The sequence below is a fragment of the Prionailurus bengalensis genome, chromosome D1 (assembly GCF_016509475.1).
Source record: "Prionailurus bengalensis isolate Pbe53 chromosome D1, Fcat_Pben_1.1_paternal_pri, whole genome shotgun sequence".
NCBI lineage: Eukaryota > Metazoa > Chordata > Mammalia > Carnivora > Felidae > Prionailurus > Prionailurus bengalensis.
In genome coordinates, this window is record NC_057346.1 from 70,390,485 (window position 1) to 70,534,663 (window position 144,179).

Here is a 144,179-nt window from a genome sequence, read left to right on the forward strand (position 1 = left end):
TAGCGCTTTACTTCTTTTGTGAGTGTACTAAACCTGCTTCTTCAGTGAAAACAACCCTGGGGTATTTTACTTGCCCAAAATTGGAACTCCAATGCTTGAGGAGCTATGTGCTGACGCCTGTGGGTGGATTGTGCCTCCTCATGCAGCAGGTCATTTTCTGAATGTTCTTAATTCAATACACCAGCTCCAGTTTTCCAAAACAAAAGGGAAAAGGGTCATAATGTTATAGCTATTTCCTTTCTCAATTAATGTCTTAGCCTGGTATTGCTCAGAGATCAGCCCAAGCAGGGGCAATACACGGGCCCTCCTGCTCCACTGCAAAGGAAACAATCAACAAAACTAAAAGGCAACCAATGGAATGGGAAAAGATATTTGCAAATGACATTCCGGATAAAGGGCTAGTATCCAAAATCTATAAAGAACTCACCAAACTCCACACCCGAAAAACAAATAATCCAGTGAAGAAATGGGCAGAAGACATGAATAGACACTTTTCCAAAGAAGACATCCAGATGGCCAACAGACAGATGAAAAGATGCTCAACATCACTCCTCATCGGGTAAATACAAATCAAAACCACAAGGAGATACCACCTCACACTGGTCAGAGTGGCTAAAGTTAACAACTCAGGAAACAACAGATGCTGGAGAGGATGTGGAGATACAGGAACCCTCTTGCACTGTTGGTGGGAATACAAACTAGTGCAGTCACTCTGGAAAACAGTGTGGTGGTTCCTCAAAAAATTAAAAATAGAAATACCCTATGACCCAGCAATAGCACTGATAGGAATTTACCCAAGGGATACAGGAGTGCTGATGCACAGGGGCACTTGTACCCCCATGTTTATAGCAGCACTTTCAACAATAGCTAAATTATGGAAAGAGCCTAAATGTCCACCAACTGACAAATGGATAAAGAAGATGTGGTTTATATATACAATGGAATTCTGCTTGGCAATGAGAAAGAATGAAATCTGGCCATTTGCAGCAACATGGATGGAACTGGAGGGTATTATGCTAAGTGAAATGAGTCAGTCACAGAAAGACAGATGCCATATGTTTTCACTCATATGTGGATCTTGAGAAAATTAACAAAAGACCATGGGGGGAGGGGAGGGGGAGAAAAGTTACAGAGAGAGAGAGAGAGAGAGAGAGAGAGAGAGAGAGAGAGGCAAACCATAAGAGACTTATATACTGAGAACAAACTGAGGGTTAATGGGGGGTGGGGGAGAGGGGAAAGTGGGTGATGGGCATTGAGGAGTGCACTTGTTGAGATGAGCACTGGGTGTTGTATGGAAACCAATTTGACAATAAATTATATTTAAAAAAAAGATATAATTCACATGCCATAAAAGTCATCCTTTTAAGGAATACAATTCAATGGTTTTTGTATATTCACAAAATTGCACAACTATCATTACTATGAAATACAGAATATTTTCATCAGTTACTTCCCATTCTCCCCTTCTCTCAACTCTTGAAAATTACTAATTTAACTTTCAATCTCTGTGAATTTGCTTATTCTAGACATTTCACACAAATGGAATCATATAGTATGTGACATTGTGTGTCTAGCTTCTTTTACTCAGCATAATCTTTTTGAGGTCCATCCACACTGTAACATGTATCAGTACTTACTTCCTTTTATGGCTAAGTAATATGCCATTGTATGGATACATCACAATTTATCTTCTCGTAATTGATAGATATTTGGGTTGTTTCCACTTTTTGGCAATTATGAATATTGCTGCTATAAAAATCATGTACAAATTTTTGTATCAGCATATTTTCAATTCTATTTGGTATCTATGGTGTACAATTACTGTGTCAAATGGTACTTCTATGGATAATATTTTGAGAAACTGACACACTGTTTTCCAGAGTGGCTGCACCATCTACAAAATATGAGGGTTCCATTCTACATCCTCAACACTTGTCCATTATTTTTATTTATATTTTAATCATTCTAGTGAGTGTGAAATGGTATCTCATTGTGGTTTAAAATTTTTTCTTTTGACGCTTATTTTATTTTTGAGAGAGAGAGAGAGACAGACTGTGAGCAGGAGAGGAGCAGAGAGAGAGGGAAACATGGAATCTGAAGCAGGCTCCAGGCTCCGAGCTGTCAGCACAGAGCCCCATGCAGGGCTTGAACCCACGAACTGTGAGATCATGACCCAAGCTGAAGTCAGACGCTTAACTGACTGAGCCACCCAAGCACCCTCCATTGTGGTTTAGATTTACATTTCCCTAATGGCTGATGATGTTGGGCATCTTTTCATGTGCTTACTGGCCATTTGTGTAACTTCTCTGGAGAAATGTCTATATGCCCATATTTTAATTGGATTATCTTTTTTTTAACATTTATTTTTATTTTGAGAGAGTGCAAGAAGAGGAGGGGCAGAGAGGGAGGGAGAGGGAATCCCAACCAGTGGCAGTGCAGAGCCTGATGCGGGGCTTGAACCCACAAACCGCGAAGTCATGACCTGAGCAGAAAACCACCTGTATTCTGTATTTATGTATTCTGAATACTGGTGTCTTATCTATGAGTTGCAAATATTTTTTCCATTTGGCTTGTTATTTCACTTTCTTGACAATGAAGCACAGATGTTTTTAATTTTGATGAAGTTCAATATATCTATTTTTTATTTGTTTGCTTGTGCTTTGGGTGGTGTATCTAAGAAATCATTGGCTAATCCAAAATAATAAAACCTTACACTCATGTTGTCTTCTAAGAGTTTAATAGTTTCAGCTTTTACATTTATGTCTTTGATTCATTTTGAATTAACTTTTGTATGTGGTGTGAGGTGGGGGTCCAAATTCATTCTTTTGTGTAAGGATGTGTACACTCTTTTGTGTATATCTAGTTGTCCCAGCATCATCTGTAAAAACAGATTATTTTTTTCCCCATTGACTTGTTTTGGTAGCCTTGTTGAAAATCAAATGACTGTATATATATAAGGGTTTATTTCTGGACTCCCAATTCAGTTTCATTAACCCATATTGCTATCTTTATGCCAGTATCACACTGTCTTGATTACTGAAGCTTTGTAGTGTTTGTCCTCCAACTGTGACCTTTCTCAAAGTTATTTTTGCTATTCTTGGTCCCTTGCTATTCCATGTAGAATTGTAGGATTAACTTGTCAATTTCTGCAAAAGAAAAACTCCTAGGATTTTGATAGGGATTGCACTGAATCTGTAGGTCAATTCGAAGAGTATTGCCATCCTAACAATGTTAAATTTTCCAATCTGTGAACACATCTTTGCATTTATTAGGCCTTCTTTAAGTTCTTTCAAAAATTTAATAATTAAAAAAATTATTTCTAAGTATTTTTGATGCTATCACAAACAGATTTTTTTTTCTTAATTTTCTGACTGTACTTAACTGATATATAGAGTACAACTGATATTTGTGCCTTGATTTGGCATGATGAAACTTCAGTGAATTAATTCATTTCTAGTTTTAATGGATTCCTTAGGTTTTTTCTATATACAGGATTGTGTTCCCTGAAAGTATAAGTAGTATTACTTCTTCCTTTCCAATTTGGATGCCATTTATTTATATTTTTTGCTTAATTGCCTGATTAGACTCTCTAGCACTATGTTGAATAGAAGTGGCAAGAGCAAACATCTTATTATTCCTGATCTCAGGAGAAAGCTTTAAATCTTTCACCATTAAGTATGATGTTGGCTGTGGTCTTATCAAACTGAGGAAATTTCCTTTCTATCTTAGTTTGTTGTGAGTGGCTCAGTCGGTTAAGCTTCTGAGTTCAGTTCAGGTCATGATCTCACGGTTTGTGAGTTCAAGCCCTGAGTCGGTCTCTGTGCTGACAGCTTGGAGTCTGGAGCCTGTTTCTGATTCTGTGTCTCCCTCTCTCTCTCTGCCCCTCCCCTGCTCACACTCTGTCTCTCTGTCTCTCTCTTGAAAATAAACATTAAAAAAATTAAAAAAAAAGACATATTGAGATGATCATGTGGGTGTTTTCTTTTTAACTTTATTGTATTAATTTGGTGTATTACATTGATTTGTAGATGTTAAACCAACCTTGCATTCTTGGGATAGGTCCCACTTGCTCATGGAATATAATCTTATATGCTACTGGATGTGCTTGCAAATTCACAAACATGCAGCTAGTATTTTACTGAGGATTTTTTTTTTTACTATATTCATGAGGGATATTGGTCTGTTCTTTCATTTTTTCCTTGTGATGTCTTTGGTTTTGATATTAGGCTGATACTGGCCTCACAGAATGAGTTGTGAAGTGTTCCTTCCTCTTCTATTTCTTTAGAGAGTTTGGTAAAACCCTTAGCAATAGAACTAAGGCCAAGAAAATGAAAGACTGCTTTGTGCTAAATAATTCTACCCTTCTGAGTTATAATAAAAAATACTATATACAAAGATGGATTGTAATGAATAAGGTAATAAATATTTAAGAGATAAAAATCAAGCCAACACATTTTGTCCCAGATAACGTTTACTCATACCTGAATTTTCTTTTTTTAACTTTTTTTTTTTTTCAACGTTTATTTATTTTTGGGACACAGAGAGACAGAGCATGAACGGGCGAGGGGCAGAGAGAGAGAGGGAGACACAGATTCGGAAACAGGCTCCAGGCTCTGAGCCATCTGCCCAGAGCCCGACGCGGGGCTCGAACTCACGGACCGCGAGATCGTGACCCGGCTGAAGTCGGATGCCTAACCGACTGCGCCACCCAGGCGCCCCCATACCTGAATTTTCTAGAGGTAATCTACTTAAGCCATATCATAAATTTATTTTTGGACTAATTTAGTGTTTGTAAAAGGGAAATATAGCATATTCTTTTTTTTTTTAATTTTTTTTTAACGTTTATTTATTTTTGAGACAGGGAGAGACAGGGCATGAACGGGGGAGGGTCAGAGAGAGAGGGAGACACAGAATCCGAAACAGGCTCCAGGCTCTGAGCTGTCAGCACAGAGCCCGATGCGGGGCTCGAACTCACAGAGTGCGAGATCGTGACCTGAGCCGAAGTCGGACGCTTAACCGACTGAGCCACCCAGGCGCCCCTAGCATATTCTTTGAAAAGCATTCAAGCAACAGAGCAACATATCAATAAATTAAAAAAATAAAATCCTATCACCTAGAAATAAACATCAAACTATTTGGTGAACACCATTTTAGATTATGTTTGATATCGCAGCTATTTATGTATTTAAATCTACTCATTGTTTATCTCCAGTCCTTTTATCTTACCTTCGCTATACTTAAATTTCATGGATATATGGATTTTATTGAAAGTAATTTTTTTCTAGGACTCCTGGATACAGTGATTTCTAAGTTTCTTTATGCTTAGGAGTATAAATATGCTTCCTTATATGCAAACAACTCGCCTGTGTAGTATTCTTGTCTTCTATTTCAACTTTCTAGGTGTTGCTCTATCTTCTGACACTGAATATTGCTGTGAAAGAATCAAAGCATAATCCAAATTTCCCATTACAGATCACCTTCTTTTTCTGTGTGGATGCCTGAAGAACACTGTTTAATCCTTGAAATTTAACCGAATTTGACATGTTTCATCTCAGTTCAATCACTCATTTCGCTTTTTTTTTCAGAAACAAGATGGGCCTTTTAGTTTGCAGACCTAGTTTCTTTTAATACCTTTTTTTCCCCCTGCTGCACATTTTAGGCTCACTCTTTTAGGGATATTAATTGGACAAGGTTCTCTACAATGCTTTAACATTTGTTTTCTTTTCCTCTTCCATTGTAGTGATTAATTAGGCCTTCTCTTGCGTTAGAAATCTCATTTCAGTTGCGCCTGTTGTTTCTTGATATTTTATATTAATTTGTTAGGTGAAAGTTGGTGTTATTTTCGTCCTTATATTGTCTTCTTAACTCTGAAATCTCCTTTTTCTGTCTCCTATGGTCATTTTATATCGTGTCCAGGCTTTTGCTTTATTAAATTAATATTCTTAGTAAATTTTCTTTAGGTGTAAAATATTGTGAAAATTTTTATTCTGTTCCTTAGTACCTAACATGCATAGTATTTTAAACAGTTATAGATGTTTCTTCTTAAACATTCCCCCATCCCTCTAAACTTTCACCATTCCAGTATGTTGCTAGGAAAGGGGGAGAATGTTTAATGTGTTTTTCTATTTCTACCATATTTTAATTCTCTCAGTTAGGATGCTTTTGGCCACAAATAACAAAATCTCTAAAAATGTTTCAAACAAAAACTGTAGTGAAGCCCCCCTGATATCCCCCCCCCCTTTTTTGTAATGCAAGTGGCTGACTTAAGCTTTGACTGCTGAGACATCCATTACAAAGAGACACCCACTTCAAAGAGGCCTATCTCAAACACAGGTCAGACACGCAAATACAGAAACCACCAGGCTCCTTCCCTATACCAAGGCGCCTTTGTTTCAAAAATCTTGGTAGATTCCCATAACTGACCTTTTTGGCCACTTGTTTTTCCTCTTCCCATGCTTTAAATCCCTGCTCTTATGTTTTAAATTCACCATTTAATAGTGAGCCCATGAAACCCTAGGCCCCGGCCCTCAACTCCAGTAAAGCAGAACCCCAGGCCAGTGTGCACTCAGTCTATCTGCCTACAACCTTGGTGTGTGGTGCCATGTGTGCTATGTAATTTACAGGTCCTGTAGGTGCTAAGCCTTCATTTTTACAAAGTTTCTTGATGATTATTGCTGAAAGCCATCTTGCAATCATAATAAAAAGCACAAGGGCCCATCCAGCCACAACACTGATTATGGACAGTCTGGGACTGGCACAAAACAAAGACATTCTATCTAGTATCTAGAGGTAGTCAGTTCCAAGGCTGGCTCCACAGTTCATGTCATCAAGGATGCAGGCTCTTCCCATCTTTCTCTTCTGCTGTACTCAAAATCACAAGATGGCTGCCACAGCTCCAAAGTTCAAATCCATACATACCAGCATCCCAGGCTGCAAGGTGGGGGAAAGGACTCTGAGGACCTTGTTATTTTTTTAGCTCTCTCTTTTTTTTCAGAAAGGAAAATCTTCCTCAGAACTTTTCTTCTTTATGCCACAAAACTTAAACAGACTTCTTCCATTTTGCCAGAAATAGATCGTGTGCCTTCCCTAAATAAGTCCCTGATAAAGAACTGGATTGTCATGATTGGTCTTAAGACAGCGATTCTCAACTGAAGGTGATTTTTGCTTTCTGGCAATCTCTAGAAATAGTTTTGGCTGTTGAAACTTGTGAGAGATGTTACTGGCGTCTAGTGGGTAGAGATCAGGGATGTTGCTAACCATTCTACGAGGCACAGAACAACCCCCCACAACAAACAGGTACCTGGCCCCAAACATCAATAATGCTGAAGTTGAAAAATCCTGGTATGAGCAAGTCATAATTCATCTCATTCTCTGGGGCTTGGCACATTGCCATTCAAACCAAAATCAGGGTTCTATGGGTATAGATGAAGGGGAGAATATCAATTGAGTATACATACTACCTATCCATACACCATTATCTAGTGAGAGGAAACTGATTTTCAGTTAGAATACTAATCAATAATTTATTTTTCTTACCAAAAGAATTGTTAGACTGTCCTTCCTTTGCCATACAAAGGACAAAATAGAACTCAGAGAGAAGTAAAAGGTCTCAGCTGTATACAGAGAAATGCTTCGGAGTTGTGCAGTCAGAAAAAGAGAGAACAATTGGGGTTTAACAAGTGAAAAATACTTTTACAGAGAATTAGAAGAATAAACTTATGAAAATAAACTAATCAAAGTAGTCCTTAAAGTGAACTTTGTCAATAACTTTATGAATGAAAATAAGGAGTACATAAAATACAAAATAGGGGCGCCTGGGTGGCGCAGTCGGTTAAGCGTCCGACTTCAGCCTGGTCATGATCTCGCGGTCCGGGTCACCATCTCGGGGTCCGTGAGTTCGAGCCCCGCGTCAGGCTCTGGGCTGATGGCTCGGAGCCTGGAGCCTGTTTCCGATTCTGTGTCTCCCTCTCTCTCTGCCCCTCCCCCGTTCATGCTCTGTCTCTCTCTGTCCCAAAAATAAATAAAAACGTTGAAAAAAAAATTTAAAAAAAAAATACAAAATAAATTAGGAATAAAAAAGACATCTATGGTAGATTATCTCAAAAATATCCATTTCCTAATCCTTGGAACCTGTGAATGTTACTTACATGCAAAAAGGTTTCTTTTTTGTTTGTTTTGTTTTGCTTTTGGATATGATTAAGTCAGATTGTCATTATATGGGGAGATTATTTTGGATTATCCCGGAAAGCCCAATGTAATCACAAAGGTTCTTATAAAACGGAGGTAGGAAGGGTCAGAGTCAAAGTAAGAAATGTGATGACAGAAGCAGAAGGTGAAGTGATGTGATGGGACCATTAACCAACGAAAGCTAGTGGCCTCTCAAAACCAGAAAAGGCAAGGAAATGGATCCTCTCCCTTAAGCCTCCAAAAGCAACATATCCCTGCTGACACCCAATTTGACTCAATCTCCAGAACTGTAAAATAATAAATTTGTGTTTATTTATCATTAAAGCCACAAAGTTTGTCATTAATTGTTATAGCAGCAATGGGACATCCAAGTGCAAAATGACATAGAATAAGAACAGCATGAGACATCGCATAGAAAATCTACAGGACTTGCAAAGACAAGAGGAATTGGAACTGGATCAAAAGAGAAGCAATATGTAAACACTAAGTACGAGTATTTACCATTGCTCATAGTGAGAAGGGAACTGGATATTTCTGTGGAAATTCACTGTGTATTTGTTACACTTTGACGTATATATTAACCACAGTTCTCCAGAGAACAGAACCCATTGGAGTTTTATGTCTGTCTGTTGTGTATGTGTTTGTAAGGAACTGTCTCATAAAATTGTGAGTGAGGGTAGGCTGGCAAGTCTGAAATCTGTAAGGTAGGCTGGCAGACTGGAAATTCAGGTAAGAGTTTGAGTTGCAGTTTTGAGAATTCTGTAGGGCAGCAAGCTAGAAACTCAGGCAGGGTTCCTATGTTACAGTTTTGAGGACAATTTCTTCTTCATTAGGAAACCTTAGTCTTTGCTCTTAAGACCTTGAACTGATTAGATGAGGCACACTCACATTTTAGAGGGTAATCTGTTGTTGTTGTTTTTTTTTAGTTTATGCATTTATTTTGAGAGAGAGAGAGAGAAAGCTCAAGCTGGGGAGGGGCAGAGAGAGAGAGAGAGACAGAGAGAGAGAGAGAGAGAGAGAGAGAGAGCCTGATGCATGATGGCCTCAATCCCATGAACCGTGTGATCATGACCTGAGCCGAAACCAAAAGTTGGATGCTTAACCTACTGAGCCACCTAGGCTCCCCAATGGTAAGCTGGTTTATCCAAAGTCTACTAAATTAAATATTAATCATATCTAAAAAATACCCTTACAGAACATCTAGACTAGTGTTTTGACCAAACAATTATGTACTACAGCCTAGCCAAGGTGACACATAAAATTAACCATCACAATGTATATGTGTACATTTAATTCTATAGTAGAATACACTAATTTATTATCAACAAATCCTTTGTTATGTTCAACAACTTGCCTTATAGTGTTCAGATCTAGATTCTTAATCTGGAATCCATGGACCCCTAGCGGGTCCCCTATCTTCAGGTTAGGAGAGAGGATTCATGAATTTTTCTGGGGGAGAGATCCATAGCTTCACATACTCTCAGAAGTCTAAAAGGGTCTGATGCTGGCCCAGAAAGGTACAGAGTCCCTATAGACAGATATCTAAACTGAGTGAAATATTTTTGAAATTTGAAGGCAGGATTCTGGTGTCGAACAAGCAGCACCCTTACAGACTGCTCTGGGAGTTGCTCGTTACATAAATACAAAGTCCTCACCAATTGTTAGTAATAGATTAGATATATATCGTTGCTTTCCAATAAGGTTTTTCATATCTTACTCATATTACAAGAGAGATGGAACAGTCCAAAATGAGTCTCTTGGAAGCAAGTTTTTGGTCATTACAGTTTTATGAGCTATTTAGTTAATACATGGCCAGAGTGAGCAGCGGTGAGGAGCTTTCCAAATTCTTAGAGATCAGAAAGAATGCTGACCTCTGAATCCTAAACTTATCAACTCAGCACATATGAGAAGCTAGCAAAATGTCTCCAGCACTCTAAGGACAGCTGTGTCCTTTAAATGAATGAATCAATAGAAGACACTTAGTATTTTAAAGTAGTTCAGACTGCAAAGAGGCTGCACAAGGGAGTTTCTAGGATGATGGAACTATTCTATATGATACTATGGTTGTAGACCTATGACTTAATGCATTTGTCAAAACCCACAAAATTATACATCACAAATAGTGAACTTTTTTACATGCAAATCAAAAAAAAAGTCAACAGGAAAGCCAAGGATCTCAGGATGGAATGCAGTGACAAATGAATCTGATTGTATTACAACTATATGATATAACCTCACTGAAGGAAGTGGGGAAAACAGAAGCTGACCTAAGGAACTTTGGAAAACCATATTTGGACTGGATACTTTAAGGCTAAAGACAAAAAGGACAGATATAAACACTATAGTTGGTAAGGGTCAGCATTTCTGAAACTGCTTTATTTATCTACTAGGATAAAATAAATAAAGACAACGGGAGCCAGATTTCTCACTTTAAAGAAATAAATGAAAAAACAATCAAGGAGAGAAGGCTAGAATGAATTCTGTAGTGCTGTATTAGAATTGGAGATGTCTATATGAACTCATGTTCATTTTAATATATATTCAGGTAGATACAGAAACAAATATAGATATGCGTTTATATGGGTTAATATCTGTGTGTATGTAAACAAACACACACTTATTTGCTAGCTCTGTTCATTGAATAGACCTGGAAGCAGAGGCAACTCAGTAGCAATGAGCACGCCCAGCACCCAGATCTTGGTTCCTAAATAACATTCTCCAACAAAAGGACACAGGAAGTAACCTGAAAGAGCTCTCAAATCTGGAAGAATTTGGCCAAAGTTGGAACAATTTGAACCACAAAGTAATAATAGTATTCTATTATAATCCAAAGAATAAATATCCATGAGTCCATACTAATATAAACAATTGAATAAATAAGTAGGTAGGTAAGTGCCAGAGAAGAATCAAATTTTCTTTACAGAAGAATTCAGGACAGTATTTGTAGCTACTCCCCTCTCCAGGAAGTCGAGCTGATTCTCCCGTTCCTTGGGTGTGGGCTAGACTTGGTGACTTGCTTCCAAAGCACGGAATAGAGGAAAGAAAAACAGTAATTCCAAGTGGAGAAAACTGGCAAGTACCATCTTAAACAAGTGGGTAAGGTTAACATTATCAGTGATAAGTTACATTGGTATCATATATCTCCTGATATGATGGGAAGAAAAAGCACTTCACCTTTGTTGTAAGCTTCCTCCAAACTTAATAATCTGGTGTGATCATAAGAAAAACCCAAACTGAAGGACATTCTACAAAGTATCTGACCTGTACTCCTCAAAAATGTCAGTGTCACAAAGGACAAGGAAAGACTGAGAAACTGCAAGATTGGAGAGGATTAAGCAAAACATGGTAACTAAATGCAGTGTGGGACCCTGGATTGGATCCTTGAATAGAAAAATGACATTAATGGAAAAACTGGTAGGATTGGAATAAAGTCCATGGTTAATAGCATTATACTAATAATGTGAATTTCTTAGTTTTGACAAATGTACCACGGTTATGTAAGATGTTAACATTAGGGGGCACTAGATGAATGAAGGTAACCCTCAGTACTAACCTTGCAACTTTTTAGTATATCTAAAATTATTCCAAAAATATAATTAGATTCAGAAAAGCAAAATCTGACAGAGTGTCTAATATAAGAAAAATGTTCTTCCGTTGGTCAGGAATATTTCTCCAGGCCTGAGCGGGCTGAAACACGCCTCAGGTCTGCGTAAGAATTCTCTGTTTACCCAACAACTTTTGGATTGTTGACTCAGCCTAGAGGGGGCTGTGGTCCTGTGAAAAGGAAAGCTTTGAAGAGGTCAAATGAGCATACTGTGACAAGAAATATATATCCCCTAATTATAAATCAATCAACTGGCATCCGAGCCAATTGCATCAACCTCAGAAAATTTAGTTATAAATCTCTCACTGAGAACGTGCTCCTCCCAAGGTCCAAACTATACTTTCTGGACTAGCAAATCTCAAATTCAGAGCCTACGATCTGATGGGTTCCCCCTCTAACTCCTGCACACCACCATCCCTTTATCCACATTGTTGTTCCAGTCCATTAGGCCTCCTGGCAGCCAGCTCTCCTAGCAGACCTCCAGTAACATCATGCTTGCTTTATACAATAAAACCTATTTCTGATACCTTAGCATCCCTGTTACTTTCTTGAATATTATGAATACCAGTTGCAAAAGTAAAATTCCCGGGGTGCCTGGGTGGTGCAGTAGGTTGAGTGTCTAACTCTTGATCTCAGCTCAGGAGTTCACAGTTCATGAGCTGAGCCCTGCATTGGGCTCTGGACTGATATGGAGCCTGCTTGGGACTCTGTCTCTCCTTTTCTCTGCCCCTCTCTTACTTTCGTGGGCACTCTCACTGCTCTCTCTCGCTTTCAAAATAAATAAACTTAAAAAAAAAATCAAAAGTGAGATTCCCTCAGGCCCTTTGATGTTTTTATTCAGTAAGAGCTGTGCCTGTATTCTGGAAACATTAGGGTACAATACCATTAACCAATTACTCTAAAATCTAGCTTCCACCAGGTTTTCACTGAAACCTGAAAGAAAGAACATGATTCTCTCCCTGGTAATACAACATAATACAACTAACTTCTAAGACTTCGCCTTGAACTTCAAGTTCTTCTGGCCAACATTACTCTAACCTGGTTGTCAATAAATTTTAGTAACTATTGCAATGGAGAGCTTTTTACCACTCAAAGCTCACCAAACCCTGTGTATTGAAAACTATAATGTGTTAATGAGTCAACCAAAAGAATGCAGAGCGTTTTATTATGTAATAAGCCAGAATGAAAACTAAGGTTGACAAATATTTGTTTCCTCTTTGTTGTCCAAACTTTATCACACATAGTTTTCTGTGTGATTATCACAGTCTAAACACTTGACTGTGAAGAAATGGGATGAGTAATTTTTGGCAGAATTTTTGTTTTATTACTACAGACGAGCCTGTATTTAGACTGTGTGCCTGACTTGTGTGTATTCTCCCCAGGACTAAGTAGAGGGTGGGATATTTCCTTCCCTTTACACTGGGGATGAGCAGTTAATCCCTCCTTACGTTCCTCTTCTCTGGGGTCTGTTCCTAGTCAGGGTCTCAATGCCTCGACTCAGTTTCCCTTCCATTCTGGTCCCCATTTCTGTGCTGTGCCCATGGTAGTGAGAGAACAGTCGCTTGAATTTTGTCATTTACCTTAATAAACCTAAATAAAGTGCATATAATGCAATCTCTTTTTTAAAAAAGTTTTTAAAATTTGAGAGAGAGAGCACAAGCGCACACGCAAGAGTGGGGGAGAGGAAGAGAGAGAGGGAGAGAGAATCCTAAACAGGCTTCTGTACTGTCAGCACAGAACCTGACACAGGGCTCGATCCTATGAACCGTGAGATCATGACCTGAGCCGAAATCAAGAATTGGATGCTCAATCGACTGAGCCACTCAGGTGCCCCTTGATACATCTATTTTATTTACAAATTTACTAACTTCCTACTCTTCCCATCTTTTTCATGTAATCATATACTTTCAAGTAAAGATACATAGTAGGCAGAGTTCAGGGGAGAAGATAAGCCTGGATGTTTACATTTGGGAATTGTCAGCATCCATATGACTTCTGAAATTCACCCTGAGTGAAGGCACCAGCTTCAATCCTTACACCAAATTTTAGTAAAGCTCAATTTCTTTTTCATTTTTATTTTTTTTTTTTTTTTTTATTTATTTTTTTTTTTTAATTTTTTTAATTTTTTTTTTTTTCAACGTTTATTTATTTTTGGGACAGAGAGAGACAGAGCATGAACGGGGGAGGGGCAGAGAGAGAGGGAGACACAGAATCGGAAACAGGCTCTAGGCTCTGAGCCATCAGCCCAGAGCCTGACATGGGGCTCGAACTCCCGGACCGCGAGATCGTGACCTGGCTGAAGTCGGACGCTTAACCGACTGCGCCACCCAGGCGCCCCTCTTTTTCATTTTTAAATAAATACATTAAAAAATATATATGCAATAAGAAGCTCTTCTATTTTCCTCCCGCACATGCCTGGGGTGCTTGAGTTTGGCTTTGCAAAGCACTGTTCAGGGACAGAGAAATCCAAAGGCTGAGTTCTATGAAATCTCCATTTTCAATTTTACTACAAACTGCCAATTGCTTTTCAAAATGCAATGTACTAATTTATAAGCAATTAATGAAAGAGTTCCTATTTCTTCACATCCTTTCCTAAACTTTATATTATCAGACTTCATACCTGTCAGTCTGGGCACTGACCTCTCCCCTCAGGGACCAGATTTCTGCTCTAACTGGCTAGATGAAGATTCTTCACTCTCACCTTAGCACAAGACTTTTTACCCTTCAAGGTTTGTGAGAGTAAGATATAGTTCTAGAAAAATAAAATTCATTAGTGGACCAATAATTAAATATGAATTTAATAATTTATTCTTTTCTCATCCCTAGCAAATATTTTAAACATAGTCACATAAATAAGTAATAAATATGTAAAAAAAAAAAAAAAAAAAAGCGTTACAGAGAGGACGCCTGGGTGGCCCAGTTAAAGCCTCCGACTTCAGTTCAGGTCACGATCTCGCAGTCCATGAGTTCCAGCCCCACGTCAGGCTCTGTGCTGACAGCTCAGAGCCTGGAACCTACTTATTTTTCTATGTATTTATTTATTTACATCCAAGTTAGTTAGCATATAGTGCAACAATGATTTCAGGAGTAGATTCCTTAACGTCCCTTACCCATTTAGCCCATCCCCCGCTCCCACAACCCCTCCAGCAACTCTGCTTGCCTTTCTTTTTTTAAAAAAAAAATTTTTTTTAATGTTTATTTATTTTTGAGACAGAGAGAGACAGAGCATGAATGGGGGAGGGTCAGAGAGAAGAAGACACAGAATCTGAAACATGATCCAGGCTCCGAGCTGTCAGCACAGAGCCCGATGCAGGGCTCGAACTCATGGACCACAAATTCATGACCTGAGCCGAAGTCAGCCGCTCAACCAACTGAGCCACCCAGGTGCCCCCCTGCTTGCCTTTCTTAAGTCACCAAGGCAGTTGCTCCTCTGAGTTCCCACTGAATATCCTTTTATTTTTTAAAAAATTCATTTTGAGAGAGAGAGAGAGTAGGGGAGGGGCAGAGAGAGAGAGAGAGAGAGAGAGAGAGTGTGAGTGCAGGGGAGGGGCAGAGAGGGAGAGAGAGAATCTCAAGGAGCCTCTGTGCTGACAGCATGGAGCCCAACACAGAGATCAATCTCACAAACTGTGAGATCATGACCTGAGTCGAAATAGATGCTTAACCAACTGAACCACCCAGGCACCCCCCCATAGAATATTCTATTGACTGTTCTCACTTATATTTTATTGTGTTTATCTCTTTTTGCCATCTTGACTGATGCTGTTCAATAGAAACCTAACACAACCCACATGTAGTTTTAACTTTTCTACTAGCCACATTAAGAACAGTAAAAACAGATGAAAAGATTTTCATATTTTTATTTAACCAATTATATCCCACATATTGTCATTTCAACATGTACCTGATATAAAATTTATTAATGAAGTAGTTTAGCTTACTTTCTGGTACTATGCCTTCAGATTCCTATGTGTTTTTTGAACTAGCATATTGCATATTAGCAGATTGCAATCTGGACTGGCCACATTTCAAGTGCTCAATAGTCACATATATCTAAGTGGCTCCCAGATGGGACAGTTAGTGTGAGCTTCAAAAGGAATCATATCTTGTTCATTGTTTTATTCCCAGGTACCTGATTTGTAAGAAATGCCTAATAAATGCTTGTTAAATGAATGAATGAACAAATGAACAATGATAAAAATAGCTAGGGTTGATTGCTTGCAATGTGAAAAGTCACTCTGATAAGCAATGTACATAACTTTCCTTATCAGCAAATGCTTGGTTGGCATTCAATGGCTATTTAACAGTCATTAGATAATTATGTAGTCTTGGGAAAGCCACTTAACTTCTTATAATCTCAATTTACCTATTTGTGATAGGACAGAGGGTATGGCCAAAGTGACTCTGAAGACCAGTTCTAAAATAGGGTGGATATAAAAAAAAAACCTTAAAAAAATTTTTTTTATATTTATTTTTGAGAAAGAGTGAGCCGGGGAGGGGCCGAGAGAGAGGGAGACACAGAATGTGAGCTGTCAGCACAGAGCCCGAAGCAGGGCTCGAACTCGTGAACTGTGAGATCATGACTTGAGCCAAAGTGGGATGCTGAACCAAATGAGCCAACCAGGCGCCCCCCCAACAACTTTTTTTTTTTTTTTTGATGTTTACTTTTGAGAGAGACAGAGCGTGAGCAGGGGAGGGACAGAGAGAAAGGGAGACACAGAATCTGAAGCAGACTCTAGGTTCGGAGCTGTCCGCACAGAGCCTGACTGGGACTCTAACTCGCAAAGAGCGAGATCATGACCTGAGCTGAAGTCAGACACCTAACTGACTGAGCCACCCAGGCGTCCTTAAAATAGAGTGGATTATAAATAAATGCAGCAGATGGGTAAGAAGTTTAAGGAAACAATGCTGCACAACGGAAAGGTGCATGCTTTGGAATTAGACACATGATATTAGAATTCCCAACTCCGCTACCTCGTATATGCTCTTAGGCAATTTAATTAAATCCCCTAATTTTCTATTTCCTTATCTGTTAAATGGAGACAGTAAGACCTACCTTGTTGTGAGGTTTGTAAATAATATCTTCAAAGTGTTTGGCACTTAGTAAATCTTCAAAAACTAGAAGATAGGCATTATTATTGGCTCTAGGAAGTCTTTTGCACTTTTTTCAAAGATTTAACAATTTTAAAGGTAAGTGTCTAGATAGGGCTTATCATGTGTTAAGTGCTTTAAAATATTAACTCGCTTAGCTTCACAACACCCCCATGAGATAGGTGCTATTATTGTCATTTCCATTTTACCCCTGGGAAACTGAGGTATAGAGGATTAACTTGCCCAAGGTCACTTAGTAAGTGGTGTTGCTAGGATTCTACACCCAGGAGTTCAGTTCTGGTGTCAGGGCTCTTAATCACTATGCCTTCTTATTCTCAAGCCAACCATTGCCTAATTCATGAGAAAAAACCCTGCAATTGGCTGCTGTAATAAATATAACATTAATGAACTGGTTTTGTTTATGGAAAACTAATCTGTGCTCTCTGCTCTGGAGAGTAAGAGATTAGAGACTGCATCAAATGTAAATCTGAGTTCCTTGAAGAGTCACACCTTTGTATTTAATGACAAATTCTTATACATAGGTGTGGTTTTCTGCCTGAGGTTCTCCCAGTTTGGGGCCTTTGTTTGCAAATATTTCTGGAAGCAGACCTCTCCTTAGAAGCTCAAGGATGTGACAGCACTTATCTTTAGAGACTTAATGCAGAGTTCTCAAAAAGCACCACCCAAATGCAGGAAGTAGGTGACTCAGAGTGTGTGGCTGACACTTTGGACACATGTGAGGCTGGAATACAGATGATCATCTAGTCATCCCCATTTTTGGGCATCTACAGGAGCTCTGTCCTGATTTATGTACAAAGAGAGTTAATCTCCAAGAAAGAAAGAAAGAAAGAAAAAGAAAAAAAGGAGACAGGAAAAAGAAAAGAATAGTCTCCAGGTCTCAGGGAGACCCTCAATGCCCCCAAACGAGGTCTGAACAATGACAATGCCACCCACAAAAAAGGGGAAAAACGACCATCTAATCAGATGAGGAAAGAAACTGACCAGCAAGATGGCTTCTTTTTTTCACAATTATTCTTGCAAAAGATAACAGACAGTATATCAAGAATATTACAAATACTGTTCCTCTTCTTTCCAACATCTGTGAGCTATCAGGACACTTTAATCAATAGAGTAGATAGTTGAGAATGTACGGGAGGCAAAATTTTACCTCTACTTTAGCCAGGCCTGAGATTAAACTGATATAAGACAGATTAACAGGAGAAAAGTATATAAACTTAGATGTTTTATATGACATGGGACCTCTCATAAGAAAGACCCACAGAAATGGCAAACCCACACGCTTTTACATTAGGCTGAAAAAAACAAGGCAATTGTGGAAAAGTAGCTACACTGTACGGGGAGGCTAAAGGAAGATAAGTGTTATTTTAACATGGTCTAAGTATACAGGATTCTCTTGGCTTTGATTCCCCCCATTGAAGAATGTTCCTTTTTTCCTGGTATAGGGAGCACACTTTCACACAGGAGTGTTTACCTCCCGCTTTCAGGAAGAACAGGGGAGATTAGACTACCCTTCTTTGCATCTGCTGTTTTTTAAGTGCCTTCAGTTCAAAATAGTCCTTATGCCAAAGTGGCATATTCTGCCTTCTTTCCTTCTCCCCCTTTGACAATTCCCCCAAAAGATTCATGGCCCAGAATCTGAGTTTCTATTCTATTTCTCAGTGATTTAGTCTCTTAGTCTGGAGAATAGGTCCGTTCATTTAAAGAGCTGTATCCTAGTTCAGGATGCAATGGTGCAGATGAGGGTAGCTGTTCATCTAAGTTAAATCTCCATACGATATGAGCAATCAGGCATTTACTGAGGGGTATTTTTCACAGAAACTAAAGAAAAACAAATATTAATGGTTAAAAACTTAGTTTCTGAGTCCAGAGGACAGCCAGTTGAGAAGATTTATAGATTTAAGCAAGAAGTTTCTTTATATGGTAGAATGAAGATGTCAGTTGTAATTTGACAAATTTCCTGGTTTGTAGTTTGAATGTCCGTTGTTACATTTACTGGGTGTTCCAGTGAATTTTCTGAGTGGCCCACATGAGTAGACATGAAGGTTGTTTATCTGTGATCTGTTGTGGTGATTTTCTGAAGTTTACATCAGGTCATCCGGCTTTAGCTTGTAGGACTAAGGGAAAAGGGAAAATCATTCTTTGTGATTTCAAGTCAGAAGGGTGGGAAAAATGGTAAATGTTAGTTTGCAGAGTTGTGGCCACATACTGGAGGAAAACTAGAATTTCAGGATCCAGACCAATTTGTAGTCAGATAACTAAACCTCGAAGACAATAAACAGGGCTAGAGTCTTTTTATTTATTTATTTTTTTGAGAGAGAGAGGGAATGAGTGAATGAGGGGGAGAGAGAGAAAGACTCCCAAGAGGGGCAGAGAGAGACAGAGGGAGAGACAGAAGCAGTGCTCACCCGAAGCAGGGCATGAGCTCACTTGATGCAGGGCTCAAACTCACCAACCGTGAGGTCGTGATGGCCTGAGCCGAAGTCAGATGCTTAACGACTGAGATACCCAGGCACTCAGGGCTAGAATCTTCATTGTAAGAGTGGATAGCTTTTCACGGAAATGTAGTTTTCTCTCTAGAGTCAATCCCATTTTTATTAAATATAATTACAGTGAAACTATTTTGTTTGTAAAATAAGTTTAGTCTCATTAAACTTGGCCTGATTATTTACATAAGTGTGGCAAGAATAGTGATTTATCACATAGGTTCTTTTCAAGTCTGTTCTGTTGGAACTTTTAATAAGGAATCTTTGATTGAGCCTTTAAAAGCCATTTAAGGCTAAGATATGAAGCCAAGAATTTGCTACCACACTTTGCCTATAGCATACATAGATTTGGGTGAATTCCTCTCTTCTCAAGTACCCGATACATGTTAAGGTTTTTGGGCCTGCCAAGAAGTAACCTTCCTTATTCACCTGTAGGGCTGGGAATCCTGTAAACAAGGTATTGGGCTGGTATTTAAAGAGGCTTTATAAGCATTAGCTCCCTAAAGTCAACCTTAGTTCCTTAAATCCATCTGGTCACATTTGAGTCTATGTACATCATTGTCAAATATGACATTACGGTCCAAGCCTTGATAGTGTCATCAATGTTTCCAATCATGTTCTATTATAAAGAGAACAGATTCTCATTGAACCTATGAAAACAACTATATCATCATGAATAAGAATATTTATGAAAAGCCTCTAAATTTTGGAGGAATCAGAGAGAAAAAGATAAATATTTTAAGTTTTGTTCACAAAGGCATAGACTATCAAATTGAGATAAGTTACAGATAGCTTCAGAAAAAGAGAGAAAAAGGTTTTATTAAATCTGGAAGACAAAATATTAAAGGTCCAACAATGCTTTAAATAAGAAGTCATAAAACTGTAATCATCATCATCAGTTCATTCATGTACTTTCTTTTTTTTTTTTTTCAAATAAGCTCTATGCCCAAAGTGGGGCTTGAACTCCTCTCCCTGAGATCAAGACCTGCATGGTTTACCAACTGAGCCTGCCAGGAGCCCCCATCTATTTACTTTCTGTTTGCTTGATCTTGGGTTAGCAGCTTTATGAACCACTCAGTTTCTCCATGAGAATTCTAGAAATTCTGGAGCCCAGATGGCTCATTGGTTTAAGTGTCTGTCTCCTGATTTCAGCTCAGGTCATGATCCCAGGGCTGTGGGATCAAGCCCTGCATTAGGCTCTGTGCCAAACATTGAGCCTGCTGAAGATTCTCCCTCTCTCTCTTCCTCTCTCCCCTTCTCTGCCCCTCTCACTTGCCCTCTCTCTAAAATAAAAAAAAAATTTTTAAAATTTTTAAAAAGAATTCTAGAAATTCATATCCCCTTTAGTGATGTAATCTTAGAGTTATCAGAAACCAGTATTTTAGAGTACTTGTCAGCGTCCTTTCCATGATCTCTTTAGAGATGAAGCAGTTTTGCTTGTAGTTGACTATAAGTGTTCTCAGAGAACAATCAAGAGTAAAGCAATAATGATTTATGAATGACAAAAGACTTAAAAATAGCCATGGTTAAAGATCTGCTGAGAGTTCACTATTAAAAAATGATACAATTAACAAAGAACATCTGGTTATTTCTGTGACATGCAATGTTTTCAAGTAATAATTAGAATTATGACTGATTATACAGACAGTAAGGACACTCACAGATTCCTAGGAATTTTGTACAATTTTTGAAATATTGGTAACATACACAAATAAGATCTAAAGAAAGTTAATTATCACTTGTATTAGACAATGTTTCTCATACAATTAACATCTCAAAAAAGCTGATTAGTTTAATCTCATTTCGTAAGGGTAGACAACAAATCTTTGAGATCACCTAGGGACCCTTATAGAAATTCCAAACTTGGTTCCAGGTCAAAAGACTTCATTTTGAATTTGATTTGGGGAAATTTGTCAAAAACACTTAAACGTTTAAAATACTCCATTAAGGGGGCGCTTAGGTGGCTCGGTCGGTTAAGCATTGGACTTTTCAGCTCAGGTCATGATCTCACGGTCCGTGAGTTCGAGCCCCACGTCAGGCTCTGTGCTGACAGCTCAGAGCCTGGATCCTGTTTCAGATTCTGTGTCTCCCTCTCTCTCTGCCCCTCCCCTGTTCATGCTCTGTCTCTCTCTGTTTCAAAAATACATAAACGTTAAAAAAAAGTAGTTTAAAAAAAAATACTCCATTAAGTAGTATCCCAGGGACAAAATGCTTAGCTATTGATCTAATTAAAGTGGTAATTAAAAGATTTTAAAGGTAAATATAGAAAGTCATATAATTGTTAAAAAAACAAACAAACCCTCAGCTCCTTTCGTATCGAAGACTCAGTTTTCCTAAGTAATCAGATCTGACAAAGACAACGTGAAGTACAGGAAATTATTCTGATAAGTCATAAAATCTTTATTTCCTTGGCAGATAACACAAAAGAAAAACCTTTTATAATCTCTTATTAAAAGCAGACCAATAATCTAAGAAACTGTCATTTTAATGGGGAGAAAATTAAATTCATTTTCTATATTATTGAGGTCATTTTACAAAACTCTTATATTTGATCCATTTAATTTTGGCTAGCTTTGACCTTGTAACATAAAATTTGTTTTCCACAAAACTGCAATTTTCTACATCCATTTAGATTTTGTCTTATTCCTTTTCTCTTTCTTATTCTGGAACACTTAGTCATTTTACTTTAGACAAACTACTCCTTTTTTTTTTTCCCAAAAACACATCCTACATTCATCATACACTCTTTATTTAAAAACACATCCCAGGGGCGCCTGGGTGGCTCAGTCGGTTGAGCGTCCGACTTCAGCCCAGGTCATGATCTCACGGTCCGTGGGTTCGAGCCCCGCATCGGGCTCTGTGCTGACAGCTTGGAGCCCGGAGCCTGTTTCAGATTCTGTGTCTCCCTCTCTCTCTGACCCTCCCCTGTTCATGCTCTGTCTCTCTCTGTCTCAAAAATAAATAAACATTAAAAAAAAAATTAAAAAAAAAAATAAAATAAAAACACATCCCATTCTCCTCCTATACTTTATACACAAAGGTTTTTTTCCCTTTGTTATTATTTTTAGTAGCTTTATTTTCATATATAGATTATACATTTTAACCATTAGTAACCTTTATTTTCCAGCGAAAATCAGGAAGCAAGTAATTGTGAACTATTATATACTAACATCCTGCAATAGGTTAGTAAACTTGTGACTACATAATTATAATTTTAAATTATAATTATAAAAATTTATAATTTTTAGAGACATGCTTTTTCATAGTACAATTTTTTAAGGTGGTAAAAGATATGTTTACTATCTTAAGTATCTTTTTTCTCTCTATAAAAATTAAGAAGCCAAAAGTATAAAAACTTTTGTTCAGCAATTAATGTTTTAGTATATTTCCTTATTTGAAAATGATCTAGATATTCAATGAATATCCACAATTTAACTTAATATAACTTCAAGGTTTCAAGTTTCCAAAAAGATTTTGGAAACTACTTTTAAGTAGACACAATACTTTGCTTACTGAAACAAAGGTAGCATAATCTTAAGTTATTCTTCTGTAGATAAATCAGCCAAATAAAAAAAAAAAATCACAGAAGGAAAGAACTTAAAAGTGAAAACATATGGCTTTCTCCAAGTTTTATTTTGTACTGCTGTGTTCGACATACATAAAGAATTTATTTTTATTGTACATCTTATTTTTAAACTGAATTTATAATTTTACAATCTTAAACATCTAGTAGAGATAAACTCATTGGATTAGTAAACCCAAGTAGAAAAAGTTGTATGTCTTCATTATGTTTAATGTTTACAACTCTGAAGACATGATTGTTTTTATTAAACCAACTAGCTTTTATTTACCAAAAATTGTCCTAGATCTTGTGAACTTGAAAAACACTTGGGTTAGTTTCTGTATTTCTGAGTTTTGGGTATACTTAATTTATACAAGTGCTTATTTTTTTTTTACCTGACTAAATATAGCTCTTTTACAAAGTAATTTTGGCAGTATCATATGAAGGTAGAAAAATATCATATTACATAACATATACACCTAGACACAGACATACAAAAAGAGATCTTAGAGTTTTCATTTTAAATCTCAGCCATAAGTTAGGTATAAACTCAGAAACATAAAACTTACTAACTTATATGAGAGTTAACTTTGCCTTGTTAATTTTTTAATTTGCTCTTCCTATCAGTATCAAGAGGGCGTTTGTTTAGGGATGAGAGCTCTGTGAAAAATCTTTTTAAAAAAGATAAAAGTCTAAATATGCAAGAGTATACTGTCTTTTTATTTAAAAAAATTTTTTTAACGTTTTATTTATTTTTGAGACAGGGAGAGACAGAGCGTTAACAGGGGAGGGTCAGAGAGAGGGAGACACAGAATCTGAAACAGGCTCCAGGCTCTGAGCTGTCAGCACAGAGCCGGACGCGGGGCTCGAACTCACGGACCCAGAGATCATGACCTGAGCCGAAGTCGGCCGCTCAACCGACTGAGCCACCCAGGCGCCCCTATACTGTCTTTTTAAAATGAAGTATAATTGACATACAATGTTGTGTTATATTAGTTTCAGAGGTATTTTGATTTAACAATTCTATACATTACTCAGTGCTCACCATCAGTGTAGATACCATCTATCACTATACACTATTACAATATTCCCTCTGCTGTATTTTTCATCTCCATGCCTTATTATATAACTGGAGGTTTCTACCTCTTAATCCCTTTTGCCACTCCTACCCCTATCTCCCCTCTGGTAACCACCAGTTTGTTCTCTTCATTGAAGGGTCTGTTCATTTGTTTTGTTTTCTAGATTCCACATATAAGTGAAATCACATGGTACTGTCTTTCTCTGTTTGACTTAAGTCAGAAAATATACCTATTTGAATCAAAAAACAGTATTCCTCTTTATGGTTTAAAATCAGTAAGCCTGGGGTGCCTGAGTGGCTCAATAGCTTAAGCATCTGACTTCAGCTCAGGTCATGATCTCATGGTGCATGAGTTCAGGCCCAGTATCAGGCTCTGTGCTGACAGCTCAGAGCCTGGAGCCTGCTTTGGATTCTACGTCGCCCTCTCTCTCTGCCCCTCCCCCACTTGCGCTATGTCTCTCTCAAAAATAAACATTAGAAAAAAATTTTTTAAATCAATAAGCCTTTTATCCCTTAACCATAGACATAAGAGGAGTCCCCAAAGAGTGCAAAAGATGCAGCCCTCCCCAAATCCAGTAAGTTCATTCCCAGAGTCAGCTTAAGAACGCAGACTTTCATTGTCACAGGCTTAAGGTAAGAACAGGGTTTATGAAACTGGTGTCTCTTGTTATCTGTGGGAAGATGAGATGCTTCCAACTATAGACCAGCTAATTTGTGTATTGGGTGGTTGACATTAGGATGAGAGTTTCCTAACTAACACTAACGAAGGTGAAGCAACAAGCCCCCTCATGGACAGGGACCTCTTATTAAGACAACCTTCCTTAGGAGCTGGTAATGTTGGACAAAGAGAATGCTGCTTGTCATTTTGCGTCTTGGGTTGCCAGCCTGTTTGTCTGGTTACCTGACTCAAGCAACACTTGTACCTTCCAGCTGGTGGAGAACTAAAGCCAAGCTCTGAAGACAGAACAAGATGAAAGGAATATCCCATCTTACGATTTTTCCCCCTTATGATAAACACCCCAAAAGACAGACAAGGAAAACAAAGACTAGCAACCTATGGATAATATCAATGGGTAACCAGGACCAAACTTAGAAGAGTCACAATTCAAAGAACTAATTTTTATAAATGTTTTTATCCTGTCAATCTTTCTTCCTTTCTTTCTTTCTTTCTTTCTTTCTTTCTTTCTTTCTTTCTTTCTTTTTAAGTAATCTCTATATCCAACATGGGGCTTGAACTCACAACCCTGGGATTAAGAGTTGCATGTGCTACTGACTGAGCCAGCCAGGAACCCCTGCCAATCTATATTTAGAAAGAAAAAAAGATGCTTTTATTATTCTTGTTTTGGCTGGGCCTATAGGCAGAGATCTGAGATACTGGTATGTGTAGCATATGTGTTTCTGGGTTTATTCCTACATGTTTTCTCAGTAATACATGGTATTTCTCTTTAGGTATTTCTCTTTTTTAATAGGTTTAAATTATTTTTGTTTGGTGTAATTTACCTTTGTTTACAGAACGGTGTTTCTATAGCAAGGATCAAAAGCACATACAGGTATTTTATATTTGAATAAAATTACAAGGCAGTTGATTGCAATATATATGGCAGCCCAATTCTCAGGGCTCTTGCTGAAAGATGGGGAAAGCATTTGAATGATTGATTACTTTCTTTGGTATTACTACATTTTATAGGTTAGACTCTGGGCAAAATCCTTCATCACCTTTTGTGGAGACTATTACTCACTCTTTGTAGATATATGAATTCTTTGGATCCATTTAACAATGATGGTGCACTGAGGGACACTGGCCAATCCAACAACATGCCCTCCCCGTGAGTTTGTACCATGTTGGAGAGTGAGCCATTGTTTTAATTTTAAGTCCTCCTTCAGAAAGCCCATCTCGGGGGGCCTGTGGTGGGGAGTGTCTCTGCTGGAGGTGCATGTTACATACACAATGACTTTAATCAAATGAGATGCCTTTATGCTCTCAAACCTAAAGTTATTTTTGAATTTCATAATGTACTCATTCAGCAATTACTTAATTTCTTCACGTGTTTTCCTCAGAACTAAGTAATAGTTTGTATCTATCTATTGAAAAAAATCAAGATGTTTGCACAGAAACTAAAAAATCTGCCATGAAAGTATTCTCCAGAAATAGTGCCTGAATTGCACATGCCGATAAATCTCAGCAGTGGTGAACTTAGTTCTTCTTCTGAGAATATGCCCCTCAATTCCCTAGGCGGGGCTCGATCCTCTTTATATATATTCCCTCACCCTGAATTATATAGGAATGATCCATTTGAGGTCTTCCTCTTATACCCTAGGCTCTATGGAAAAATACTGTCTTACCTGACTTTACACGCCTAGTTCGGGGACAAGTGCTTTAAACCAAGGCATTTATCTGAATTGAACCGCTTAATGACTCAAGTAGTAAATATGAATCATGTAATCTGTTTTGCTGCCGGTGCGTGCTCTTTCACAAGCTAGAATTTGGCCCACAGGTCTTATGTTTGTTCTGGAAAGGTGGTTATTGACCCATTTGTAACAAGTGTTTCACGTTGGCCCGGCGATTTCACAATTCTGCTTCTGGACTGGGTTCTAGGCACACACCACCTGGCGTCACCTATGGGAATGCTTCATCCCTGAGGGCAAGCGGCTTTGTTGGCTTTGTGGTCCTGGGCCCTCCTGCAGGAATGACTGTACCTGGCGCGCTGGGCTGGTCGGTGAGTTCCTCCAGGGCAGAAGCCATGGTATTTCAATGAAAATTTCCTGGGTTCGGAGCTCTGGTCGGCCACAAAGTAGGCAGCTCGGTAAATTATTGCAGTTTCCAACTAGGTGAGGCAGAATGGGTGCTTTGGGGCCACTAACGGGGCCAGGCACTGAAATAAGCCCTACGTCCTCAAAGAAAAATCACTCGGAACCATCTTCGCGCATCCTGAAGTATCAACCCGTGCGCGCTAAGTCTCTGTGCCCAGAGCTTTCACTCATTTAAAATTCTCAACAATCCTTTTCTTTTTCCTCCTCTGATTTGCAGTTTTTGAACGATGGCTGGCTAAATCCTAGTGAGACTGTTGATACCGCGGGATCTCACCGTCTTGGGAATGTTATTACAGTTATTCTCACAATCCTTTTATTTTATTTTTTTATAAAAGAGGGATTATACAATATTCTATATTAAAGTGTCGTGAGTGCACTAACCTGAACTGTACGGCTGGGTACATTTTTACATACGGATACCACCCAGATCGAGAGACAGAACGTTTCCAGCTCCCCGTAGGTTCCCTTGTGCCCCCTCCCATCCCCCTGAGGTAACCGTTACTCAACTTCTCTCACCAGCGGGAAGTTTTGCACTGCGGCCTGATTTGGTCCACGGGGCTGGACGAGGCGCACGCTCTGCTCGCTCCCTACAAAGCATCGCGCCGAGGTTCCGGGAGTCCACCACCGAGCGACAGCTCCCCGCTCACAGACCCCGCGTAGGCGGTGCGGGAGCACGCCACAATGGCCGCCCGCGCTCCCCGCACGGGCCTCGCCGCATTCTCCCACCCTTCCAGCGGGTACCTCTCCCGCGCCACTGCCAGCCGGGTGTGGCCCTGGGCGCGAGCCGCCGGAACGCTAGCGGCCAGAGAGGCGCTCCTGAGCCCGGGATGTGGGGCGCGCGCCCATTGGCTGAACTTTCCTGCGTGGGCCGGCCGGCCGCAGAGCCCGCCTCCCGGCCCTCTTTCGGCGCTCCCATTGGCCGTTCGCGTCCCACCCGCGCCCGCTCCCGCCCCCAGCCCGCCCAGATGGAAACGGGGTTGAGGGGGTGGGAGGCCGAGGCGGGGAGGGGGGATCGAGGTATCCTCCCGGTAAGGGGGCGCGAGAGACAAGACAGGCCAATCCGGACAAGACGTGGAAAAGAGGCTCCGCGCCAGCCAGTCACATCGCGAGGTCCGGGTCGGGGAGGCTGACGCGAGTGCGGGCCGCAGCCAATGGGCGTGCCACTACCCGTCCGCTCTTCAGCAGCCGGTCGGGGGTGGTGGAGGAGCGAGTGAGGAGAGCGCGACGGCGGCGGAGACATCGCTGGACGGCCAGGGGGAAAGCGAGGCCCGAGCCTCTGAGTCTAGGTGAGAGGCAGCGACGCCGGGCGGGAGAGGCGAGCTGCGGGCCCCTCCTCGCCTGGCCCGGGCTGCAGCTGCGGGAGCCGGGGCGGCAGGCCGCCGGAGGCGACACCCGCCGCCCCGCCCCGCCCCCGCCCCCACCCTGGGCCGTCCGCAGCCGGGGGCGCCCGCCTGTCTCTGCCCGGATGGTCTGAGCGCGGCTGGGACGGGGCCGCCGCCTTCCAGACTGCCGGGCTGGCGAGCGGGGACGCAGGGAGGGGCCTGGTTTGCAGCCGCCGAGCCTTGGGGGCTCAGTCTGGTGTGGAGAGGCCGCATAGAAGTGGCGAAGGTGGGGGGGCGGGTAGTTAACGGAGGAGCGGGCTCTTGTGCTCCAGGGGGGCAAAAGAGGCCTGTGATTGAAGGATTTTCTGGTCCGACGAGGAAGAAAGTGATGGGGAAAGGGTGATGCTCAGAAAAGGGTGCCCGGGGAGAAGGTGCGGAACCGGGGAAAGTGACTGGCCTTTTGGAAGTAGGCATTGATAGAGGATGGGGGGAAATCAGCTGGGAGTGAAGGGAGGTAGGGTTTGTTTGTTTCGGTTTTTGCTTTTTGGAAGGTTAAGATCTCTGGACAGACCGGGACACGTGGGTTTGGAGTAAGAGGCACCTACTCCAACCGGAAGGTCCCTGAGAAAAAGGCTTTAGGTGAGGTGTGGATGGAGGCTGTTTGACTAGAAGGCGTTAGGTGGCCAGTTAGGAGAAAGTATACAAGGAGCAGATGAGGTAGGCTTATGTATGATAGCTAAAAGGTGTGGATCTTTTATGACTAAGTGAGCAAGAATAACTGCTTTTTGGGAGAGACTGGAGAGTGTCTCAGGTAGGAGTTAGTCAAGCCAGGTTTATAGGTTCATTCACTACTCATCGTGGACCAAGCACTCAGACTTAACTCTCACTACTGACGCTGATTGTGCCCCCCCACCCCCACCCGCCCCCACCATCCCGGGACAGTTCATCTGATTGTTTTGCCACAGCAGCACACAAACTCACCCTCTCAAAAGTAAAGGCACAAATATTGTTTGCTTTCGATTGGATGGCAGTGCGGAATCGTTTAATTTCATGTTTAAAATAATTAGACCATGTTGGGTAAAGCATGAAGATACTTTCAGAAAATCTGCCCTGTAGGGGAATTTAACTATCTTGTTGGGCGCATGTAATACAGCATAAAAATGATGCAAGATCTCTTACAGTAACACAGTGACAATTAACACATAAGTACAATTCTGTTACTGTAGGATCAACCAGTTCCACGCAGTAGAATTTGATTAGGTATCATGCTTGTTGGGGAGGTTTTTAGCCTTGGGAAGAGTTTTGTACCTAAGTAGGTTCAACGTTTTTTTTCACTTAGAGGAAAGAAACACATGGTATGTGTGTGTCACTACTGCTGCCTTTCTGTTTGATGCCTTTGGGAATTTTTATTTGTGGGATGTGGGCAGAGGTTGGGGGCAGAGAAGAGGTAGAAGAAAAGAAAGCGGCCCACTGCTACATGTCCAGAAAATTTAAACGGCCTCGAGGAGGTGATAAGCACCGAGATGTAGTTTCTGCTTGAGGATAGGGCAGAGGTTTGTGAACAGTTTAGCACTTCTTGACACACAAGAAGTCCCGAGGACGGAAACCAAAGAGGGCATATGTTGTATACGATAGTTCCTTCTTAGCCAGCTCAACAAAGCATCATAGCTAATGGACCGTTCTTTAGGAAGTAGAAATAATTTTGTGGAAGAAATTTCTTGGTATTGCTACTCACTGATCACATTTTACCCTTAGGATGACAGAATACCTAAGTGCTGAGGTGCCGAGGTGACTCGGGGCAAAGAAGTAATCTGAGTGGTATGGAGTTAATCAGGGAAGGTTTCCAGGAAGGGGTGAGTTTTGAGACACCTTTTGAAGAGTTTGGATATGGGTTATTGGAAGACTTGAGGATGACACTCAAGAAGTTTGGACAAGCTGTAAGCAACTGTGGATGAGAATGACACATAAAAAATGGATTTTAAGGAGGATGGAACATTTGAATGAAGATTTAAGTGTGGAGATCAGTTAAGTCTGTGGTTGTAGCTTAGTTTTATAAGTAATGGTTCTGTATGGTGGTTAGGAGAGAAGAATTAGAATAGTTGACGATAGGGGTGCCTGGGTGGCTGAGTCCGTTAAGCTCCTGACTCTCGATTTTGGCTCAGGTCATGATCCCAGGGCAGTGGGATCTAGCCCCTCATCAGGCTCCATGCTGAGTGTGGAGCCTGCTTGGGAGAGAGCCTCTCTCTCTCGCTCTCTCTCTCTCTCACTCACTCACTCCTTCCCTCCCCCCCGTCCCTCCTTCTGTCCCCCTCCCCTGCTCGCTCACTCTCTCCAAAAAAACTAAAAAAAAAAAAAAAAAAAAGAAAACCAATAGTTGATGATGGATTGGAGACGGGTAGTAAGGGAAAGAGCATGAAAATATTTTTTGATTTTTGTGGTAAGAGAATATGTTGAAAATAAGTTGGGTTGTTGAGAGGTAGATTTGGTGTTCAACCAAAAAATAATCAGGAACATTTTTGAGTCCTATACTAGATTATGTTGATAATAATAGCAAAATTTAGTGGGTGCTACTTTGTGCCAGACGCTGTTTTGAGCTTTCCGAGTATCATCTTCCTTTGATTATCCCTGTTTTTTAGAGGAGGGAACTGAGATTCAGAGAGATTTAATTTGCCTGATGCCACACAGCTAATAAGTGGCAGGTCAGTATTGACAAAGTCAGTCAGTACATTTTAACTGAGCATATGTTTCATGCCAGGCACTGTGGTAACTGTTGGAGGTTCACAGTTGACAAGCAAATCTAAAGGTCAGGCCTGGGCCATTTTATTTTATTAAAAACAATTTTTTTTTTTAACATTTATTCAGTTTTGAAAGACAGAGAGACAGAGTGTGAATGGGGAAGGGGCAGAGAGAGGGAGACACAGAATTTGAAGCAGGCTCTAGGCTCCAAGCAGTCAGCACAGAGCCTGATGTGGGGCTTGAACTCACTGACGGCAAGATCATGACCTGTGCTGAAGTCAGCTGCTTAACCGACTGAGCCACCCAGGCACCCCTGGCCTGAGCCATTTTAAAATAAATTGTCAGGAATTAATAGAAGAGAGACAGTGAAGGGAGAGAAGAAGAGGAGTTGGAGAGACTTTTGTAGATATTGAAGAATATACTGTTTTGGAAAACTTAGGATAGAAATAGAGAAAGTAGTCAACAACATGTGTAGCTGAGAGACTCTGACGAACCATTGAGTTAAGTCAGGAAAAAAGTTATGTGAATTTAGTCTCAAAAACCAGAATGAAGATACTAAGGTATAAGCTGGTAGTTACTCATATTTAGTGGCAGGTTACTCATATTTAGTGGCTCTATACAAACCTAAAATATGGTGTACAGACTCATAGGAAAGATGTTGGTATGTTCCTTTCTAATATTTTAATCTTTGGCTGGTAAGATCATGGGTGGCTTAAAAATGCTCATATTCTTTGTATTTTCCCAGTTTAAGGAAATGGGCATTACTTAATATATGGGGGGAAAAGTCATTCTACTGAAATGAGCTAATAGAAAATATGTGGGTGAGCTAGTCTGAACTATGTTTCGGATAGAGGAAAAGATGGCCTTATTTCAGTGTATACTGCTGCATGTGAGATACTTTGGTAGATACTTTCCTGTCTTGGAAGTGACTAGACACATCCTGAAACTGTACGAACTGAAAGATGGCATTTGTTTAATCTGAGGGATCAGGTTACTAAATCACCTTGAGGCTTGGAGATACGGTCTTGGCTCTTCTGAACTCTGAATGTTGTTCTTTTAGGGTTTAATACATGAATTTAAGGTTAAACAAAGCAAACCACTCACTTGAGTGAATCATTTCAACTGTGTCTTTTGGACTTTACACCCTTTCCTCTTCGCACACATTGGTTCTGTAGTTCCTCTCTTCTAGTGGGGTTGTTAATGGGCTTAGAGTTTCAGTTCAGTAAGACAATATGAAAGTGCTGAATTTACATGTAACCAATTTAACTTAAAATTTGTCATTGTTTTCTGTTCCCAATTTAAAGAAGAAAAGAGATGAATTTCAAGACAGTAAAATAAGCTTTTCTTACCAAATAATTATTCAAGAGCAAACTAGTAGGATTTGCCCCAGGATTACTACAGGTTTATTCTGATCTCTGCAATGGAGATGGAAGAATCTTATAAGTCAAGAAGAACAGGGTCTAGTTTTTAGTTTAATTTGGCCCATAGGGATCATGGGAGGAAATATAATATTTCATCTGGGTATTGTACTGTTCCTTTACATAAATTATTACCTTTAGCTCTCATACAGTTCTCCAAAGTGGATAGCCTATTACAGATGAGAGAATGAGGCTCAGAGAAGTTAGTAAGTAACTTTCCAAAGGTTGGAGAGCTAGGAGGAGAGCTGAGATTCAAACCTTGCTTTGTGAAACTCTAAATCTCATGCATGTAAGATCAAGGGCAAGAAATACTTATTTATATTAATAACTACAATTGAAAAAAATGCCACATAGCCTTAGGTCTTCAGTAACTGTTACGTTAGAAGATGGGACTGTTGCTCTGTGTGTTTGTCCTGTGACACTGGCTCTTAAATGATGGTGATTATTGTGTGTCTTTTAAGGGTGCGTTATATTACCTTTAGAGGTGTATGTTTTCATATTTTAGTAGTTTTTTGAAATGAAGGTGTAATTTACAGAGTTTATTTTAAAATGTTTATATGGGGCGCCTGGGTGGCTCAGTCGGTTCAGTGTCCAACTTTGGCTCAGGTCATGATCTCAACAGTTTGTGAGTTTGATATTTTTGATATCCATGTCAGGCTGTGTGCTCAGAGCCTGGATCCTGCTCCGGATTCTGTGGCTCCCTCTCTGCCTCTCCGCCACTTGTGCTCTGTCTCTGTCTCAAAAACAAATAAACGTTAAAAAAATTAAAAAATAAAATGTTTATGCAATGGATACTATCTTTTTTTTTTTTTAATTTGACGATCTAATTGTCTCTGTTAAATGGCTCATGGGACGCCTGGGTGGCTCAGTTGGTTAAGCATCTGACACTTGATTTTGGCTCAGGTCATGATCTCATGGTTTGTTAGTTTGAGCCCCACATAGGGCTCTGCACTGACAGCATGGAGCCTGTTTGGGATTCTCTGTCTTCTCTCTCTGCCCCTCCTTCTCTCTCTCTCTCTCTCTCAAAGATTAATAAGCATTTAAAAACAAAACAAACCAAAAAAACAAAAATGATTCGTGAATTGGACAGCACTCCATCTAATAAGTAGAGAGGGACTCCCAATGGCTACTGTGTCTTAAAGTCAAATGCATGTCTCAGAATTAAGGAAGAGTGGTATATGCATGTAGTCTGCATGTACATTGCCTTAGTTTGCTGTGTGCATTTTCTTCTCATTTCCTTCCTCTACTTAGCTTATAACCTTTTTTCTTTTTAGTATGATATAATATATAGAACTGAAGTATATATTAATAATAAAATAGTCATTCTTTTTAGCTAATGAATATTATAGAAGAAAGTTCTTTGATGTGGAAAATTCAAATTGTACTGTGAATCAGCAGATCTGAGTTTTAATTTTGGTTTTGCTAGCAACTTGATGTGTAATTTGAGACAAGTCATTTCCCCTCTCTGAGCTTTAGTTTCCTCATCTGTAAAATGGAGTGGGGAAGGGAACCTTTAGACTTGTCCAGCCTGAACAAACTGTATGCCCTCTGTTTAATTAAAAATGTGGGTGCCTTAGATCTCTTTTTAAAAACTATAGTAGCTTTTTACTATTTTTTCTTTCACTTCATCCCTTTGCATTCTCTCCTTGCCCTTTTTTCCCATCGATCCTTGAGAGTACTATTAGCTTCTCAATGTATTAGAGAGGATGTGTTATTTTTGATATCCTACATTTACTAAGACAGGATATTTGAGAAAGTAGTAGGTACTTAGTAAATAGTTAAAAGTGAATATATGTTTTGTCTGAGTTTAATCAAAGAATTATTTATTTATTTATTTATTAAAAAAAATTTTTTTTTTAAATTTTTTTTTCAACGTTTATTTATTTTTGGGACAGAGAGAGACAGAGCATGAACGGGGGAGGGGCAGAGAGAGAGGGAGACACAGAATCGGAAGCAAGCTCCAGGCTCCGAGTCATCAGCCCAGAGCCCGACGCGGGGCTCGAACTCACGGACCGCGAGATCGTGACCTGGCTGAAGTCGGACGCTTAACCGACTGCGCCACCCAGGCGCCCCTTTTTTTTTTTTTTTAAGGTTTATTTATTTTTGAGACAGAGAGAGACAGAGCATGAACAGGGGAGGGTCAGAGAGAGAGGGAGACACAGAATCCGAAACAGGCTCCAGGCTCTGAGCTGTCAGCACAGAGCCCGACGTGGGGCTCGAACTCACGGACCCGTGAGATCGTGACCTGAGCTGAAGTCGGACGCTTAACCGACTGAGCCACCCAGGCGCCCCAATCAAAGAATTATTTAAATGAAGTATCGCACAAAAGCTGTTAAAGTTTCATTGAAACTTCTGTGTAAATAATGAAATGTGTTTTGAAGTAAATTTATCTACTCTCCACTGGGCAGATGTACAAAGACGAAAACTATTGGACCTGTCTTTGACAAGTGCTGTGTTCTAGTAGAAGAAGGAATCTCCTTTAACGTTTATTTATTTTTTGGGACAGAGAGAGACAGAGCATGAATGGGGGAGGGGCAGAGAGAGAGAGGGAGACACAGAATCGGAAACAGGCTCCAGGCTCTGAGCCATCAGCCCAGAGCCTGACGCAGGGCTCAAACTCACGGACCGCGAGATCGTGACCTGGCTGAAGTCGGACGCTTAACCGACTGCGCCACCCAGGCGCCCCAGGAATCTCCTTTAAACTTTGTATTACGGAAAGTTGCCAACATAAAATGCACATCACCAATTTTAAAAATTATAAACCGATTTTTATTTTGAAGCAAATCCCTACACATTTTTACCAGTTATTACTAAACAGCATGGTGAGTGTAAAAATAGACATGCTAATCTAAGTGAAGTGGAAATTGTTCATATAAATTGTTCATATTTTGAGACTTGTATATTATACTGTGCTAAGCAGGGGAAATTATATAAAATAATCTGTAATTCAGGAGTAATGACTGAGTATATGTATATAAAACAGAATGTGGCAACATGATATCATATACCAAAATTGGTGATAGAGATTCTAAATGAGAGATGACATTATTTCTGAATGAAAGTAGGATTTAGACAAGGAGAAAGGATGTTAGGGGGTGAGATGAGGGTGATCACCTGGAGGAGAAAGCATGTAGTTAGAAAAATCTAACTTTAGCTTCATAGAAAAAGTCCCATCTTTAAAAAAAATGTTTATTTATTTTGAGAGAGAACGAGAGTGCACATGTGTGCACGTGTGAGGGGGAGGGGCAGAGAGAGGGAGAGAGAGAGAATCCCAAGCAGGCCCTTCACTCTCAGTGCAGAGCCCAATGTGGGGCTCGATCTCACGACTGAGATCATGACCTAAGCTGAAACCAAGAGCTGTTTGCTTAATTGACTGAACCACCCAGGCGCCCCTAAATCTGTATCTCTTTGTATCTTTTAGAACCCTACGGCATGTTATTGACATACTTAGATCTTAAATCAATATTTGAAAAAAGCCAATTTCTGTATTACAAACATGGACACACTTCTTTATGACTGTATCACTGTCTGTCTGGTGAATTATTTGACATGTTCCATTAAAAAGCCTTCTGAGTATCTTAGTACCGCAGGTGTTAATGGATCCATTTTATCTAGAATGTTTGTGTGTGTGTGGCATCAGCTTTCAAATATAAATCACTTTGAGATTGTAAATGGTGGCTTGTATGTGTGTGTTTAAATGTTAATCATTTGACAGTTTTTAGATTACTTTGAAATATCTAGTTTATATCATTCTTGTCTTTTATGGAATTTTTGCCAGAAATGTTGGCATGACAGTCATATGAGAAATCCTTGCATTTAAGGAATTTTTACCATTATATGTTATTATTTTGGAGTATTGACTTAAATACTTTGAAGTATTAACTGAGAATAAAATCTTAAAATATGTTCCATAATGCAGAGATTTTTAGCCAAAGGTCATGAACCTCTTTGAGCATCTCCTCAAATCTTTGTGCTTTAGCCTCAGAAAAATAAACAGTAATCCCCCCTTGTCCATAGTTTCGCTTTACATGGTTTCAGTTACCCATGGCCAACCTCGGTCTGGAAGCAGATGATCCTCCTTCTGACATATCAGAAAGTCAGTAGCAGCCTAATACTAAGTCACGGTGCCTACACCATTTACCTCACTGCATCTCATCATGTAGGCATTTTATCATCTCACATCATTAGAAGTATGATAAAATATTTTGAGAGAGACCACGTTCACATAACTTTTGTTACAGTATATTGTTATAATCGTTCTATTTTATCATTATTGTCAGTCTCTTATGTGTCGAATTTATAAATGAAATTTATCATAGGAATATATGTATATATAGGAAAAAACAGTATGTGGAAGGTTTGGTGCCATCTGTAGTTTCAGGCATCCACTGGGGGTCTTGGATGTATCCCCTGCAGGTAAGGGGGGATTACTATACTATACATGGATACTTAGTTTTTCATATAATTCTAATAAGACTCTCAGAACTTATTCAAATACCCTTACAGGTTTATGGATTCAGTTTAATAAACCATTCTATAATGTATAGGCAAAAGCATACTGCTAAAATTCAACTCAAATTTGTTTCTGTGTGTACTGCTCACCTTTTTTTTTTTTTTTTTTTTTTTTTTTTAATTTTTTTTAAAAAATTTTTTTTTTCAACGTTTATTTATTTTTGGGACAGAGAGAGACAGAGCATGAACGGGCAAGGGGCAGAGAGAGAGGGAGACACAGAATCGGAAACAGGCTCCAGGCTCTGAGCCATCAGCCCAGAGCCCGACGCGGGGCTCGAACTCACGGACCGCGAGATCGTGACCTGGCTGAAGTCGGCCGCTTAACCGACTGCGCCACCCAGGCGCCCCTACTGCTCACCTTTTACAAGCAAATATTTTTCAGATTTGAGTGATAAAAATTGTGAAACTCATTATACATATGCCTAATTAAAAAAAAAAAATAGACCAGTCCCTTTTTTTTTTTAAGATTTTATTTTTTTTTTTTATTTTTTTTTTTCAACGTTTATTTATTTTTGGGACAGAGAGAGACAGAGCATGAATGGGGGAGGGGCAGAGAGAGAGGGAGACACAGAATCGGAAACAGGCTCCAGGCTCTGAGCCATCAGCCCAGAGCCCGACGCGGGGCTCGAACTCACGGACCGCGAGATCGTGACCTGGCTGAAGTCGGACGCTTAACCGACTGTGCCACCCAGGCGCCCCAAGATTTTATTTTTAAGTAATCTCTTCACACAATGTGGGGCTCAAACTCACAGCTTCGAGATCAAGGGTTGGATGGTCTACCAACTGAGCCAGCCAGGTACCCCCAAAATATACCAATTCTTAGCTGGATTCTTGGGGAAAAATAAACTATCGCCAGCATAATACATATGTTGAATGATTTTACCAAAGATTTTGGAATACGTGTTTGGTACTTCCTATAATAGCTCCTGATGAGGGAAACAAAGGCAGAGAAATGTGGCTTAAATTAAATCCCCTTGCAGCTTGCAGTCCACTGATAAACACCTGAAACATGCAGAGCATGATCTTCCTCAAACAACTTATGGCTGCCTTACTTCCTTTATGTTTTTCTTTTATTAAACACTAAAAGTAACCTTGTCTTAATAGTAATTAGCCTCTCAAGATCCTGAAAGCCTTGCTTTCAAATTCCTTAGAGACTTATGCTATCCCTAAACCCCACTAACTTAAAAGTATATAATCAGTTACTCCTCACAACCCCAGTGCATATCTTTCTGCCCACGGGTGCTGTCCCTGTGCTTTCATAAAATCACCTTTTTACACCAAACACATCTCAAGAGTTCTTTCTTAGCCATTTGCTTGTGAACTTCAAATTTCATCATCTGGCGCCCAGGGTGGGGCATTGAGTCTTCCCTTCTGGACTCTGAGCCTTGTTGCAAAGTTGGTGAATACTTTCTCTTTTCTTCCTTTACTCCTATTTCAGGGGCTTTTCAAGGAGTATGGTCTTATTGGAACACTTTCATGTCGATTGCTCAGGCTGTAATCCTCTAGCCTGTGGAGGAGAAATTCTGCCTTTTGGCTGGAAGTTGGTACTCTGGCCGGGATGGTAATAAAACCCAGATACTTGATGCCCTCTCTTTATTTCTGTCCTTACAAAGTTATCTGTGCTGGGCACGAGACAGCCACCTAAGTGACTAGCACGACTGCTGATCTTAAAGACTCCTGTGTGAGGTTTCCTCCTTATTGGTCTAATGTGATCCCCTCCACATCCCTGGTCTAGCTGCTTCTGGCTGAGAAACTTCTACTGGGAGCCAGCTGAAACCCAACCGGGAACTGTTTCCTAGGGAAGTTGTCTGTAAAGACTATATGTGTTGGAATGTCACTTACATCATGATGGATTTCTGTCTTTACTATTTTCTGTCAATGTCCTCTACTAACTACCGAATGGTGAAACTTTTCTAGTGTTTTCCGTTGGTTAAAAATGGCACAGCCTTCAAGGAAACTAAGGCATGACCTTCATGGCATGCTCCTCAAGACAAGGTAAACTAAGGCACAGCCTTTTACAGCACGGCTTTCAAGGCATGGCATGGGCACAGTATTTTGGTCCATACATCAGGCACCCATTTGTAGTATAGGATGCAATGGGGAAGCTAAGGGATGCTAGCATCCCTTTCCTAGGGCCCCTTAGTGGCTGGTTGGTGATCATAACAGTTTTGTTTGAGGGACGCCTCTGGTCGCTTTGAAGCCAAGAACCTCTGATGTATCCTTCGTGGTATACCCCCTGGAAGTTGAGGGCGGGGATTTTTGGTAATGGACCCTCTCTACTTTTCTAGAAACATGGGATCTTCAGTCCCCAGGGACTGTCCTTTGGGATGCCTTTTAACCCACTAGAGTCAATTCAAATTGGAAAATTTAGGAAAGGACTGATTTTCTGTAACACTGACTAGCCTTAATGCAATCTATTGGTTAGATCTCTTCTGCAAGAAACAGGGCAAAATGGACTGAGGTATCCTATGTCCAGACTTTCATGGCCCTAAATCAGGATCCGGACCTGAGGGCCACTTGCAGAATGTGTTTGCCCAAATGTGTTTGGCCACTAACCAGGCCGATAAACTTCCTCCTGATAATTCGATGATTGTCTAAACAGGTCTCCTCTGAATGAACCCAGGTTGCTGGAGGAAACACAGGCCATCCCTAATGAAGGGGACACTGAGACTCTCTCTTTCACTGTTCCTCCTTCGTCATAGACTCAGGTTACTCTAGCTGTATGTGGGGGCTTTTACTATTCATTTCTTGAGTTAATGACTATGATAATTGGAACCAATTGTCTCTTGTTAGTCTACCTCAGGAAGGAGGCTTTTAAGGTATATTCCCAAGCAGCTGCCGTTGTTTTGGGGAAGTTCCCTGTCTCTGGCCTGACATGGACTGCCCATTTCCACTTGTTGGTGGGGGAAAAAAAAAAATCTGCATATGCTCATTTGTCCAAGCTGATGGCTTTAGGATTGGGAGACCTCTTTCTCTCTCCACTGGCTTTTATCCACCTCCAGCATTCCTGGAGGCATCTCACCTCTTCTGCATTTCACTCCCCCTTTTCCTGTTTCTGCACAACTTTGGGTACAACCTGCATCTTCCATGCTTCTGGCAGCATTAACCCTTCCTCCTTTCCTCGCTATCAAGGAGTGAAGAGCACTCCCTTGGACTTAACACTGCCCACTTCAGATTTCTTCACTGGGACCCCAGGTAAAAATTGACAATGGTGAACAAAGTGATGGACTTCATGAGGGGACCCAAGTGGAACATATTTGGTATTTGAACTAATTTAAGCTTGTTGGTTTAATTAAGATGCACATGTCTTTAGAATTATCAGCACTAAATACAAGACTTTTTCTACCTAGGTTTACTGAAGGTCAGATAAGCTCTTGAATATCTCTGTTGCAATTTGTCAGCAAAAAGATGGCTAAAAATGATGGTTAATTTTATCTGTCTCAGGGTTTTCATGGAAAATTGTTAAGTTAGCTTTCAAGGTCTTTGGTAACCCGAAACTTTTGTTTGGATGATAAACTGGATTGAATTCATTGAACATCCAGGTCTTTAACAAATATGATAAAATGCTTAAGCATTATTAAACATAGGTTTATGTTTTTGACTTATTGCAGAGAAACTAAGGATATTTGGGTCTGTTGGAAAAGCTGCTTTGTGCTTAGTAGATTCATAAATTTGCCATCTAAAAAATTCTGGTGTCACAGTTCCCAATTAGTTACCACTTAGTTTTCACTGGAGACTAAAGTTTCTAAGACTTAAAATTCTGCTAGATGTAACTAAGACTGATGGAAACAGGAAAAGGCAACTCTGTATGTAGAAAAGTAGGGGATATGTAAGAAAAATATAAGGAATGAAAATACATTTTTGTTGAAGGTAAAATAAAGTAATTTTGTCCTAAATGAGACTGGTTGTTTGCAGAGAAAGGGACAAAATCTGAATGCAAAGGAAAGTTGTAGAAGGTTCGTGAAGGGAAATCTTTGGAAAGGAATTTTATGTGTTGTTAGGACAGACTAAGGTTGAAATGAATGGATTTTAAAAATACACTGGTATAAGATTAAAATTCTGCTTTTCTCTCTGTTTAAAAGACAAAGTTTTCTTGGATTGTTGATCTGCTCTTGATAAAAATAAATTTGTAAACAAAGGTCTTTTCTCTTTTGTCTGCTGGGAGAACCAAAGCTTCTGTTTTGTCTTTATCAGGTCTTTGATTACTTAAAACTTCAGTGTTAAAGGAGCTAGGTTTTGCTAACAACTGTATAACCCTACGTATTTGCCTTTAGAATCTCTTATTGCCACCGTGGTTAAATAAATAAGATTTGTGATGATCTGTAATCCTATTTAGGATGTGCTTTATAACTTTCTAAGGTTTTAACAAACTTTCCAGGATTTTAAATTGTAAATGAAATCTTTTTGACCAATCGGATGCTTTTATTTGGTACGTTACTTGGAAAGCCCTGTCAAACATGATGGTAAGCCTTTGGTTGTATTGCTTGGTAAATGCTATAACTGCTCAAATATATCCATAAAATTCCCAAAGTTTTAATATGTTTTGGCATAGGGTCATCACTTGATATTCCATTTGTGGAAGTGTTATGTGTCACAGAAATAACGGAGTTTCCTTGTCAGTTGCATCATACTGAACTCTCCTATCAGATTGTTAACCATGTCCATTTTTGAGTCTTTTGTCATTTATAGTTATTGTTCTGATGCTCTTACAAAACGTGTTTCATCTTCAAGGATGTTTATAAAAAGGAATTTTAGGACAAATACATGTATTTGACATCTTTAAGATCATAAAACAAGTGGGTAAAAATTTACAGAACTAAAAAGTTGCATTCAAATTGAGCAAGAATTGGTAACATGGGACTAAATAAACGGAGGGAGATTATAGTTTTGTGACTCTTGTTGGAAATATTGTTGGTTCTCTAATGTTTGCCCTTCCAGATTAAGTAAACTTTCTCTTAAGATATCTATGACACACAGAAAACTGATAAAGTATTCAGTTGTAAACAAACTAAAGCATTTAACTTTTCTCCCTACCTCAACCCTCTGAAATTCAAAAACTCTCAGTAAGTATTCTTTCTTTCATGGCAGTTACAGTTGTTTGCATAAGTTCAATAAGAATCTGTTCTCCTTGGAACAGGTCACCATTGGAAATACTGGTTATTTTACCAAGTCTTTGACTGGAATGTCATATTTGAGAGCAACATACATACACTCAGATATGACCAAACAGTTTTAAGGAACTAAGGTTGACTTTATGAAGCACGAAGCCAGTAAAGCCCCTTGGAAATGTTGGCCTGATACCTTGCTTACAGAGTTCCCAGCAGCCTTGTTAGGTGAGTAAAGATGTCACTTCCTGGCAGGTGCAGCCACCTCAGGATACTTTGGGACCTCTTAGAAGGAATTTGCCCAAATGCAGGCATGTCTGATGGCAAGTACTTGGCATGGCTTCTGGCCTAGAGAGGCGACTGAAAGTTCAATCTAGAGAGAGATTCCTTATAAAAAGTTCCAGCAAAGCAAAATTTGAAAGATCTATATGACCAATCTCTGTTCTTGCTGAGCTTATGTAAATAATTAGGCCTAGTTTGTTAAAACTGGACTTGTTCTACAAATGAATTAGTCATGATTTGGCTATCACTAGGAATGAAGGTTGTTAGAAAAAATTATGTTTCATGGCAATGCTTCTTAAGACAAGGTAAACTTTATGGATGTTAAATTCGAGTTCTGATTGTCTTTAAATGTTTGTTGTTTTCCTGGACTAGACAACTTGAGGTAAACTTCAAAGGAATTGTCACAAAACTCAAGTATAGACAATCTTTTTGCCTGTTGCTCTCTGGGCCATTGAGAGGGATCACCACAAACATTTGAGTTACAAACCAGCAAAACCCATCTGATTCCCACCGCCTTGTCTCACTCCATCTGAGGATGCTTCAGGCCTGACATCTAAGAATCTTTTCCCTGGCAGTCCTCGAGACTCAGACACTCGGTTTTGTAATTTTGCTCTAACCATTAACCTGTATTTTTTTTCTTGTTTCTCTTAGAGTGCCTCCAATTGTTTACTAAACAAAACAGAGTCTGTATGTTGGTTCATACCACCTATTACACAATCAAAGCCTTAAATGGCTCAAAATAACATTATTAAACACTAAAATAACTCAAATGCATTAAACAGTTCTACAAAATAAAAAATGGCATTAGCTGTTTTAACTGCTGCACAAAGTGGAACTTGCACTCTCATAAAAACAGAATGCTGTGTATGCTTTCCAGATACCACAAAAATATTTCTGAATATCCAACTGACAGATACTCAAATTGGCGCTTTAAATGATCCCTCTCTTTCCTTTAATAATTGTTTAAACTCCTGGACTGAAGAAAGATTTTTGTCAACTATCAAAGGACTCTTATTTGGGCCTCTTTTCCTTCTTGTTATTTTAATCATGTTTTGTTGTTTTCTCCCATGTCTCTCCACCTGGTGCCAAGACGCCTTCACTGCCACAACTTCAAGCCAGCAGATGATCCTTTCTGTTCAAGGACACTCCCATATGTTATCAACTCTAGATATAGCCACCTTAGCCTTTCCTAACTCCTATTAAATTTTCAACTGACCAACCTTGACCCATAGATAGGTACATCTCTACGCCTCTATTCAGCAGGAAGAAGCTATGGAAGATGAGACCTTCTACCTTCAGCAACCTTAAAGATCTAAAAGGGTCACAGTTGTTCAGGGAGGAAAATGATGAGGGAAACAAAGGCAAGAGAAACGTAGCTTAAATTAAATCTCCTTACAGCTTGCAGCCCACTGATACACCCCTGAAAACATGCAGAGAGTGACCTTCCTCAAGCAACTCATGGCTGCCTTACTTCCTTAATGTTTTTCTTTTATTAAACACTAAAAGTAACCTTATCTTATAGCCCCTCGAGGTCCTGAAAGCCTTGCTTTCCAATTCCTTAGAGACTTATGCTATTCCTAACCCCCATTAACTTAAAAGTATATAATCAGGGGTGCCTGGCTGGCTCAGTTGGTTAAGTGTCTGACTTCAGTTCAGGTCATGATCTCACGGTTTGTGAGTTCGAACCCTGCATCTGGCTCTGTGCTGACAGCTTAGAGCCTGGAGCCTGCTTCGGATTCTGTGTCTCCTTCTCTCTCTGCCCCCTTCCCCACTTGTGCTGTCTCTCTTGGTCTTTCAAAAATAAATGTGTAAAAAAAAAAAAAAAAAAAGGTATATAATCAGTCACTCCTCACAATCCCAGTGCAGCTTTTTCTGCCCACGGGTCCTATCCCCGTGCTTTAATAAAATCACCTTTTGCACCAAAGACGTCTCAAGAATTCTTTCTTAACTGTTTGCTCAAGAACTCCACCAAGTACTGTCCATCCTGAATTAATAGGAGGTAGAATATATGACCTTTAAGTCCTATATTAAGTCATATTTATTTAGAAATATATAAATACCATTTTTTCAAAGGTAAAAAGAGAAACGACTTTGGCCTAACTTGCCCTTATATAGTTGAGATCTGTGGAGGAAAGGGTTTGTTAAAGTATTTTGAGTTGTACATTTTTTAAAAAGTTTATATATTTTTGAGAGAGGGGGAGAGAATCCCAAGCAGGCTCCGTGCTGTCAGCGTGCATCCGTCATGGGGTTTGATCCCACGAATTGTGAGATCATGACCTGAGCCAAAATCAAGAGTTGGACAGTTAATCACCTGAGCCATCCAGGTGCCCCTTTATATATATGTTTGTGTTAAAATTACTCCTACATGTGATAATGGGGTTTAGGTCTGAAGGGATAATGGTGTTTTGGTCTGAAGGGATTGATTCTCTATTAAGTCCTGAGATTGTGTTTATCATCCATCTAGTTTGAATGATGATCCTAAATAAAGTTCTTAGAAATACATGGTTTTAAAAACTTGTAGGTTGCACCTAAAATAAAATCGTAATAATGGTTTTTACATTAGGCAGAAGCCTCAGGAGATAGGAACAGTTGAATTAGCCGCTAATGAGACACTGGACTGTTTGAGGATCTAGTGAATTTTAGGCGTATTGCTTTAAAGTGATAACCTTTGTGACCTGTTAGAGTTAATAATTCTCTGAGGATCTAATGTACTACTGGGAAACAAGTTAACTCTAATACATAGACTTTGAGAGCTAGAAGAGGAAGCATTTAACCATTAGTGATTTGGCCTCCTTTTCAATGAATTTTATGAAGGATGAAAGCAGTTAATTGACTGGCACAAGGTCAGGTGGTTAGTGGCATTCCCAACAGTGTAGTTACTCATTACTGAGTTTTGGTAGGTCTGTTGTGCTTATTTATTTTGGCTGTTTTCATTCTGGATCTCAGTTTCTAGAAAAGAAAGTATCTTTACAGTAGGGTTTTTAGCATTGTGGCTTTAAGTCTCAGTTGATAAATTGACTAAGAATTACCTCAATTTTTATACTCTTGGTGTTTTTACTTTGCTGTACGTGTTCTCACCCCATCTTTAGCACAATAACCCACGGTTGTTACAGGCTTATTGGGTAGGGTTTTTAGGAGCTTAAATCAGTTTCACAGCTGGGAACAGATACTAAGAATCTACAAAGTCATCAAACACTTCCCTTATGTTTTCTTTTTTCTTTTTCTTTTTTTCATTTGAGAGAGAGTGTGCACATGGGCGAAGAGACAGAGAGAAAGAATCTTAAGCAATCTCCACATTCAGCACAGAGCTGACGTGGGGCTTGATTCTACAGCCCTGGGATCATGACCTGAGCCGAAATGGTCAGACACTCAACCAACTGAGTCACCCAGGCACCCCTCTCTCATATTTTCTGTACCTTTCTGGGCTGATTCCTGCCTGACATTTAGTGGCAAGCTATATCTATGAACCTGGCAACATTGTAAAGGTAAACCAGGAAGGGATTTTTGAGAAGAGGGTTTGTTATGGGATTTAGTCCTTTTGAAGATATTTTTTGATGATTCCCAGAACTAGAGACTGGAGGGATCACTCACATCCAAGTTCAGAGAAGTTATTCCGTAAAGGGCCTGATTCCAAGTCCTTATATTACATTTGGTTGGTGTAGATTTGATAGGCAGGGAGAACACCTGCCCCTACATTAGTGGCCCTGTAGTCAGGGTAGGACCCTTAAAACAGTGCTTCTCAAGTTGTTTTAATCCCAGCCATTTAGCTGGGTCATTTTTTAGCTCAATAATTCCCACTTTTGGTGGAAAAAAAAAATAATTGTCAATGTCCAGGCATTTTGGAGGGAGAGAGGTTTTCTTCAGCATTTAGGGATGTGGATAGTTCCTAGTTGAATTATGAAAAATATATTTGTCTTAAAGTCTAGACTAGTTAGAACACTGTAGGTCTCAAATCCTCATGATGCAATTGTTTAATACATTCTGCAGGTATAATAAAACAAATAAAATGTATGAAGCTTAACTAATGCAAATTTTTAATTAAAAAGTAAAAATAATAACTCAGACAATACAACTTCACCAACAGTGAGTGCCTCTCTTGAAATTACAGAATTTCACCTTTTGAGTGTGCGTATGTGGTAGGAGCTTTGTAGCATTGGGAGTTGCACCAGCCACAGTTATTAACTGTATACAGATTGAAGTCTTTGGTACTTTTGAACAACCTGGTCATCTTTGCACCTCTTAATAACTGACTTGATAGTTTATTCATAAGTAGTCTTTTAAAAAACATTAAAAAAAATTTTTTTTTAATGTTTATTTATTTTTGAGACAGAGAGAGACAGAGCATGAATGGGGGAGGGCCAGAGAGAGAGGGAGACACAGAATCGGAAGCAGGCTCCAGGCTCTGAGCTGTCAGTACAGAGCCCGACGCGGGGCTCAAACTCATGGACCGTGAGATCATGACCTGAGCCAGAGTCGGACACTTAACCGACTGAGCCACCCAGTCGCCCCTTAAAAAACTTTTTAAGTTTATTTATTTTGGGGGGGGGGGGGTTGGGGTAGACAGAGAGGGAGAGAGAATTCCAAGCAGGCTCTGTGCTGATGTCCGCACAGAGCTTGACGTGGAGCTCAGTGTCACAAAGTGCTTGACCTGAGCCTAATCAAGAGTCAATGCTTAACGGACCAATCATTAACTGACTGAGCCACCCAGCCACCCCAATTCATAAATAATCTTATGCATCAAAGGAATATCATGCTAAAAAATTTTTTTTTCATGTTTATTTATGAGAGAGTGAGAGAGCTTGTGGGGAAAGGGCAGGGGAGGGAGACACAGAATCCGAAACAGCCCCAGGCTCTGAGCTGTCAGCACAAAGCCCAAAAACTGAGATCAAGACCTGAGCTGAAGGGATGCTCAACTGACTGAGCCACTCAGGCGCCCCAGAAGATCATGCTTTTTAAATCATTGGGATTTAAATCCATGGGAGATTTGGCCTATTTTTGGATAATCATTACCTTAGAAGGTAATTTGTGAGCTTTTCAGGAGCGTTGTTTCCCTAGCTGTATTGGGAAATTTATGAAGGCTTAGGGGTCTGTGGCCTGCTTTACCTGGGGACATTTGGTAGTCTTTGATATGCTAATATACTTTATTGATTTCTGGTTGGGATAAAGTATACAGTTTCCCAGCCCCATTTACCATGGTTTGGAAAATGCCTTGGAGGATGTATGTACCTGTTTTTAGGTTCAGCCTTGAGAACAGATTCAAAAGGTGCATAAGAAGGTGACACAAGAGAAACAGGAAATACAGCATACAGCATAAAGCAGAAGCTTCAAAGCACTTTTCTGCAGTTCAGGGTTGCAAGGCGTTTGCTGTAATAATCAGACGGAGTCTGAACTGCTTCTAAACTGAATCTAAACTACTTTTATAACCAGTGAAATACCTGATTCTGCCAGCTTGTTCTCAAAGATCTTAATCTTCATGAGCAGATTTTGGTAGTTTTAAATTACACCACACAAGATCTGCCTGAGTCCATTTTTGGGAAAATCTATAGGTGGTCAAATGTAATGTTTGTGGTAAATATGATATATTTTCCTCTTAACATTAGGAATTTGAAATATTTTTGTGTTAGTCTTTCGATATATTATGGAGTCAAATGCACAACTTCCATGAATTGCTAAGCACAATTTTAGTTGTGTTGGAAAAGTTCAAGAAGCCTGGTGTTTGGTGGTACACTTAAAGTATTAGTACGCCTATGTATATTTGAATCCTATATTTTCACTTTTCTTTTTTAAAAAAATTTTAGTATTTATTAATTTTGAGAGGGAGAGAGAGAGCACGTGCAAGTCGGGTAGGAGCAGAGAGAGGGAGAGAGAGAGAATCCCAAGCAGGCTCTGTGCAGTCAGTACAGAGCCTGATGCAGGGCTTGAACTCAGGAACCGTGAGTTCATGACCTGAGCCAGAATCAAGAGTCAGACACTTAACCATCTGACCCACTTAGGTGCCCCTGTATTTCACTTTTCTGAGTAAGTATCAGGATAAAAATTTCATGTCTTTAAATGAAAACATTTTCACTAAGGTAAGGAGAAAGCATTGCACAATAGTTTAAGAAAGAATCACGTGGCTTGTGACAACTACTTTGTAAAAATTATTTTCTCCCAGAATAGAATTGAAGATATGGATTTACTACAGGCAATTACCAAACTGTTAATCGGAGCTCAACCCTTCTTCGTGGGCTTTACCGTAGAGAAGTTACCCCACTGGTACAGGCCTTGAGGACAGAAACAGAAACAAAGGGAAATGGATATTGCTGAAAACTTTAAATTTTCTTGTCAGCAGATAATCTTCATTCTGTAGAATTGACATTTACTTTCTAACGGAGGAGAACTTGACTTTTTAAGATGTCTTTTGTTTTTTTACATCACTCCAAGGAATTTGGAGTCTGAATTTTGTTAATGGCTAAGACTTTCCAGGATAATGAAGCCTTAGAGTGCATGCTTAGTGGAGTATGTGTACAAAATAGTTATGTAGTGCCCCTAAAAGAACTAATGAACCTATTGAGATTCCTTACCACCAAGAAGTACCTCAGACACTGAGGAAGATAGGATTCAGAGAGTTAAGTATTCGTATGCCAATGTCTGTGTAGGCAAACAGAGTGCCCATTATATCTCCTTCAATGGGTGCTCACAACAGGGTTGGACACTAGCATCTTTTATTGAAAAAAGAAATGTTAACCAAGATGCTACAGCCATTCTTTTGTTTGTGGAAAAATGCCTCATAAGCCTTAATTTTTGAAAAAGGAGAAAGGAACCCACTATTCTTACCAGCTTGAGTACAGTAAATAGTGTACATTTTGAGTTTGCATTTTGTCCCCTTGTTTGTTGCTTAGGGCTTACTTGCAGAGGCAGTTTGTTTTTTTTTTTTATGTTGAGTTTTGAAACAGCAAATAATGATTACAGAGTTATTAAAATATAGCAGAAAGACACAAGACCAGTGGTTCCCAGTATGCCTCCAGATGGAAGACAATCAGAAATCTTAAAGTATGTATACTCTTCATAGTCAGACTGAAATGAGTTGGCTTGCTTTTGGCCAGAAGTGTGTCAACTCCCAAGTGGTAACTTACTGGTTAGAAGTTGACAAGTAAACAAGCAAAAATGAAATTTTTATTCAGTAAATGAGGTTGTTTGGTAAAAGGCAAAATATTTCAAAGTATGAGGCCCATGCAGCCATTTTTTTTAGTTTTGGGTGGCTGAAAATATGTAATAAGAAACAACTCTTTGTTGTTCCCTAGGGCCATGAAATAGGTCCAACATGGATTAAATAGTTGGCAGTCTCAAAAGTAATAAATTTGTCATTATTTCACCATGTTCTTCGTGGCAGGTGGTGTTGTCTGAAGATAGTCTTAACAGTATCTCCCATGGCACATGCTCTTTCATTGTGACCTTGACTCTTCTCTCATCCCGAGGTGGGGTTTATGGCCCCTCCCCTTGAATTTGAGTGGTCTTGTGACTCACTTGTAACCAGTAGAATGCAGGAGTAGTTATACTTGTGTGACTTTCAAGGCAAAGTCAGAAGAGGTTAGAGAGCTTCTGGCCTAGCTCACCAGAATACTGGTTGTGAAGCCTGTAGCAGCTTTGTAAGCAAGCTAGCCTGAGACTGCCATGCTGCAAAGAAGCCCAAACTACTTCATGTGGAGAGATGCAGAGGATCTAAGATCCTGAGCTAGAACTTTTCAGCTAGAACTGTTTAGTTGAATCCTTCCCAAATTCTTAACTCAAAAATATCGTGAGAGAGATTAAAATGGTTATTGTTGTTTTAAGGTACTGAGTTTTTTAGTGATTTTGTTACATAGCAGTAGATAATCAGAGTCCTGCTTTTCCTGAATCTGCTACTATATCTTGAGATTTGACAATGTGCCAATGCACAGTAAGGAATACACCCCAATGATTGGTTCTGGGATCTCAACATTAACCTTATTTTGATCTTTCACTTTTGGAATATAAAGCTTTTTTTTTTTTTTTTTTTTTTCTGTTTTATCCTGCACCCATTTGGAAGAGCCATTCCATTTTTAAGTATTTAGTAGAGTGTATTTTGGTAACTGAAGCTGTATCATGTGTGTTGGAAAGTGTCCATGATATTGTGGCATGAGAGCACATGCATCATCTTTAGAAGGTCTTTCCACTGTACCTAATTTTAGTTGCTATGGTATTTGGCTTTCTATTAGTTTCCTAGGGCTGCTGTAACAAAGTACCACAAACTGGGTGGCTTTAACCAACAGAAATTTATTGTTTCATAGTTCTGGAGGCTAGAAGTCTGAAATCCATGCTCCCTCTGAAACCTGCAAAGGAATCCTTCCTTTCCTCTTCCTAGGTTTTTGGCAGCAATTTTGATGTTCTCTGGCTTGTAGCTGTATAACTTTAATCTCTAGTTTTGTTGTCACATGGAGTTCTCTGGAGTTCTCCCTCTGTATCTCTGTGTCTTCACATGGCCCTCTTCTTATAAGAACACCGGTGATAATTGGATTAGTGACCCACTCTGCTTTAGTGTGACATCATTTACCTTAACTAATTACATCTTCAAAGATCCTATTTCCAAATAAGGTCACATGCTGAGGTACTGGGAGTTAGGAATTCAAAAGATCTCTTTTGGGGGAACACAGCTCAATCCATAACAGGCCTCAAGGGAGATTGGTGTAATTCTGTTTTAACCATTTACGCATTTTTACTCCAGATTAGATGTGAAGGGGGTTTTTCACCAGTACCTATGAAGTCTGTTCTCTGCGCATTAAGTCCATCTTTTCGGCATGCACACATAATACACATAAAATTTGATTGTAGTTTTTAATGGTTTAGGCTCATTGACCCTTTGAGAATCTGATAAAAGCACTGGATTCTTTCCCTAGAAAGATGTATTAGATGTATGCTTGGGAGTGCGTACTTGTGCACATACACAACAACATTTTGTTTTAACGTGTTCTTGGACCTCTACCCCTATCCCTGCTCCCCAAAGCCTGTTCATGAACTTCTGGATTAGAGAGTTAACTAATTTAGGTTACTTAGAGATACCTAATCCCCATCTCTTTTAGTGGAAAAACAAAAGGAAAAACAAGAAGCTGAGGCGATCCCTCATGGTTATTGTAGCTACACACAGTGTTCTGGAGGACTTTCATTTTTGTGTGATATTTATCATGTGCTTAGTCTCTTTTCCTTCTCTTCCTGCTCCCCACTCCCATATAAAACCTTTAGCTAAGGAAAATTGTAAATAATGTTATACTTTTCTGTAGAGAAGAATAGTCTAGGTTCTTTTAGATGTGGATCAATATATAAACAGACTTTTATATCTTGCTACAGTGTTGGCTTAGCTCATGACCTCTTTAAATTCTGTTATTTTTTGATTATTACATGAAAATTAGTTTATAAAGGATAGTAATCTAGGGTTTCTGAGTCTGCAACAAGAGTGTATCCTGTGCTCTTCTTCACTTGTAGCCTTTTCTCCAACATAATATTGCCCAAACCTCAGCCCTGAACATTTTAATAGGCTTTCCTTTGGAAAGTAACAGATTTTTTTACACACTTTGAAACAGACTATAGGTTATGTCTTCATTTTGCATTTAGCCTCTGGCGTATTTCTGTTTCTGAAGCCTGGCATTCATGTATTGGCTTGTTTTTGACGATATTACATCAAACAAATATTTACTGTCTGTTTTACATGATACATATGGTAAGTATAGTAGTTGTGGAATCACAGGAGATGGATTTTCACACCATACTGGTTTCCCTTTGTTGCCTTTCTCCTTTGTATTCATTTTTCTGAATATGAAATATTGGAAATCATTGTTTAGAATAGGGGTTGGCAAACTGACTTTCACACTACCTTCCTCTTTGTGAATGAAGTTTTACTGGAACATGTCCATACTCATTCATTTACTTAATTATTCATGGTTGATTTTGTGCCCCAAATGGCAGAATTGAGTAGTTGATATTAAGATTGTATGAATGGCCCACAGAATTGAAAATATTTATAATCTAACCCTTTACAGAAATCTTTGCTAACGGTTTGTTTAGAATATTTTGTAATTCTACCTTCTAAGGATACTTAAAAAATTTTTTTTCCCTACTTTTTAGTTATGGAATCTAAAGGATATTAAAAGACCATTTAGCTCAACTTTTTATCTAGTGTTTGAATTTCCTTTGGTGTTGCTACCACGTTGTCGTCCAGATTAAAGGTCTAGGACAGTGAGACAAAACGGGATTGGATGTGCTATGTTAAACACAGAATAATAACCCCTGGTTGGAAGTCAGTGACTCCCATTAAAAAGATAAATGGACTATCTTATTCTTTGTCCATTGGGTCTCCCTGCTGTCTCCGTTGGTAGGTTTTTACTTTGGGTTTGTTTATGTGGTGAAGGCACAGAGGAGCCAGATTTTAATAGGAGGACCGCTAAATGGACCCTTATTTCAAGATAATAGCTATTAAGTGGTAGAAATTTATAGGAAGATTGATTGAATGGTGAGACATTAACTTGAGACTTTCATATTCAGTGCTTAGTTTTCCTAAATAAATTGATAACTGCTAAAACAGAACTAAGTCCTTACAAATATACTTTGTCAGATTTTACTGTTTGTGTTAAAAAATGCTGGTGCAGAAAGAAACATATACAGGTAGAATAAGTCCAGACTTCACTGCAGAACTGTATTTGGTAGTTCTGTGTACTTGACAACTTAGTGAACATGGTGAACATAGATGAGCTCTCGGGAGATGGAAGAGAGGTGCATCTGATCCCAAGGTCAAGATTATCCTAAAGAGGAATGAATTTCTCACATTGCATTCAGGAAATCCAGTCTGTTAGAGTCTAGTTCTTCAACAGTTTCTTAGTTAACATCTGGTTTTTAATCTAATCTAATAATTTTCCATCTAATAAAGAGAAGGAATGAAAATGTAAGTTATAAAGATTAGCAGAAGATAATATCCCCCCCGCCTTTTTTTTTTTTTAACACTACCCTTTTTACTTTTACGACGATTTGTCAAGTGCAGCTCAGTCTCTCTGTCTCTGTCCCTGTTTCTTGGTCTGTCTCTCTCTTGCCCACTGTCATATCTCGAGAGTGTTCTTTTTGCTGTAATAAACTTTCCTGCTTTTGTCGCACAAGAAAAAAAGATTTGTCAAACTTTTTTCCTAACAGTGAAAATGAGTTTGTAAATAGAAGACAGAATATAGTGGAGACTGGCTAACTGAGAAGAAAATTTGTGCTTTCGTCTATTTTTTGGTACCCTCTGATTTTTCTATTTTATAAAAAGTGCTTTTAAAAATATATAACACAATGTACCTAGTATATAATTTAACAATGTACAAAAGGATATGTAGTGCAAAGTAAATGCTTTTCATCTCTGTTCCCCACTTATCAAGTTATCCCTCCCAGAGATAACCATCACTACCAATTTTTTGGCTTTTTTTTTTTTTTGCCAGAAATAATCTATGTATTTATAAGCATGTGCATACTTTTTTTCATTCCTTTTCTGTGTCATAAAGGGTGGTGTATCATATAGGATATTACTTCTTGGCTTTTAAAATTTATCTTGAGTTCTATTTCTTATCAGTATACATATGTTGAACCGCCTCATTACTTTTTGAGATGCAGAATATGCCATTATAGGGATATGCCACTTTGCTCATTCACCTGTTGGTGGACATTTAGGTTTTCAGTCTTTTGCTATCTGTGTTGCATTAAATACATCATTGCACACACTTGTAAGAATAGCTGCAGGATGAACTTTTAGAAATAGAACTGCAAAGGTAATGAACATGTAAAATTTGATAGATATTGTCAGATTCCCTCCCATGGTTTGCACTAGTTTATATTCCTACCAGCACATAAGAGAGGCTGTTCCTTGTGGGGGCACCTGGCTGGCTCAGTCGGTAGAGCACGTGACTCTTGATCCTGGGGTCATGAGTTCAAGCCCCACGTTGGACGTGGAGCATAGTTAAAAAAAAAAAAAAAAAAAAAGAAAAGAGTGTTTCACTTGTGTAAAAACTCTATCAATTTTTTGGTCTTTGTGAGTCTCATAAGTGAAAAAATAAATCTTGTAGTATTCATTTGCATTTTTCAGAATGAGTAAGATTGAGCATTGGTTATAGATGGAACGTCACATTTTATGTTAAAGACCATGGATATGTAATGTAAAGGTGTGTGTGCATGTGAAAGTGGGGGAATAGTCTTGTTATTTTCTTTGTTCCTTTTTGCCTTGTTAAGTAAAACAGATTATTACAGATTGTTAAATAGTCTTGGCACTCAGGATCACTGGGTCTAGTACAGTCTTATCACTCAGTGTGGTTCCTGGCATCACTTAGGAACTATTAGCAATGAGGAATCTCTGGCTCATCCTAGACCTGTTGAATCAGAATCTGTGTGTTAACAAGGTCTCCAGGTCATTTGTGTGCCCATTAAAGTTAGGGAAGCACTAATAGAGAGATTCACCTGGCCTAAAAATAAGGCTGTAGCCTCCCAAAGAGGGTATACAAATTAACCTTTTGGCTGGGCAGGGGGTGGTGGGGGGCGGGGGGGGGGGGGGCGGTGGCTCATGAACTTGGTTCTAAATTGGACTGGTAAAAATATTTAAGGTGTGAAATTTTGTGCCTTGAGAAACGGGAGCAGGGGTCTTTGGATACAACTTTGTCACTAGAATGTTTCATTTCCACAGGGTCCAGAGGGTCCAGAATTTATTAGGATTGAAATAAAATTTTGAAATAGGGGATCTAGGTTTAGGGCCAGGTTCTGGGGAGAGGTAACCGATAAGAAAGAGCTAGGTCGGCTAAGGAGTTCTAAGCATCTGACTAGATTTCAGCTCCGGTCATGTTCTTATTTATGGTTTGTGAGTTCGAGCCCCAGGTCGGGCTTTGTACTGATGGTGTGGAGAGCCTGCTTGGATTCTTTCTCTCTCTGCCCCTTCCCCATTTGCACTCTTTCCCTCTCTCAAAAATAAATAAATAAACTTAAAAAACAACAACAACAACAACTGGGAATTGGGGAGATTTGGCCTGGGGCAGAAGTTGCCACCCTCTGGTCTAGACTCATTCTATGAGTACAGGGAATTAACTGCAGCTTTTTGAGCAGGTGGATGTGTCGTCTCAGAGGCTCTTGTGGAATTATTTAAACTGATAGTGAGATCTGGGAAAAAGGCATGAAAAGACAAAGCACCTTTTAACGATGTAGGAAAAAAAGCATCTGGAAAATAAACTTTTTTTGAAGTCTAATACAGAGAAATTCACAAGTACAGTTTAATCAGTGGCTAATCATAAAATGAATTCACTTATGTAGTCATACTCAAGGCAAGAAATAGAATATTAGAGCCCCAGAAGACCACTGTACCTCCTCCCTTCTCCCTAGCAGTGACCACAATAGCTTGACTTTTGACCCCTATATTAATTTGCTTTTATTTGAATTTTGTATGAACGGAATCACACTAGCTGTATTATTTTGGCATCTGGGTTCTTTGACTAGTATTGAGAACTCTTTCGGTTTCATTGCTATATAGAATTTTTCTGTTAGAGTATGCCAGTATTTATCTATTTTGTTAATGAGTATTTGAGTTTTTCCCACTTTTAGGATGTTTCAAGTAATACTTCTTTAATCTTCTTGTTCTTCACATCTTTTGGTGTTCGTTAGTAAATGTCACCAGTTTTCCAAAGTAATTGTATCCAGTCTTGCTGTACTACTAGTGTTGGGAGTGCTCTAGTTGTTCTGTACCACCGTCTGCAAGTTTGAGACCCTCCAGGGTAGAGGATTACCTGGGTTGCTCCTTATAAAGCTGCCTTGGGACTATAGCCTGATTTCCTACCTTAGGAAGCATTTGATGGCTTGTTAACCCTGTTAGCCAGTAAGTAGGCAGGTCTTGTCAGTTGTTGTCAGGCCCTCAGAGGTTTGGTTTAAGCCTGCTTCCGCTAAAATCATTCATTTCCTTCCCCAATTAAAAAAAAAATGGGTATATGTGCATGTGAATATACCAGTGTCCTGTCCAGAGATAAAATAGCTGTTAGTCTTACTCTGGTAATAAAATTTTTTTCTACTCTAAAAATTAAACTCATAATTAAGTGATTTTTTTTTTTTTTTCCGGAAAAGACCCCTAACACATTTCTAGACTAAAATATTGTAGTTTGGACTGACTGCCAAGGGATCATTCTGAGAATCACTGCCAAAGAATATGGGGAAGATGAATAAGAAAATGTAATTACGTTTCTCATCATTTGTGTATTACATTTAATCCTTACACAGATTCTGTGAAGTAAAGGGAGGGTTGGGTATGCTATCTGTATCTTAGAAATGAGAAAACCAAAGAACCAAATAGGTTAAGTAAGTTCACCCCCAAGATAAATGGGTGAAACTGGATTCCAACCCAGCTCTGTTAGACTCAAAGCCCAGGGGTTCCCACCATATCAGGGTCATCTGAAAGGCGTTTCCACAAAGGGCCTACATTATTTAGCAGGAAGCAGTTTATAGCAGAGCCTGATTTCATACAGTACTGAAAATGGGTTCACTAGAGATTAGTTTCCTACTCATTGTAGGGGAGGAAAAACTTTCCTTCTCCCCTCTTGAGTTCTATGGCTGGTGCCTGTTAATTAAACTGACAAGAGCCAGATTAACAGGAGGAGAGGGGTGTGTGTGTGTGTGTGTGTGTGTGTGTGTGTGTGTATTTATATATTATATAAATAAACACTTTTTTTTTTATGTGGGCTAGGGCTTCACAGAAAAGATACGAAAAACCAAAAAGAGGTGGTTAGACTTGAGAGCTTATATACCATATTAACAAAGGGTGATAAATTATGAAGTGATGGGTGGGAGAATGGGTGAAATAGGTAATGGGAATTAAAGAGTACACTTATTGTGATGAGCACTGAGCAATGTATATAATTGTTGAATCACTGTGTTGTACACTTGAAACTAATATGACACTGTATGTTAACTGCGCTAGAATTAAAATAAAAAAGCAAATGAAGTTAATTAAAAGTGCAAAAACATTATGAAGAAGTGACTAGACAAAGGAAAAGGAGTTTGGGCTTCTAAAAGCAGTAAATTGTAGGAAGGTAAATATATGAGAAAAGTAATAGAAGATAAGGGTTATTTTAGTAACGTTTGTTGGTGCTGACTCATCTCAGTGCTAACTTTACATCTTCTTCATGACCATAAAACTCCCTCAGTCTTCATGGCAGTCCTCATTTCTCAGAAGTTTCTGCTTTTAATCAGATAGGGGAAGTTCAGGGAAAACTTGTTTCTGTATCTGTTAAATCTCGATTGCTCACAGTAATCCATATGGCGAAGTGACATATTTAAGTGTATATTCTGATCCACCATGCTCCCTCACACAACACTACTATTATTCACAGGCAGTTAAGTACAATACATGTTTTCAAAGTTCACTGATCCATAGGATTACTTTGGTATATATACCTGCAGAAACATGCTTGAATTTGTTGCTTATCTTAAGACAGACCCCAGAGCATCTTGTCTTCTACCCTGTCTTACCACCTCTACTGACCCGGGTTTTTTGTTTCTAACATTCCGATGAACGATTTTACCTAGGTAAGGTCTTGGCAGTGGGCTGGGTGCAGTGGAGTTGGAAATAAATCCACTAACCTTTGATAAGGGCATATTTCTATTTTTTAAAAATACTTATTTTTGAGGGGCAAAAGAGAGGGGGGACAGAGGATTCGAAGTGGGCTCAGCACTGACAGCAGTGAGCCCGATGCGGGGCTCGAATTTATGAACTGCAGGATCCAAAGTCAGGTGCTCAACATACTGAGCCACCCAGGTGTCTGATAAACGAGTATTTCTGAGGATAATGTCTTTTTATTCAGACTGATAGTGAAAATAATTAAGCCCATCTAGATGGTCTTTGAGTCAAGTTCTGTTTGATGGACCAACTTCTTATGTTCTCTTTGTTGGCTGCCCTCAGGGAAATCCTGGTAAATCTAACTGCCTTTAAATTTTAATTAAGAGTCTACCTGACCAGTTAATAGTTACATTTCTATTTGTGTTGCTAGTTTGGCCCATCAACTTTTTAATGTATGTGTGAATTTATGAATGAATTAATGAGAGTACGAGCAGTGGAGAGGGGCAGAGGGAGAGGGAGACAGAATCCTAAGCAGGCTCCCATGACTCTGGGATCATGACCTGAGTGGAAATCAAGAGTGGACTGAACCACCCAGGTGGATGGGTACTTTTATTGTCTCTTCTGCTTTTATTGTTAAATGATTTGGAATTTTAAGAATTCTTGTACCAGAACTTGCCTTTTTTCATGTTAACATTTTCTGTGAAGCAGATTTGTGTCTATCATATGTCTGAAGGCCCTGTAGGGAAAAATGCAGTTCTGTTTACTCCTGTAGTGAATTGTGCAAAATGAAACAGACCTTCAAGACCATCTTTTCCAACTTTATACTTTTTCTGAACCTCTTTTCCAGTGCTGTGCACTCAGTCCTTATCAGTGAGCTGATGCCTTTACCTCACCACTAAGGGCAAGTAGAAACTTTATTCCCCCCTGCAAAATGTGGGATTTAGTGTGAAGATACTGCTTCAAATTTGGCTCTGCCCATGGGTGTGCTGAGTGACCTAAGGCAAGAAAATTATTAAGGAGGCTTGTGGAAAATTCTATCTGAAAGCATGAGAGATACAACTTTTTGTGCTTAATAGATTTTCCTTTTCCTTTATTTTTATTATGTATTTTTGTCATCACTGGTGAGTCTTCTGTCAAACTTTGGCTTCAAGCCCTTGGAATTGCCTCTCATTCCTTCTTCCTACCTTGCCCTGCTCTCCACATAATTGTTCACATTTGTCTTTCTTCTTAGCAAGTGTCTGAAACAACTACTTGACAGAATATTAAGACTTTTAATTACAGTTTTCAGCTCTAATTCAAGGAAAGGAATTCCTATTTCTTGGTACTGAAGAGCTGCTTTTTTTTTTTCTTTGCTAGATTTTTGTGGCTTTCTGAATATTCTAATACCCTAATCTCTCACTTTAATAGCTTTATCTATTGAAAGAACTCCTTTAAAAAAAAAAAAGTTGAAATGGGAGGTGTAGGATCTGCTCTTTACTTATTTATCTTAACCAAGTTTCTAAAACTAATGAGACAGCATGATTAGCTTTCCACTAATATTAAGACATTTATTATGAGAGTACCGTTATGTTGCAAGGGTGCAGTTTATATTGACTGAGTGCTATCTTGAAAGTTCTCTATGGTTTCTCCATTTGTGGCCATTTCAGGCTCTTTTTGCCCATAAGACCTATTTCACGTTCCCTTTTTACAGATAAGGAAACAGGTTCAGAGTAGTAATTTTATCTTAGGATCTCATGGCTTCAAAGTGGTACCATCTGGACTTCAAGTGAGTGAACGTAGGAAGTGAGTGAATGTATCCTCATTTAAGTACATTTGTAATATGTTTTCTTAATGTAAATATAAATACATAATATAAAAGCACTAGGAAAACCCACTTTGGCAAGAATACCTTGAAAGATTAGAAACATTTGGTACCCAGCATTTTTACTGGTCTTTTGAAAGATTTCTGCCTCTTTAACTTTTGAACCGTAAGAGAAGGTTTGTTTGTTTTTTAATTTTAGTTGACACACAATGTTAAATTAGTTTCAAGTGTACAGCATAGTGATTCGGTGACTTTATACATTATCTTCTGCTTACCCCAAGTGTAGCTACCAACTGTCACCATACAACTCTATTACAGTACCATTGATTAAATCCTTTATTCTGTACTTTTCATCCCTGTGACTTATTCATTTCATGACTGGAACCCTGTACCTCTCACTCTTGCTTCACCTGTTTTTGCCTATCACCCCACCCCTCTTCTCTGGCAACCACTAGTTTGTTTTCTGTGTGTATGGGCCTGTTTCTACTTTTTGTTTGTTTGTTTTGTTTTTTAGATTCTACATATGAGTGAAATCATATGGTGTTTGTCTTTTTCTGTCTGACTTATTTCACTTAGCATAATACTCTCTAGCCAAGATATGCTGAGTAATGTTCCATTGTATACGTATATCTCATCTTCTTTACCCATTCATCTATGGAGACTTAGGTTGTTTCCATATCTTGGTTTTTGTAAATAAATGCTGCAAAGAACATAGGAGTGCATTATCTTTTTGAATTAGCGTTTTTGTTTTCTTTGGGTAAATATCCAGTAGTGGAATTACTGAATCATAGGATAATTTTGTTTTAATTTTTTGAGGAGCCTCCGTACTGTTTTCCATAGTGGTTGTACCAATTTACATTCCCATCAGCTGTGCAGGAGGGTTCCTTTTCTTCCATATCCTCACCAACATTGTTGTGTTTTGTCTTTTTGCTGCTAACCATTCTGACAGGTATGGGGTGATATTTCACTGTGGCTTTGATTTGCATTTCTCTGACAATTAGTGATGTTGAGCATCTTCTCACATGCCTGTTGGCCATTTCTGTATCTTTGGAGAAATATCTATTCAGGTGCTCTGCCCATTTTGGAACGGATTGTTTTGTTTGTTTGTTTGTTTGTTTGTTTGTTTCGTTGTAGAAGTTCTTTATGTATTTTGGATATTAGCCCCTTACTGGATATATCATTTGCAAGTACCTTCTCCCATTCAGTAGGTTGCCTTTTCATTTTGTTGATGGTTTCCTTTGCTGTGCAAAAGCTTTTTATTTTGGTGTAATCCCAGTAGTTTATTTTTGCTTTTGTTTCCCTTGCCTGAGGAGACATGTAGAAAAATATGGCTAAGGTTGAAGTCAACGAGATTACTGCTCATGTTTTCTTCTTCTAGGAGTTTTATGGTTTCAGGTCTCATATTTAGATCTTTAATCCATTTTGAGTTGAGTTTTGTGTATGATATAAGAAAGTGGCCCAGTTTCATTCTTTTGTCCAGTTTTTTCAACACCATTTGTTCAAGAGACTGTCTTTCGCCATTGTATGTTCTTGCTTCCTTTGTCATAGATTAATTGGCCATATGAGCATGGGTTTATTCCTGGGCTCTCTATCCTGTTCCACTGACCTGTGTGTCTGTTTTTGTGCCAGTACCATCCTGTTTGGATTACTACAGCTTTGTGGTGTGTCCTAAAATCTGCTGATTGTGCTAGCTCCAACTTTTTTCTTCTTTCTCAAGATTGCTTTGGCTATTTGGGGTCTTAAGTGATTCCATACAGATTTTAGTACTATTTGTTGTAGTTCTGTGAGGATAAGGTATTTTTTAAAGAAAATACTCAGCTGCCACTGTTAAGTGATGTTTTCTTGAAGGCAGCTCAAGAACAGTAAAAATAAATATGAGTCACATTTTATAGCCCCTCCGCCCCAGCACGCAGGAATGATAATGTTGCGGTTTTTCCTCAGCATTGCAGTGCTGCAGCTGTTTTTCAGCAGATGATAGCTTTTGATGTCTTGCTATGTAGAACTCATACAATCGAAATTGAAACAGCATGCTGTAGGATTGGCAGCATTTTCTTCCCTGGCATTTTCTAGTAGCTTCTGGCTACATTGGCAGGGCTATGTGGAAGATGTTACAAGTCTGGACTTGCCTTAAAAGAATTCTCATTTGTGCTGGCTTTGTCAATAAGTAGCAGTAGGGTGAAATAAATGTATTGGTGGATGGGGGGAATCAAGGATACTTAGAGTTTGGAAATGCCTAGTGCTTGTGAAGTTTTTGGTGACATTGTGATAAAGTGGGAGATTTATGGGAATTCCGTTCTGTGAAGAAAACCGTGTAACTCACATGTAAACAGTACCTGAAACTGGTAAGAAGCAGTTTCATCCTGAAACTGTCTTAGCAAGCAGCCTTTGTACTGCTACGCTTGAGGAGAAAGAATTAAGTTCGGTAAACATTTTCTATTTACAGATTTGCTTTTGAGGCTTTAGAGGAAAGACGTCATTGTAGATGAGGGAAAAAATATGTAGTTGTGTTAGTTTAGGGTTGAGCCAATCACATATTCAGGCTATAAACCCTCAATTATTAAAGGAAAAACTGCCTGATATTTTTTCTGTTTTAAATGCATATGTACACCTGTGGAAAACTTTCTTGTGCCTGGTATCTAATAGGTACTTAAGAAATGTTTATTGAATACATTTTTACATATGAAGAAAATGAAGCTCAGAGAGGGAATTAGATGACTTGTTCTAGGTCATATTCTCAGCACACTGTGGTTAACATTTGTAATCAGCATATAGTTGTTATCAATACCTACTGGATTTATTAGGTATATTGATGCAGTTTTTTTCATATCTCCCTTCAGTGGGCTATAGTTTTAATTAGGCTTTCGGTCACTGAAATCTTGAAATAGTCTTGCTTAGACCTGAAGCAGGTTATAACTAGAGTAACCATATAATTTACCGTGCAAACTAAAACACTTCAGAGGGCTATACTCAGAATTCAGGTGGGATAGCATGTACGAACCAGCTTTGTTCCAGGCAAACTAAGACCTATGGTCACACGAGGTTTTTATTTTTTAAAGTAAACTTTTTATTGGCATGTAGCATACATTCAGAAAGTCCATAAATCCTGAGTGTACAGCTTAATGAATTTTTAAAAACTGAGCCAACCTGCATCAAGAAATAGAACATTACTAGTCTCCCAGAAGCCCCCTCCCACCCTCTTCTGGTCACTGCCTCTTCTTTGCAAGATAACCATTCTTTTAACTGATGAGTTTTTGTCTGTTTTTGAACTTTATGTAAGTGGCATTATAGAGTATACACTGTTTGTGTCTGGCCTCTTTGGCTCAGCGTTCTTGTGGGCCTCATCCATGTTGTATGTAGTGATTGTTCCTTCATTTCATTGTTTTTAATATTCCATTGTGTGAATATGCTATAATTTATACAACATACTATTGACAAACATTGGGGTTGTTTTAATTTGGGGCTAACAGGAATAGTGCTCCCATGAACACATTTGTTGATGAGTCTTTTGGTGAATGTATATACTCATTTCTCTTGGGTGTATAATTAGAAGTGGAATTGTGAAGTATGATATATGAATGTTCAGCCTTAGTAGGAATGCCACTTTTGCTAAGTGTTAAACCTGTCTGTACTTCCTCTAGCAGTAGGTGAGCGGTCCAGTTTCTCTGCATCCTTAACCGATACTGTGTATTGTCTTGTCTTTTTCATTTTAGCCATATTGGGGACAGTGTAGTGGGATCACATTGTGATTTTAACTCGATAACTACAGATGGTGAGTTCCTTTTCATGTGCTGATTGACCACTTGGATCTTCTTTGGTAATGCCATTTGGATTCTCCTTTATGTTTGCCTCAAGCCTTTCCCATTTTTCTATCAGTTTCTCTCTCCTCCTTGTTGAGTTGTAGTTGTTTATATATTCTGGGTGGTAATCAGTTGTTATTATACATACCACAAATATCTTTTCCTCTAATTTGTCTTTTCTGCTTATTACAGTGTTATGGGATGAACTTAATTTTAGTGTCCTCCAGTTTATCGGTATTTTTCTTTTGTGGTTAGCACTTCTTGTGTCCTATTTAAGAAATGTTTGCCTACCCCAAGATCATGGAGATGTTCTTTGTCATTTTCTAGGCCTGTAATTATCTTACCTTTCACATTTAAGTGTATAGTCAATCTAGAGTTCATTTTTTGTGTGTAGTGTGAGGTAGAAGTCAAGATTCATTTTCTTTTTTTTTTCTTTTAAGTTTCTATTTGTTTATTTTTTTAGTGATCTCTACACCCAACATGGGGCTCGAACTCACGACCCTGAGATCAAGCGTCACACGCTCTTCCAACTGAGCCAGTAAGGGACCCCCAAAATTCATTTTCTATATGGATAGCAAATTGACTGCATTATTCTTTGTCCTAGTACCACATTCCTGCAGCTTTATAATACATCTTCAACGTTTATTTATTTTTGGGACAGAGAGAGACAGAGCATGAACGGGGGAGGGGCAGAGAGAGAGGGAGACACAGAATCGGAAACAGGCTCCAGGCTCTGAGCCATCAGCCCAGAGCCTGACGCGGGGCTCGAACTCCCGGACCGCGAGATCGTGACCTGGCTGAAGTCGGACGCTTAACCCACTGCGCCACCCAGGCGCCCCTATAATACATCTTGATATACGGTAATGAAGTTCCCCAGCTTTGTTGTTCTTAGTACTTGTCTTGGCTATTATTGGCCCATCGTATTTCTGTAACATTTTAGGGTCTTAGTTTCCATCCACAAAAACAGCTTAGGTTTTGATTGGGATTGTACGGACCTTAAGGATGGTGAGTTGACATTTCATTTATTTAGAAGTTGTCTTCTAATCCGGGCATGTAGTAAATCTCTTCATTTATTTAGGTATTGTTTAATTTCTCTCAGTGTTTGGTAGTTTTCAGAATAGAGGTCTCAAATATCTTTCAGATTTACTTCTACCTTCTGGTAGTTTAAAAACATATAATTCACCGAGGTAAAATTTACACAATATAATGAACCATTTTAAAGTGAACAATTTAGGGGCGCCTGGGTGTCTCAGTAGGTCAAGCGTCCGACTTTGGCTCAGGTCATGATCTCGCAGTTCGAGCCCTGCATCGGGCTCTGTGCTGACAGTTCAGAGCCTGGAGCCTGTTTCAGATTCTGTGTCTCCCTCTCTCTCTGACCCTCCCCTGTTCATGCTCTGTCTCTCTCTGTCTCAAAAATAAATAAACGTTAAAAAAAAAAATTTAAAGTGAACAGTGTAGTACAGTTCAGTGTTGTGCAGTCACCACCTCTGTCTAGTTCCAAAACATTTCCATCACTGCAGAGTAAAGCTCCTTAAGCATTTTGTCTCCACTGCCCACTCTCCCACCCCTCAGCCCCTGCCAACCACCTGTATGCATTCTGTCTCTATGGATTTATTTATTCTGGATATTTCATATAGATGAAATCCTGTAGTATTGATGTTTTGTATCTGACTTATTTCACTTAGTATGTTTAAAAAAATTTTTTGGGGGGCGCCTGGGTGGCTCAGTCGGTTAAGCGTCCGACTTCGGCTCAGGTCACGATCTCACGGTCCGTGAGTTCGAGCCCCGCGTCGGGCTCTGGGCTGATGGCTCAGAGCCTGGAGCCTGCTTCTGATTCTGTGTCTCCCTCTCTCTCTGCCCCTCCCCCGTTCATGCTCTGTCTCTCTCTGTCTCAAAAATAAATAAAACGTTAAAAAAAAAAATTAAAAAAAATTTTTTGTTTTTACATTTTTATTTATTTTTGAGAGAGAGAGAGAGAGACAGAGAGAGAGAGAGAGAGAGAGAGAGAGAGAGGGAGACAGAGCATACTTGGGGGAGGGGCAGAGAGAAAATGAGACACAGAATCCGAAGCAGGATCCAGGCTCTGAGCTGTCAGCACCAGAGCCTGATGCGGCGCTCAAACTCACAAACTGTGAGATCATGACCTGAGTCAAAGTTGAATGCTTAACCAACTGAGCCACCCAGGTGCCCCTCACCTAGTATGTTTTTGAGGCTCATTCCTCGATTGTAGTGTGTGTCAGGTCTTCATTCCTTTTTATGGCTGAATAGTATTCTGCTGTAGGTATATACCATAATTTGTTTATCCATTCATCTGTTAATGGACATTTTGAGCTGTTTGTACTATTTGGCTGTTGTGAACAGTGTGCTGTAAACACACATGTACATGTACTTGTTCGAGTACCTGTTGGCAGTTTTTGGGGCGTATGCCTCAGAATGGAACTGCAAGGTTGTATGATTCTGTTTAACTTTTTAAGGTGCCACTACCTTTTCTATAGCAGCTGAACCATTTCACGTTCCCACAAGCGATGTGCATGGGTTTTAGTTTCTCTGTGTCTTCCTTAATACTTGCTGTTTTCCATAGTGTTTTGGTGTTTGGGATGGTATCTTAAGTGGTTCCAGTTTTTTGTTACTTCATTTTCCATGTTGCTGATATATAGAAATACATTTGCTTTTTTCCATATAAACTTCGTATTTAGCGACCTTCTTAACTTCATTTAATTCTAATAGTTTATTTATGTGTTTATTGGATTTTCTCTATACATCTGGATTTTGGATTTTCAAGTGCTTTCTTATTCTTCTGTTCCTTTTTCATGTACTTTGCTATTTTATGGATGCAGTATTTTTGTGAATGGCTTGGAGAATTTCTTTAGAATTTAAATTCTGTTTAAAATTTTATTGCCCTTGTTTCCTTAGTGGTTGATTCTGTTGCTTTTCATTTTGGTTCTTCTTAATTTTGTTAGGTATTTCTTAAATATCTGGTGATCTTTGGTTATCTAGTCATGTTTATGAAGGATCAGGGTGGTTGGTTTTGGGGGCTGATACTGGCTGGCTTCCTCTCAGTTTTTTGTGGTCTGTTTTTCCAAAAGAGCTTTTCTCTAAATGAGATTACTGATGCAGAATCCTGTGTGAGTTTATTTGTTTTTTAAATTTTTTAACGTTATTCATTTTTGAGAGACAGAGACAGAGCATGAGTGGGGGAAGGGCAGAGAGAAAGGGAGACACAGAATCCAAAGCAGGCTCCAGGCTTTGAGCTGTCAGCACAGAGCCCGATGTGGGGCTCGAACTCACAGACCGCGAGATCTTGACCTGAGCCAAAGTTGGATACCTAACAGACTGAGCTACCCAGTCACCTGAAGTTTTATAGTAATTTTATTTTATTTTTTATTTTTTTAAATGTTTATTTATTTTTGAGAGAGAAAGAGACGGAGCACCAGCAGGGGAGGGGCATAGAGAGAGGGAGACACAGACAGGCTCCAGGCTCTGAGCTGTCAGCACAGAGCCTGATGTGGGGCTCGAACCCACGGACTGTGAGATCATGACCTGAGCTGTAGTCGGATGCTTACCTGACTGAGTCATCTAGGCGCCCCTTTGTGAATTTGTTTTAAGGGCCAACAGCAGCCAGATAGATAGGCTTAGGACCTAAAATTTATTCTAGGGCTCAAGTGCTTTGAGACTTTTTTCTTTCGTTGCTTTAGTTTCCTCTCTCTTGATTCTCCACCTCCCCCACCATTTGTGGATGTCTGGAGCAATGTCAGGCTCAGCCCTACTTTTCTTTTGTCCCTAGCACCCATGCTGGATGTTCTTCTCAGCAGATCTGGATACTAAGCCTTGGGAACTCAAGTTTATACCGGAAGTAAGGCTGTCTTGAGTGGCTCTGCTGTTCTGTGAGCAATCCTTTAATTCCCTTGATTTCCCTATGACTTTTATTTTATTTTATTTTTTTATTTTAGAAACAGAGTGTACACAAGCGGGGGAGAGGGAGAGGGAGAGAGAGAGAATCTTAAGCAGGCTCTACACTCAGCACAGAACCCCAACGTGGTGCTCAATCCCAGGACCCTGGGACCATGAGCTGAGCCAAAACCAAGAGTTGGACACTCAACTGACTGAGCCACCCAGGTGCCCCTGATTTCCCTATGCTTTAATTCAGTTTATTTATTTTTTTATTATTTAAAACTTTTTTTATTATTATGTTTATTTATTTTGAGAGAGAGAGAGAGACAGAGTGTGAGTAGGGGAGGGGAAGAGAGAGAGGGAGACAGAATACAAAGCAGACTCCAGGCTCTTGAGCTATCAGTGCAGAGCCCCACATGGGGATCAAACCCACGAGTGTGAGATCATGACCTGAGCCGAAGTTGACGCTCAACTGACTGAGCCCCCCAGGCACCCTTTTAATTCAGTTTCTTGATTCTGGGCTTGGTGTTCTCTGTTCAGGGAATTGGGACATTTCTTGCCTCCTTATAAGTCCTTTCCTATGCTTGCTTTGCTTGGGTTACTATTTCTTCTGCTATGGCTTTTCTGTCAACTTAGTCTTATCTTTTTCTTCTAGAAACTCTTTCCTTCTCTCCATTCTGCTTGTTTTTATTTTATTTTATTATTTTTTTTATTAAAAAAATTTTTTTTTACATTTATTTTTGAGAGACAAAGAGAGACAGAGCACAAGTTGGGGAGGGGCAGAGAGAGAATGAGACACAATTCGAAGCAGGCTCCAGGCTCTGAGCTGTCAGCACAGAGCTCGACGCAGGGCTCGAACTCTCAAACCATGAGATCATGACCTGAGCCAAAGTCGGATGCCCAACTGGCTGAGCCACCTAGGCACCTCCCTTCCGCTCTTTAATGGGTCTATTTCTTATCTTTAGATGTTATGAATTTATTATTTTTTAACTGTGAAAGTTAGAACATAAAACACGTGTATCTACTCCCTAACTTAAAGAAAACATAAATTGAAGTTCCTATTCTCTGATTGTATTGCACTCCCTCTCATGCATCTGTTAATATCATCTTGTGTGTGCATTTCTGAACAACAAAGAACATTGTTTTGAAAGGGTTTGAGCTTTGAATAGTGACATACTGCATGAATCCTTCTGCATCTTGTTTTTTTCCATTCATCATGGTTCTTTTGTTTGTTCAGTCTCTTAGTATACTATCTTTTCTGCTGTTTTAGTGGAATTTGGACAAAGGGGATAATTCAGCTCACGTATTTCTTACTATGACTTTTTTAAAAGGGAGATTTAAGCACCTTTTGGATATATTGTCACTACAGACATGGAAGAGAAAGGACTTGATGTTACCTCTTCTTGTTCCAACTGGTGATGATAGGCGAATATGATACCCTGCCATGTTATACAAGCTAGACAATTGAGTCTTGCTGCTGACCTCTATTTGGTGTTATAAATCCTTTTGGAGACAGTGAAATAGAATTCATTTGTGTGTAGGATTTAACTGAGGTTTAAGTGAAGATTTGAGTTCTTATTGCTGGGAGGAATTTTTAGAAGTCATTTAGTACAAACTGGACTAAAGAAACCCAGGCCCAGAGAAGGTGAGTGACTTGTCTGAGGTGATCCAGGTGGAAAACACAGGGGCCAGAAATCACTTTTGCAGTCCGTTATTCTTTCCACTTTACTACAGTTAACCAGAGGTTAAAGTCCACTTTTGCTAATATTCAACTTTGACTTTTGCCTGTTTATTTGAATAGCAAGAGATTTTTAGTGCATAAGAAGTAACAAATCTTTGAACTGATCTTTATTTGCTGTGTTTTCCTTAGGATCAGAATGGTTTCAATCCCAGAGTACTATGAAGGCAAGAATGTCCTCCTCACTGGAGCTACCGGTTTCCTAGGGAAGGTACTTCTGGAAAAGTTGCTGAGGTCTTGTCCTAAGGTGAATTCAGTGTATGTTTTGGTGAGGCAGAAAGCGGGACAGACACCCCAAGAGCGAGTAGAAGAAGTTATTAGTGGCAAGGTAAGTGTAGAAAATGATCACTTGGAGGAAAGAAAAGAATGTGTGTATGTGTAATTACTGTAATCATCAACAGTTCAGTTTATTTCTTCAGTGTCCTGAAAAAATTAGTACCAAAAAAAAAGTCGTGCAGGATGGTAATAAATGGGATATGACTTGTGATCAGTAGGAGAAAGAAAGGGAATGGGCAAAATTGTATAACAAGTTCTAAAATAGCTATATAGTACATACTTAATGTGTTTTCAGAATATTTGGAACATATTATTTGTAATTACTAGATATTTTAAATAGTATTCAGAATAATAATAACGAAGATGTAGTTTCTAACTACCTAATGTGCTGTGAAACACTGTGCTGTGATAACACTTAAAAATTTGTAAGCACTGATTGCTTCCCATAACAGCATTAGGAAGTAGAAAAGTCACATATTATTATTGGGCAAATAACATGATGACAGAGGGTTAATATAGGAGATGAGAATATGTCATGTATTTTGAACCTTTAGAAAAATATTGCTAAGAAAAAATGGAAATGAGCTGGAGTAAAATTATTTCATAATCCTAAGCTTTGAATTCTCTCAGAATGAATGAATTAGATTATCTGACATTCATTGCTAGTAAGTTTAGTGCAGTAACTATGTAAGTTTTTAGTTATTAGGTATTATCTAGTACCTTTTAATCACTTGTAATTAGTATGCTTTAATTCCCTTCCTGATTACTCCCTCCCCTAGTAGGATGTGATTCATTGTTACTCATTTTTTATATTTCAGAAAACATTTACTGTGCATATTCAGTGCTGGGAACTTGATTGATGTAGGGGGTTGAATGGAGGGATAAATAAGATAGAATCCTTGCCATAATGAAGACTGCCTACAAGTTAGAGAGTTTTTAAGAGAGAAGAGAGGGTATAGAAGTGTCAAGAGAGACCAAATAGGAACAGTTATTGAAGTTAATGTCTTGGTTGGAATTGGGGCCGGGTAAAATGTCAAAGATTTGGGCATCTCCTCTGGGGCCTCCAGGGCAGTGGATCTAAAGACTTGTCTCCACAATAAGTCTAATTTGTAAAGAGAAAGCATACCTTACACTTATTAAAGCCTGAAATTTATTGAACTTATGTGATTTAACCAAAACATATGACCATTATTTTCAGTATAAAGATACTTTGTCCTCATACATTTCTCTAAATTTTGACTAAAGTAATCCATAAAATTGTGTCATTTTATCTATGCCTTTAATTCCTTCCTGGTCCGTCCTGCCGCTTAATCCTAGGCCACTCATTCCCTATTATGTATATAGCATTGCTAGTAAATCAATAAGATGAGTTCTTTTTATGTCAAGTATCAATGAATGCACACTTGAAGTTAGTAAGAAACTTAAAGGTAAAGCCTGCTATGATTTTGAAACAGGAGTAAAGAGCATAGTCTAGGAGCATATGCTGTAGTGGGACATTGTCTTATAGTACAGTTTCTCAAACTATTGACATTTTGGACAGGATAATTTTTCGTTATCAGGAGTTGTCCTGTGCATTGTAGGGTGATCAGCAGCATTCTTGACTCCACCTGCTAGATGCCAGAAGCCCCTTCCCCCCACACTCCCAGTCGTGACAATCAAAAATGTCTCCAAATGTCACCAGATGTTCCCTGGGGGGTACAATTTCCCCAAGGAAAATTCCCCAGACCACTGATGAATGTCTCAGGGAAAGGAAACTCCATTAAGATGGTGATGATTAACTAAAATAATTAACCACAAAATAAATTCTAGAAAGGGAATAAAGTATATCAAAGAGGGCATTAGTGAACATAGTAAAGGAGGAACTAATTGGGGTACCGGTGAATTAAAAGCACCGGAAGACATAGTATTGAATAAATAGCTAGAAAGGGAAGAGTATCAGGTTTGAGATGTAACTTGTGAAACAGCATGAGCCTGTCTTGGTGGTGGAGATAATCTGATACGATGGGGAGTTAAAAGGTCCTTGGCAATCTGGGAGAATGAAAAATGTAAATTCAAGGTGTTAAAAGTACGTTTCTGATCATTCTTCAGGTTGCTTTTTTTCTGCTTGCCCCTTAAATATTGATATTCTACAGAGTTCTGTCCTAGGCCTTGATCTCGTCTAGATCCAGTTAGGTGATTACTCAGCACCTTCTGTTTTATGTGAGACAAATGGTTGTATTTTAAATTAGATTTGGAAAAAGCTTCATCTAGTCTGGACCTTGGGTGCTCATCACTGCTGCTACCTGGGTGGTCGTCTGTTCCCAGGGCTACCTGTGTGGGGGTAGTAAAGTCTATTTGGGTGGCCTGGCTCTTCTCTTCCCTAAACTCCAGACCCACGGAGCCAGTTGTTTCTACTAGACCTGTCTTCTGGATGCCACATGGGCACTTCACACCCATCCTTCAGAAAACTGAACTTGTATCTCCGTAACTGTACTTCTTGCTTTTCCAGTGCTTTCCACCTAATGAATTTATTCACTTAACAAGCGTGTTCATCATGTCTGCATCTTGCCAGGTGCTCGGCTATTTACAACCTGTGTGCTGAGCAAAGTAGATGTGGTCCCTGTCCTTGTGGAGTTCACATTTCCTTATCCCTCATGTTGAGTCATTGGCCAAGTCATACTGACTTCTTTTTAACTCCCCAAACATAAATGCTGTCTCACTTTCAGGTGGTTATACATGCTGCTTTCTGTGCCTGGAACACTGTTCTTCAACTTTATAATCTCTGGTCCTTCCCCAGCTCGGTTAGTTGTTTCTCCCATGCAGTCCCATAGCACTGTAATATTACCCTATTTTATTACCTTTAACACTGTATATTAATTGTTCGTTTGTCTGATTTTTCCAATCAGACTCTAAAGAGCCTGAGGCAAAGATTGTTGCTTTGTTTTCTCGGTGTCTAGAAGGTGCCTGGCTCATATGAAGTACTTGGTAGATATGTAATAATGAATATAAGAACACATTAATATTGAAGTCACTAGCTAACAGTAGTGGAAGGGAAGTGAAAGTGAAAATTATATGTGCTGTCTATAGACTTTCTTTCCAGATCGAGAATCTCTGCTTAAACTGCAAGTATGGACTTGAAATGAAATGGAGAGTCAAAGTGTAATAGAGGAGGGATCTTGGAGATAGCCTCAGTGTTCTTCTGTAAAATCTGGGATGAAAAATTAAATTTGACTCACAACTGAATGTGCCTTTACATTGTAATCATTTTGGGATCTAACTGAATCTTTAGTTAATTTATTCCTTCTGGAATACTTAAATAATATTGAATTTTTGGGTTAGAATCCTGTATAAATGCTATTTCTCAAGTTTGTCCAGAGTCTAATCTGCATATTTGCTTACCAGTATTTTTTTTCCTTCAACGTACTTTCTTTTTTCCCTTAAAATTTGGTCTCAGATTTTATGTAGACTACAAATAATGGTATTGTACTGTAATCAACTGAAATGGAGTAAAACCAAAAATAAAATGAAGTGATATATTAAGATCTGGATTTTAGAAATTTGAATGATCATTTTAAACATTGTCCTAATGTCTCTACTGTTTAAGTCTGAGGGGCAATATAATCTGGTCAGCAAAGGCGTGAACAGTTCAGATTTAACTCTGCAAACTACCAGCTCTGTGTCCTTGGCAAGTTACTTAACCTCTGTATATCTCAGATTCCTCATCTGTAAAATGGGGATAATAATGTGGGCTTCATAGGGTGTTTTATATACAGAGTGATGGCAATTAAAAATAGAAATTTTAGGATGAACTTAGCTGGCATTTTAAGAATAGCGATCCTTGGTGGGGTGCTAATGGGTTTTAGAAAGTTGAAAAATACTGCCCTAAAATACTTTTTCTCCTTGGATAGCTCTTTGACAGATTGAGAGATGAAAATCCAGATTTTAGAGAGAAAGTTATAGCGATCAACAGTGAACTCACCCAACCTAAACTGGCTCTTAGTGAAGAAGATAAAGAGATCATCATAGATTCTATCAATATTATATTCCACTGTGCAGCTACAGTAAGGTTTAATGAAAATTTAAGGTAAGTAAAGATATTATATGATATGTGAACTTCAACATAGTTAAAAGATCTATTTGAATTATTTTTAGTCAAATTGTTTTGAAAGTGATTTGAAACTGTTTGCCCTGTGTCAATTGTAGCTTTTGGTGACCTAAAGAGTGTTAAAGGAGTTTTTCTCCTTGTTATCAATTTAAAGACATTGGATAGCTAGTGTCTGTGTATTAGCAGAAGTTGCCATGAATTTAAGTGTAGGGCAGGGAAGCACAGAGTAGAAGAAAGAGAAATTTACCTTCAGTAGGAGTGTTAGTTTTAACAACTAATAGTGTTTGTTTCCTCTTCCTCCACTTTTTCAGAAGCCTATACCCCAGCAGATTTATTTTTCCACTCCACACATACCCATCTGAAAATTAGAAAAAAATTAGGCTCAGGTTTTGTAGCATAAGATAAAATGGTTTATAAACTTAAGTCATACCTTGTGTTTTTTTAAAAAACTTGGTAGCAGTGTTAGGGATAGGCTACATTGGACATGAGTTTAATTAGAAAAATAACCTGGACTTCTGTCCAGATGCCTTTTCTTTTTAAAAAAAAAAAAATTTTTTTTTAACATTTATTCATTTTTGAGAGACAGAGAGACAGAGCATGAGCAGGGAAGGGGCAGAGAGAGGGTGACACAGAATCGGAAACAGGCTCCAGGCTTTGAGCTGTCAGCACAGAGCCCGATGCGGGGCTCAAACTCACAGACTGCGAGATCATGACCTGAGCCGAATTCGGATGCTCAACCGACTGAGCCACCCAGGCGCCCCTGTCCAGATACCTTTTCGAGAAAAAAGCTTTTTAAATGTTTACTTTTTTAAAAAAAAATCTAACAAATATGTACTTCGAAAAATGGTGCTTATTCAAAGGATTCTTTTTGATGGTATGTTCAAAAATACCATTTTATAATGTTAATCTAATTGTATGGTCGATTGTATGCCAGTTAAAGTGGTGCAGATTATTTTAGGTTTCACAGTTACTTGAGGCCTTCCTAGAATGTTTTTAAGTTAAATTTTGATTATAAAGGGTTTTGAGATTATTTCTCATCAAGTCTTCTATATGGAAGTATAAACCTTAATTGATACTATATATATATAATGTGACCGTTCAGTGCCAAAGCGTTAAAATATGTTTTGCCTATGTTCCAGGTGAGGGCACTGTAGTAGTCACTTACATTTCTTTAATTGTACTTTATAGTTTTCAGGGTATTTTCTCATGCATTATTTTATTCTGTGCTAATGTTACCACTGTGATATCGTGGGCAAGTCCATTTTATATTTGAGTGTACCAGAAAGGACATGAGCTTTGGAATTACATACCTTAGTTTTAACTTTGACTTTATCTTTTATTATCTGGTGATAATAATTTATTTATTTTTAGTTGTTTCTGTGCAGCCGTTATGTGTTCATGATTCAAAAGTGACAAAAGAATCTTAGTAGAGGTATGGTAGAATCTCACTTTCATAAAAGATGTGTGTACATATATGTGTATTTAGATAACATCTTTCGATACTTGCCACTTATCTTTGGATAGTGTGATTACAGGTAGGTTTTTAGTATTAAATAGTCAACCTAACAGATATTTCCCCCCATAGTTCTAGCTTTCATTATTTTTCATAACCAACAGAAAATTCACACAGCCTTATGAAACTGTTTTCAAGAAAAACAGGTATATGTTTATTGGATAATTGTGCTGTAGGTGCTTTTAAATGGGAAATTGATTTGCAGACTGGCAACATTAATTAGGATGAAACTCCTCAAAGTGACTTACGAACCAAATTTTCTAGGAACCTTCTCCCTCTGTCTGTCCTCCTCGGGGTAAACGGGGCTACCATTAACGAAAGGGAAATCTTTTCATTATTCTCTCTTTTACTAGCGATCTCATAGTGGAATGGGAATTATAGATGAATTATAAACTCTATTGCCTTGTCAAGGCATCTATATTTACTGACCTACCTTAGTCACTACATTGAAATTATTGTTTTCTGTTAAGCAGTTTTAATGGATATTAACATGTAAGTGGGAATATTGCAACATTAGATTTGGGCCATACATTCTAAAATACCATAGTTTAGGGGGCGCTTAGGTGGCTCAGTCGGTTGAACATCCGACTTTGGCTCAGGTCATGATCTCACAGTTTGTGAGTTCCAGCCCCGTGTCAGGCTCTGTGCTGATGGCTCGGAGCCTGGAGCCTGCTTTGCATCCTGTGTCTCCCTCTCTCTCTGCTCCTTCCCTGCCTCACACGTTGTCTCTCTCTCAAAAATAAATAAAGATTAAAAAAAATTTTTTTTAAATACCGTAGTTTGGTATATAATAACTGCTTAAAAAAGTTACTCTTTATAATCATATTTTAAGTTAACCCACAAATAAAAAATGGCACAAAGCCTTTATTGCCAGGGCAAAAAATAACCCAGATTATACTTCCAATATTATACCCAGTATTTTGGGAGAAACCAAGATAAATTGCACAGAGATCCTGTTTGCAAAGTCCATATAGTCTAATAAGGGAGATGGATTGCTTAAATAATCATAATAAAGTGTAGAAAATAAGGAGTTACTGAAGAACATACATTAAGTGCTGTGAGAATTGAGAGGCAGTAGAGCTCATTTAGTTTTAGATATGGTGGTTTATAAACCTTGAGGTGGGAAAAAGTGGGTATCAAGATTATGCATTATAAAGAAATACTGACCTGAGAAAGATGAGGAGAGAGTGATTTTGAGGATAATGAAGGGAGTTTCTGAAATAGTTGATCCTGGGTTTTGGTGCCCCTAAGGAATAAGGAAAGTGAAGGTCGCACAGGGCCTGTGTAGTTGAGAGTAGGAGAGTATCAAGAAACTAGTGTGAGATGTCAGAGATGTAGCAATTGGAACATGAGAATATGTGACTATGAACTTTATGAATAGGAGAGTAGGTGTCAAGAAGGGAGTAGAAGTGAAGATGGATGATGAGATCAAGAAGCTAAGTTGAGTCTAAGGGCATCAACTCTCCACTTAAGAATGCATTATGAGGGGCGCCTGGGTGGCGCAGTCGGTTAAGCGTCCGACTTCAGCCAGGTCACGATCTCGCGGTCCGTGAGTTCGAGCCCCGCGTCGGGCTCTGGGCTGATGGCTCAGAGCCTGGAGCCTGTTTCCGATTCTGTGTCTCCCTCTCTCTCTGCCCCTCGCCCGTTCATGCTCTGTCTCTCTCTGTCCCAAAAATAAATAAACGTTGAAAAAAAAATTAAAAAAAAAAAAAGAATGCATTATGAATCTTAGGAATTCCTGGAAAATGTGTTAAAAATGCAGAATCTTAGACTATACTTGCAAAATTCAGACCCTCTGGTTTGGGATAGTACCCGGGAATCTTAATTTGTAGCAAGACCTCTGGGTATGATTTTAAATTATAGACGTCTGGGTCTCTTACCTTAAGATTGATTAATTGGTCCCTAGACATCTGTGTCTGCATTTTCATTAAATTAAAAAAAAAAAAATCAGCAGTAGTAGTGGTGAGATCTCACTTAGGAAGCATTTTCTCAGAAGTGGGGAAGGAGGAAAGAGATATCAGAATGGCCTGCGGAGCTTATTTAAAATATAGTTTTCTAGGCTTCAATTCAGACATTACAAGGTGTCTGAGGGTGAGGTCCAACAATCTACATTTTTTCTTTTCTTTTCTTTTCTTTTCTTTTTTTTAATGTTTATTTATTTTGAGAGAGAGTGTGAGTGAGCATGAGCAGGGAAGGGGCAGAGAGAGAGAGAGAATCCCAAGCAGGCTCCGTGCTATTGGCACAGAACCCAATGTGGGGCATGATCTCATGGAACTGTGAGGTCATGACCTGAGCCAATCAAGACTCTTAACTGACTGAACTACCCAGGTGCCCCAGTCTACATTTTTAATAAGCTCTCAGGTGTCTGTCATGGCAAGCATGAGATCTCTGGTATAAGGTCTTAGTATTATCAACACATATTTTGTATAATTTTTTTTTAATGTTTAGTTTTGAGAGAGAGTCAGACAGGCAGAATGCCGCGGGGAAGGGGCAGAGAGAGACACACTCACAGATCCAAAGCAGGCTTCAGGTTCTGAGCTGTCGGCACAGAGCCTGACTTGGGACTCGAACTCATGAACCATGATATCATGACCTGAGCTGAAGTCGGACGCTTAACAGACGAGCCACTCAGTCGCCCCTATCAATGCAAATTTTGAACAGTCCAGAATGTCTGTACAAGATAGATGAACAAGAAAATTTATTGGCAGTTAAAGTTGAATTCTTACTTTTTTTTTGGAACGGCTTCTATGTCCGTGTTAATGACAGGGATCGTAATTATAAAGATTTGTTCATTTTGCCCCATCTTCCAAAAGCTAATGTTATTTAAGATGCATTTATGACTCCATTTAATCAAACCGTGAGAATATTTTATACACACAGACACACACACACACACACACACACACATATATTTTTAGTATTAAATGCTTTCTGATCTAACATGTCAGGGTCTCAGCCTGAAGTTCAGTGGAGTAGAAATTGAATGGTGGTAAAATAGAGCGAGATTATTAGCGTTGCAGAGATACTAAAAGTTATTTATGGGGGCATAATATGCCTTCAGGTTTGGGCTCTCAGGTACAGGAGTAGTAGACAGGTACACAAGTGTTCTCTCTGAAGTTATTCCTTATTTTCAGTGACCCAGAAATTCTGTCACCGTCCTCAGGAACCTGTAACAGAATATCCTTTGTGTACTGCTCCCAAAACACTATTCTCCCTAGCTTCATTGTTTTGCAAATGCAAAAGAAAATAGCTTATTGCCTTACAGTCCAGTGGACTGTATCTTCTCTGTGAAATGTCTTTTTTGCTGGAATTCCATTTGAACAGATTCCCTCCCACCTCACTTGAGATAAGGAAGAAAAAAGCTATACTCCTGGTTGTAAATCTCAAACCAATTATTTCATAAAAAAAAAAAAAATCCTTCTAGTATGTTTTCATGAACCCTCGGATTCTATTAAATTTAAAGAAAAAATCATGCACAGGAGTTTTTCTCTCATGAATTATTTCTTGTTCTTGGTGACCCAGAACTTGTTGTCCCGTCCTCAGGAACCCGTAACAGAATATTCTCTGTACACCTCTTCCAAATCAGTACCCTCCCCATCCCCACTGTTGTGCAAAGGCGATAGACATCAAAGCCCTGCTTTAGAGTCAAGTGGACCAGATTCTATCAGTGACCTATCCTGGCCTTTTAAAAGAATAATTGGATTTTTTTTTTCTTCTTAAGTACTGAAAATGTAAGAATTCTGGAAAGTACTTAAAACCACTGATTGTTATTTTAAAACAAATTCTTTTGTTGTCTCTCTTTGAACATAAAACGTAAACGTAGGATTTCTGATTTAGGGAAGCAATTTCCACATTTCTAATTTCTTTCATTGTTAAAATTTTTGTGATGTGGTGGTATTCCACCATGTTGATATGCCATAATTTATGTATTGTTCCCTAGATATAGCAAATTTAGGGAATTTTTATTTCTTTCTTTGAAAAATTAGTGTTAGGTCAAGATTTTCCTCCAAGATAATTTCAGTAGGTTAACTAGATGAATAATTATATCCTTTTTATACTTCCTGCTACTACTTTGTCTTAATCTCTTTTGGATCAGTTTTATCAGTGTAGTTATCAACAATGTATTACTTTGCCGGTTTTAGCACAGTATTACTGGTATTATATCAACTTTTCCCCCCTTTCAAGTAACAAGCTATAAATTTTAATAGAAAAGGTTAATAGAAAGCAAAACTATCCACCATCTCATTACCTTTAGTAATATTTACTGAATGCCTGTTTCAGTGCCTATTGAGGAATAATGCTAAATACTTGCAAGCTTTTCATTTCATTTAATTTTATACAAATCTTAGTAGGTAGACTCTGTTATAGTTCCCATTTACTGGTGAGGAAACTGAGGCCTGAGTGCTTGACTGATGATGCAAGGTCACCCAGTGCTAGCTGATAGGTAGGCCAAGTCAGAATTTGAAGCCAGGTCTTACTCTAGAGTCTTGTTCTTAATCCTGCTTTACTTTTTATAATGTGTATATTTAAAAAACATTCATGCAGATATCCCATGTTTTTATAGTTGTCATATAATTATTTTAAATGACTCTTTTCTTTGATTGTGATAAAATACTACTTTGTTGAAGTTTATTCATTTCATTCATAGTGAATATCCGGGCTTTCACTATTACTAGATGATGCTTCATTGATTAGTTTTCTACATATTTACTTTTGCATTTGTGAAATTACTTACTTTGAATAAATTTCAAGAATAGAATAATACATGGGTCATTTTTGAATCTTGTGACAAAATGTACCCATTTTATTATAATACCCCTTTGAATTTTATAAGCTAGTCTTTAAAGTGTTTGGATTAATTACTACACAGGGAAACAAACGTATTCTGGATTAAATGTTATAATATAACTTCATGTGTCTGAGTTTTCTTTGACTGTTTTAGCCTTACTGGTGACTCTGCCTTACAATTTTAAAATTACGTAACCTTTCTGCTTTCTTCTCTTTTGTAATTCCACATCCTGAAACAGTATACTTCTAAAAATCAAAGTACAAGAGAAGTCTAACATGGCTTCAAAATGTATGTATAAAAGCCAAAGACTGAAGTTTTCTGTTTTTATTTCTGGGTTATTTAAAAATTTTAATTTGTACTTTTATTTTTTAAATACTACTATAAGATTTATTTTATAATCAGAAAATCTTTCTTTTTAAACACAACGGATAGAATGGATGCTCTTTATATTGAAATAAAATACACAAAATCAGACCTAAGGGATTAGTTGTAAAGAAACCAAAATCTCTGTCTTCCTAATGGAAATTAATTTTTTTTTTTAGCAGGTGAAATCAGTTCCTTTCGAATTTTTCACTGGGAAAGCTTCCCAATTTTTCATTGTCACTTTTTCTTTTACAGAGATGCTGTTCAGTTAAATGTGATTGCTACACGTCAGCTTATTCTCCTTGCACAACAAATGAAGAATCTGGAAGTATTCATGCATGTATCAACAGCATATGCCTACTGCAATCGAAAGCATATTGATGAAGTAGTCTATCCACCTCCTGTGGATCCCAAGAAACTGATTGATTCTTTAGAGTATGTTTGTTTTAAATTTATACACACTTGCTTTGATCCCCAAACTTTGGAGCCAAAGTTTTATCTATTTATATGTGTCTCTTGGTCTATTTCAGTTTCTCTCTCTTTCTTTCCACTTCTCTTCTCTCTCTCCACCTACACGTATGTGTACATTTATCTCTTTCTTATTCAACAAATTATTACATACCTACTCTGTGCTGCTTATTGTATAGATTTATATCTGCATGACTGATGGTGAAGTCAGTGTTGAGCTTGAACTTTTGACCAGGTGTGATGGTTGGAGGAAGGTCTCTGAACAGCTCATCCACGATAAAGTCTGCATGGCCAGGATTTCATTTGTTTCGGGCTGCGCTTTCTCATAAAGTGAAACAAACAAACAGAATCAGAGCAAAAACAAAAAGTAGGGTCTGTTCTTCTTTAATGGACTAGAATTATAGAAAATTCCCGTGTACATCATATCTAAACATAATTGTTAATCCTCATATAACATAACATAATTGTTAATCCTCATATAATAGCCCTGTGGGCTTCTTTTTTTTTTCTTGTCTGTTTCCCGTAGGCCTTCTTTCGTCCCCCAAATCCTATCCACTTTCAGTTATTGTCCCCTGCTTTCTCATATTATCTTCTTCCAAAGGGCACTATAGAGTATTCATTGCTTCTCCAAGTTTTCTCCTAAAATAAGCACATAATAAGTCTTTTTCTTTAAGGCTTTCCTGCTAATCAGTGTGAGGAAACAGACAGATTGTAAGAAAATAAGTAAAATAAGAATGGGAGCTTACCAAGACATTCTTGTAATTCCCTGGTTTCTGTTTTCTAACTCCCATTTCTTAGATGGTCCCAGATGTTTACCTCATGGTCTCAACAGGTCAGTAGTCAGAAGTGTTTAATATCTCGGGGAGAAGTTGAATGTAGAAGTTAATGAAGCTTTTTACTTTTTCTCTTTTAGCAATTGGTATATCCAAACATCTAAGTTTCTGAGAAAGAGCTTGTAACCTTCTAATTCTGCACCTCCTTTCTTTGTTTACAAAGAAATGTAGCTAACAGACAATTTTAGAGTAACTCACGGATTGGCTTTATGAATTCAACTCCCAGTGATAAGTCTTCCTGCCTAATGTCTCCTTGGTTTAGCCAGTTTGTTGTTGTTATTGTTGTTGTTGTAATGTAGCAACTGTTCCATTTTTCAAGGCTCCTCTCCACTGTGGAATTGTTCCTAAGTTGCGTAGCAACCTCCCTTCAATTTTGTTAGGTTCTTTTTCTCCCACACACAAAAAGTACTTCCACATACAGAAGAAAGCTTACCTTAATAATTTGTTTTGTGCTTCCTCATCAGTTAGTATAGGGTATCTTTTGAGTGTGATAATACACTAAGTGTACAAGTCTGTATAACATTATAAACAGTAAGGAAGAGTATTTGCAGACAGGTACATACATAATGGAATTGGAAATGGAGAATTGGAAAGACCATGGATCTCACCTAGTGTATCACCCTCCTTTTATATAGGATCAGAGTGGACCTTTTCTTCAGAGATATTGAGAGAATTGGAGGAATTTTGTGACTTCATAGTAGGTTGCTAGTTGAATTTTTATAGCATGGTTCAGTTTATTTTGATCATTTACTTTAGTATTTGTTAGTCTCGCTGGTGAGAACATAACAGTTTTTAGTGCTTTACATGAACTACTTAGACCACTAGATCTTTTATATTAATTGTAAATGTATGTTCATTGCAGCTGTTTATTGCAACATATTATGCTGTTTTGGTCATTATATACAGGTCTATAATTCTTAATATGAAATCTAAATTTTGGAATTTATTTGGACTTCAGAAGGGAAATATAATCTCTGTATTATGCAATATGAAATAATGAGATCTGGGATAGTACCCCTGATCAAACATATTTGAAGTGTATGAATATTTACCCAAAGTGGTATTTTTTACAAGGCCACAGATCAGTTGAGATCAGTTATTGCTACCTACCATATTATTTATGAAAGAACTCGTTGCTTTCAGACCTTTTTGGATGTAGAAATTGTATATAGGAGATGTGGACTTGTAGTTGATGTTTAATGAAAGTAAGATTAACTTCCATTTATTTTTTTTTAGTAAAAGTTGTCAAATCAATTGAGTCAGAGCAACAGATACGTTTGAATATGCAAAGTTAAGTGGTTTTGATTTTACAGTAAAACATCTGAAAATATTTTTGCATGCAATTTCCTTGTTAACCAGGTGGATGGATGATGGCCTGGTAAATGATATCACACCAAAATTGATAGGAGACAGACCTAATACATACATATACACGAAAGCATTGGCAGAATATGTTGTACAACAAGAAGGAGCAAAGCTAAATGTGGCGATTGTAAGGCCATCGATTGTTGGTGCCAGTTGGAAAGAACCTTTTCCAGTAAGTTGTTAGAAATCTTTGTAAATAATGGAATTGAGAATTATAAGTTTTGTCTCTGTTTAAAAAGAGTTGGCAGTTGTTTGATATAAGAGCAGGTGTTATTTACTGTGCGTGGCTTACTGTGGCAAAATTGTTCTCATAGAGACACTTCTCTTGGTACTTTTATTTGTAATGTAATGCCACGGATATAGAAATGCAGGTAAACATTTTAAAAATCTTAACTAAAAATTAATTCAAAGGCTGTGATATTGTCTGGAGTCAAAGCATACCTCGCCTTACGCGTTTTTTTTGTGACTGACAAGATACTGGCCTCTGACACATCAACATTTGTTGGCTTTTAAAATTATTTACTGATTAGTTTCCCTTGTGGAGGTGAAGGGAATAGAGCTGAAAATATTCAGGACCTTGTTTTATTTCATTTGCTTTTTAGTACCAAAAAGAGGAAAGCCTTCCAACGTGTAGGCTTCTCCCTGTATAGATCACAAGCTAAGAAAGGTATAAGACATTTCTATGATAATTTGCTGTGGAAAAGCAGGACATTATGGTATTTATGAATCCCTGGAGTAAGATGATATAAACTAACAGATGAATTGATTTAGGAAAAATCTGGGTCTCTATAATTATAGGAAGTATAGTCTTTTTTGTTGCTTTGACAAGTGTTCTCTTTCCCTCTGTTTTATTCTGAGGAGGATTTCCCTTTTCCCCCTAATCTCGCGATGCTGCCTCAGTAAATAGCACAGAATCAAACTTGTGCAAGTTTAATTTAGCTAAAATGTTTGACAGGTATAAACTCCTTTTTATAAAATTCTCTTTGTAGAGAGTTAATTAATGGAAGAGGAGGTAACTCTCTGAAAATGACTTCAGGGCAGATTGCTTTTGTTTAGGAAGGAGAGAGAGATTCTGGCCTGAATCTAGTCTTTTAGTTTTTAGAAGGAAACTGCTAAGTATACATATGGGGTTGTAGATTTCAAATAATAAATCTCTAGTTTTATAATATTTCTAAGCTCACTCTGTTTTTAACTTTTGTATTAGGGATGGATTGATAACTTTAATGGACCAAGTGGTCTCTTTATTGCGGTAAGTAAATCTTTTGATTGATTTAATATTCTACATACTTTTCTGTTTTCTGTATGTCTTATATATGCATTCTGGCTTATATATCTTAAGGTGTTTTTTTAATTTCAACAAAGGCAGGGAAAGGAATTCTTCGAACAATGCGTGCCTCCAACAATGCCCTTGCAGATCTTGTTCCTGTAGATGTAGTTGTCAACACGAGTCTTGCGGCAGCCTGGTATTCCGGAGTTAATAGGTATATGAGGTGACAATGTCACTTGTTAAATATGTAGTAACTGCACAGGGAAAACGGAGCTAATGACTAATGTTAATTAATCCTTACTGATATGTATAGGTATTACCACTTCCAATTGCAAGAACTGGTTTAATCACGGGTAATATAGCAAGTAGTTCCATTAGCTATAATTAAGAATTAATGTTAATTTTCATATACTACCTACAGGATGGGACAAGTTCATTCGGGATTAAAAATGAGAAAACCCCCAAACCCTACCACCCCCTGTTGCTTTTTAAATCCAAACTAAAACTTGGTGTAAACTCAATGTATAAAAAATCTGAAACTCTCGGAGATGGCACACTAGAGCAGCTTGAATCAACTCAGGCCTCTTTTTAAAAGGGAGTAGTAGCATTTACAGGTAACTCTTAATATATTTTTTTCCTAATCAATAAACTGCCTTATTTTTTTTAAGTCTGTATTTTATATCCCAGAAAAGGAGAGATACAATTATATGTGTATATTGTTTCTGGTAAAAGAGAACTCAGCCCGTAAGTTTTTTAAACTAGAGCCTCTGAGATAGGACGAGCTGTAGTTGTTTGTCGTTTTTGTTACACTTAAAAACAGATAGTCCTGCTAGTATAAGCAAGAAAAACATGAAAAGAAAAACAATTTTTTTTAATAATTTTTTTTTGGTAGGGGAGGGGAAAAAAGGGTAGTTTTATATAGTCCTTCAGACACAAAAATTAATCCTTTAAGGCTGATTTTTAAAATAATCAATGTAGAAAAGGTACCCAGCATCCTTATTTCTTCCTACTTGAATATTGTATAAGATTTAGATTGGATAAGTCCAGCCTCTTTTTATGTTTCATTGCTTTGATCTTTGTCTTTGCAGACCAAGAAACATCATGGTGTATAACTGCACAACAGGCAGCACTAATCCTTTCCACTGGGGTGAAGTTGGTATGATTTTACCTGTGTTTTTGAATGTTAGAATAAATCTTAAAGAACTTCAGATGTTCACTGAGTTGTTATGTTAGAATACACCCGTGAGGCATTGAAGCCACTGAGTTACCAATTTATTCTTATTTTAGTTGCCACATTAGCCAGTACTGCTCTGTGATCCTTAGCAGTACTTCACAAATTGAAAAATATCCTGCAGTATATTCCCTCCTTGGCCCACCCTTGTCTGTTTTTCTGCTGCTGTCTGTGGCAACCCTCACAGATGCCCGTGGCAATGAAACAGGGCTTCTTTTCCTCCCTTGTGGGTGCTCTCAGTCCTGATGTTGTTGATCCAAAGGCAATATCCCTTCCAACTACAAGAGTTGTTATATCACAGGAGCTAGCTGGCTGCCCCAAGAGTAATGAATTAAGGAGTTAGCAAGAAGGATACGTTTTGTCAGAATATTTTCTATGACATTTATTAATCTGTTTAAATTCACAAATCCACGGAGTATGTATGCTGTGTTGCTTGTTCTAAATTAGGAATAATATAACTTAAAGCCTATTGAAATTGAATAATGTTTTAGTTGTTTATGTTTTCAAATTTAAAGTAAAATATATTTTTGGCATTGATTTAGTAATAGGTCTTATTTTACCTCTCATTGAACGATTTTTGTTACCCTTGCTGAACAATTTTGATTTTAAAGTAAGTCTTTATGTCATTTGTCCTAGGGTTTTTCCGTGACATTTTTATTTCAATGTAAAGATTGACCATTAGGGCATATGAGGAAAAAAAAAAAAAAATCTAGGGCGATTTTAATTTTTGGATAATTATTTAAATAGTATTCTTTTAAGAATTTTAAAACACTGAAATGAGTTAGGTTTTTGGTAATCTCTCATTGTGTTGTAAAAGTTTAGTAAAAATCAAGTTGAACGTTATTTTTAAGTGGATATCTCAATATACACTTCTATTAAAGTATTAACATAGATCATAGATTTGATTGTGTTGATAATGTATTAACTAAATAAATTACAGCAGAAGTTAATTTTGGGTTGTTTTAAGCTTGTTGATGTATGTTAATTTGAGCAACTTAATTATTCATAAGCAAAGGATGATGATTTTCCTTTTCTTTTTTAAGTAAGTACAGTAATAAGAATCTGGAAAGAGGAACAGAAAGAAAGAAGCTATCGTGAGAGGTGAAATATAGAAAGTGACATTGTAAACTGACATAGGTAAAACATTAAAAGGATTTTTAAGAGTGAATTTTAGCAAAAATTCATTCATCTAATTAAAATTCATAAATAGAGGCAGTCCTAAAACCACCCGAGCTCAGCAGTCTGATACCCATATTCTCTTAGTTATTATCGAGAGTAGAAAAGTTTGTTTTTTAATTGAGCGAACTCTGACATCTTTGGTAAAATATTTTGCTTTGTAAAAACATGATTTTTGTTTTTCAAAACTTCATTACATGGTTATTATCAAAGCTGTTACACAACTTTTCTTCCTCAGAATACCATGTAATTTCCACTTTCAAGAGGAATCCTCTCGAACAGGCCTTCAGACGGCCCAATGTAAATCTAACCTCCAATCACCTTTTATATCATTACTGGATTGCTGTAAGCCATAAGGCCCCAGCATTCCTGTATGATATCTACCTCAGGATGACTGGAAGAAGCCCAAGGTAATGGTGACTGGCTCTGTCTTATCTGTTCCTCTGACTGTTAAACAACCCATGCTTACACTAAAATGCATATGAATTAACTCTGTATTTGTTTATGCTTATGATAAGGCTTAATGGCCTTTTGTGAATGAGAAGACTCTTGAATTTAAGACTTTGTCAGAAAAGCGAAGGTAGTGTTGTCACTCTAATTTATTCTAAAGTTTGGATAATAAATTATTGTCGTGTGCTGAATTTTAGGTCTAACTTTAGGTCTTTTTTTCTGAATAGCAAATAACATTCAAAATGCTCTGACGCTTATTTTTCCTACAGGATATTATCTAAATCATTTCTTCAAGATGAATCCTTTAAACCAAGTATTCAGGCGCCCCAATGTTAAGTTGTATTCCAACAACTTATTGCTTCATTATTGGAAGGGTGTCAGACATACAGTACCTGCATTATTGCTCGATCTTGCACTCAGGTTGACAGGTCAGAAACCGTGGTAAGAGGAATAGCAGTAAATACACCTATGTATTGGTAAGGTGGTGGAAGCTTGCTGGAGAGACGAAAAGTCTGCTAGCATGAGCTTTACCTTTAGAATTACTAACCTGAATAATCACAATCACAATCAGGACGCTAGGACATTTCTTAGAAATTGAGGATATTTGGGGAGACTGTGGATCTCATTTTATTGGGCCATTGATCCTCCAAAATCCCATAATAGAGGAAATGTCCAGCATCAAGGTTGTCATTGTTATTATAAGCTGAAATTGAGCCCGTCTCTCCCCCTTAAAAACTTAGAGGTGAGTCTATAGGGGATTAAGGGTGAAATATTTTGCTCTGAGTGGATTGTGGAGTTTTATATGAAAAAAACGTAGAATGCTTCTAAAAATTTAATTGCTCAAAATATCTCAGCTGCCCATTCAGCTTATAATATGGTAATTACAGTTTTTGACTAATTTTCCAGGTTGAGAATGTCATAGTTTAAAACAAAATTTAACAAATGAAAAACTTTCTGTGTTCTTATGGTTGTTATATAGCCTTTCTTTCTTCTTTTCTTTCTTATTGAAACCCCACAGACTTAAAGTCCTCCCCTCCCACTGTCTTTACCAGAATTATAGTGAAATGTACCACAAATATATTTATTTTTTTTAACTACATTGGCATTACAGTGGAGACTTTGATTGGAGAGTTCAGGATTTGAGTATTTATCTATAAAGAAGATGCTGATTCCAGATCTTCCATCAACTGTCAAAAAATGAAAGTGAGGTATCTGCCAGTTATAGTGTATCAGGATCTGAGTTACTTGTAGGGCTTTTCTGTGGATTCAGTTGTCCGTTACGTTCCTAACCCAGTATGTTAAGTATTGAAATATGTGAGAGGTGTTGAACAACTTTAGACTAGATAAAGAAATACTTCATGGAAAAAAGATCCAAAGTGTATCAAAATTATTTTCACGTTTTTCTAGAATGATCTGCGAAATGCAGTATTTGTGATTGGCATCATTCTTTCCTGGCTAAAAAGCAAATGTAAAATTTATGAGAGATGGCATTGCATGCTTGCTTGATATTAATAAGGTTATTGCACGTTAGAGCAGAAAAGTCAAAACTACATCTGCAAAAGTAAAACAGGGTAAAAACAAAGCCTGCCTGATACAGTAAAAGGGGCTTAGTAAACTTGAAAAATGAATGAATAGCCAAAATTTATTAAATCATTTGTAGTAGGTGTTGCTACATAACAAATCATCTCAAACTTAGTGGCTCAGAACCGAAGTTATTTTTTATTTTTAAATTTTTTTTTTGACATTTATTTATTTTTGAGACAGAGAGACAGAGTATGAACGGGGGAGGGTCCGAGAGAGAGGGAGACACAGAATCTGAAACAGGCTCCAGGCTCTGAGCTGTCAGCACAGAGCCCCACACGGGGCTCGAACTCACGGTCTGCAAGATCATGACCTGAGCCGAAGTCGGACACTCAATCGACTGGGCCACCCAGGCGCCCCAGAACAGCAGAAGTTATTTTATCATTTCTTTCAGTTCATTGTTTCTCTCAGGATCAGGAATTCAGGAGGGAACCTGCAGGACAGTTTTGGCTTGGGAGACTTTCACAGGATTGTCAGATTCAGATGGGGCTGAAAGGGGGCGGGCAGCGGAGCACCTTGTATCACTGTCTCTTCATAAAGTGGCGGCAGGATCTCTTCCTATAGTGTCTTTTCAAGGACTGGTGGTAGCCTTAGGGGAAATGAACTGCTTATCTGGTGACCGAAGGCTTCAAGGAGAAGCATTTCAGCAGGCTGGCGGAGCCGTGTGCTTCTGACCTACCTACGGAAATGATACAGCACTACTACCTACCAACCTATTCTTTCAGTCACAAGCCAGTCACATGTCCTCTGAGAGTCTAGGAAAGGGAATGTAGAGAATGTTCAAGATCATGTAAAATTGAGCAAGTGAGTTGAAAGGTATTGTTGAAGCCATTTTGGAAAGTGCAATTGGCTGTGGTCAGCCTCCTGGCCACGACAGTTCATATTCCTCCCTTGTGGAGGATACACTTATTTCTTCCCCCCTACCAAGACCTTCCTCGCATCAGCTTGAAGCCACTGTTGGGTCCGCTGAATCTGGCACAGTGGCAGATGAGGCTGTTTAGGAGTGGTTTTGCAGGTATAGTTCCTCAAGTGTTGGTCTGAAAACCTATGAATGAAAGTGATAAAGTTACCTGCTGCCTGCACACCCAACGTGGATAAGCATAGGAAAATGACTGCACGATTTTGCGCATCACTGGTCTGTAACAGTTTTGAATTCCAGCTAGGCATGTTTGATGGTTTCTTAATTACGGTTCAGTCCTACTCTCTGGTTGTTCTCTGAGGCTCTTGGCTCTGCCCTCTGAGTCATCCTTCTTTTTTCATTAAAAAAAAAAAAAAAAAAAAGGCCTGTGTTTGCAACTGAATCATCTTCTTACCCGACTTCCTTGCCCATAAAAGGTTGTGAGTCCCTAGGGCTGGGATCAGCAAACTTTTTCTGTAAAGGGCCATGTAGTTTCTGTTGCTGTTACTCGCTTCTGCTGTTAAATGTAGCTTCCAGCTTGCAACTACTCAACTCTGCAGCCATAAACAATATGTAAATGAATAAGCATGACTATATTCCAATAAAACTTTATTTATGAAAACAGATGGCTTTGGCCCCTAAGCTCTGGTTTGCTGAGTCTTGATCAGAGGCCTCTATTCACTTAGTACGGTCTCTGTCCCTTTAAGTGTAAACTGATAGGATTCTTTTTCAAACTGTACACATTTCCTGTATATCTAATTTTAAAGCAATCTACTCCATTACATCACAGCCATACCCACAGAACTCTTTAGGGCATGCCTTTTTCTATCTTGAGTTCCTTATGAGGTTGCTATGGAACAATACTCTTAGATTCTGCCTCCTCAACAGTAGAGTTTCTATGAGACATGTCTTTAAGATTTGGAGTGAGTTTTTGTTTATCTGAAAGGTTCTGTGAGGTACTATTTTAGATCTTTCTGAGATCTTAAAGAGTCTTACATCTACTTTCTGGATTTGATCTATGCTCAGAAGCCTTTTTATTTTTCTTTTTTTTGAGAGTGAGTGCAAGCAGGGGAGGGGCAGAGAGAGAATCCCAAGCACGCTCTGCACTGACAGTGCAGGGCCTAATGCAGGGCTCAAACTCATAAACAGTGAAATCGTGACCTGAGCCGAAATCAAGAGTCGGAGGCTTAACTGACTGACCTACCCAGGCGCCCCTCGGAAGCTCTTTCTTAACTGAATCCTGGCTGACATTTTACATTCCTTCCCAGATTCTACTCAGTTCATTTTTTTAAATGATCATCTTTGTTCTTTTTGAGGAAACCTTCTCGGCTAGATCAAGTTTATTAGGTACGGTTTTTATTTTTCATGTTACCACAAGTGACACTTTCGTTCTTCTAACTTCCAAGAATATTTTCCTCACTTTCCTTTAAGCCCTCACCAGCATCTTCCTTTAAGCTCTTTGAAGTTCCCACCAACATTCTTTTCTTGGTCCTTCCAGGTTTCATTAGTGGTCTCCTCAAGGGCCTTCGGATTCTGTTACGACTTGATCCTAAAGCCAGTACTGCATGTTTTAGATGTTTATTATAGTAGCCCCTCATTCCCAGTACTGATTGTATTGATACTTTCCTGGTACTCATATCTATTCTGTTACCTGTGCTGCATGACAAATCTCCTCAAACTTCGAATCTTTTTTTTTTTTTTCATTTGAAGTATAATTGACATCAGACTTAGTGTCTTAAAACAACAATCATTTTATTTATCTCATGATTTCTGTGGGTCAGAAATTCTAGAAGGCTTTAGTAGGTGGTTCTAGCTCAGGGTCTTTCAAGAGATAGAGGCTGGCTCAGGTACACTGTGGGAGTAGTAAAGAAAAGGGATTGTTCAGAGCAGCTAGAGTGGCTGGGCATCTTTCTCACATCATGTGGTTTCAGAGCCTTTCTGTGCGGTCTTTCCATATGCACTAATTTGGACTTCCTACAACACAGCACCCTTAGAGGGAGTTGAATGGTATATATGGCAACTGAGGTCCTCAAGCATGAGTATTCCAGCAAACAAGGCAGAAAGCTCTCTAACTTTTTCTTACCTACTCTTGGAGGTTACATAGTGTCATTTCTACCTCACTCTGTTGGTTATACGTTACCTTTACCTCTTGATGGAGCGATAGTCAAGGTGATACTGTAGGTGAGCGTGTAGGATAGGAGGTAATATAATCACCTTTGGAAGTTAAAGTCTGCTCCAAATAGAAAACATCAAGTGAAGAATCTTCTTAACTGAGGTTTGTCCCGTGCAAGACTAATTATCAAAGCAGGAATGATCCTTGACCTCTAGGAGCTTATAGTCTAAAAGTAACAAGAGCCAGCAAGGTTTTTTATTTAGGCAATTTTATAAATGTTAAGTACAAAGTCTTATAATTCATATTATGTAATTTGTTCAGATATTTACTGAGCAAGGTAGTGGGCTTTATATCTTATATTGGGGCCTTAATATAGTGCCTCCTTCTTTATTACAGTAATGTTATTCATGTCATTCGTGGTGTCTACTTGTTTACATTATTCTGCATGTCAGCTAGATAAAAATCTAACTTACATATATATCTTAACATAATTATAAAAAGTACAAATCAAACATGCATCTTAAGGCTTCCTGGTTAATAGTCATTGGGGAGTAGGATGCATGACATTATTGCAAATAGAAGCAGTATAAATTATTCACTGTAGCTCTTGAAATGCAGTAGATATTTCATCACTCTTAGAAATGATATTAAAAAAATGGTTCCAAAGCCTTATTTTTTTGGTTATTTATCTTAACTCTGTCTAGCTTAACCTCATTGAGTCTGATATTTTTCATCTTTGTGATTCTTTTTTTAATTTTTTTAATGTTTATTTATTTTTGAGAGAGAGAGAGAGAGAGAGAGAGAGAGAGAGCGAGCATGAGTGGGGAGGGGCAGAGAGAGAGGCAGACACAGAATCTGAAGCAGGCTCCAGGCTCAGAACTGTCAGCACAGAGCCTGATGCGGGGCTCAAAAACTCGTGAACCATGAGATCATGACCTGAGCTGAAGTCGGATGCTCAACCGACTGAGGTACCCAGGCGCTCCACATCTTTGTGATTCTTAATAGAGGGCAGTATCTCCATCAAGGAACATTTGAAAATATTTGGAGACGTTTTTTGTTACTATACCTAGGGGAGGGATGCTACTGGTATCTAATGGGTAGAGGCCATTAGATGCTGAACAGGACAGCCCCCCACGAAGAATTATTTGGCCCAAGATGTGTGTAATGGTGAAGTTGAGAAATCCTGGACTAGATGACCATGAAGAGCTAGCCCTACCCTAAAGGATTGTGACTATTTTTTGCAGGTTGCCATAATAAAGAATACATACTCAGAACATACATGGCAATGTAGTCCCAGGCATCTATCTGCTCATAGGGCATTTTAACCAAAGAGTGACTGTGCAAGGTTTCAAGTTTCTTTTTATCCCCATAGTATTCAATCCAGTACTTTTATTGCTTGATAAATATTCTGTGAACTTTACACATATATGGCCTTTCAGATTTCCTTCTCCCTCTCCCAATTTTTTATCATAATTATGTTTTGAATGGCTGAATGGTTGCAGGGTAATTTGTCACTTGAGTGAAACTGAAGATAAGACTAGGTGAGAATTGTCATGACAAGAAATTAGGAAGAAAAACTTGTTAATAAGATGTATGTTGGAAAATGATGTTAAGTTAATATGTGTATGTGTGTTATTCAAGTATACTACACTGGTTGTAATGGTAGATATTGATTTAATTACAGATCTGTTACATCTTTTTGTTTTGTTTTGTTTTTTAGGGAAAAAAGAAAAGGTCTAATCTTTTCTAAAAGCAGCATGTCTTGTTTTTTCCCCCGCCATGTGCTTTCTATCTGTCTGAGCTATCCCTGTCCAAATACAACCTTCAATGCCCAATAATTCTTTTTGTGTTTGATGGAGGTTTTATTTTGGAATTCTTTTCTTGCATGAACCAGTTTTTCTCTGCATAGTCCATGTTGTCTCAATTTCTCTTAGTATTCTGGATTCAGGGTTTCTTTCTAAATGTATTGAATATGTCATCAGAATTGCTTAGCTAATGTTGCTGTTTTGACTTTCCCCCCATTTCTGGTGGTCTAATTTTCTCCCACTTTCTCCATTTCTAAAACCCCTAATTTTGGGACTTTCTAAACTATGTAAATGCTAATCCTTATTGTGGGAATATAAACAATTCTTTTATTTTTCCACAAATTATTTTTCTGTCTATCAGAGGTCAGGAATTTTTGGTGTGTGTTTTGTTTCAAAAAGTTCTTTCTTCCCTTTTCCTACTTACCATAGGTAATTATTACTGTATAGATGTTACTGCTCTGGTTAGTGTTGTGATATCAATGACTTACAGTGAGCCATGATCTATAAAATGACAGATTTAAAGATTAAGGTCCCTCATCCTTTTTAAAAAGGAACAAGCAAGAAATATCAAACAAAAATATTTCTGTAAGGATGAATAATGGGGGATTTGGGGAGGTAAGTGAATATCTTGAATATCTATTTCAGAAAGTTTTCAGCATCAGTCATTGATTTCACAGCACATTCAGACAATCAAGAGTGATACCTGTCTGTGTTAAAGAGAAAATTACTCTAAAAATGTATGTAGAGGGAGATGATTAAATGGCAAACGAATATTTCTGTATACTTTGCCTCCATGATGCTGAAGAGTGGAGATCACAGTATAACTCCTTATGTTATAAATTCACAGGAAATCTTAGTAATTTTAGCCAAACTAAAATGTGATTTAAGGAACAAAGAACAAGGGAATACTAATTGAATCCATTTATTTGCTTAGGATTATAGAAGAAAATTTGACCTTAAAGCATTGTATTTCCTATGAAAATTTTATATATCAATAGAACTCTGTTTAGGCAGTATTAAATTCATTTGCTGCTGCTTAAAATTTTTTTTTCATTTTGGATTTATAAAATGTTCTTCCAAGATGCAGAAATATTCTCTGGTGGTTTGGTCACTTACTGAATGAATTACAGAATTATAATTTTATTGCTACTATCTCAATATAGAAACTGCACCTTGGGTGGTGATGAGATTTTTCCTAATCTATGCGAATTATGAATCTGTCAATTTTTCTCATAATACAGGATGATGAAAACAATAACTCGTCTTCACAAAGCTATGGTGTTTCTTGAATATTTCACAAGTAATTCTTGGGTTTGGAATACTGACAATGTCAATATGTTGATGAATCAACTAAACCCTGAAGATAAAAAGGCAAGTATTTTCTGTTTTATTTTAGAAAACATAGCATATTAATTGGACAGCCATTAGCAACCTGAGAAATAATTGGATATTTTCCAGTCATTAATGCAAAAAGAAAGACATTTGACCTATTTATGTGTGTTTCATTAAAGCTTCAATCATAATTGTTGGTGGTAAAATAAAATTGCTTTATCTTAGAATTTATAACGTAAGTACTTGAGAGTGGCAGAGATGTTTTCAAAGTATGATTGAAATGTTGGTTCTTTTTTTTCCCTTTAGTGAGATTCAAAGAGAAACTAGAATTCTTTATGCATTTTTCCTTCAGTTTGTTTTCTTTCAATTTTGAGAAAAAAACCTTCCCTCTGAAATTGTTTTACCTCATATATTCTTTAATTTCTTATCATTCTACATTTCGCCCTCTGTTCGTTTGAAACTTAAACTCTTTGTGTGTGTTCTTTTTGAGGTTACCTAAGGTATTTTAACATACATATCTAACAAAGTCTAAATTAAGCAATTTCTATAGCCTCTTTTTAATGATATTTAGGACCTTAAAATGTTTAAAGTGTGATTACCACCCCACTAATTTACATAGTTATACATTACTTTAGTTCTCTATTGAAACCCTGTAATTAGATATGACTTTGTTTAGTTGTATTTAGATTTAACTAAATATTTACCAGTAGCTTTGCTATTCGATCTTCTCTTTAGGACCCTTTTCTTTCAGTTTGAAATGTATCCAGAATCCCAGAATATGATTTAGTAGGCGGTCTGTTAGTAGTGAGCTCTCAGTTTGTGATTGCCTGGCATGTCTTTATTTCACTGTTTCTGTACCATGATTTCAGTACATGAAGGATAACTTTCTTTTTATGTTCCTTTAATATTTCACTTATGTTGTTGCTGTTGAAAAATCAGTCTAATTTGCTGCTGCATTACAGGTGCTTTCTTATTCCTGTCTGTTTTTCAGAGTTTTTCTTTGGTGTCCTGCAGTTTCACTGTGAATGTGTCTAGGTATAATTTTTCAAAATGTATCCTGTTTCATAAGTGGGCTTCCCGGATCTGAAGTTTGAAGTGTGTTAGCAGTTCAGGACAATACTTAGCTATTGTTTCTTCAAATATGGCCTCTTTGGGGTGCCTGGGTAGCTCAGCCAGTTAAACATCCAACTCTTGATTTCAGCTCAGGTGATCAACTCACGGTTCCTGAGTTCGAGCCCCGCATGGAGTTCTGTGCTGTCAGAGAAGAGTCCGCTTGGGTTCTCTCCTTCTCTCTCTGTTCCTTGCCTGCTCACGCATGCATGATCTCTTTCTCTCTCTCTCTCAAAAATAAATAAACTTAAAATATATATATATATATACCTCTTCACCATTCTCTTGTGAAATTTTAATATATTTCACATCATTCTTTCCTCTTTTAAGTTTTAGCTCATATTTTATCTCTTTGTTTCTGGCTGAAAAGCTAATGGTTAATAAAAGGTCTGTGGCAGTCTTTCAGCCCTGTCTCCGCCACCCAGTTGAATAAGGGGGTTCAGTTATTTTCATGTTTAGAAATTCAACTTGTTTTTCAGATCTTACAGATGTTCCTTTCTTTCTCTTTTTTATTTTTTGATTTTTATTTTAGAGCAAGCGGGGGAGAGGGGCAGAATCTTTTTTTTTTTTTTTTAAATTAAAAAAAAATGTTTATTTTAGAGGGAGAGCTCATGTAAGCCGGGGAGGGGTAGAAAGAGGGGGACAGACAGCAGATCTGAAGTGGGCTCTGTGCTGACAGCAGAAAGCCTGATGTAGGGCTCAAATTCGTGAACCATGAGATCATGACCAGAGCTGAAGTTGGATGCTTTACCAACTGAGCAACCTAGGTGCCAGAGAGAGAGAGAGAGAGAGAGAGAGAGAAAATCCCAAGCAGGCTCCACACTCAGTACAGAGCCTGATGCAGGGCTTGATCCCACAACCCTGGAATCATGACCTGAGCCAAAATCAAGAGTCGGACACTCAACTGACTGAGCCACCCAGACATCCCTCTTACAGACATTTCTTGAAACATGGTAAACATAATTGTTTTAAATTCTGTGTCTGATAATTCAAACTTCTAAAGGCTGTGGTAACACCTGATCAGTGGTAACACCTGATCAGTGGTAACACCTGATCGTCTGTTGTTTATGCTGGGTCTCACTCATGGCACCTTGTTTTTTTTCTTAACTGTATATTCATATTCCTTGAGGATTTCTGGAAATTTTTTGAAGCATATGTTGAAATTGCACTTTTCCAATAAGGATTCGCCTTTGCTTCTGCCAGTAGCCCAGTGAGTGATTATTAGCATTAACTAGCCAGGTAGCATTAATAGGTCAGGACCACTTTAAGATATCTGATTAAGTTTTTAGCCTAACTCAAGTGAATGTGGGCCTTAAATAGGCTGGTTCATGCTTCTAGTTTCTCAAAGGAGATTTCTTTTTCATCTTCCCAGGGGCAGTTTCCTTTCTCTTTCCACGTCTTTCTTTAAAAATTTTAGTACTTTGGGGCACCTGGCTGGCTTAGTCGGTTAAATGTCTGACTTCAGCTCAGGTCATGATCTCTCATCTCATGAGTTCAGGCCCCACGTCGGGCTCTGGGCTGACAGCTCAGAGCTTGGAGCCTGCTTTGGATTCTGTGTTTCCGTCTCTCTCTGCTCTGTCTGTCTCTCTCAAAAATAAACATTAAAAAATTTTAATGTTTTATTTAATATATCCAAAATAATATATAATTTAAACAGAAATTTAAAAATCACTGAAAATTTAAACAACTGTTTGTATGATATTATACTTTCAATTTTTTTATACTGAGCTTTTGAAACCCTGTGTGCATTTTATACTCCACAGCAAATCTCAGTTCAGACCAATCACTTTCAAAGTTCCCAGACATGCATGTGGCTTGTGGCTACCATATTAGATAGTGCAGATTGAGTACATGTTACTGGTCGTGCGTGATAAAGGCATTGAGTGTGCACTTTTTTTTTGCCCACTTCTGTGTGTGGTGGGTTTACTTCTTTTTTTCACCCTTGCTCTCAGGATACAGCTTTGGGAATTTTTATCTTTTTGCAGCAATATTCTGTAAGACACCTTAACTGATGGGGCCATAGGCTTTATAGCCAATCTTCATCCTTGCCTGCAGCATCAGAACAGAAGGTCCCAGTTACCAGGGTTCTGCAGAGAATCCCAGGTTAAAAGATTTGTGGCTTCTACTGATTCCTTATGTTCTCCCTTCCCATCTTCCTTGTCCCCATCCCAGTGCACAACACATACTGCCCAGTGGATTATTAGAAAGTGACCATCCAGGTGAAGAAATAGAATATTTTTGTCCCCAGAAGATCCCCTGATGCCCCCTCCCAATAACTACCTTCCAAAAGTAACAACTATCTTGAATTCTGACATTAAATAGCATACCCATTTTTGACTTTATACAAATGGTATCATACAGTATTTTTTCATTTCTTTTGTTGATACCATATTTGGGTTATTTCCAGTTTTTGGCTGTTGGGAATAATTCTTCTTTGAGCCATGTGCACACATTTATATAGGATATATATCTAGAAATAGGATAGCTCAGTCAAAGGGTATTTGTATGTTCAATGTAGTTGATAATGCTAAACAGTTTTCCAAAGTAGTTGTACTGATTGACATTTTGTGTGGCAGTGTACAAGAGTTCCTGTTAATATGCATCCTCCCAACAGTTGGGCCTTTTCATTTTAATTTTTAATTTTAGACACTTTGGTGGGTATATGGTGGTATCTCAATGTGATGTTAACGTGCATTTCATATTACATAAAAAGTTTGTGTAGAAATGGCAAAAAACGTCAGTCCTACTGAAAATGGGCTAGAGATGAACATTTACAGAGAAGTAAATGCAAATGATTAACCATTGGAAAAGATACTCAACCTCACTCATAAAAATGGAGATGCCAACTGAAATTAGACTGAGATATTTACTCCTTAACAGTTTGCAAAAATGCAAAACTTGACAGCCTACCTTTCTGGTAAGGCGTTGGCCAGTGGGAGTTCCTATATACATTGTTGGTAGAAATGTATCTTTCTCTGTCCTTGTATTTCCAACTTTCTGTATCCTTAACTATCAGATATTCCTCTTATAAGCAGCATATAGTTTTACTGTATTTTACTTTTTTCAGTTTGACAATTTTGGACCCTTATTTGGAGGATTTAATCCATAATTTAATTTTTGATAACAGATTTAAATCTAACGCTTAGTGCATTCTATTTGTCTTACTTAAGTTTTTGTTTGTTTTCTTTGAGGTTATTTTTTACAGTTTTGTATTTTCCCCATCTGTATCAGTTACATAAAATATACTCTTTTTCAGTTGTACTACTAGGTTTCTCTAAAGATTACAGCATCCTTCCTCACTTCCTCAAAGACTAATACAATATTGGTACTTCGGGGCGCCTGGGTGGCGCAGTCGGTTAAGCGTCCGACTTCAGCCAGGTCACGATCTCGCGGTCCGGGAGTTCGAGCCCCGCGTCGGGCTCTGGGCTGATGGCTCGGAGCCTGGAGCCTGTTTCCGATTCTGTGTCTCCCTCTCTCTCTGCCCCTCCCCGGTTCATGCTCTGTCTCTCTCTGTCCCAAAAATAAATAAACGTTGAAAAAAAAAAAAATTAAAAAAAAACAATATTGGTACTTCTTTTTTTTTTGGAGAATGCAAGGCCTAATACTTTTCTGCTGTTGTTACATATTTTAATTCTGTATATGTGTTCTCTGCCTCACCACCATTATTCTTAATTGCACTCTACTAAGTATTCACATAGATTTACCAGCATAATTGGCCTTTTGTGGCTCTTCATTTCTTCTTCCGTCTCCAGACTTCAATCCAGAATCCTATTCATTTGGCTTAAAGAATACCCTCTGGTGTGCTTCTTCCTCTAGTGTGAGTCATCTGCTGATATCACATTGTCTCAGTTTTTATTCTTCTGCAAACATCGTTATTTTTCAAAGATGTTTATACTGTATAGAACTGTGTGTTAGCAGTTTTCTCTGAGCACTGGAAGACATCTTCTCATAGTCTCTTGGCTTCTATTGTTTCTTTTGAGAAGTCAAGTGTCAGTTTAATAGTTGTCCCTTCGGAGGTAACCCATAACATCTTTTTCTGATGTCTTCAAAATTTTCATCTTTGACTTTCAACAGTTTTATTCTTGATATGCTCAGGTACTTGCATGTGTATGGTGTATGTGTGTTTTGAATCTGTGGCTTAATGTATCATCATTTTGGAAATAAAAATTCCCAGCTGTTGTCTTCTCAGATGGTGCCTCTGTTCCATTCTTTTTCACTCTTCCTGTGGGAGTCCAGTTAACATAGTCTCATAATCTCTCCCATCTTAAATCGAGCCTCCATTTATTTTTTTTTTAATTTTTTTTTTAACGTTTATTTATTTTTGAGACAGAGAGAGACAGAGCATGAACAGGGGAGGGGCAGAGAGAGAGGGAGACACAGAATCAGAAACAGGCTCCAGGCTCTGAGCTGTCAGCACAGAGCCCGACGCGGGGCTCAAACTCTCGGACCGTGAGATCATGACCTGAGCCGAAGTCGGATGCTTAACCGACCAAGCCACCCAGGCGCCCCGAATCGAGCCTCCATTTAGTGCAGTGTTACTTTAGTGATTTATTTATGGTAGTTGTTTTTGGTCTGCAACTTGATATTTTCAGATAAGTGATGATAAATAGTGAATAATCTGTTTCTCACTCTAAAAAATAATCAGATCGTGTATGGAGAAGAACTGAGCAGTGCATAGCCTTCTTGTTTTGTCACAAAATAACATTTTTGTAAAGCTTTATTTTCTAGATTCATCTATCCTTTTCATCAGATGGGCTCCTTACTGTTACCTAAACTCCTAAGCTAGCTTTCATAAATCTTTTTTTCTCTTGATGTCATTACTGTTCTATAGGAAAGGTAATACATGTGGTTTGCAGGATGTTCAGGAAGAAATACTGGAAATATATTAATATGTGTGTAAAGTGGTGAGGAACACATAGATTATTTGGACAATGGGATTTGATTTTTTTTAGTGTAAAAAGAAGGTTGCTTTTTCCTTACACTTCATATATACTTCTCTTTGAATGTTGACATGAGCTTTCAGATTATCTCCTGAAATGTTTCTGTGTTTCATGGGAGGTATAAAATAGGGATTAAGAACTTCTTTGTGAACAGCAGTAAGATTTTAAAAGTTAATACTATAAACATTTTGTAATCTTTTTTTTTTTTTTTTTTAATTTTTTTTTTCAACGTTTATTTATTTTTGGGACAGAGAGAGACAGAGCATGAACGGGGGAGGGGCAGAGAGAGAGGGAGACACAGAATCGGAAACAGGCTCCAGGCTCTGAGCCATCAGCCCAGAGCCTGACGCGGGGCTCGAACTCACGGACCGCGAGATCATGACCTGGCTGAAGTCGGACGCTTAACCGACTGCGCCACCCAGGCGCCCCTAAACATTTTGTAATCTTGTCATGTGGAATTAGCCTTTAAAAAAAGTATGAATTTTTGACCAGTTGTGAAAAAGTTATTCAAGAGAAAAACTGATAGTTGTTTTGTTTCTATAGACCTTTAATATTGATGTACGGCAGTTACATTGGGCAGAATATATAGAGAACTACTGCATGGGAACTAAGAAATATGTATTGAATGAAGAAATGTCTGGCCTCCCTGCAGCTAGAAAACATCTGAACAAGTAAGTTTTTTACATGGGCTTGATTGCATCGTGTCTTCCTTATGAATTATCACACAGTTTTTAATTTTATTTTATTTATTTTTTGGTGAGCTGGTATATTGCTAGTGTAATATTTTATTTAGGAAAAGTGCTTACATTAGCACTGGAACTATGGTAGTATTTAGCCTAAGGTTGTTCAAACTTACTGTCTTTATCCTGTTCCTTAGCACTAAGTTCAGGTGGAATTTAGTTTTGAAAATCACTATTTTCCTTTGTATTTCCTTCCTTTGTATTGCTACTGAAGAAGTAAAGATATTAGGAGAAAATAAAAATGTATTTTAAACTAGAGGTAGTTATTTGAAGTGTTGTGTTTTTTCTTCTGTTTTTTTCCCTTTGTCAAATACATCTTTGGAAGAGGAAAAGCGATATAATAATACATCATTCAGCATAGAATTTTTCCTTTGTTTTTAAAACAAGAGTTATAATTATTCCCTTAGTCTCATTATAAAAGTAATATATACTGATTGTTTAAAAAAACTCAAAACACAGGAAAAAATCACTGTTACCCATAATTCAAAGATGTAGTTAATTTCAATAGTAACCTCTTTTATTTGTAGTGTTTTTATAATACAGTCTTTATAACAGCTTTCAAGACTTTCACATTATTCCTCTTGGTCTTCTGACTTTATGAGGCTTTGCAGGGCAGCTAGTTAAATAGTTGAGGAAATGGAGGTTTAGGGAAGTTGTGTTGGCAGGTCATATGCGTTAGGCAGCAGAGCAAACTAGAATACTGATTTTTGACTCCTAATTCAAAGCTCTTTTATTTTTGAGAGAAAGAGACATGCAGAGTGTGATTGGGGGAGGGGCAGAGAGAGAGAGGGAGACATAGAATCCAAAGCAGGCTCCAGGTTCCGAGCTGTCATCAGAGAACCCAATGCAGCAACTTGAACTCACAGACTGGCGAGATCATGACCTGAGCCCAGGTCAGACGCTTAACTGACTGAGTCACCCAGGTGCCCCATGAGCTCTTTTGTCTATACCATCATTTGTATATTATAGTCCTATCTTGGATTGCCTATTGAAGGTAATGGAATTTATGTAACATTGTTATGTACCTGAACATTTGTATTCCTTTCTAACGCCATTGAAAATATAAAAAATGTTTTGAAATATGAGTACAGTAACATTAATGTTACTCTTTGAGACTGGGAGGGCCCTTTTATATGGACTCATGCCATGCTTCTTTCATAGATGAGAATTTGTCCAGTTGGCCTTTGATAATGTGACTGTCAGCTGTAAGTGAAGGAGTGAATTTGCATGTCTGACAGCTTAGAAGTACCTAAAGATGTTTAAAAATATCTGTAGGATGATGTATATAATGCCCAAACCTTTTTAGATTAGATGGGAAGCTCCAGAAGGGGCATGTCTGTTTTACCTACAGTATACCTAGTCCTGGTCATACAGAAAGATGCTCAGTAATACTTGTTGAATGAATAAATTTGTGTCCCAAATTTTTTTGTTATAAAAAATCTTTGTTTCATTCATGGTTAATAGAGGTAAGGTGTTGTTTGATGGACTGCATGGTCAGGTTTGTTTGACTTTTGCAGACTTTCTAATTTAAGGGCTTCTAGTTAATTTTAAATAAGTTTCACATTAGTAATGGATTTGAACTCTTTTTTTCTTTGGTCTAAATATCAAAGTTTATTGAAATAAAATATAACCTATCATAAAAAATACTAATATCACTGGTTACAGTTTTAAGTATATTAACAAAAAATCCGACATTTTAATCCTAGAATGACACTATCTATACTTGTGGTACAATAACAAACATGAAGTTAAATATGGAATAATGAAGAATTCTATCAGAATATTTTACACTTTCCCATCTATGTTCAGTATGCCTTTTTTAAGGAATATCCTCTGAAAGTGAAACTTTTGGAATATGTTTAAAGACATAGTTTTTAGGGGTGCTTGGGTGGCTCAGTCGGTTAAGCATCTGACTTCAGCTCAGGCCACGATCTTGCGGTCTGTGAGTTCGAGCCCCGCGTTGGGCTCTGGGCTGATGGCTCAGAGCCTGGAGCCTGCTTCCGATTCTGTGTCTCCCTCGCTCTCTGCCCCTCCCCTGTTCATGCTCTGTCTCTCTCTGTCTCAAAAATAAATAAACGTTAAAAAAAATTTTTTTTTAAAAAAGACATAGTTTTTAGAATTAAATAGTTTTAACATAATTATCATTTAAAATAATAACTTTCTTTCATAGAAATTCAGTTCAGTTCTAAGCTGGGTGGATGATTTTAGGTGTCATCATTTGAAAAAAGTATTTCAATGCTGTTTTGTATCAATCTCTAGGGTTGCTATTATTTTCAGACTGGAATTAAAGCTGGTCATAAAGCAAAATGGATGAATTGTTCCACAAGTAGAAAGGGCATTAAGGTAGTAAAGAAAAAGAGAAAAGAATAGGTGCTCATACACAATCTGTATATTTAAACTCTTTGAGAACTCTTTTTCAATTGGCCAATCTTGGCCTAGCACAAAGAGATCTATATGTCATAGCAGCTTCCCGAACCAAATAGTTGGACAGTAGAGTGGAGGAAGAAAACTTGTTTCTTCTTGCTGCATTTCAAAATGACTTGCTCTGCAGTCATTATACCGTAATGGATTTGAGCTTTGATGAGATCAGCAACTGGGCATTGATTATCTGCCATCCAACAATATTTTATTCTAGAAAACATTGTCTGATATGTCTCTTGATTTGCTTTCCAGGTTGAGGAACATACGGTATGGTTTCAATACTATCCTTGTGATCCTGATTTGGCGCATTTTTATTGCAAGATCACAAATGGCAAGAAACATCTGGTACTTTGTGGTTAGTCTGTGTTACAAGTTTCTGTCATACTTCCGGGCATCCAGCACTATGAGATACTGAAGACGAGAATTTAGCATTAGAACATCTATGCATATGGTGGTCTAAATGCACAAAATGTAAAATGTACTTAAGTCATCTCACCTTTTGTCAAGACATTAAACCATCTTAGATCAGAGTGTGGAGTACAGTATGGTACATTTTATGTAACATTTTAATGTTTATGCTTACAAAATCTAGTGAACACACTGTGGTTATGCCAGCTCAAATCTACAATAGCCACCAAAACCATGACTTAACATTTTGATCCCTGGGGACAAGGGGTGGGGTGAGGGTAGGAATGGGGAAATAGGAACACTGACCAGTATAACTGTGCAATTCTGGAACATATTGATTAAAATATGCCTTAACATATAGTGAGTTTCTAATTCTAATATATAGTGCAGTGGAAAGCATTTATTTGGACAGGAATACATAGCTAAGTTGGTAGATATTTAATTCTTCGGTGTTTGGTTTTTTTCATCAGTTGAAGTGGGTTTTAGTTTTGTTAAAATTATAGCCATACTATTTTTACATCATTTCGTAAGTTATTAAGTGGTCTCCAACGTGAAAGACATGTTCTCATTTTCCTTTCTCTGATTAGTGGTCTGATGCACATCATTTTTTTGTAAGCAATCAGTTGCTTCCATTATCAGAAGGCTATATGTTATTCTAAAGACCCTACTGGATCTAATGAGTTTGAGAATCCATATCACCATATGCTATGTATTTTTTGAAGGAAAATGAGAACGAATTCAATAAGACTATTAGTGTCAAAAAGAAGACGAAGACAGTTTTCTTCTCCACATTATGACCAAATAAAAATCAGTCCTGTGAAATTGTGTTCATGTTTTGAAGCTGGAGGATTTCTTGAGACTGGCAAAGAAGGGTGCAGGTGGGGAGGGATTCACCATATTGTGCTCTCTTCCCTGTGTACATTATATTAATAGGACTTTTAAGGCTTATACAGTCTTTCCAGTGAAAACTGATAATGCTTTATTATGGAAGAATATATTTGCAGATAGTCCTAACATTAAGAAAATGTTCTCACATGTGTGTAAACACATACTAACTTTTGACCTTGAGAGCTGAATTCCTTCAAGAAAAATAAAATAGTGCATAAAATAACGTGTATAAAATTAAATAAAGGACTTTATTTACATACCACCTAAAGTAGCAAACTGTTGAATGAGATATCATTTATTTTTTCTGCATGTAGTTTTAAAGAGATGCATTATAGAAACAAGTAATAGCAAGAAAATTAATGTGTATTTTAATGATACATTATTATTCCCTTTAAACCTTTAAACCTTAATAGTAGTAAACTGTCCTTACTGTTTTAACATACGTTTGGTTTAACAGATTGATCAGCATAACGTGTTCGAATTTAGCTGATCAAGTTGTACTATATTTAAATCAACAGTATATCTTGAATGTGTTTAATGAGGTCAGTTCACAATACAAAAAGTTACATAGAACTTTACATCTTACTTTCTCTGTCAATTTAAATGCAAGAAGTTTATTTTGTTATTGTGAAAACCTAAATGTAAAGGAAACCACCTTCTTCCATGCAGGTGTGTAATCTTGAGAAGGAAAAATGCTTCCATGGTGAAGCCAGATTTTCTGTAGTAAAACTTTTAAACATTATTTTAAAAGAAATATGTATGTATGTATGTATGTATGTATGTGTGTGTGTATATATATATATATATATATATATATATATATATTCATATTCTTTGAAACGATACTAAGTCTCTGGTCTAGGACCATACCTTGTGTAAGGTGTGAGAGACCAGGACAGTGTCTAAAAATGGAATAAATGATGATGCCTTTAATTTAAAGTGGCCCATAATTAACTCTAGATGCTCTATACATTGAGTACTCCATCTCTCCAAATACATTTCCGTAATGGGTTGAAAACATGCTAACATTTGTATGATGTTTGTGCTCTGCCAGATATACTTAGGATCAGATGAAGTGTCTTTGTATCTTGCAAAAGAATCAGGTACAACTTTGACAGGCATGTGAAGTACAGAGGGGGGTATGTCTTCTGAACCATGGCATTGTTCTTGTAATCCAGTGTAGGGAAATGCTAGCTAGGCGGGTGCTGAGGCCACTGCATTAATTTTGTGTGTTTAGAATTCTGCTGTCAGAAGAAACTCATGAATGAATTAATATATCATTGTAGAACTTAGTTCTGAAGTTAGTGTGAAGAATACATAGGTTGTTAATCCCCACCAACTAGACTTAAGCTTAACTCAAAGATTTTGGAAATCATTTTTGTTGATGTCATTTGTCAGACAGAGTTTTAGTTTTGTTTGATTATATTTTCACACGAGCTCCATTTTTAACATGATAGCCTAATAAATTTGACATTTCATTTAATTCATTTGATAAAAAGCTGTATTGTAAAACATTTGGGCTTTTTCCCTCTCTTCACTCTTGATTCTTATAATTCTGTGTGTTTGTCAATTGTGACATCATTTGTGGCTATATTTAAATTTGACTTGGCAACATTAATATGTTTTAAAGGTCAACAAAGAAGCATGGCAATGTGTTCTTTGACTTAAGAATGGTATAAACATGGTATAAAAATGGTAATAAAGATTGGAAGTAGGGAGGAAAATAATCTTATTTCTCCCCTTTTTTTGTGTGTGTCTATAGGAACTGGTTCAGGGTTTTTTTTGCTTTTTGTTTTAAATGTAAATTGATAATCTTTTATAAGAAGTAAATAGAAGCATTATTGGGTGCCTTTGTTTGTAAACCAAAAAGTAATAAATGAATCCCTATATTTCCATTATAGTATTTATTGTATTTTTACGATAATTATCCTGAAAATTACCTGTGAGATGACGTGGTTAGAATTCCAGGAAGCAGGCCTCACGTATGCTACTTACCTTTTTTTAGGTGCACTTATTACCTCTTGTATCTTAATGTTATTTAATTCTGAGTTTTTTACAAGCATTTTAGGGGAAGCATATGGACAGGATGAATGCCTTTCATTAAAGTATTATTTTCATGTATTTGTCTGGAATGAGGTAGTTTTTACCAGGAGACTGTCAATGTCTCATTGCGCTCCAGCCACTCTCCTCCACGTTGAATGATACCGTTTTAATTTATGGGTACATTTGTAGTAATTTATCTGTTGAGGGAGGATGAGGGATCACTCACTGGTAATAGAGACTAACCGTAAAAAAGAAGGTGTTGGGCTGGGTTCGGGTGAGTGTAAATGGCCTTTTTTCAGGCCACCTCCAAGCCCTGACTTGAAACCATTAGCACTGATTTGCTCTACTCTGAGAAAAACTCTCTAACCATTTGCATGAGAAACTAGAGACAGGAAGGTATGCTGCATAACTTGATAGAGAAATGAGTTCATTAAACTTATAGTCTCTGTGATAAAAGAAATATGAAATATTTTCTTATTGAATAATTAATGTTTTTATCTTAAAGCATTTTCTAGTCATAGAATGAATTTATCTTTTTTTTTTTATGGTGGTATGTTCTTCTATTTCTGTTACTCTTAAGATTCCTAAGCAAATCATCTTTGTCAATTGAGCATAGTTGTGTCTAATTGTTAAATAATTCCTTGATTTTTCTTTATTAAAGACAAGTTTGTGTAACATTAAGTTTGACGTGCTCCTTTTGCAAGTTGATGGCTATAAAATACATTTACGTAGAAAAACACAAAGTGAGAAGTACGAATTTAATATCTTTACTGTAGGCCTGAAATGAAAGGAATAAGGCTATAATTGTTTTTCTTTCTTTCTTTTCTTTCTTTCTTTCTTTCTTTCTTTCTTTCTTTCTTTCTTTCTTTCTTGTCACAGATCACAGACACTGCCTTTAATTTTATACAAGAAGAAAAGAGGCACTGGAGATTTTTCTGAATTCATTAAAATATACAAATAGTCATAGTTACTGTCTTCGAAATATTTACCTTAAGATTCTCTACTAGATGTTTAACTTCATTTTCATATTACAGCTTCATGGGGTGGAAGTAGGTGTCCTCCAAAGATGCTTTGGAGACAAAATTGCTTTATTTTCCGCTGGTTGTACAGAAAACCTAATACATTCTCGCTGTCTGTGTCTCTCTTATGCATAAATCTGTTTGATCTTGAGATTTGGTGACCAAGTATAACTAGAACGTTTTAGTCTGAACCGTGTAAAAATGCTAATATTTGATCATCTTAGACCTATAAAGGTCTAAGGCTTTCATATGACTCAACCTAGTATTAGAGCCGCTTTTTTGGTTTTATTTTTTTAAAACATCTGAACCTAAACATACAGAAGAATGTGGTTTCATTTAAAATAGTCATCCTGGGAGATTGTAGATCAGTGCTTAATTTTTTTGACATTTAATACCTAATTTTCTGCTTTATGTTGTATCTTGCATAGATTCTTGTCGTTTCTCCCCACCTGGTTGTTGGCTTCTTGAAAGGCAAACCAGCCTTGTACCCTTCATGTAGTAGAAGTAACACTAGCGAACATTTGTTGAGCATTTATGCTGTGTATCAGCCAGTACTGTAGACATTTTACATATATCAACCCACTTAGGCCTTTTAGCAACCCTTTGAGGAGGGTCCCTCTATCACCTGTGATTTATAGGTGGGTAACTGAGGCAAATGGTATAACTGTTTACCCCTGTTACCAGTTCTAGTGGCAGAGCCTAGGTGTGAACTTAGGTAAAGCCCTGCTCCACAATGCCCAAGACAGTACTGTAGGAACATAAATGTTTCTGGACTATTCAGAGAAGTTGCCTGACATGCTGTTGTTCTAAATGTCTTTATTGGCTTCTTCCTTTTATTTTATTTTTAAAGTTTATTATTTTGAGAGAGAGCATGTATGTGAGTGGGGGTGGGGGAAGAGGTGGGCAGAGAGGGGAAGAGAGAGAACCCCAAGCAGGCCCCGCATTGTTTGGAGCAGAGGCGGATGCAGGGCTTGAACTCATGAACCGTGAGATGATGACCCGAGTCGAAATCAAGAGTCAGACCCTCAGTCGACTGAGCCACCCACACGCCCCTTTATTGGCTTCTTCATTTTAAAACCCAGCACTCATCAAAATATTGAGAACTTACTATGGGTCTGGTGCTGTTTTATACTGCAGTTATCTGTTTATCCATTTGTATCACTCACCACACTATAAGCTTCTCAGTGGTCCAGACATGAATATAACACACTGCCTCCCCTTTAGGATTTGGTGATTTAACATACATAAGTACACAATTTTAAACAGGCTTTTTGTTTATTTATTTTTGAGAGAGAGAGAGAGAGAGCAGGGGAGGGACAGAGAGAGAGGAAGACACAGAATCTGAAGCAGGCTCCAGGCTCTGAGCTGTCAGTGCAGAGCCTGACGTCGGGGCTCAAACTCACAAACTGCGAGATCATGACCTGAGCAGAAGTTGGACGCTTAACCAACTGAGCCATCTAGGTGCCCCAAGTAAACATAATTTTAATACAACATATAAGGAAAGAAAAAGACGAGATACTAAAAGCACTAAAAACACTGCTTAGTGTTTCAGGGAAGAGCTCATATAAACACCTGACATTTAAGTTGTGGTTGTAAGTCTGATTGGGACAAGGCTGGGATCGAGATGCATTCCATGTATAGAGCAGAGCACATGTTAAGGCTGGGCAGTGCGGTGCAGTGAGGAAATATTTTGGTGCTACAGGGGAAGACGACGAAGGGAAGATGAAGTTAGGGGCCAACGAGGGCCTGTGCATGGTCAGTGCACTCTAGGCTGTGGAATACCTCTTGTCTAAAACACTCCGTTTCCCCAGCCAAAGCCCACCTATTAAATATCAATAGATTTGTGACTTTAAATGTACTGACCCATTACATTTATAAATGAAATTAGTTTGAGAGAAAAAAGTCTACTCCTACCGTGTCCCTAAGTACTTTTCGAGAATACAAACCACAAGAGTATTTAAACAACTAGTTTCTGGTCTTCAGTTTTTTGATTCTCCAGGTAGGATCCCTAGACCAGCAGCATCTGCGCCTCCTGGGAACTCCATAGAAATGCAGCTTTCCAAACCATCCCAGACTTAGTCAGAAATGGGTGGGCCCGGCAGTCTGTTTCACAAACTCCCAAGTGACTGTAAAGTGCACTGAAGGTGGAGAAGCTCTGGGCTCTATAGTCAGTCTTTGTGAGGTACCAGCAAGGTCCAGGCAGAGTGCTGTTCTAGGATCTGGGACAAGGTCTGGAAAGTTCTACTTGAAACTAAAAATCACTATAGAAAACACCATACAAAACACATAGTAATACATAGAAAAGGGTCTGGCCTGGCAGGGATAATGCCAAAACGTTCAAGTTAGCCTTGTGTGGTGGAGTTATGATTGATCTGGCTTTTTGTCCTTTATTCTCATATTTTCTAAGTTTTCTGCCGTGAGCCTGAGTTTTCTTTTTCTTTTTTTTTTTTTTTTTAACCAAAGCAGAGTTTTTATTTTAAAATAACTTTACAGATGTGGGTGCATGGAATTTGGAAAAGTAACAAAAATGTAAAAATGTGTCTTTTCTCCAATAAGGAGTCAAGGTCCATTCATTCTGGATTTTTAACTCCAAATCTTAAGGTGGAATTCAGTCTCACAATTAAGGAATGACAACTTACTAGGCAGCAATGACCCTTGAAACCAGGTCTTTGTTCATATTCTACATCGGTTAATTGTGATTTGACAGAGAATCTGCTCCCATTCGGCTCTTGGTAGACTGAGAAGGTGTTCTTTGTTCTTAAAGCGGAGTTCTGGAACCAGGGCCATGGGGATCTCTCCTAACTACCATAACATGGTGCAGGCAGTTGAAAGTGTTGCTAATTTGAGAATGTTATCTTTGAGGAAATCTGAAATGATCAGAGTTCTGTGGCCTTAAGCTTTATGAAAACAGGACTTGCCCCACCTCCCCCATTAGATTGAAAATACCTCTTCACTTTGATTTCTGCATTTGATTGTGAGCGCTCCCTTAGAGCAGGGCCTGTTAAAGTACCTGGCACATAGAAGTTACTCAGTAAGCCTTCCAACTTACTGATAATGTGAAGTTTGTTTTGTTCTTCCTTCTGTGAGTCACAAGATTTTAAGCTCCCTCCTCATGTACAAGATTTTGCAATTGAGGAGACTTTGCTGAAAAGGATGTGAAAGTGGTTTACACTGTTAACCATTTATTTATTTTTTTAATAAAGCTAGAGATGCTAACAAAACAGACCGTGCACTTGCCCCAAGTTAGAAACTCCACAATTGACAAATTTTACCAAGTCTTTTATTCAACAAGACTTTTTATCCACTAATGTAAAGTCGTGCTTAAATTCTGTCTTCTAAACTCTTAGCAGGTTATAATCAAAATAATAACTCTGATGACTGTATTACCTCCAGAGTCTTTCTTGATAAAGATATCTATTCAAAGAAGCCTAGTTGAAGGGCGAGTTGATTTCTGGAACATGGTGATTCCTAATGGTGTGTGCTTTAGATTAGAAAAAACTCGGGATGAGCTTTATGAATGCTTAGCAGTGCTAAAGCCATTGGGAGGGTGGGCTGTGTGTAACATCTAACAGCATCGTAGAATGACCTAATGGAACACTTTTACCTGACTACGTCATCTGCCTTCCCCACTATGCCAGAATCCATCTTACAGGCCTGGGCCAATTTTTGAATTGTTTTCCAGTTCATAGTGCGCAATGCACTGTAAGAATTGCCCACCCTGCTCTGATGTCTTCAACCCTCAATTCCTTCATTCGTATAATATCAGTATTGTCCTAACTCCTGTCATGTTAGGACCATCCTCCTACCTCTCCTGTATTGTCAGAGGCACTTTACCTGCAAGTACACTTTGTATATCCATACTTGGTTGGCCTCACAGACCATCAAATTCTACCTATCTGTGACCATCCCAGAGCAAATGGACTGTTTCTTGAAGAATTGTCAATACTGGGGTCCCGGATGGGATTTAGCATGATCATATCCAGAGACCCTCCTCCTTGGCACAAGGGCAGACATATTAGCGTCTTCTCAAAAAGACACGTACACAAAACCATCCCCATCATTTTACCATTTTTCCCTTGGCAAGAACTTTCTAGTTATTCCATTTGAGTTGAGTTTCTAATTCTGATGCACAGTCCCCCGTTTGCCCCTAAGACGAAGGTTCCTATGTGCAGTGTTCTTCCTTCACCCCTGCAGACCTGCTCTTTGCAACTGATTTCCATGCCTTGTCTGCTTCCTCTTCAAAGCATGCTCTTCCAGCAGCTGAATGATCTTCCTAAATCACAAATCTGTTCATGTTTACCCCTATATACTTAAAACCCTAAGGGACTCCCCTTTTGCACACTGTCCCCAGGACCAAGCCCATACTTCATGACACGGTTTCAATAGCTCATCATGATCTGGACAACTTCTTGGCTCTCACATTCTTCCTATTCCTCATGTCCAAACCACTTGGTGTTCTACCAAGTCTCTCTAGTCTCTCTTGCCTCGATCACGATATCCCTCTACCTGCAAAATTGTGTCTACTCTCTCCAACTTTCTCATTTCAGTTTAGACATCAAGTCCACATCAGGGATGCCTTCAACTGCAAATAGCCAAGAAAGCCAGATGGCAGCTAATTTTTTGTGAGCATTGATTTACTGTCACCATCAGCATTATTGGTATTATTTATAATCATAAGTTCAGTCTTCCAGCCTATTCTTAAGTGATCCAGTGGCTGTGATAAAACTCCATTCCACATTCCCATTCCCCTGGTTCCAAACCGGGGATCACAAACAGGTTTTATCTTAGCTATTGTTGCCAATTGGTTAATAACTGATACCTGTGTTGAAAAAATTTTGAGACTCAGGAGACACTCAGCAGAAGAGAATGCCTTGTGTGATCTGTCGTGGGTGCAGAAAACAAGCGTGGCATGTGTGCAATGTGTCTGCCGTCTTTTGCCAAACTCGTGCATCTCTAAACGGCTTGGAATAAAAACGGTTTCACAGTTAGCTTGTCGGGATGAAAAAGCACAATTCTAGATGAGGAAAAGCATTATGATTACTTTTTCTCTAATTGGCATACCTGGTGCATTGTTCCACTTTAAATGATAAAACAGCCTCACTTTTCTAGGATTAAACCCAATTTAGTTGTAGTATAGTTATTATTTTTTGTGTACATTACTCAGCTCAGCTTGCTAGTATTTCTACTCATCAGTCAACTTTGAATTGTTACAACACTTAACACATAAGAACCTTACAGCAGTAGTTACATTTATCTCTTTCCCATTTTTCATGCCTTTGTTGTCAAATATTCTTTTTTTTCAACTTTTCCAAGTATTACAAACTGCAGAAACATTTTTGCTTCAAATAGTCAACTGTTTTTCGTGCCAATGAACTTAAGAAAACAAAACGTAGTTAGCATTTATGGAGTTCTTTCTTCCTTCATGTAGATCCATATTTCCAACTGGTACCATTTCCCCTTGGCCTGAAAACATGAACATTTCTGGTAGTGTAGGTCTGCTGGTGGTGAATTCTTTAGCTTTTGTTTATCTGGAAATGTCTTTATTTTATCTTCATTTTGTAGGATATTTTCCCTGGAAAAAGAAGTCTATGTTGGCAGCTTTTCTTCTTTAGCATTTCAAATATATCATTTTAAGTACATCATTGTCTTTTGCTCTCCATTGCTTCTCATGGGAAGTCGGTGATTATTCTTATATTGCCCCCTTTTAGGTAAACATGCACGTTTTCTTCTGGCTACTTTTATTTTGTTTTCAGCAGTTTGACTATCATAGATATGTTGAGTTGTGTGTGTTTTTTTTTTTTTTTAATGTTTATTCTGCTTATGTTTTACTGAGTTTTGTCTGGGGTCTGTGGGTTAATAATAGTTTTCATCAAATTTAGAAAATGTTGGCCATTATTACTTCAAAATTTTTTCTGTGTCACTCACACGTTCTTTTCCTCTAAGACTCCACATATATATGTATTAGACTGCTTAATATTGTCTTATAGACACTGAAGCTGTATTTAATTTTTCAGTCCCTTTTTCACTCTGTATTTCAGTTTGGATCATTTATATTGACTTGTTTTCAAGTATACTGATTTTTTTTTTCTTTTTGTAATGTCTAATTTACTGTTAAACCCATCTAGTAAAATTTCATGTCAGAAATGACAGTTTTTAGTTCTACAATTTCCATTTAGCTGTCTTTTTATAGTTTTCGTTTCTCTACTGAAATTTCTTACATCAATCTTTTCCTTTAAATCTTCCATATACTTATAATAGCTCTTTTCAAGTCCTTAGCTATTAATTCCAATGTCTGTGTTCTCTCAGTGTGGTTTTTTAGGGAGCCATTATGTTGTTGTTGCTGCTGCTGTTCCTGGTTGTAGGTCACATTTTCCTGTTCCTCCTTCTCCTATCTTATAATTTTTATTGCTTGCTGAACCATGTGGATATGACAGTATTGAGAGTCTGGACTTTGTTTTCTTCCTTTAAAGAACATTGAGTTTTGGTTTTGTAGGAGTTAATTTGTTGGTAGATCAGCTTAAAGGGGTAGGGCTTTCATGTAGCCCTTATTCTAAGGCTAGAACAGATCTACTCCTACGTACAGCCCTTCTGAGCTCTTCCACTCAGTGCCTGGGGGCCACTTTATTGTGTCCAATCAGAATATAAACACTTCGGATTGTGTAACATTCAGAATCTCCATTTGGCTTACACAGACCCCGAAGGATAACTCTTTTCCTGATTAGTATTCGGTCAAAGACCCAAGGGGGTCCATACGCAATTTCAGGAGCTACTGCCCTGAAGAACCTCCCCCACTCTGGTATCCTGAATTTTAATTTCCAAGCACCTCAGCAGCTCCAGACTCTGATCTTTATTTCTTTCATATAGCAAGGCTACACTCAATCCTAGGTTCCCCAAGGTTCTGGAAACCCCTCCTGAGAGAGCCAGGTGACCTTGGTATTTCTGGCTGTCTGATTAGGGATGTGCCTGATATTCAGGAAGAAGCCTGCAGCTCCCTTTGTCCCACTAGATCCAGCAGAGGCAACCAGCTCCCTGTCCACCCCCCCACCCCCACCCCTTGCTAAATCCATCTGCACTCTCATGCCTTCCAAACCACTGAACACCAGAGGTCAGTGTCAGCGGAAAGGGCGGGACTGGAGGGGATTTAGTTCCTCCATCATCCCCACCAATACCCCCTAGCCATTGCATGGTAATCTTTGATAGGGATAATTTGTCTCAAAGCTATGGAAAGCTTGAATATAAGAATCTTTCAATTCTGAGCCTGGGTGGCTCAGTCGGTTAAGCGTCCAGCTCTTGATTTCGGCTCAGGTAATGACCTCACAGTTTGTTAGATTGGGCCCCATGTCGGGCTCTGTGCTGACAGTGCTGTGCAGAGCCTGCTTGGGATTCTCTCCCTCCCTCTTTCTCCCTCTCTGCCCCTCCCCTGCTCACTTGCGTGCACTCGCTCTCACAAAATAGATAAAGAAACATTAAATAAATAAATAAAATATTGCTGTCTTTATCTGTAGATTTAAAAAATTAATGAGGCCACTTGGGTTCTTGGGAACAGACTCTGAGTTGGGGTTTCAGAATCAAGCTGTTTACTAGGGATTGACACCTGTGAGAAGAAGGAACTGAAAACAGGTTGGCAGAGGAGGAAATTAAACCTCCTGCTAAGGAGGCCTGCTAAGGCTTCAGCCCTCTAGCAGGGAGCTTGGGAGCTTGGGAGTCACTATTGCCTGTTAGGTGCTTTGCATCAAGCCGAATGACTGAACCTAGATACCCCACCCCTCTCCCTCAGTCACCAGATCTGTGTTGCTCCAGTTAGGGCAGAACTTTGGGTATGGCAACTCTCAGAGCAAGACAGACCCTGCAGGAGCTGTCTCAGAGGCTGTCTGCTGACCACGCTCTGCATTTGAGCAGCACGTCCTCCCTCGAAGGAGAATGTGGTGGTACATCTCTCAGGGCTACCACAAAAAAAAAGGTGCTTGCTGTGGAAATGCAGCTTTAGGACAAATACTCTTGCTGATCTTCCCAACCCAATTGTCACTACTAAGCTCCATCTGGTCAGAAAATCTGGAGCCAACTAGTCTCATCTTTTGAAATACCAGGAAGTAGTGAGGACTGGACTGTCATGGAGCCTCACTGGGGTAAAGTTGGGGCAGGGGCCACCTGGCAGCCTCGAACATGCATTGATCCGCACATCCATCCATCCATCTGTCCATCTCTCCATGTGTCCGCCCACAAATGTTCCCTGTGTTAGGCTCTTGGTCAGGTGTTGGGAAGGGACCTGTGGCTACAACCCCTTCCCTGCCCTCAAGGAACTCAAAGGCAGTGGGGGTGACATCACAGGGGCACAGCAGTCATTACTGTGACCCAGGCAGATGATTGGACCTACAGTAAGAGGGCCTCAGCAGTGGGTTGGTCATTCCCACTGCTTCTGGGCCCAGAAGCCAATGTCAGGAGAGTGGGAGGCACTGAGAAGTCAGCCCATGGGGATAAGTACCAGCATGAGGCCATGGACAGGACTGAGCTGGCAATAGCTGCCAAAGGAAGAGTCAGGCCTGGGCCTGGGCTGCATGAGGTGGGCACAGGCAATGGGCTCTAGGGGAGACTCAAAGGCATGTGGACACAGGACACAGCTGAGCTTTGAGGGACCAGCGAAAGTGCAGCGGATCCAGAAATGGAGGAGTGAAGAAACAGGCTGGGCAGATGTAGGAGTGTAGTAGGGGCGAGGCACCAGCGGTGTCTGTGACCAGCAGGAGGGGAACAGATTCAAGTGCAGAGAGAAGGTCAACTTCCGCTGGGGTGGGAGGGTACTGTTGCTCAATGTTCTTTCTCGGATGTGCTTACTTGGTGCTTCCCTACTCTCTCTCTGTTGCTCTGTGGCCTTCTCCCTGACCCAGGGCTGACCTAGGAGGCTGGGCTAAGGGTTGACCAGGGAGCCTGTGCATCAGCATCTTCAAAGAGAGAAAGTCACAGTGCAAGAAAGAAAGGGAGATCAGCTCTGAAGGGGGCACCTGCCTGGAGCCTCTCACTTGGCCAACTCTTACTCTCCCCGGATAGACCTCATTTCTCAGGCCTCTGCTATTTGGGGAGCTTGAGACAAGCCCAGGACTCTTCAACCTGAAATATTGTCTCTGTCTGCTACAGAGACACAGCTCCCACACTGGAAACATACACGATTATTCTCATCCAGGCAGGTCCAGCCAAGCTATGAGGAGAGAGACCCCTCCAGGAGGTCTAGCCAGTATCCCAATAGGTATGGCTGACAGGGGCCTGAGGAGGCAGACCCACAGAAGGCCTGGGGAGTCCTTTGGGAAACTTGAACAGTAACATTATTTCAGGGCAATTTCCGACCTTCCACCAAAGCCCTGGCACTAGCTGAATCGAAGACATGAAAACGGGAGCTTAATGTTGCACAAGATAACTTGCTTTTTGGAGAAAAGAAAACGGAAAGAAAGGAATAGCATGGATGCTCAGGCTGTTGTTTTTCTACCAGGGCAAATAATCTCGCTCCTAGGCTGCAGAGAAAATCAACACACGCGTGTTCTGGGCATTGCTGGTGGGATGCTCTGTCCACTGCTCATGTGATCATGGAGTGCCTTCTTCACTCTTCCCAAGTTCCCACATCAGTCCAGATTCCTCCCCGCCAAGGTCAGAGCCTCAGGCAGGGGCCCCTCTGCTCCCAGGCTTACCTCTCAGTGTGGCCACCCTCCCCTGGGTCTCAGGAGCTGCACCCCTTGTTCAAGTGAGGAGCCCCCCACTTCAGGTGCCCTTCTCCCCACGACTGTTCCAGAATACCTAGTTATCAATCACTATTGCTCCCCCTGCTTCCTTCTCCTGCTCAAATGGACCCCACTGACCGGCAGGCACTCACTCCACTGGCTCCTTCTCACACTGGTGCCTTCTTACTTCTCCCTGTCCCCTCCAATCTTGACAGAGTGGCCTGTTTTCTTCGCTTGGCTCTCTCCCTTACCACCAGCACTTCAGCACCTTGCACTCTAGCTGGTCACACCCAGCGGGCGCTTATCAGCAGGTGGTTATCTCATGTGCCCTCCTGTCTGCACCAGCTGGCACCACTGGCCACCCTATCATCCTTGACTCTCTCCCCTCCCCGGCTTTCCCTAACAGTTACATCCCGCGTTTCCCCAATCTCCTTTATGGATGTTGCTGGGGACTGAGCTGCAGACACCTCTCCTGAGCTTCAGATCCCTGTTTCCAGAGTCTTCCGGTCACCCCTCAAGGATGTACACAGACACCTTCACGGTCATCTTCCCAACTTCCAATTCTTCCCTCTCCGTCGTCCGTCAGCCTGTGTCATCCGTCAGCCTGAAACTTGGGAGTCCTCCCTGTTCCACGACTCATGAACTTGCCTCGATCCTCCTCCTCTTCCTCCTTACCCTCCTTCCTTCCCCCTCTTCCCTCTCCTGCTCTTCCCTATCCTCCTCCTCCTCCTATTCCTCTACTCAACTCTGGTCCTCATCACCTCTTAGCTCAAGGACTTCAACACCCCCAATCTCTGGTAGATCCACCCCCTCCCCTCTGGTACTCCTCAAATTCATTCCAGGTAACGAGACCCATCTTTTTAAAGCACACGACTGATCATTTCGCTCTCTGCTAGATACCTTTGATACCCTTCCCTTGCCTTAAAGCAAAGTATGGTCCAGTCCCCTCAATAGAGTCTATAAAACCATCCTTGATCTGGCTCCTGTTGACTCCTCCAGTTGGCTTCCCCTCTCCCTCCCTGCCTGGCACTTTATCCTCCAACAACACCAAGCTGAAGCCTCTGCTGCTTTGCCCAGGCTGTTCCTTCTATCTGCAATGTCATCCCTAACTTTAACTTTCCCTACTCATTGTTTAAGGCTTGATTCAAGTGTTCCTTCTTTGAGACACCCTTGTCTGGTCCACAGACAGATCTATGATAGCTTTTGGCATAAATGCCTTGTAGTTATGCACAAAGAGTGTTCTAGCTGAGCCTAGAATGGGGGTGAGAATTGGTGGACAGGATGCCGCCTTGGATTCTGTTTGCATGAGCGGATAAGCATGAGGGTTGTTTGGGGAGAAGCACTGAGTGTGGGATCGGAACGCAGAAAGATGGCAGGTAGAAACACATTGGGGCTGTTCACAGGAGGCGTTTATTCTCTGCCAAGCCCCTGGAAATGTTGGTGAATCTTGGGCGGGGGGGGGGGGGGGCGGTGAGTCACATAGTCTGGGCTCAGACAACACAAATTCAGGGTCCCCTGGTGACAAGGACCAATGCAAATGTGAGGAGAGGCCATCCTCTCCTTCTTGGCAAGGAGCCCAGTATCACTTTAGCACCTTCAGGCCTAGAGGTTTGGGGGGGGGGGGGCAGCCTTGGCTCCCAGCCCTACCATGTATGGCTGGCACAGGTTGTGCCTTGCACATGCACACCCAGACAAAGGGTTGGGAGTGGGACTCAAGTCCACCCAAAGCAAGGAAGAGCTTCCTCTACTTTGCACAGAGGCTTTGTGTTCTTGTAGCAACCATATTGGAGTAGCTATGGCTTTTTCAGAAAGGGCACTGTCATTTCTTGGTGTGCAGAAGCTCCCCTTTGTAGTTGTGAGGCTAGAGGACATTGACAAGGAAGAAACTTGGGCGGGCTGTAGAGTGAGGGTTAAGTGTTGGTTAAACTGATGGATTGGTTCATGATTACGTGTCAAACATTCTTTGGGAAGTTTGAGAAATATTTGAGGGACCCTTCACAGGGAATTAACTCTGAGTGAGTTTATTTGAATGAATGGGCCCCCATTTGTACTCACAAGTTATTGTGGACTGGGAAAATTGAGTTTATATTTTCAGTTTCCCCACAGTGGCCCCCAAAAGCTGATGATTGGATTATTCTTATTCCTTTTTTGCTCCCTGGGCCTAAACACAGTGCCTGGTGCTCAGTGGATGGACAGATGGATGAAAAGACTGTTCTGTCGATTCCTTGTTCCAAGTCGAAGGAATTTGGTGAGGGGCACAGCAACCCTGCACAGGTCAGTCCTAAAAGCAATTAATATCTCTTGTTTCTTCATGCAGGATAATAGCGCTCTGACAATGAGGCTTGACCCTCACCCAAGAAGATGCAAAGAAAAGGAAACAGTGGTGGATGTGGCTTGTGCTCTGGTTCTAGTGGCTGTGAGCAGTGGGCCTTTATGGTGCTCTGGGGAGCGAGGGGTGGCTCTGTGAGGTGCTGTGTCCACAGGCACAGGCTTCTCTTCCTCCACGAGCGGCCACCATCTTGTGCAGCCACGATGCAAGCCCAAAGTGAGAAATTGGTAGAGTCCACCTTGGGCAGCCCTGGAAAGTGACGCCCCACGCAAGCTGTGTTCCCCTTCCTGCTTCCATTCCATAGCTCTCCTGGGCCCCATTCTGAATTGAGCGAGGGCCAAGAGAGCCCTTCTGTGGACCATGTTCTGCCGCGTGGCTGAAAGAAGATGCCTATCTTCATTGCCTGCAGGTTATCTGGATTTAGGTCCCTTTTCCTCCCTTCCAACAAACCACCATTTTCTCATGACAGAGGAACAGGCTGATGTTAGGGAAGGAACCAAGACCTTTAGAGTCAAGCAGACCTAGGCTCAAGGACTGGCTCTGACACCTGAGCACCCTAGGCAACTCATTTAGTGTCTGAGTCTCAGTTTTCTCGCCTGTGAAATGGGCCACTGTGGATGAAATGTGATCAGGTATGTAATGTACCCTGGGCAATGCCCTGCCCACAGTTAACGTGCTTCGTAAATGCTAGCCACAATCATCAACAGGCAAGCCAGCTCTTTGGCCTGCTCCTAGAATGAAGACCTTCCTACAGGCTCAGAGCAGAGATTCTGACAACCCAGTGGTGCCACCTTTACTCAACCTAAATATGCACAAACGACAAGGAACAGCAAGGAACGTGGGTTTTCTTTCACTGAGCTGTTATACCAGGTCTGGGCAGTGAATTCAATTTGACAAATAAGGTTTTAAGGGCCTGTTTGTGTCCATACTTAGTCTGGAGTTTCAAAGGGAGGCCGCCGGGGACAGGACCACTGGGAAATCTGAGCAGGAGGCCCAGGGTGAGGGATGGGGCAGCGGTGGGGTGGGGAAGCAGCCTGGGGCGGGGGGGGGGGGCACAGCTGGGTTGGCAGTCTGAGTACCCCCACTTAGGCTTCTCCTTCCAGAGCCCTGCAGGGACGTCTGCTGGGGTTTAGAAACGGGAGAGTATCCCTGCAGATGGGAAGGCATTCAGTAGCTCTGCCTCACCTGCCAGAGGCCCCCACACCAGAGTCTAGCCATGAGGCCCTTCTGAGCTTGGCCCCACTTTATCGTTCCACCCACCGTGCGCTCTGACTCAACGCTTCCCCTTTCCAGCCCCGCCGATCAGTTTCTCAACACAGCTGCTACTGTCCGCTGGGGCAGTACAATTCTTCCTGACGCAGGACTATCTTGAACATTCCTGGACGTTTGACTTCGCCGGCCTCCACTCACTGAGTGCCTGTAGCCCTCCCCCCCAAGATTCATTTCCAGATGCCTTCCCCCTTTTCCAAGTGCACCAGGCCCTGGGCACGCGCTCGGAACGTCCCTCCGCACCCCGCCCACCCCGCCGCCTCTCCACCTAGCCCTCCGGGAACACCCGAGTCAGATCCCACGTGTGAGGAAGCGCCCCCTTATTCCCCGAGGCCCAGTCACAGCTGCGGTCCCTCCCCACTCCGCAGCAGATCTCCGCTCTTGGAGGGCTGTCCGGAGGTCGATTTCCTTCGTTCCCCCGCAGCAGCTCCCCAAGGGCAGGAGCACATCTTAGAAGCAGCTGTGGGCTTCTCACATCCCTCGTCCTCATCTGAGCCGGAGAAGCAAAAGGTGCCTCACGCAGGGGTCCTGGGGGAAAGGGGCGTGGTCCTGGGCGGGGCGGGGCGGCACCAAGGGGGACCCGGCAGGGACGCAGCTCGGCTTCCCCTGCCACCTGGCGGCGATCCCGCGCCCCGCGATGAGCCGGGCCCGGGGTGGGGGGCAGCCCGCCAGTGCCCTGGGCCCCTGGGGCCGCTTAGGGCAGCGCTCCTGGAGGGGGCCCGGGTATTCCAGCAACTATCGTGATTATCATCACTGCAACAGCCTGTGTTTGTGCAGCTATTTACAGCTTAAGGAGCTTTCATTTCACCCACACTCTGCCACTCAAACCACACGGCAACCCTGTGAGGTCGGCAGAGCCGCATTTGTTATTTTACAGGTGGGTAAAGAAGGTGAGTAATATCGATAACACCATCAGCTAACAGCATCACTTCTCCCACCTCCAGTCTTTTCCCTGCCCTAATTATTGAGTGGTTCACACGTGCCAGGCAGCGGCCTAAGGAAGTCCACGAACCTCGCATAACAGACTCCTGAGAGTGGCTTTTCCTGTCTCAGAGTTTGGGCAAGGCCCTAAAGCCATGTCCCCACACATTTCACAGCAGCGCTGTTCCCAGAAATAGAGTCACATATGTAATTTAAATTTTCTGGAAGCCACATTTTAAAAAAAGAAGGAAAAGAGGGGAAATCAATTTTAATGAGATATTAATTAACTCACCCAATATATCAAAAATAGTATTCCAACATGTAATCGATATAAAGAATATTAGTGAGGTATTTTCATATTGCTTTATTCACACCGAGTCTTTGAAAGCTGGTGTGTCCATTATATTTCCAGGACATCTCAGATTGGACCAGCCATATTTCAAGTGCTCAGTAGCTGTATGTGGCCAGTGGCTGCCATATTGGATAGTGTGGTTCTAAACAAAGGAATTTGGCTAAGAAAGGCTCAGCTGACTGGAAGTCTCTTACCAGCTTTTGACCCTTATCCTACCATCAATGTCTGGATCATTTATAAGAGGAGGTAGGGGGTTGGAGGGTAGGTAGAAGTGAGGATTGAGCATTTCTTTGAAAAGAATTGTTGGCATGCTGTGTGATTCCCGTCCCCTGTCTGTGGAGGAGAGGAGGTTAGACCCCCTCTTCCAATTTAAGCCATGTAAGGGAAGCTTCTGTACAGTACACAGCCTGATGGCTGAGTAGTGCCTGGAGAAGCCAAGGAATGCACCTGGCTGGAGTTGACCCTGATGTCGGAGCAAGAAGAGAGGGCTGTGGAGTGAATAGGTGGGTTGTGCATATGGTAGGGCAAGGGGCATGTTCTCCCTGGGACATTTGTCACCTTGAGAGAGCCACTGCATTGTAGTCCTGCCAGTACAGAGAGGCTGCAGGGACTGAGGGGCCACTTGTGAGCAGTCAGCCAGAGCTTTCATCACTCACAGCAGAGCATGTGCAATGGGAAGGGCTTGGGAAACCCATAAAAGTATTCCATGAGAGAAAGAGCCTGTACCTTGGGACCTGCCACCCAGAGGGTCCTGAGGCTACATCACAACATTACCTGTGGAGGGCCTTGCCCTTTTCCTCAAATCTTCTGCGCATCTCTGCGTATGATCTGGAAGATGCCCCAAAATGGCAGCTTGGTGAGTGGAAGGCAATGGAGTAAGGAAGAGGGAAGAAACTGCCCATGAGCTTCTTTTCCTTCTGTGGCTTCTCCAGTAGTGGCAGGCATTATGGTGGGCTAGGGCGGGCAGGAACTGAAGTTCCTAGAGAAGGACACAGGACTATGTAGGCTGGGCCCCCCATGCCTTGCTTTTTGGCAAGGCTTTTGCTTACTTCTGTGACAATCATTCATCCCGCGAATATCTACTGAGCACTCAATAGTAGTTGTTATTATCACTATACTAGCCTTTCATATTTGGATTAAACATTTTTCTAATAATTCGTGATGACACTATCAGCTATGATTAATTATGAAGTTAATGTTGAAGGCTTTACAATACAGGTAATCAGAGATCTCTGTTATATGCAAAATAAATCCAGCTCAGAGTAGCAAAAATGAAAAAAATAGTGGAGTGGATCATGTAAGTTAGAAATTTAGAGGGTGATTGACCTCAGGAATGTTGAACTATAAAACTCAAGAGAGGGGTGCCTGGGTAGTTCAGTTGGTTAAGCGTCCGACTTTGGCTCAGGTCATGATCTCGTAGTTCACAGGTTCAAGCCCCGTGTCAGGCTCTGTGCTGACAGCTCGGAGCCTGGAGCCTGCTTCGGATTCTGTGTCTCCCCCTCTCTCTGCCCCTCCCCTGCTCGTACTCTGTCTCTTTCTCTCTGTCTCCCTCTCAAAAAAGAAAAACAAGTGTGAAGAAACTCAGAGAATATTTGTTCATCTTTTAGAATTTCTTCCCTGCTTTTCTTTGTGGGAGAATCACAAACTCTCATACTATAAACAGCTTCTTCTGCCAAGCTAGGGAAGATGGCTCTCCAGTGATCCAAACCTGCGTCTTTCCAGCACGGTAGCCCAAAGGCAAGATAGCATCATTCTCACTAGTTCCAGCCGTAATGTCCCTAGGACTCTGGTCTGACGGACGCAGATGCCCACCATTTGGAGCTGGGGATTAGGGAATGATAAAGCGTGGCAGTTGATTACATCTCAAACACAAGGACTGGGGGCAAGTTTCTTTGAGAATATTGGCAGAAATGAGATGGGGAAGCATGCCAAGAAGATGAAACCATAGTTACCACTGCCAACTCTGGGGCATATGTGCAAAGAGCTATGGAGCAGAGAAGAGGGTGTGACCAGTATTGCTTCCTTAAGGAATTCCTAACAACCTTTGTCAAATACCTCGCTCAAGTCCAGATATGTTACATATTAATTTTCCTAATAATCTTGGCCGGATATCTCCTATCTGCCCCTCCAGATCTGCTCTCCACCCTTCTCCTCTACCCTGCTCTCCACCTGCTCTTTGCCCCAGGAGGTTGACTTATCTGGACTATATCAACAGTTCCTTTGCCCTCTGGTTGGATTTTCAGTTGAGGCTGGCCAATAGAGACAGGGAATTGGACAGAAAGAGAAAGACAAATCGAGATATTTATTTTCCAAGCTCCCAGGCCGCCCAGGTTCCTCCACCAAAGGGGGTGTGGCTCTGCTATAGTGGCTCTGCTATAGTAACTCTGTCTTCAGGTTTGCACTCACCTTCAGGCTCAGGGAGGTGACATCCCCTCTGTTGTAGCTCGGGGTACTGTACTACCCCTTGGGTTTTCCTACATCCTGTTCATCTTTGTATGTAATTCCTTTATAAAATTCTAAGGCCATCCTAATTTGAGTACACTATCAGTTACCTGACAAAACCCCTCTCTGCAAAGTAAATGAAAATTGCTTGCTTGTGATTGTCTTTAAGCCATATCGACTCCTTACGGTCTCTGCTTTCTTTTCGAAGCGTTCACACACCATTCTTTGTGCCTATTCCTTCTAGACTCTTGTAGAGAGTCAGTGTCAAGTTTGGCGGCCTGTTGGTTTTTGGAACGCTCTCTTGAAAAAGTATCGCTGCCTTTGCTGGTTATGAGCTCTTTAATACCCTCCCCTATGCTCTAGCATGCTCTGGACGTTTGGCCACTTCACTCTTTTAGTGTTTCAGTCAGAATAACCCGGGCCATGCCCTGGTAACAAACAACCTCCAACACTCACTGGCTTAAGTAAAAACAGGTTGATTTCTTGTTCCTGCTAAGTGTCCATCATGGGTTGGCATAGGGCTCTGCTCATAGTGAACACTTAGGGACCCAAAATGACACCAACAGATGGTGTCAATCATTGTGCCGGGGGAAAGAGAGTTCTAGAGTGTCTTGCGTGGACAATTAAATGTTTGCCCTGAACGTGAGACCAAACTTGTCACAAGGCCTCATACCTCCACATGCCTCCAAAAGGGCCAGGAAGGCAGTCCTACTGTTTGCCTGGAAGGTGCCTGTCCCTTTTGGAGGGCATTTAATGGTTTCAGATGTATCTCTTATCTGTCCAGTTGGGGCATAATACCTCTCGGGACAGAGTTGTTTTGCACTGCTTCCTTCTAGCATATGTCTGGACCACGATCACACTCAGTGATTACCCACTTGGCTTGTCCGACCATGATTTTAAGGGTGAATGACACTTGAGGGGCACCTGGGTGCCTCAGTCGGTTAAGTGTCTGACTCTCGACTTCAGCTCAGCTCATGATCTCACGGTTCATGAGTTCGAGCCCAGCTTCAGGCTCTGCACTGACAGCACAGGGCTTGCTTGGGATTCTGTCTCTCTCTCTCCCTGCCTCTCCCCCACTTGCTCTCTCTCTCAAATTAAAAAAAAAAAAAAACAACTTAAAAAAAAGAAGAGTGAACGATATTTGAAAACAGGTGTGCTGGGTGTTATGCGATTTAGCCAGCAGTTGCTAAGAGGTGTGTGTGCAGGTGTGTGTGTATTTCAACGTCAATGGTAAATGCTAGTTCTTACAATAGCAAAATCTCATGTAAAAAGTAAAATCCATACCGAAGGACAAATGACGCTTCTAGATGTGCCAGTTCTACCATCAGGGTTTATTCTGAAGTAAGCATACGGTTCAGTATGGAACCAACACAATACCTGGCACGTATTGGGCTACTTTTTTTTTGAGTGGATGAATGAGTGTCGTCATCTTAATGCACCTAGCCTCGTATCCCAGCTTTTGTCGTGTTGCCGGGCAACAGAGAACATATGTTCACTTGAAGCATGATGTAGCATGGAAGGGCTGAGCTACAAGATCATACCCACGAGGTGAAATACTGAGGGTTCTGACTCTAGCACAAAAACAGTAGAATCTGGGGGGACTTTTAGTGGAAAGAGGACAAGGCACGGGTGGGGATCCGCGTAGGCCATATCCACTCTTTGCTGGTTACTGCCAGCCTCACCTGTGTAAATCTACCTGGCTTTGCCAGCCTGAGAGTATAAGACATGGTTGAATGGACTTTGAATTTCCCCCTTAATCGCGACCCCCTTAAGGGACCCCCTTAATCGCGGTGGGTCCCATCTGCTTACAAAAGGCTCCAGGTGGTCTCAAAGTCACCCCCAGGTATTTCTGCTTACGTGGACTCAGGCTGAGTCTATTCATGCTTTTCCACTCCTTGATGCAGGTCAGTGTCTGCAAACCATTCTGTCCCTGCTAATGGTGCCCCTGGGTTATTACACAGCCCTGTCCAGCATGCTGGCCTCTGTTGGTGGTGCCCCAAGCCCTCAGTGGGGAGTCAGGTGTGGTGTGACCATCTCCTCCCCAACTCTGAGTCACCTTAAAACAGCTCGCAAGTCCTTCAAGAACAGAGTGTCCTCCGTTTCTGACTTTGTCCTCTTTCCTCTTCACCTTCACCCTACTCCCCACCCTAAGCCGACTCTATTCTCACCCTCCCCACCCCTACCACTTCCTGCCCTCCCTCCTCCACCCCTGGTGGGGATGGCTCAAAACTGGTTCCTCAGGCTGGGCCAGGGATCTGTCAGCATTTCCGTGTGGTCACCTTGGTCCTCATCATGGCCAAATAAGGAGTGGGGGGTAGAGCCAGGATTGAAACCCTCGTCCACCCTTGCACTCACTCTCCCCTAAAAGCACACACTGAGACCCTAAGATAAAAATGAAATGCAGAGATTATCTGTTGCAAGTCAAAACTCTTTAGTTCTCCTCTCCCCGGATTTGTCCCTCTCCAGGCATTCCTTCGCTCAATAAATGGCATCACACCGCATCCAGCGTGCTCAGAAAGTGCGAGTAGTGCTACTTGCAAAACGGAGCTCACAGTCACCACACTGCCCCTGTCCTCACCCTGGTCCAAACCATTATGTTATCCTCCACCTGGTCAACCGTCAGTGACCTCCTACCTGGTCTCATCGCTTCCAGGCTCAGCCCACTTATTTCTCCATTAACGATTCCACTCAATTCTCCATAAATAGATCCCTCATTGCTGGGTCTCCTCCACCATGCTAGTCTTCCTTGTGTTTGTTGATCACATTTCAAAATAATTCACGTGCGTGTTTCTCCCCCCATCCCCACCCCCCCCCCCGCCCCCGAGCTCACTGACCTCCTTGACTTCCCCCGCAACAGGCAGATAGAAGTCCCCTACTGTGGAATGAGTTGCAAAACCCTGCAGATATTTAACTGTAAGCAAAGAAGAGAGTGTTGCTTTTCTAAGCACAAGACTGAATATTCCAGCGCAAACTTGCAGGGTGACTGTTCTTTTCCTTCCGGGAGAGACGATAAGGGGCGAGAACGGATTTAAAACACCTGTCATCCACTACGGACATGCCCCCGTTCTATGCCTCAGCACCCTCATGAATACCTAGGATGTAAGGTGGGGGTCTTGATGACGAGGGATGCAAGAATCAAGGAGGGAACCTTTTCCCTGTCCAAGGGAGAGCTGGATAGAACCAGTTTGTAATTGCCAGTGAGCTGGGGCAGCAGTGAAACACAGCTCCATCATCACACTTGTGAGACTGTTTGGTTAATATTTATCTCCCTGGCTAGACTATAAGCTCTGTGAGGACAGGCAGGGGCTAGTTTTTGCTGTCAATTCAGCAGTGTCAGACACATGGTAAGTGCTCAATACATACCTGCCATTCAAAAAATGAACCAAGTATATGTTTATGTGCAGGTGGATATTTACAAACACACATGGGGCATGTAAGTGTATATGTATGTGTGCACATATCGATACACACCACGTTGAGGCTTCAGGTGCTCAGTGTTCACACTTGTTTTTCTTTTTTTTTTTTTTAATTTTTTTTTCAACGTTTATTTATTTTTGGGACAGAGAGAGACAGAGCATGAACGGGCGAGGGGCAGAGAGAGAGGGAGACACAGAATCGGAAACAGGCTCCAGGCTCTGAGCCATCAGCCCAGAGCCCGACGCGGGGCTCGAACTCATGGACCGCGAGGTCGTGACCTGGCTGAAGTCGGACACTTAACCGACTGCGCCACCCAGGCGCCCCTTCACACTTGTTTTTCAAATGCAACATTAGCCAGTAGAATTTTATTGAAGCGTGGTAAGGACGTAAAAACGTGCTAAAACTCATAAAACCTCTGTGTGCTGCAATATGAAGTCCTTTTTTTTAATTTAAATTTTTTTTAAGTTTATTTATTTTGAGAGAGAGAGGGAATAAGTAGGGGATGGGCAGAGACAGAGGATCTGAAGTAGGCTCTGTGCTGACAGCAGAGAGCCCAACACAGGACTCGAACTCCCGAATCGTGAGATCATGACCTGAACTGAAGTCATATGTTTAACCAACCAAGCCACCCAGTCGCCCTTTAAATCTTTTTGACTGGAGATAGATAGTGTTGGTTAGGGAGCCAATTCTCTCTAACATAAATGAAGGTGCTTTTTGAAGGGATGTAACCATCTCCTTTGGGCAGATTAGAATGAGATTATAACTAGCCAGGGCTGTGTGGTACACAGCTTTAATGCCAGCTGTGGCCAGTGAGATGTGGTGCCTGGTGACCAAGGGACCCTAGAGAGAGTTGACTTAGAGCAGACAGAAGAAGCAAGAGGAGAATGGAGTGGAATACAGTTGTGCTCACTCAGAAACTGCAGGAACGAGACAGTAGATCAGAGACAAAAAGTTTACATGATGAATGTAAATGAATTTATTATGGTTATTTGGGTGTTAGAAACATCACACTCCAAAACGGATTTTGCTTAGTCCTTTATCTGTCGGAATTAGTGGCAAAGCAAAGTCTATCACTATGTGCGCCTCTGTGTGTGTGTGTGTGTGTGTGTGTGTGTGTGCATGTGTGTGTACATGTGCATGCCTACATGGCACACCTTTCCTGCTTACTGATTGTGCAAGAGCCCTGGGGGCTTATGGGCAACCCCCAAAGAAGGCTCCTTGCAGGTGGATACACCTCTTGGTTCTGCTTGCCCATGTTCTTTTGGATCCATTCAGAAGCAGTGACCCCCTTGGCATGTTATAACACGCTTTAACACAGAGATCTTGGCTAAGATTCCTAAGCCCTTGTGCCCGGTGGCCAGGGTCCTTAGCCGTTTCTGTTCGGAGTCTCTCATAGTTTTTTGCTACTAAGCATCCAACCCCCGTTTCCTTTAGTTATAATACCCAATTTTCTAAGTTTCACAGAAGAAGCATGTGACTGGCTAATTCGAGTACTATGTCTCATGGATTTAGTGATTGGCCGAGTAACTGACATATATTCTATTGAAAAGCCAATATGATTTTTTGGAGACAGCTTCTGGGGAACATTACATGGGTCCTGCCAATGAAATCAACAGAGAGAGGGAAATGCAATATTGAGAGATGGATAAAAACAGTTCTCATGATATATTTTAGATCCCTGGATCAAGCCATACCTGACATTAGTTACCCACGCACTATTTAGTAACCAACCAATAAATCGCCCAACTTCCATTGTCTTTTTCCCCCTTAAGCCTGGTTTACCTGTGTTTTCCATCATTTGAAATAGAAGGTATCCCAACAGCTACTGAGTCCTGCTCCTGGGAACTTTAAGTGAGGCAAAGGTCATGGCTATTTATGAATCCAGCATCTCCCCTCTATCCTTCAAGTCTCCAAGAATATAGTTCTTTTCTGGTTTGGGTGTTTTCCCTATTTTCAGCCCCTGGAAGACTTTCCATTCTGGAGCAATCCAGCTCAAGGTTCTATATGACTAGGCCCTTGAAAATTAACAAACAAAACCTGTTAATTCTCCCACAAGGCAAAGGTTACTTAGATCTCTTGGACACAAATGCTTGGCTGATCTTCCAGAAGGGGGGGAGGGAAAATCTACCTTTTCATTTGCTTATAGATGGGGGAATAAGCTAGAATAGATATCTCAATAACTTACCTGCCAGGTAACTTTAAAGGTCTAATGCTAAGACAGCAAAGTCCTAATAATAGAGCACCTGACCACTCACTTTCAGGCTTGTTTGAAACACCGTAAGGATAAGACAGCAGAGCAAGACAGGAGGCACCTGACCCGGTGCTCCCTGACTAGAGAATTTTGGCCAACTGGCTAGGTGACCAGAGCTGCACTTACATGGCAAATTATAAATTTAGATGCCTCCAGGGCCAGGTGGGTAACAAAACTAGTGATCTGGGGGAGGGTGGAGGAGCACAGGCAGCAGTGGGGACCATCAAGAACAGGGGAGGACTGTTCAATAAAGAGGCAGCCGATACTCAGCTCAGCCTGTTGTCAGCATGTGGGAAAATGGGCAGTGTGGCTCCAGTTTAAGAGAAGCCCTAAATTTTGCAATTTCTAAATGTTGGCAGCTAATTAAAGAAATAAATTAAAAAAGAAAAAAAAGGCAAACAGCACTATCCAGCCAAACAAAATACATAAGCTGGCAAGATCCACACTTTTCTGTTTCTTTGTTTAAGTCCAAGATAAATAGCCTCTCAGATATCATCAGAAACCAGATTCTCCACATGTCACAAGCTACTAGATGGGTTTCTGGCTTGGACCACCATGCGTGGTGTCTGAGTTGACCTGTTCCCCCTTTTCCAGGTACTGGATCTGGCTCTCCTTTGGTGGGTGCTTCTCTCCCTCCATGTCCATGTGGTTTAGGTGAGGCTGACGCAACCTCTGAGTGTTAGGGTCAGCCCACAACCCTGTCCTGGCCAGAGATCTCATCCTCCTGCCACAGTGGACTAGGGCAATAAGGCAATTCCTGGATTTCTTTTTAAAAAATTATTGGGAAAGAGAAGTTCTGTTTCCTGAGATTGCTAGCTAGCTACAAGGATTATGCATCTGGAGGGTTCATGTACCATCCATGGGCGAGGCTTGGAAAAGAACTGCCCTATCACCAAGGAAAGCAGCAAATAGGGAGGGTGAAGGTGGGAAAAAGAAGTATACAGGGACCAAATGTGAGCTCCTGGATCCAGCTACACCTGAAGCCATATCTACATCTGGACTTTGAGTAGCTTAGCACAGTTTCCTCCTTAAGACGGTTTTAGCTTACATGCTCCCACTAGTAATCAAAATAAGCTCGTCAAATAATAGTGTGTTACTCACTTCCTGATAGCACTTCAGACATAACTGAAGCCCAGAGCCTTGGCTGGGCCCCCGTGGCTGGGAGATGAGGATACCTGTGAATCCAACATTGAAATTGTAGGGAGAAGGCCAGAAGAAGTGGGGCCGACAGATCCACCCTTTCTGCCGGGGTTAGAGTCAAATGTGTGCTAGGGAAGCATCCCACGTTAAGTCTGTTTTGCTGTAACACTTTGTGTGTTGTGAGTGATTTTAACACAAATTAGCTCAGATGTGTTGGGTGAGCGGTGGGAACGACGTCCGCGAAATGTGGAAGGTGGCACTGGTTCATGTGTGACGCTGCCAGCCGGCCAGGAGCTGAGGGCGCAGCGCAGGAACACAGCTTGCTGCAGCAAGCAGTGTGGGGAGGCGGGAGGAAGTGACACACAGTTGTCCCTTGCTTCGTGTCACCTTAGTTGAGCCACAGTCTCTGTCTCAGGAGTGCTTCCTGCTCGGTGGTCCCTGATCCTGGGCATCAGTTCCTTATCTCCATGACTTAATTACAGCTTCTCTTACATTGCCTTCTATCAGTCCTTTCCTTCTTTCCTCCTTTTCAAGTCAAAGTCCTTCATTTTCTGTAGAATTTTTTTTTTTAATGTATTAGGAGCTGAGCATTCTTTTTTTTTTTTTTTTATAGAAGGAGAGGGAGAGAGAGAATCCTTTTTTTTAAAATTTTTTTTTCAACGTTTATTTATTTTTGGGGGGACAGAGAGAGACAGCATGAACGGGCGAGGGGCAGAGAGAGAGGGAGACACAGAATCGGAAACAGGCTCCAGGCTCTGAGCCATCAGCCCAGAGCCCGACGCGGGGCTCGAACTCACGGACTGCGAGATCGTGACCTGGCTGAAGTCGGACGCTTAACCGACTGCGCCACCCAGGCGCCCCTGAGCATTCTTTTTAAAACTCTGCTGGCATTTAAAAAAAATTCAGATTGTTATTGCTTTGGTTACTGCTCTGGTTGCAAACTTGTGTATGTTTTGAGTTGTCTGCCTCAATCCTATTTTCCCATAAGCCTTATTATTTTTAGTGTGCAATTTTACAGAAAGTGTTTTCTCCCTCCCCCAGGAACGCACGTATCTTGTTATTGCAGAAACACCTGCATTTTTTACAAAAGAGCAGAATGATAGATGGGCATCGGTATGCTGACCTTGGACCGTGTTGCTTCAGTTCTCATTCATTTCCTTGCTTTTATATGGTATTATCAAGGTTCAACCTGTCTTTTAATCTTTTGTTTGTTTATTTCTTTAGTATTGAAATATAAAGAGACTTACACCTGAATCTCAGGTCCTAATAGGGTGAACCTGGAAGATTTTTGTGGATCTCTGAATTTAATTGTCAAACCAGGAAGGCCTCGTTGTGCCCCCTCAGCATCCAGGAAGGGCCTTTAAGCAAAACCATATGCACCAACAACACAGCATAAGCAGATGCTATATGCTGTAAAGGACGTGAGATTCAGGCAGCTGGAAAATTGTGCTACAAAAATAAACACCCACTTTCTGCAAATTGGGCAACTCTCATTAGCCCTGGGAAGCTCATTTTCATGGTTAAGTAGTTAAGCTGCTGATTAAAGGCACAAGACCATTTAGGCACCTGCTTATTCTTTCATTTGCTAGTTTCAACTTTGACCAGGAGATGGCGCTCTTGAATGTAATTTGGCAGAGGGCTCCTCCGCGTTGGCTCTACCAGGCCAATTCAGCACCTGCAAATACTTCCTTCTTAAACTAAGCAAATGACTTGGATTTTCCGATGGGGAAAGGAATGCAATTGTAAAACCAGCTAGAAGCCTGAGTGGCTAAGAACATAATAACACCACCTGTCATGTTTTCATTTGAATTTAAAAATTCAATTAATGCTGATTAGTGTTGGGGGCGGCGGGGGGAGCAGGAATAGCCCCCAGTGCTGTGATGTTAAACCAGGAAGTAATAATACTTTGAAGGAAAAAAATAAGGCATTTGGGGAAGAACTCGTTTTTGATTTGACCACATTAGAATAAAGACAGCTTGGTGCACTGGAGTCTGGTAGACCTGGCTTTCTATCTTCTATACAAATGCTGCATATACTGGCCTGTATCTTCCAGACTTGCCTTTGCATGCTACCAGATGACTTCAAAGCCATTATTCCCAGTACTGAGTAAACCAGGAGGTTTTGGAGCCAATTTACGTCTCTTCTAACATTGCTTTTTAGGCAGCGCCCACCAATATTTGAAGAGCAAGTTCTAGAATGTGGTGGCTTGAGGTCTGAATCTTAGTTTGCACTGAGATGTGGGTCCAAGAGAGTGATGTCCTAAAATAGGATCATAACGTGGCTTGCCGGGTGCCCTGTATGAGGCGCTCTGAATGCAGTATCTCTTTTAATCCTTACAACATCAAGAGGTGTTTCCTCTTGATGATCTTTGTTCACAGATGAGCCTCACAGAGGCTTAAAGCAGCTAAATAACTTGCCCAAGATTAAGCAGGTAACAACTATTACAACTAGGAAATTGTTCAGCTGGTTCCAGAATCCACACTCATTACTGTGCTGTTGATACGCCCCAGAACGGCTACAGTTTCTTTCCTACTTCAGACTTTCTTGACTTTCTTTTTTTTTAATTTTTTTTTTTTTTTGAGAGAGAGAGAGACAGTATGAGTGGGGGAAGGGCAGAGAGAGGGAGACACAGAATCCGAAGCAGGCTCCAGGCTCCGAGCTGTCAGCACAGATCCCGAGGTGGGGCTCGAGCTCACGAATCGTGAGATCATGCCCTGAGCCGAGGTCGGACGCTTAACTGACTGAGCCGCCCCGGTGCGCCTATTTCTCATTTTAAAGAAATTCTCAATAATGCCTCATATTTCCTTCCTGTACTCTGATGGAAGGTCTTGTTCGTCCCTTGCAGCCCATACCCCCTGCACACTTTGGAAACTGCCAGCTTAAGGTGAGACCGGCCAGGTCTGGCTCTCTGCTCTGAGACAGAGATTCTCTTCTGTCAGCGTTCAGGAGAGCTCAGGTCTTCAGCGGTATCAGGGCTGGTACACGTGTGCTGAAGAGCCAGCCTATCCTTTCCCTAGGCTGGGGAGGGAAGGAGTATCAAAATGATCTCTAACTTGACAAAGGGAATCTCTAACTGAGACAAAGGGAAATTATAGGGACTGAACAATGCCCATGCCTGGGGGTCCAGGGTGTGCAAAGTCCATTTGCCAAGGCATCGTCAAATGGTGTGTCGGTTTGTCAGGGTTGCCACGACAGAGCCCCACAGACTGGCTGCCTGAGACCTGAGAAATTTATTCTCTCACAGTTCTGGAGGCTAGAAGTCTGACCAAGGTGTGGACGGGGCTGTTTCTTTCTGAAGGCGTAAAAGAGGTCTTGTTGCAGGTCTCTTTTCTAGCTTCTGGTGGTTTGCTGCCAATCCTTGGTGTATCTTGGCTTGTAGAGGCTTCCCCCTTATATCTGCCTTCATTTTCACATGGCAGTGGTTTTTTTTGGTGCATGCCTCCATCACTGGTGTTCTTTTTACGAGGATGTCAGCCATGTTGGGTCGGGGCCCATCCTACTCTCGTATGACTTCGTCTTAACTAATTACATCTGCGACCATTCTATTTCCAAATGAGATCATATTGTGGGAGATTGGGGGTTAGGATTTCAACATCTCTTTGGGGGGGAATAAAACTCAACCGTAACAGATGTCCTCTGCTAAAAGCTGGCTTCTATAATTCCCCCTTGTCTAAGCCTTTCTATGACTGACCGCTCCCCTGATGATCAATGTTTACTTGCTTTACGTCAGGGTTTCTGAACTTCTTGGTGCTACTGACATTTCGGACCAGATAATTCTTTGTTGTTGGTAGGCTGCCTCGTGCACTGTCATGAGATGCCAGTAGCACTCCACCCCTCCCTGAGTTGTTACAGTCAAAAATGTCTCCAGACATTCCCCAAAGTCCCTTGGGGTGCAAATTCACCCCCTTCTAGAACCACTGCTTTGGATAGAGCAACATGGTGCAGTGAACTCCAGCTGCGCCCTGGGGTCAGGGACTCACTCTGCTCCTGGAGACTTTGCGTCTCTGTGCTCTCCTCCATGCTAGGTCTACTTCCCGTTTCAGTCCTGGAAGGTGACCTCTCAGGCAGGGTATGCCCCTCCCAGGAGCTCCCAAGACCACTTTTTCTCTTGTTAGTTGTGTTTTTGATGTCACCTGTGTATCTGGACCAACATACTACAATAGCTCTTATGAGGGAGTATTGAAATAGTATTGCTTGATTCTTCCCGATGGGACTCTGAGCTCCCTGGTAGGGGGCAGGGAATGGGGAACAATAATGCTTTATTAAATTTGTATTCTTAAAAGTGCCTAGTGGTTGTCTGCATTTTAGCAAAGTGGTTAAGGACATGGGCTCCGCATTTGGGTGCCTGGGTGAAAATCCCCTCTATCACTGTGACCTTGAGCTTCAGAGACCTCAGTTGTAAGGTGGGGACAATGGTAAGCAATTAGCATTGTCCTGAGGATCAACTGAGCAATGCCTGTAAGGCAGTTGGCAGAGGCCCTTGAACTTGATAAACATGTTAGCTGGGCCATTATTATTATCTCACTACCTGGCATAGAGTGGACCAGTAGGTGCTTGCTGAATCAGTGACTGATCAAGTTTCATTAAGCAGAGCAACCCAGTCTCTGTGTAGAGTCACAATCCTGGTGGGCCCACAGGGGGCGGGGAGGGGGGGGGTCATCCCCTTTCACATAAACTCCAGGGACTATCCCCAACCAGGATTGTGACCTCTACACAGAGACTGGGTTGCTCTCCTTAATGAAACTTGATCAGTCACCGATTCAGCAAATAGGTGATGTTTGCTAAGAAACATGTGTTCTTTTTCATAGTTGGAAGCTTCTTCCCCCTCCCCCCAAGTGTGTTTCTCTCCTTGGTTTGTGTCGGTCTCTCTTGGGAGGATTCAGGCTGAGTTTATTGGACGTTAAACTCACGCCAATTTTTAAAAAAATTTTTTTTTCGATTTTTTTTCTTTTTTTTTGAGAGCAAGAGACTGAGCACAAGCAGGGGAGGGGCAGAGAGAGAGGGAGACACAGAAGTTGAAGCAGGCTCCAAGCTCTGAGCTGTCAGCACAGAACCCGATGTGGGGCTTGAAGTCACAGACTGAGAGATCGTGATTTGAGTCAAAGCTGGACACTTAATCTACTGAGCTACCCAGATGCCCCAAGCTCACACCAATTTTTTTTTTTATTTTTTTAATGTTTATTTATATTTGAGAGAGAGAGACAGAGAATGATCAGGGGAGGGACAGAGGGAGAGGGAGAAACAGAATCCAAAGCAGGCTCCAGACCCTGTCAGTACAGAGCCAGACATGGGGCTCGAAGCCACAAACTGTGAGATCATGACCTGAGTCGAAGCCGGATGCTTAACTGACTGAACCACCCAGGTGCCCCTCACGCCAATTTTTAATAATCACTTCTCCCAAATGCAGGCATGTTCTGGTTGTAAGGATGTTGCCCATGGGACCAGACAAGGCATTTGAAAATCTAAAATGAGTTAAAGAATCACCACAACGAAGAACAAATGTACATAAACTTAGCTATTTTACCAGAAATGGAGACAAAGGTTATTTACTTTATTTTTATTTTTTTAAATTTTTTTTAACGTTTATTTATTTTTGAGACAGAGAGAGACAGAGCTTGAATGGGGGAGGGTCAGAGAGAGAGGGAGACACAGAATCCAAAACAGGCTCCAGGCTCTGAGCTGTCAGCACAGAGCTCGATGCGGGGCTCGAACCCACGGACCGCGAGATCATGACCTGAGCCGAAGTCGGACGCTCAACCGACTGAGCCACCCAGGTGCCCCAAGGTTATTTACTTTAAATTCAGGGTTTTTTTTTTAAGTCTTTGGGAAGTTCCAAAGTTATTGTCCCTCCTTCCCCAAATGAGACAAACGCAATGGCTGCTTTTTGGGAGCTGCCCTTATGGGGCCCTCGTTTTGTACAACAGATTTAAGCAACACCTTCTCCGATCTGTGTCTACCACAATCCGAAGGTTCTGGGGTGTTAGCTTCCACAGAAAGTTTGGGGGCGGGCTCTGGGCCTCACCTATATGAGGCGGGTGGAGTGTTCCAAGGGCAGGAAAGATACAGAGGTTTAGAGGCTGGAGCCCTTGAAATGGAAGAGTATGGGTCACGAGCAGCAAACATGAGCCTGTACGTACTGATAGATATGGCCCCCAAAGCCCAGTCAGGGAGGCACAGAGAACAGCAATATTAAGGGAACAATTTCTAAGTTAAGAAAGAAAAAATGACCAACATCAGAAAACGGTACGGTGGTTCCTGAAAAAATTAAGCATAGAATTGTCGTTTGATCCAGCAACTCCACTTCTGGGCATATACCCCAAAGAATGGAAAGCAGGGGATTTTAAACAGATATTTGTGCACCAGCACTCACAGCAGCATTATTCACGGGAGCCCAGAGGAGGAAGTGCACCAAGTGTCCTTTGATGGACGACTGGATACATAAAACGTGGTATATACATGCAATAGAAAGCCATTCAGCCTTAAAAAGGAAGGAAACTCTGAAACGTGCTATGCCATGGACGAGCCCTGTAGACACTGTGCTTAGTGGGATAAGCCAGTCACAAAGGAACATATATGGTATGATTCTACTTGGATGAAGTACTTAGTAAAGCAGTCAATTCGTAGACACCGGAAGCAGACGGTGGCTCCCAGGGGCTGGGAAGAGGGGGGATGGACAGTTAGTGTTTAATAGGCACGCTTTGAATTTTACAAGATGAAAAGGGTTCTGGAGGTGGGGATGGCTGCACAACAGTGTGAATGTACTTAATGCCCCTGGTCTGTACACTTAGAAATGGCTACAATGGTAAATTTTATGTTAGGTCTGTTTCACCACAATTAAAAAAAAGGAAGTAATGTCCACCCATCCCAGAGTAGATGCCTGGCTAGAGTTGTGCATCATAAGCTGGGAGGCCGGCTCAGAAGCACTTCACAGGTTTAGAAAGACAAACAGCAAGGGGGCGCCTGGGTGACTCAGTCGGTTGGGTTGGGCATCCGACTTCAGCTCAGGTCATGATCTCGTGGTTCGTGAGTTCGAGCCCCCGCCCCGGTGGGGCTCTGTGCTGACAGCTCGGAGCCTGGAACCTGCTTCAGATTCTGTGTCTCCCTCTCTCTCTGCCCCTCCCCTGCTCACGCTCTGTCTCTCTCTTTCTCTCAAAAATAAAGATAAAAAAAAAAAAAGACAAACAGCAGGGGGTGCCTGGGTGGCTCAGTCGGTTAAGCATCAAAGGGGTAAGCGCCCAACCTTGGCGGGGGTTACCATCTCACGGTTCATGGGATGGAGCCCCGAGTTGGGATTTTCTCTCTCTCTTCCTCTCTCTCTGCCCCTTCCCTGCTCTCTCTCTCTCAAAATAAGTAAATAAACTTTTAAAAAAGTATACTTTTAAAATTTTACCTGAATGTGTGTGTGTCTGTGTGCACGTGTGTGTGTGTGTGCACGTGTGTGTGTGTGTGTGTGTGGCCCTGGAATTGGGAAGGATGAACACAGAGGTGAGCAGAGATCGGAGGCCACTCGTGGACAGGGTGGCAGCCCTCTAGGTGCATAGAAGGGAAGTCCCCACAGCAACCCTGTGAGCATAACGCGTCTGCATCCTCCCCTCAACGGCCTTCCTCCCACAGAGTCAGCTGTCCCTCAAGCCTCAGGTCTGCTTCAGTGACAGAGACAGACAACATGATATAATAAAAGAGCAAGGGACTGGGAGTCAGAAAGCGTGGGTGTGAATCCCAGCTCTGCCGCCGAGTGACCTCTGAGAAGTGGCTCAATTGCTGAGCCTCTGTGCTCCCTGAAAGGGAGATGTCTGGCATACAGGAGGCACTTAATACGTGTTTGGGATATCAAATGCGGTGTTTACCACCTGTTTATCATAAGATGCTAACATTCACAGAGTATCCTTGCAGCAATCACCTGCATATCATCCTGGGCTGGAAGAAGAGAAGCCTGCTGGGTTGGGCAGAATAGGTAGCAGCAGTAGGCATTCCCGAGGTCGTAGAAAATCCAGTGACTCAGGCTTTATGAAGCTTCAGAGAGAAGCCCAAAGTGGGCTATGCAAGGTGGGGGCACCTGGAATTGGGCATTGCTCTAGAAATATAATTAATAGGCCCTGCGCCAGTGCCTCATTTCTTGGTCCAGACTCGGTGTTAGGCCCCTGGAGATGTGGAAGTGAGTTGAGGTCAGCCTTCTCTGTCAAAGGGCTCACGGTCCAGTGGGAGGGGGGAGGAAGGGAGTGCGAGCAGAGCTCTAACGGGGGATTAGCAAAGAGTTGCAGAGAACTTCACTAATTCTTCTGGAATCTCCTTCTCAGAGATGACATGTGAATCGAATTTTAAAGGGTGGCTATGTGTTATCCAGACAGATAAATGTCATTAAAAAAACACTCCAGACAGGAAACATTACAAAGGTCAGAAGCATATCTGAGAATTTTCCTCGATTTCATGTGGCTGGAATATTGAGTGGAATGATCATGGTCAAGGGCTGAAAACAGCTAGCAGTTTTTGAGCACTTGCCTTGTGTTGGGATGGTGCAAAGGGCACTTTGCATGCATTGTCTAATTGAATCTACTCGGTGCGATGATTAACCCATTTTACAGAGGTGAAAATGGGAAGCTTAGAAAGGGTAAGGGATGTGCCTGCAATCACACAACTAGTTGATGGAAGAAACAGGTGCCAAACCTGAGTCCAATGGGCTTCAATGCCAGAGCTTAAAAAACAGGCCCAGTCTCCCTTGTAAAGCCCTTGAATGTGGTGCTAAGATGTTTGGATGCCATTGGGTGGACATACCAAGCTCCATTGTTCGTTTGGGTTTTTTTTTTTTTTTAATGCTTATTTTTGAGAGGTGGGGAAGGGCGAGAGAGAGGGAGGTAGGGGATATGAAGCAGGCTCTGTGCTGGCAACAGAGAGCCTGATGTGGGGCTCGAACCCACGAACCTGAGATCATGACCTGAGCTGAAACCAAGAGTCCAATGCTTCACCGGCTGAGCCACTCAGACGCCCCTCAACCTCCATAGTAATATGGGTATGACCTATGGCTCCCAGGCCACACAGCTTAGGGAGGTGAGACCGGCATGAGGACAGCAGTTACAGGTCACATTTGCCCACGTGCAGCAGCCACTGGAGCCCTCCTATCAGTGCACACACGCGGTCCTTGCGCTGGTGCCACCGCTGGCCCCTTGCTTCTGTTTGCCCTGGGAACAATGGCAGGGAGGCCTGTGGGATGTTTTAGCTTCCATTGATCTTGTATTGCACCGCCTTTGCATTAGCACCTAGGATGAGTCCACTGGGACGAGGGACGATCCATGGAACACACCTCATGCGGGGCTTAGATACCTGCTCATCTTTCCCACTGGTTTACTCTCTCTGACTCAAATTTGTGCTCTTTCCCTTTAGGGTAAATTCCTTCTCAGAAGATTCCTGGGCTCCTCAGTAGACATACCTAGCCATACCTAGCTCCTAGAGTGACCACAGCTTGGCTTCAAGCCAGGCCCTTCCAGCTATGTCTGTCTTTATGTCTGGATACACCCTCTGAGAAATGGGTTCATCTCTCACATTGAGTGCATTTTCTATCAGCTGCACCGTGAAGACCAATTAGATTTATTGTATGAATCAGCTTTATTTATTTATTGGATGAATCATCTTAAGGCCGTGGCATTCTCAATAGGGGCAATATCACCCCAAAGAGGTGAAAATTGGTTCTTGGTTGTATATAAAGCACAGACATACATATGAACAGGTAGACAGTATGTCAGTGGCAATAAAATTTCACGGGATGATATTAGGGAAAAAAATGCCTGCAAGGCTACTTGGGGGCAGTAGAGAAAAAAGATAGAGAAGCACTCTTAAGACCCTAAGATAATAGGAATATTTATGTCAATTACAAATATACTTTATAGGTGATTATCTTTCTGTTCAAGCTTATTAACAGATTTCTATGTGACAAATATTAGTAAAACAAAACGAATGTTGAAGACTATTAAAAACTGTTTTAGAATGTGTCTACAGAAGGACGTCTCCTCTTCTATAGGCTGTATTTGGGGTATTTCATATATTTGGAAGCCTGTGTTCTTTTTTATGAAACATAGAAATTCCCCAAATAGTTTTATTGGCATGGGTTACCCTCATGGAATTTGGGCCGAAAGCCCTTTAGACATCTGTGATCAATTAGCTTTTGATTATTGGCTAATTGAGTACATTCAAAATATATCCAAGAGATGGATATTACAGTTAAGTATTATAATTCAGCTAATATTATGATTGAAAAAATTAAAAAAAAATTTTTAAATGTTTATTTTTGAGAGAGACAAAGAGCACAAGTGGGGGAGGGGCAGAGAGAGAGGGAGACACAGAATCCGAAGCAGGCTCCAGGCTCTGAGCTGTCAGCACAGAGCCCGACACGGGGCTCAGACTCACAGACTGTGAGATCATGACTTGAGCTGATATCAGATGCTTAATCAAGTGAGCCACCCAGGCGCCCCATGATTGAAAATATTTTCATCTTTCATCAGTCCAGGGCACTCATGGAAGGAATACTTATTATTTAATTTCATATGTACAATTTACAAAGAGCTTTCATGTAAGCTCCATTTGCTGGTTGTGTACCTCATCTGACCACTCCCAAGAGCCCTGTGAAGTAGGGATTATTATTATTTTACCATTTGATTTTAGAGATAAGGAAAATGAGGCTCAGTCAGCTTAAATAATTTCTTCAAGAGATTTAGCTGCCAATGGTGCGTATGAGTCAAGTCAGGCTGCCATAATAAAATGTCATACACTGGGTAGTGTCGGGAGAAAGAACTCTTTTTCCTACTATCCTCATGAGTTCTCTGATTGGGGTCCTATACATTGGGCTGAGAAAAAGAATAGCCACAAGAGAGAACCAGAGCTTTATTAGCATGTGCCTCACCCTGACACATGGGAGCCCTCAGAGATGAGTAACTCAAAGCGTTCATTAGAAATGGGGCTTACAAAAAGAAAAGAAAAAAGAAAACAAAAACAGAAATTGGGCTTACATAGCTTCTTAGCAAAATAACAATACATTTTTAGAGTGTGTCAAGACAGAGGAAAAGAACCTTGAGTTTCTAGGGGCAGCAAACTAGTGGTAGATCAAAGCTGGTTAGGAAAATTTGTTATGTAGATTTCTCTCCAGCACCAGGCTGATAAAGGTCTAAAGTTGTCTCCAGTGATTAACTTTTGTTTTTCCTGCTAGAGAGGGTAGGAGATTTATGTCCTATCTTTAGGTAAAGAAAGTTTTTCTCGTTATCTGCTTCTTCTCAATTGCCTTCAGCTCAAAACAATCCTTATGCTTAGGTGGCATACAGTGGCTTAAGCAACGGGAACTTACTTTCTCAGTTCTGGAGGCTACAAGTCCGAGGACAAGGTACCAGGGTCCAGTGAGACCTCTCTTCCTGGCTTACACATGGCCACCTTCCTGCTGCATCCTTATAGGGACGTTCTTTTATGCACGTGAAGGGAGAGAAAAATACCTCTGGTGTCTCTTCCTCTCTTTATAGGCTCAGCAACCTCTCAGATTAGGATTCCACCCTTATGACCTCATTTAAGCTTAATTACCTTACTAAAGGTCCTTTCTCCAAATAGAGTCCCATTGGGTGTTAGGGGGTGAACGGAGAATTGGTGGGGGGCGGGTACAATTTGGTCCATAACATGGTCGCATTGGGAACTGTATTCCTCTCCTCTGACTCCCAAACCTGTCTTTCTGGGCCCCATCACATGATCCCTCCACGTGCCGGCATCCATGCCCTGAGCCAGCGTCAGACCGTGGTGGCAAGCCTAGTGCAGGCAGGCAGCCGCTGGCCTGGGGTGAGTGCCAGAGGTAGGAGGAAGGGCTTCATCCTTGGCATCAGGGAGAGGAAGGGCAGGCGGAAATGCAAGCTTCCTGTCGCTGTGGTCATGACTGTCATTCAGGTGTTCGTTTTCTCCTGCCTTGAACATTGGAGGAGTTCCCTGCTTACCTCCTCTGCCTCCAGCCTTGGCCCACTCTATTCCATCCCCCCACAGACACGAATCCTTTTCCTAAAATGCACCTCTTTACTGTGTTTAAAACTGTTCAGTGTGGGGGCACCTGGCTGATTCAGATAGTAGAGTATGTGACTCTTGATCTCAGAGTTGTGAGTTTGAGCCCCACGTTGGATATAGAGATTACTTAAGAATAAGATCTTAAAAAACAAAAGAAAACAAAACTGTTCAGTGTTTCTCAACATC

General features: G+C 40.2%; 1 protein-coding gene and 1 long non-coding RNA gene across 5 annotated transcripts; one reads left to right on the top strand and one right to left on the bottom strand.

The window, feature by feature from the left end:
- Positions 1–17,907: 17,907 nt before the first annotated feature.
- LOC122483582 lies at positions 17,908–27,695 on the bottom strand. Its single transcript, XR_006297418.1, has 2 exons — positions 27,354–27,695; positions 17,908–19,017 (listed from the first exon to the last, which is right to left on the bottom strand). It is a non-coding gene; the product is annotated as an uncharacterized LOC122483582 (long non-coding RNA).
- A 106-nt stretch (positions 27,696–27,801) lies between these two features.
- On the top strand, positions 27,802–107,809 carry FAR1 (fatty acyl-CoA reductase 1). Of its 4 annotated transcripts, none has more exons than XM_043580720.1 (13): positions 27,988–28,123; positions 29,915–30,012; positions 69,167–69,362; positions 73,198–73,373; positions 80,315–80,494; positions 82,720–82,897; positions 83,930–83,974; positions 84,088–84,206; positions 85,081–85,148; positions 86,638–86,809; positions 94,488–94,617; positions 101,172–101,299; positions 104,042–107,809. In XM_043580720.1, exons 3-13 carry the CDS (start codon positions 69,174–69,176, stop codon positions 104,202–104,204), a joined length of 1,548 nt encoding a protein of 515 aa, XP_043436655.1. In that variant the 5' UTR covers positions 27,988–28,123; positions 29,915–30,012; positions 69,167–69,173; the 3' UTR covers positions 104,205–107,809. The 4 variants fall into 4 exon arrangements, with proteins under 4 accessions (XP_043436654.1, XP_043436656.1, XP_043436655.1 ...); XM_043580723.1 differs by lacking the exon at positions 86,638–86,809 and adding an exon at positions 87,119–87,290; XM_043580719.1 differs by lacking the exon at positions 29,915–30,012 and having other exon boundaries at positions 27,802–28,123.
- Positions 107,810–144,179: the final 36,370 nt, after the last annotated feature.

Bases quoted from the DNA above. Each gene is read 5' to 3' on its own strand.
- FAR1 (XM_043580719.1), top strand. From the start codon at position 69,174: ATGGTTTCAATCCCAGAGTACTATGAAGGCAAGAATGTCCTCCTCACT. The intron at 80,495-82,719 runs GTATGTTTGTTT...CTTGTTAACCAG, and splicing joins AAACTGATTGATTCTTTAGA to GTGGATGGATGATGGCCTGG. The intron at 82,898-83,929 runs GTAAGTTGTTAG...CTTTTGTATTAG, and splicing joins GTTGGAAAGAACCTTTTCCA to GGATGGATTGATAACTTTAA.